This window comes from Mus caroli, unplaced genomic scaffold (genome assembly GCF_978045245.1).
Source record: "Mus caroli unplaced genomic scaffold, Mus_caroli_1 scaffold_12, whole genome shotgun sequence".
Classification (NCBI taxonomy): Eukaryota; Metazoa; Chordata; class Mammalia; order Rodentia; family Muridae; genus Mus; species Mus caroli.
This window is the reverse complement of record NW_028227267.1, coordinates 25,478,889-25,623,067: the sequence shown is the minus strand read 5'-3', so window position 1 is coordinate 25,623,067 and position 144,179 is coordinate 25,478,889. Positions and strand designations below refer to the sequence as shown.

The 144,179-nt window shown below is 45.7% G+C and overlaps 2 protein-coding genes across 4 annotated transcripts; both read right to left on the bottom strand.

Moving 5' to 3' along the window:
- Positions 1 to 20,721: 20,721 nt before the first annotated feature.
- Positions 20,722 to 53,082, bottom strand: Drgx (dorsal root ganglia homeobox). Its single transcript, XM_085828919.1, has 7 exons — positions 52,905 to 53,082; positions 52,574 to 52,692; positions 48,691 to 48,788; positions 47,382 to 47,483; positions 44,412 to 44,590; positions 44,213 to 44,325; positions 20,722 to 22,873 (listed from the first exon to the last, which is right to left on the bottom strand). Exons 2-7 carry the CDS (start codon positions 52,605 to 52,607, stop codon positions 22,608 to 22,610), a joined length of 792 nt encoding a protein of 263 aa, XP_085685045.1. The 5' UTR covers positions 52,608 to 52,692; positions 52,905 to 53,082; the 3' UTR covers positions 20,722 to 22,607.
- A 20,820-nt stretch (positions 53,083 to 73,902) lies between these two features.
- Positions 73,903 to 139,771, bottom strand: Ercc6 (ERCC excision repair 6, chromatin remodeling factor). Of its 3 annotated transcripts, none has more exons than XM_021182209.2 (21): positions 139,484 to 139,771; positions 136,059 to 136,494; positions 134,022 to 134,142; positions 131,994 to 132,105; positions 126,219 to 126,948; positions 111,795 to 111,923; positions 106,040 to 106,198; positions 100,543 to 100,678; positions 95,258 to 95,428; positions 94,663 to 94,839; positions 92,429 to 92,545; positions 90,588 to 90,683; positions 86,743 to 86,958; positions 86,308 to 86,418; positions 85,577 to 85,696; positions 85,126 to 85,220; positions 83,471 to 83,616; positions 82,698 to 83,390; positions 78,138 to 78,342; positions 77,319 to 77,391; positions 73,903 to 76,458 (listed from the first exon to the last, which is right to left on the bottom strand). In XM_021182209.2, exons 2-21 carry the CDS (start codon positions 136,478 to 136,480, stop codon positions 76,042 to 76,044), a joined length of 4,446 nt encoding a protein of 1,481 aa, XP_021037868.1. In that variant the 5' UTR covers positions 136,481 to 136,494; positions 139,484 to 139,771; the 3' UTR covers positions 73,903 to 76,041. The 3 variants fall into 3 exon arrangements, with proteins under 3 accessions (XP_021037868.1, XP_021037870.1, XP_021037869.1); XM_021182211.2 differs by having other exon boundaries at positions 136,059 to 136,490; XM_021182210.3 differs by lacking the exon at positions 139,484 to 139,771 and adding an exon at positions 139,220 to 139,288.
- Positions 139,772 to 144,179: the final 4,408 nt, after the last annotated feature.

Here is a 144,179-nt window from a genome sequence, read left to right as displayed (position 1 = left end):
AGAATTATCAGGTCCAGTGCGACTGAGTGGGACTCTTCCTTTCTGTCACCCAGGTAGGAATTCCAGCAAAGCAGATGAAATGTGACTACACAAACGGCATCTGTGAGTCCATCCATTCGCTCCATTCTGGGTAAACCAAAACTTTCTGGACCTTTGGGGAAAACTCACCATCAAAAGAAAAGTGCTTGGAAATAATTTTACTGTGGTCCATGAGCAGACTCTTAATTGAGTTTGCCAGTAATTTAAATTAGTTACCATCATCAGCTAAAGTGCCTGCTATAGGAACAACCTTCTTATAGCCTTCATCTTAGCAACCAGCATTCTGTATGAAGCTATAGCTTCTAGTCCCTGAATAGCAGGCAGCACTGAGGTCCTGAAGAGAAAGAATCAACTCATTATCTGGAAGCACTTTCCAGATTGGAGCTCAGAGGAAATCTGGATCAGTGGCCACAGAGGTCAGAGTTGACTATGAACATTACCAGAGTGGCGTACTGGACAGAAGGGGACTTACAAAAAGAAAGCACTGCAGAGTGGTGCCTCCAGTCTTGACTAAGTTGTGATGTGCACGCATACGAGGCCAGGAAAAGAGCTACTTCGGGTGCAAGAAGAGTAAGGTTTCGCTGGATCCATCCTCTAAACTCTGTAAAGCCATGTTCTGCTCAGTCCCAGTGTCATATATGTCGGACACAAAGCATATGCAGCCATTTAGAGCTAAATAAAATTAAAAGATTAGTCCTTCGGTTAACTAACCCAATAAAGAGGGCTCACTCTATATGTGACGAGTGCTCACCACATAGACCATACAGATGATAGGCCATTTTATTATCAAGTCAGTTCTAAGGGGTTGGGGATATGGCTTGGGAGTAAATTGCTTGCTGTGTAGGCACAAGAGCCTGACCTCAGATCCACTGAACCCTTATAAAAGCTAAGCATGGCAGCACATATCTTTACTCACAAGGCCAGGGGACAGAGAAAGAAAGACCCCGGGGGGTTTCTGGCCAAACAAAAGGGTATGCAGCAGGTTAGGTGAGAGAGTCTATCCCAGAAAAATGAAACGAAAACAGCTAAGGCGGGTATCAACCTTTAGCCTCCACATCTGGTCTCATGGTTTAGTGTACCCACACATGTGTACAATACATACACGTGCAATAGTAATTAAAAAGTTAATTCTTAAGATCTACCTGCCTTCACACAACGTGGCTATTCAGAAGACAAAAAAAAAAAATCTATTTAAAGGGATACAACAAAACCCACCAAGAATATAAAAAGCTCAATGTTCATGATACAACCATATATTATCAGGCTTACAAAGAAGCAGGAAAATAAAATTCATAATCAAGAGAAAAAACATGCAATAAAGATGGATCCTTCAGTGAAGGAAATGCCAGATAACAGGGAAGGACTTTTAGAAGCTTATCTCCTTCTTCTCTGTACAATCCAGAATGTAGAAGACAACATGAGGATGACAAGAAGACAAACTCAAAGCAAAAAAAGAAAAAAACCTGATTACCTGATTGTAACATCGAGAGATGAGAAACAATACATCTAAAATGAACACCATATGGGGTGAGATCAATAGCTTATTAAAGAATTAGAAATCAAGACATTTGGCAATGGGCACCATACACAATGAGACACACAGAACAAAATCTGATTTAACAGCAGCAGTGGCCTGTTATGTAATTTAATATATATTTGACTGAAATTACAAATAAAGGAGGGAAAAGATAAGAGAAAAATAGAGATGGGATATTGGGGGGTTTTCTTTCAAATTTAATAATAACTGTAAATTTAGAGATCCAAGAAGTTCAGTAAACCGTAAGTAAAATAAATGTAAGTAAAACTCTTGCCAACAAATAGAAAGGGGAATTTTTTGACAGCCATAGTAGATGGACACCTTACAGTGCATTAAAAAAAATAATAAAGGTCAAAGGTAAAACTTACAGCCAGCTGATCACTGGAAACTACCCAGGCAAGAAGAGAGAGGAGGAAACCGTTTTGAATACTAAAAAGAAGTCCTTTTAGGCAGAGTGTAGTTCAGCAGTTAAGCTGAACTAGTGTCCTGAGTTAGATTCCCCAGCCCAAACACTGACAGTCCCAAGTGTTGACAGGGCTGGATGACAACAGCTTTCTGGTCCACTGTCTGTCAGAAATGTAACTAGTCCACACAGTGTGGCTGTCATCTATAAGCATGTAAGAAAATGATGGCGATATGGTGATGTCTCTGAGGTTAAGAGCATTTGCCGCTCTTCCAGAAGACCTGACTTCAGTTCTCAGCAACCATACCCGATAGCTTAAAGTCACCTACAGTTCCAGCTCCAGAGGATCCAATGCCCTCTTCTAACCTCCAGGGGTTCCTGGGGGGTGGGGGGGGCGGGGAGAGAGAGAGAGAGAGAGAGAGAGAGAGAGAGAGAGAGAGAGAGAGAGAGAGAGAGATTGGCTGAAGCTAAATTTATCCTCGGTCAAAGGGTCTGAGACCTCTCAACTGGATGGCTAAAATCAGAGCATTAAAGATAACAAACTACTAACCAGGCACACCTCCGAAGCATCTCTCAGGCATTACTAAAAAGAAGAGCTGAGATCCAGGCCTCCAGTCAGGTTGTCTGGATTCACCACAACCCGCATCACAAGTACTACCAAGTACTGACCAAGCCGGCCACTCTGAACCGCAGTGTTTCTCTCTGTGAGACCTGTCACAGAGTGCTCATGAAGACTGGGTGAGTGAGCATGCCCAGTACCTGGACCTACCAAATACTCATAAATGTCAGGTAGTCACCATCCTGCTCTGGTGTCCTCAGCCACAGCCCCTTGCTGTCAGGGTTCAGGAGTAACCTGCTTTCAGATTCTGAGCATTCACTCATCATGAAATGGCCCCAGTAAGCAAGACAGGGATGGGCTTGCTTAGCATGGATGCTGCCCACCGCACAGATCTCCTATTCTCTGGGACCAAGGTCAGTGTTGGCTGCTGTACATGCTCCAAGCAGACCTGTGACAGCTACAAAGGGAACCTTGAGGAGGTCTGGCTGTGAGGTACCTGTGATATCTTGGTGTGCTACATCTGGAGCCTGGCATTCACAGAGAAGGCCCGTGTATACTAAAGGATCATTCCTAGACTGAGAGACACATGGGGACTTGGACTCAGATGACAAGACAAATGCAGCTCAATTGGCAAAGAATGACTCCTTGCATCCTTGTAACAGCCTCAAGACCTACACTCACAGAAGGTAGTGTGACAAGGCTGGTAGTCTTGGCCAACACAGATCCAACTCCTGGGAAGATGCCCAGGGCTTAAGTACTAAACCAAGTTTCCCTGAGATTCAAGTTTCCAGGGATCTGCACCCTTACCCACCCAGAAGACCTCTCTCTCTCTCTCTCTCTCTCTCTCTCTCTCTCTCTCTCTCTCTCTCTCTCTCTCTCTCTCTCTCTCTCTCTCTCTCTCTCTCTCTTTCCCACTCTGATTTTGTCTCCTTCCACGAAGCCCTTTATCTCAGTATGCCATGTCCACTTCTCCATCCTTTGTCCTTGGTTTCACTCTAGTACTTCTCACCTAACATGATACAGTTCATCATTGTGTCATATCTACTGCTGAGCATCTCTCGTCTATCAAGAAAGGGTACAGGTTTGGAGGCAAGGCTCTCTGTTGGGTCTGTTCCCCTCTGAACACAAAGCTTCCAGAACATAGCATTGCTCAGAAATGATTTGTGAGAGAAAAGAGGATGGGAGCAAGAGGGGAATGAGTGAAAGTGATCAGAATTAAAACAGTTATCCAGCCAAACCCTAGTGGGACAAAACCAACGGGTCATAGAGACACAGCCCTGCTGCGTGATCTGCCCAATGATAACACTGAAAGAGATCGTCAGAACCACAGCATTGCATAAAATACGTCTATAGGAATATCTGCCTAGCAGCTGTCTGTTCAACCATGCCATCCCTTGTATTAATGTTGTAGCAAAAGATAATTGTTTCAAAACAACTCCTGTAACCTTTCTCACTTGTCTTTAAAACATAGTGTAATAAAGGGAAAGGGGGAAATCAGAACAAGAGGATTAAAGGGATTGGGTGGGAGAACAGGTAAGGGGGGAGTACAGGATGAGTAACTAACACTAAAGACCTTCTGAACGGCTGTATGATAACATACCACTGTCAGAAGCTTCCTAAAATATGTACCTGTGTTAAGGATACCTAAATAAAATCACCATATAATGGGGGTGAGAATATCCCAACTAGATATCTTATACCACCAAATAAATCCCCCAATACCAGAAATTGATTACATCTAAATATTATAGGCTGCTACAAAGGCCATCTGTTACCCTCTAGAACTTGGCAGTAAGACCCTATTACTGAGGACATTATGTATTTATGGCACAGAGCATGGAAAACTATAGGTGACACTCAAGTGGAAGCTTCACCCTTACTGGCTAACATTCACAATGCTAGAAGGTGGTAGACATGCTACCTGAGAAGAATTGCACCCAGCTATGAACCTTGTGAGCTATGACAACATACCTGCAAGATATGCCCACTGCTGCAACCATGGCATGACTGTTAAGGAAGTAACCAACTACTTTTGCTCAGAGTTGAGGTCCAGTCTATAAGATAGAATATACCCTGACACTACTAATGATGCTATGAACTAAGACTACATAGGTCATGAGCCCAGAGAAAAGCTACCATCATTACTCTGATAACTGATAATAAAGGAAATCCTAATAACCCATTACTATGATCACAGAGCAAAGCATGGCTCAGTCTCCAGGAAAGAAGATTCTTCACTTCTAGCAGTGGATGGTAATTAACACAGAGACCCGCAAGTCAACAATGTGCAGAGGGAGAAACTTTGGAGTGCAGAGCCTGGAGTGGGCTGTCTTTTCTATGCCCCTCTCCTCAAGGTTCAAGGACTTATGTGGAAGAGGGGCAGAAAGAGTGTAAGAAGAGGTTGTTGTATCAGCTTGTAATCCCATCAGGAATGGAGGAGTGTTCCTCTTTCTCCACATCCTCGCCAGCATCTGATGTCACCTGAGTTTTTGATCTTAGCCATGTTGACTGGTGTGAGGTGGAATCTCAGGGTTGTTTTGATTTGCATTTCCCTGATCACTATGGATGTTGAACATGTCTTTAGGTGCTTCTCTGCCATTCGAGTTTCCTAAGTTGAGAATTCTCTGCTTAGCTCTGTTCCTTATTTTTTTAATAGGGTTATTTGGTTCTCTGGAGTCTAACTTCTTGAGTTCTTTGTACATATTGGATATTCACCCTCTATCAGACGTAGGATTGGTAAAGATCTTTACCTAATCTGTTGGTTGCTGTTTTGTCCTATTGACAGTGTCCCTTGCCTTACAGAAGCTTTGTAATTTTATGAGGTCCCATTTGTCGATTCTTGATCTTAGAGCATAAGCCACTGATGTTCTGTTCAGGAATTTTTCCCCTGTGCCCATGTGTTCGAGGCTTTTCCCCACTTTCTCTTCTATTAGATTCAGTGTAACTGGTTTTATGTGGAGTTCCTTGATCCACTTGGACTTGAGATTAGTACAGGGAGATAAGAATGGATCAATTTGCATTCTTCTACATGTTGACCACCAGTTGAACCAGCACCATTTGTTGAAAATGCTGTCTTTTTTCTACTGGATAGTTTTAGCTCCTTTGTCAAAGATCAAGTGACCGTAAGTGTGTGGGTTCATTTCTGGGTCTTCAGTTCTATTCCATTGACCCACTCTGGAAATCAATCTGGTGGTTCCTCAGAATACTGGACATAGTACTACCTCAGGACCCAGCTATACCACTCCTGGGCATATTCCCAGAAGATGCTCCAACATGTAATAAGGACACATGCTCCACTATGTTCATAGCAGCCATATTTTTTTAATTTATTTTTTTATTAGATATTTTCTTTATATACATTTCAAGTGCTATCCTGAAAGTTCCCTATACCCTACCCCACCCTGTTCCCCTACCCACACACTCCCAATTCTTGGCCCTGGCATTCCCCTGTACTACAACCCAGATGTCCTTCAACAGAGAAATGGATATAGAAAATGTGGTACATTTACACAATGGAATACTAGTCAGCTATTAAAAACAATGACTTCATGAAATTTGCAGGCAAATGGGTAGAACTTGAAAATATCATCCTGAGTGAGGTAACTCAGTCACAAAAGAACACACACAGCATGCACTCACTATAAGTGGATATTAGCCATCCCATATACAATCACCAAACCTGGTCGCTATTGTGGATGCCAGGAAGTGCTTGCTGACAAGAGCCTGATATGACTGACCCCTGAGAGGCTCTGCCAAAACCTGACAAATACAAAGGCAGATGCTTGCAGCCAACCACTGGACTGAGTGTAGGGTCCCCACTCAGGGAGGAGTTGAAGAAGAGATTGGAGGAGCTGAGGGGGTTTTCAGCCCCATGGAGGGAGCAACAGTGTCAACTAGCCAGACCCCCCCAGAGCTCTGGGGAACTAGACCACCAACCAACAAGTACACATGGAGGGACACATGGCTCCGGCCACATATGTGACACATATGTGCCTTATTGGTATCAGTGGGAGGAGAGGCCCTTGGGCCTGCGTGTGTTCGATGCCCCAGAGTAGGGCAATGCCAGGGTGGGAAGATGGGAGTGGGTGGGTGGGGAAGCACCCTCATAGAGGCAGGGGGAGGAGGGATGGAATAGGGGGGTTCCGAAGGGGAGACCTGGAAAGGGGATGACATTTGAAATGTAAATAAAGAAAATATCCAAATAAATAAATAAATAAGTGGGGAGGGGGGAAGAAGAGGTTGTGATGATTTTAAGGAAATAGCATTTTCCTGACACAACAGGTAGAACGTAAGAACTCAGGGAAATGTATAAGACCTGCAGAAGCTCAAGACAAACAAAATCTCAAAATGAAGGAAGGGAGGCAGGCACAACAGCACGTCCTGAGCCCTGAAGCTATTCTCAAATGCCCACTGCTGGGAAAGAAGAGGGAGAGAAAACATGGGATTCCATAGGATAACATCAGGGACATCGGCTGCTCTCCAGGGTGGGGCCAAGGCTCTGGAGTAGCTGGCCAACACAAATTGGAGTCCCATATTTTTAATGACTTCCTTTCTTTTTTTTTTTTTTTTTTTTTTTGGTTTTTCGAGACAGGGTTTCTCTGTGTAGCCTTGGCTGTCCTGGAACTCACTTTGTAGACCAGGCTGGCCTCGAACTCAGAAATCCGCCTGCCTCTGCCTCCCGAGTGCTGGGATTAAAGGCGTGCGCCACCACGCCCGGCTCCTTTCTATTTTTTTAAGAAGAAAAAAAGAACATGAAGTTTGGTGGGCAGTAAAGAGGATCTGGGAGGAGTCAGAGGACAAGAAAGAATATGATTAAAAATACACGGTATGAAATTCTAAAAAAATAAATCAAAAAGTAAAAATAAAATTCAAATGCTTGCTGACCACCTACTCAAAGTTGTCTGTGTTCCATCTATGTGCCCACATCTATGTGTAGTGTGAGCTATTTGAGCACATACATTCCAAGCATCTTCTGCTCTGTCTGTCTGGGATGTAGATGGAAGAAGAAAGCAGGGGAAGATGGAAGGAGTCTGAGAAGAATCAATGTGGGGAAGGCTGGGTGGCAGGAGTGCTGGGCTATGTCAGATGAAAGACCTCCAGCTTCAAAGCAAGCTTTAAGATCCTTGGAAACTCACACAGAGATGGTGCCACTCAGGAGGCTATCAGGACCCCAACCCTGCAGGATCCTGAGCTTAGTGAAATGGGGTCACAGCAGGGTGTCACAGGGACCAGAAAGCTGCAGAGCAACAGACTAACGAGAGATTCTTCTCCCTGCTCATTCGCTGCCACAAGACTCCATGGATGCGAAGACCAGCACTTAATGGGCCCAGTACGTGGCACATGGAACCCATAGCACCAGGCAGTGGACCTATGGTTAGAATTTTGCTCTCTAAAATAGGGTGAATAGTAATGAAGAAAGGGCTAGATCCTTAGATCCTGAAAGGGAGACCGAGCCAGGAAGACAAGGCCATCCTAGCTCTCAGAGCTCACTTCCTCAAGCCTTAACTGTGTACATGACAGCCTCCAGTGAGAATTACCTAGCTGCTGCCTATAGTAGAGGTCATTAAAGGGGTTGGGGTGCAGCCGTGATGGCCTCCAAGCTGAAGGAAGTAGGGTCTCTTGTGCCCTAATGATTCCCAGAGTCATAAATCTCTTTGTAGGTACTCTATTTTATAGAGGACTGAATATGACAAGTATGTCCCATCCCACTTGCTCTACTGGAAACCTAATTATTGTGAATAATCTCTTCCTCTCATTTCTGCCCTCTGACTTCTGAGAGAAAGAGAGAGACACAGAGAGAGAGAGACAGAGAGGCAGAGAGACAGACAGAGAGACAGAGATGATAGATAGATAGATAGATAGATAGATAGATAGATAGATAGATAGATAGATAGATAGATAGGTAGGTAGGTAGGTAGGTAGATAGATAGATAGATAGATAGATAGATAGATAGATAGATAGATAGATAGATAGATAGATAGGTAGGTAGGTAGGTAGGTAGGTAGGTAGGTAGGTAGATAGATAGATAGATAGATAGATAGATAGATAGATAGATAGATAGATAGGTAGGTAGGTAGGTAGGTAGGTAGGTAGGTAGGTAGGTAGATAGATAGATAGATAGATAGATAGATAGATAGATAGATAGATAGATAGATAGGTAGGTAGGTAGGTAGGTAGGTAGGTAGGTAGGTAGGTAGGTAGATAGATAGATAGATAGATAGATAGATAGATAGATAGATAGATAGATAGATAGATAGATAGATAGGTAAATAGATGATAGATAGATAGATAGATAGATAGATAGATAGATAGATAGATAGATAGATAGATATTACAGAGGAATAAACTACAATGGAAATGACTCTGTGAGCCTGAGTCACAAAAACAGTTACAACTTCCTCTCATCTGTGTCTGTCTTTACAGCCTAAGGCTGCCAAGTAGAAAACCTGAATCAACCATGCCATGAGGAAGCCTGACTAGATCCCTTACAACCTGGTGACCTCTGGGGCCACACTCAGCTAGCCCAGCCCTTGCCCTTCAGCTCCAGCCACTGTCTCAGAGCAACCACAGGCGAAATCTAGAAGCAGATTAACCCTGGTCAATGTGCAGAGAAGAATCTGTGGAGTGCTCAGCTCTAAATGAGACATCCGCATCACATTCCCTTCTCCGGGGCTCAGAGAGCATCACAGATGCAGGGGCAGAAAGGTTAAGAACCCCAGGGAGGGACATCTACAGCAGAACAGTGTGTGCTGGACCTGGCAGGGCTCTCACACATGTGAATTCACAGGTCAGGACCACCTGCAGAAGATCCAGCCAGCAAACCCCCATGTGAGTTAGGGAGGGGCTCGTGAGTCTCACCTCGGCCTGAAGTGCTACTGGTAACTGAGGGATGCTGGGAAAAGGAAAGTCAGTTTTCTTCTAGGATGTAATGCCTGAGAGGCAAAGTGTGTTCCAGTAGATGGTCCACACCCATGCACACACGGGCAGCACTATGTGAATTCAGTGCATTTTTTAAAAATGCACATAAAGTTTGATGGGAGAGATGGAGAGTAGGGGAGGACTGGGTGGGGGAAGAGAGAATGGGATTATTTGATCTCATTATATGAATGTGTGAAATTCTCTATTTAAAAAATTCTAGAGCTAGAAGCACCAAGCAAACCATTCCTAACTTACAGGCCCATGAGATCAAAAAGAATCCACCCCTTTCCCTGACTGGCATTGGACACTAATATGGTCTTAAGCTACCAGTTCGTGGTGTTCCTTGTCACTCAGCAGAAGATAACTAGATCATTCCAGCTAATTCCCACTGGGCCATACCATGCTACTAAGAGTCAGGACAAGGTAGGGCCTCTGTGCTGAGGTGAAAAGGAGAAGCACCCTTCAGCCCATGGGTCACAGCTTGTTAGTAAGAGGACAGCTGAAGAGCACTTGGTGACTGGAATTGATGCTACCACATAAGCTCCAGTCAGCCAGCCTACCTTCCATTCAAGTCTGACTTCACTTTCTAGAGCTGTGGTTCTCAACCTTCCGAATGCCACGGCCCTTTAATATAGTCCCTCGTGTGGTGGTGAGCCCCTAAGCATAAAATTATTTTCTTTGCTACTTCATAACTGTAATTTGGCTGCTTTCATGAATACTAATATAAATATCTAATATGCAGGCTATCTGATATGTGGCCCTTGTGAAGGGGTGGGTCAAGCCCCCCAAGGGCTGCAACCCACAGGTTGAGGACCGCTGCTCTAGAAGAATATTAAACCCCTTATCAATGGATAATTATGGTGTCCATTGTGCTGAAGAACAATCTCAGGTCCAAATAATTCCTGACATGACAAAGTTATCCCTGACATGACAAAGTTATCCCTGACATGGCAAAGTTATTGTATTTAGGCAGAGAGGAACTGGGAGCCTCGAAAGCAGGCAGATCTGACTACAAATGCCAAGGTACCTGCTTCTACCCAGGATCCTTGAGACCATCTGTGCAGAGTGCAGCAGGGTGAGAGGACCTGGGGAGGAGTTCTGAAAGATGGGATTTTAGAACTGCCTCAGAGCCAGACTTGGCTGGGTCAGCATCCTGCATGGTGGACTGAACCCCCACTGCCGCCAACTAACTTCCTTCATAAGCAAAGCAAGTCCATACACTTGCCTCACAAACCCATGCTCAGCCTGCCTTGCTCTGAAGCTCCTCACACACTAGCTTTCCGTGAACTCCTCGGCCACGGGCCAGGCATCCAACCTCTACGTCAGCTGGGATGCAGGTGCAAACCTTGGACCTAGCTTCGGCTCCTGGAGGCTTTGTTTGATTTCTGGAGTCACCATTATCGCTGTGGATCACTTCAAGTGAAGACCATAGTCGCCGGAAATGAAAAAGGTCCATCCTTGGGTCAAAAGTACAACCACAACAATGGAGGGTCAAGCAATGGGTGCTCTCGGATGCTTTGGTGACAATGACACACTTCTCACCCCAGATCTGCTTTCAGGAGCATCTCCACAGATTAAAACTCCTAACAGCTTGCTATTAAGAGATAGTACTGGGGAGATCAAGGAAGGAAACTCAGGGTGTCAGGTGTTCAGTTCCTACGGGGCTATAAGAGAAAGAAAAGGTGAAGTTATCTCATACCCCCTAGCTACTGAGACCTCCTGATTGGCATGAGACAGAGTCCAGCCTGAGGGATATCTGTGCCCAGCCAGAAGGGTGGGGCCGAGACTTGACATGGGCAGCCCCTAGTTTGGGAATCACTGGGGGGTATATAGTACATGGTACATGGCACTGCTGGTAGAGGGAGGTTAGTGGGGGCCAAGTCTACCCCAGCAAGCTCCCTCACTCCAAAAGCATCCCACTGAGTAAACAGAGATGAATCTTCCCATAAAGAGGGACTCCGACTGATGCCATTACTAATTGCTTGCCATAAAACTGCTAAATAAAGAACAGAGACGAAATGATACATCTACAGGAGGCATGCCGACAGAACAATTAGACTTGAGAGATGAACCCGTGCTCACAGGCTGCACAGCCAGGCATGTATTATTAATAAAACAGACGGTGAGCCCAAGTCCATAGCAAAGGGAAGTGGACCCCAGCCTCTCCACCCCAAGGAAGCCATTGAAAGCTCTTAACCTTGGCATACAGCTGATTCTAAAAGGCGGCTGATAGCCAGTGCCTGCAACCAGGAGGTACCAGACCTCTGCCTCATGCCTGGACCCTATGATCCCACCTGCCCCTTCTTGGATTCTCTTCTACTCTGAAAATTGGATGTTAGGAGATGGTGCCAGAGAGAGCTTGGGGGTGGGGGTGGGGACCTCCTGCTATGACTCAGACACTGGACAGGAGCTGGCACCTCTCCGTGGCTGGATATCACCAGCGGCCATTTTCACTCAGCTCTGCACCAGGGCTAAGAGATGGTGGATGTAAGTGCCTCCCACCTAAAGTCCACGGGCTTAGGCTGCTGTGTGGCCTGAAGACCACTAGGAAAGGGGACACTTCCAGGCTCACCTGTTGGAGCAGGAGAGAGAGAGGGAGAGGGAGAGGGAGAGGGAGAGGGAGAGGGAGAGGGAGAGGGAGAGGGAGAGGGAGAGGGAGAGGGAGAGGGAGAGGGAGAGGGAGAGGGAGAGGGAGAGGGAGAGGGAGAGGGAGAGGGAGAGGGAGAGGGAGAGGGAGAGGGAGAGGGAGAGGGAGAGGGAGAGGGAGAGGGAGAGGGAGAGGGAGAGGGAGAGGGAGAGGGAGAGGGAGAGGGAGAGGGAGAGGGAGAGGGAGAGGGAGAGGGAGGGAGGGAGGGAAGGAGGGAGGGAGGGAGGGAGGGAGAGAGAGAGCCTGAGCCTGCCAGGCAGAGTCAAGGTCAGGGCCTGATTGTTGGCAGATTCTCAGCCTGCTGAGGCATGGAATGATAAGAGGAGGTACACCTGAGGCTCAAGGCTAGGGGCTGAAGATTCTATTGACTTTGGGGGAAATAACAGAGAGGTTTTGGAGATGGGAACAAATGTCTCGTGTACATTTTAGCAAAGTTGTTTCTGTTAGCTTGTGGCTTTGCTTCCCATGGTACTGTAGTATAAGAAGGCTGAGAAATACACTAGGGGCTGGTGTGGTACTGACCTGCAGCCCTCCAGTATCTGTCTCTTGCATCTTCTTTCTATCTTTCCTATAATCATCCTTACTCCCCCCTCAGAGGACCATTTGACTTCATACCAGTCAGGCTGGTGCACCCACCCAAATGGGCTTCCGTTCTCCTAGGGCTGTGGGTCTGAGACCCCTCAGTTCCTGCCTAAAGCATGTAGCTGCTCCTCTCCCTATCCCTGCAGAGCTATCCAAGAGACAGCAAGAGCCTGCACCCAACAGGGGAGCTGCTACCATCATCTTAGAGCCCACATTAGAAGCAGTGACCCAGAATTTAGAATTATCCAATCCAGTGTACACTCCAGAGGAAGGGCTAGGATCGCTGAGGCCACTTTAGATGCCACATCCTACACATGCTGGAGAGACAGAGTAATAAGATGAGACAAGTGGTTCCACCACTTAAAAGGAAGCCAGAGTCTCTTACAGTGTGTTATTAGTCAACTTTACATGACTACAAAAAAAAAAAAAATTACCTGGCACGGGCTGCTTATGAAGTAAAGAGGTTTATTTTGACTTGTGGTCCTGGAGAATCAAGTCCAAAGTATAGAATCCTTGATGCTCTGGCAAAGGCCACATACCTTTGCAGACACGTGTGTCTGAGAGTAAGCAGGTTCGTTAGGAGCCAGGTGGCAGAAATTCTTGAGTCTGGAGTCCCATAATCTCCTTTAAAGAAATACAGTGAACTAATGGCATCTCACCAGACCAACTTTCAAGGGCCTAACCATACCATCATTGGCACCAAGACTTTAGCAAATGAACCATAGCATCCTGGCTCCCACGTTACCTTCTAGGTCCAGCACTCGTCTGCAGCGCCTGAGATACAGTGTCGGTACAGATGCACGCCTCACTTCTAGCTTCATGGACCAAGCACAGTGGATAATCCCTCAGCAGGCCTGGGCTCAGTACTCTCAGTAACCACAGTGCCCTTGGTACTGTTCTTTAAAACAACTTGACTTTGCATGCAAAAGATCAAATATTCTGTACGGAAACTACCTCCAAGACCAGCTATGCCGTCACTTTTTTTCTTACATGTTTGACCGATACGCATCTACATGGCAACGATATCACCACACCAATGGCCGGGTACTTATGGACAAGGAATGCTCTGCATCCTGTAATCCAGGAATTTCTGCCCCAGTTCCATGCAGGGGACAGTCAACCTACTGTCAGGAGCAGAAGAGCAGGGGGCGCCCTGGGGAAGTGGGAAGTAGGATGAGATGAGAAGGGGTTGGGGGCCTTAAGAGTTGATGAAGGGAAGCCAGGAGGCAGAGGCAGCCGGATTTCTGAGTTCCGGGCCAGCCTGGTCTACAAAGTGAGTTCCAGGACAGCCAGGGCTATACAGAGAAACCCTGTCTCAAAAAAACAAAACAAGAGTTGATGAGGGGAACCCTATGGGTCCATTAACGTCTTTATCACAGGAGTGTACCTGTTAGGAAACAACCCTGACTCACAGGCAGAGACACCAGCCTGTCTCACGCACACTGTGCGATGCTTTCTGCCTAGATGAAGCCAGACCAAGCACAGTGGATAATCCCAGGATTTTATTAAGTTAAAAAGCTTCTGCACAGCAGGTTGAACTATCACCACATTGCAGAGACAGCCTAAAGAACAGAGAAATAACTTTGCCCAGTACATAGGAGACAGGATGAGCTGTTTTGCAAAAACTAAACACATACACAGCAGAAGAGAAAAAAACACAGCTCATCCACTCAGTATTTGGGTTAACGAACGGAAAAGATGGCTCTTGAAATAAGAAATGAAAATGGCCAGTAGATATTTGAAAAAGTGTTCACTGGTCTTTGTTCCCAGGGAAAGGCAATGTAAAATGGCTTTCAGATTCTCGCTCACTTCCATCCAATGACTGCCATCAAGAAACAAGTGACAGGACTGGAGAGACAGCTTGGCCGTTAAAGTTTGGTTCACAACCAAAACGACAACAAATGCTAGTGAGGGTGTGGGAAAGAGGAGCCCTTACTCCCTGCTGGTCTGAGTGTCAACTTGTGTAGCCACTATGGAAGTCAGCATAGGGATTCCTCAAGAGGCTAAAAATGAAACTAACAGGTGATCCAGCTTTGCCATTCTTGGATAGGTAGCTGAAGTGACTCTAAATCAAGATACCACACAGCCATACATTCCTGTTTAGAATAATCAGGAACTGGAGGTAGCCTGTATGTCCGTCAACATATAAATTGATAAAGAAAATGTAACATGTGTACCCACTGCGGCCATAAGGAAAGAGGAATTTGTGGCATTCTCAGGAAGACGGGAACAACTGAAAAGCATTATGACAAACAAAATAAGCCAGGCTTGGAAGAACAAATACCATATTTTATTGGTTGGTTGGTTGGTTGGTTGGTTGGTTGGTTAAAAGAAACTTGATTTTAAATTACTGGACAGGAAAGATGTCACAGAGGTTAAGAGTGCATACAGCATGCTCTTACAGAGGACCCAAGTTCAGTTCCTACCACCCACACTGGGCAGCTCACAACAGATTGTAATTCCAGTGCCAGGAGATCTAATCTTTTGGCCTCCAAGAACACCTGCGAACACATGCACATACCAACACACACATATCTACATAACCAAAAATAAAATACAACTGTGTGTGTGTTTGGGGAGGATTGAACGTGTGTTCAAGTGTGTGTGAATGTGTGTATGATTGTATATGAGTGTGTGTAATTGTGTGAAGGTTCGTGGGTGTATGCTTGAGCATGTGAGTTAGTGTGTGTGGTTGAGTGTGTGTATGTGGGTGTGTGATTGAGAGAGTGTGGGTGCATGTGAGTGAGTGTGTGAATGCGAGTGATTGAATGCGTATGACTGTGTGTGAGTGTGCATGAGTGAGTGTGACTGAGTACGTGAGTTAATGTGTGTGTGTGCGTGTGTGTGTGTGCGTGTGTGTGTGTGATTGAGGGATTGTGGGTGTATATGTAAGTGAGTGTATAGTGTGAGTGATTTAGTGTGTATGAGTGTGCAAATCCTGCAACTAGAAAGTGGATTATGAGAGGGGGAGGAAGAAATCTTAAAGGCACCAACAATACATGTGTAAGGGGAAGGGAAGGGAAGACCAGAGCTGAGGGGAGAAGGAGCCAGCTGGGGAAGAGGAGGTGCATGGAGGAGGGCAGTGAGGAGGAGGAGAAAGGAAAACAAAGTATCCTGGCCTGTGTATGGAGGTGCCATGATGGTGCCCAACTGTTTGCATGCTAGCCTAAAAAAAATAAGATTTTAGAAAGAAAAATTAAATCATGACATTTGCAAGAAAATGGATGCAACTGAGCATCATTGTGTTAGATAAGTCATGCTCAGAGGGAGAAACAGGGCATTGTTTCTCAGGACAGAACTTAGATTTAAAAGTGTATATGTGTGTGTGTGTGTGTGTGTGTGTGTGTGTGTGTGTGTGTGTGTCTGTGTGTGTGTCTGTGGGAGGATCGTGAGAAGTAAAGAAGTGTTCTTAGGGGAGTGGGAAGTTGAGTGGGTGGTAGAATACACCAAATACTAAGGAAAAGTATAATGATGCATACATATGAAAAATGCCTTCATGAATCCAGTTCCTTCATATGCTCACCCAAAAGGCTATTAAATGTTGGGCCTCTGAGCTAGCTCAGCAGGTAAAGGCATGTGCTGCCAAGCCGGGTGACCTGAGTTCAGTCCCCAGAATTCCTGCAAGTTGTCCTTGGCCCTCACACTTGAGGTTCTAAAGACTATGAGTTGGTTTGCTCTGTTCTGTTCTGTTCTGTTCTGTTCTGTTCTGTTCTGTTCTGTTCTGTTCTGTTCTGTTCTGTTTTGTTTTGTCTTGTTTTAGCGCGTCCAATCCTTAGAGAGGTAGCAGTGTCTTTGTAACCCTTGGAGACAGAACCCGCTGCACAGTGTGAGGCACACTGTTTCCATGCACAGGGCTTGCACAGCTCCAGGGGAACACTCAGTGAATCCATCTCACAGATGGGAAAACTGAGGCTTGGAAAGGTCCAAGGACTTGCCAAGACATAGGGCCAAAGGGATGGTGTGGAATTCTTGATTCCAGGGGAGAGCTCAGGCCATCCTGGCTATTTCCTAACCCCACCCCCCTCACCCCCACTAGCCACCTTGCCTGCCACCTGCAGGCTGGCCCCTGACAGCAGGTGTGGGACAAGCTGATAGGAACAGGGAGCTAATTCAAGGCTGTGAGCAGAGCAGCTGTTCACAGCAGCCTCAGGCCACGAGGCTGTAACGTTCTTGTAGATAAAGTGCCCCACTTAGGAGAAGCGATCACCCACTCTCCCGCTGCAGAGTCATTAGCTCACTGACTCCTGGAAAAAAAAAAAAAAAAAAAAACCATTTGGCCCTTGCTGACAGATGCAGCCATTACGAGATCACTTAGCCCCTCTCCCTGCCCCTCCCGACCTGGGGAGGGGGGGGCAAGTCAGGCAAAACCCGAGGGACAGTCCGGGCCATTCACTTCCTGGCTCTGCCTCTGCTCCAGTCCTCGGTTGCACTTCACCAGGCCACACCAAAACAGCAGGAGACAGCTTCAGATGGTGTAGTGAGCTGCCAATGACCTTGTCCTCCTGAGCCCTGATCCGAAGCTGCCTGTGCCTTCATCGTCTCCTTGGCTCCTCACAACAACCGTCTATGCTGGAAATGAGGATTATAACAGTCACTCCACAGGGTAGGAGAGGAGCAGAGACGTTGAGTTGCTCAAAGTCACACAGGTAATAACGTCAACCTTCAGATCCCCAGACCTGCCCTGTTTCCCCAGCTCCAAGCTGCCACAGTCCAGTAGGGATGCTAATGTCTATGGAGACTTCAGTAGAGGAGTCCAGGGCTAGCTAGGGCCATGTCTCTGAGTCAAGAAGATGAAATGAGCTGCAGGGCCTGATTCTGCGGGGAGAACAACTCATGCTGGGAGCAAGAAAGGGGCCACTGCTCAGGATGGAGAAAACGCAGGTCCAGTAGGTCAGATATTATTTCTACTGAACAGCTGTTGGCAGTGCCGAGGCTCCATAGGTCCACCCTCCCGTGCAAGAGCTTTGTTGTCACTGGGAGGGCCATCTGGACATAGGTGGGCAGCTGAGAACAGCTCATAGAAACAGCTGGGTGTTTCATGGCCACAGGGACCGTGAGCCTCCTGGGTCTGGGCAGGCACACTACACATTCCATGCTTCTGTACGGATTTGTAGCAGTGACCAAGTCCTGCCTTGAAAAACACCAAGCTGAAGTTTGTGAGGGTGGATTTCCTGTGTCCCCACAGAGTGCAGCCTGGTCTGAGGCTGTTCTCTTTCTTTTTATAAGGGGTGGGGGGCCAAATAGCCCAAGCTGGCCTTGAACTGGCTGTGCAGTGGAGGATAACCTTGAAGCGCTGATTCTTGGCTGGCAACTCTTGAAAGCTGGCCAGGCAAGCCCCACAGCACCTATTTTGATGTGGTCCTGGGAATCAAACTCAGGGCTTCCTGCATGCACAGCAAACACTCTGAGCTTCATCCGGAGCCCTTAACTGCCATTTTATAAATGATTCTCTGAAGTCTCTCTTTAAGGAATGTCAGCATCAGCCTTGTGGTGGCTAATTTCACCACATCTGTGCCTTCCCCTGGCTCTACTGCAGCCTGCCCTGAGAGACACACTCCTTTTCTCTATCTAAATCCCTAGGAACTGACTTCCCCTCAGATAGAGGAGAGCCTGGGCAGCCCTGATAGGCCACATTCCATGGATCCTGCACATCTGCTGGGCCCTAGCTGGACTGATCCGTTCTGCTGCCCACATCGTCTGGGCAAACTTTCAAAACCACCAGGAACCAATCAATGCCCAGGTGAATAAGTCTGAGGAGGGGAGAAGCTAAAGGGCTGGGCTGCCATGGGGGGCAGGGGAGAGAGGCAGAGAGCAGCAGAAAGGAGAGACCCCTTCAAGTGCTTGGTTCTTGATACCTGCCCCCTGAAGTCCAGTGTGAGTCTGACGTCATCTGGTATCCTTTTTGACTTACTGGTTTCAACCTAAAGCAAAACTGAGAGGCTGTGCTCAGGTGTCCTCATTGCTCCTGAACACTGTCCCCACCCTCTCCGTGCTGAGGGCCAGCTGCAAGCCTAGTCATGTGCTTCCTTCTGGAAGTCCTACTCTTCCATGAATTCTGCAGTGAAAAGGAGTCTGGTGAGCTCTTTGATTCCCCTTTGCACTCTCCCTTCTGGAGAACCCAAGGTTTCCAATCAAGAAACGTCTTCCAGCCCCACTCTCTGCAAGGCATGGTGGGAAGAGAAGCAGCCTTCATCCTGTACTTCCTCTCTACCAGGCACCATTTAGAAATGGATTCAACCATCGCCTTCAAAGAACCCCACAAGCCGGTTGTCATGGTAACATATGAACTAAAGCATAGAGAGGTTAGATGACTGACCAGAGCCACACAGTCAAAAAGAGCTGGGATTTCAAACATGTAAAATGTGTAGCTTAGTAAGGCTCTGAGCTGGCAACACTTTTACACTTTCCAGTGAAGCCAGAAGGCTTCACCATGTAGACTGGTTGAGTCCCAGACTGTTCTGTGGTAAACTCTCTAGAAAAACCGTCTGAGGAGCCCAGGAACTCTCACACCATCAGGGCTGGAAATCCTTGCTGGGTCCGTCCCAAGACAGACATGCGCACAACAGAAGGCCAGCCTACTGGTCCAGGGGTAGACCAAGAGCGAGCAGGTTGGCCTTTGCTCTACTAGGCTGAACCCAGTGAGGTCTCCTCCCTTCCCACAAGCCTTCAGGCCAGAGTCCATAGACAGCAAGCAAAGCAACAAAGTTGCCCTACTCACTATCCTTCAAACTTCTGCCACTCGCCTGCTCTCTAAAACCACTGGTGCCCTGTGCTAGGGGCAGGACCATTAAGCACTTCGGTGAGCCCCTGTTCCTCCTACTGAATGTCACCAGGCAATGTCACAGTAAAGACTCTGTCTAAACTTGATACCCACAGTTTTCACATCTATTAAATGAGAATAGACGTAGACTCTCTCAGATGCTTTTGAGATCTGTGACATTTTCAGATATTGAAATGTTTTTTTCATAAGCATACTGACATGCTTTGGGAAAAGGACTCCAACAAAAATCACAGATTTTGTGTTTCATAAACACGTCATGTGGCCTTTCTACAGTTGCTTCAGCGATTCTGTGCATGAAGTATGGAATGGAATTTTCCACTTCTGCAATGTCCGCACTCTAGAACTCTAGGGTTTGGGAACCTTTCGGACTAGGGATTTTCAGAGAGGGATGTACTCAAGCCGGACTTACCTTGTGAGTGGGGTGTTGTGGGGTGATGCTCTAACTCTGTGGAATTCCCAGACAATGCGACTGGTGTGTAACAAAGCTCTTTCTACCCAGCAGAGAGGCTACTGCACTGGATATTCCTAAATAAAATGCAGACTGAAGGAGGAGAGAAGCCTCCTGGGAATGGCCCAGCATCTGGTGCCCAGGTCACCCACCATGACTCCATGTGGCCCAGGTGTTGCTCCCCTTCCCAGGACCATCACCCTGACCAAGGCCAGCCACTGTCCCTATCATGGCTGCGGTGGCTTCTAAACTCTATTACCATAACCTGCAGTGCATTAAGACAGGCTCTTTGGAAAGTTTCAACTAATAAATTAATAATAGTTATTAATCATCAATCAATCCCTTGGGCCTGAAGCTCCTTCCCAGACCAATGCTGGACGTCTTTTTATAGTTGTGTTATGAATCTCTGCAGCCTGGACAGCCCATGGGGGCTCCAACTATAACTGCTCCAAAGAGCACTTCACCCATGATGACCCCGATGAGGACAAGGTGGGGCAGGTGGCCTGAGCCCTGAAGACCTAAGGGAGAGCTCTGGCTCACACAGGGGCCTCCAGCTTGCCCCGGCATCTGCTAAAAGGTTTTTGTGCCGGAGGCTTCCAAGTCCTCCTGCAAGCTTCAAGAGCATTTTCCATTTGCAAGCTGGCCAAAATGGAGTATTAGAGAGCACAGACTCCACCCAGCCTGGAAGCTTAGGGATCAGGAACCAAGAAGGAGAAAGAGAAGTCAAGGGAGGTCTTTAAAGTCTAAATTTATTCAGGTGTTTAAAGGAACAGAAACGACATCATGCATCGGTTACTTTTGCCCTTTGTACATCAGAGCTAAGTGCTCAGATATCTCTGCAGAGGTTTGGCTCTCGCTTTTTTTTTTCCTTTTCTTTCCAGAACGTCAGGCAGACTTTTCAATGTGATCCAGTTTTGCACAGTCACTGGAGTGTCGCGTCATGAATTATTAAATCAGTGCTTCGTGGTAATACATAATTTCTTATCAATTATTCATGCTAATGTGTGTGTAGTTTACTTAATTGTGTTATTGACGATCAAAAGTAATTTCCTGAAAGTCCTCAAGGACACAAAATTTAATCAGCATAACTATTTTTCGGATGCAATGCTGTTAAGTATTCTTAATTTGCCCAACAGTTGACTTATTTATGTACCTTTCTGGAGGAAATACGAGTTTAATCAAACAATTAGATTGAAGAGTTAGTGTGCATAAGGGCTGGAGCATACATCGCCCAACCAAACCTTCATAATTACAGGGAAATGGAAGCAACTTGGCCACTTTTTGGCAAATCGCTTCATCTTTGTACTCAACAAGCAAAATACAGCAAGAACAAGGACCTGGCTTTTTTTTTTTCTTTTTTCTTTTTTTTTTCTTTTTTTTTTTTTACCTTTTTATGGAGACAGTGTGTTCCATCAGATGCATTGCCGTAACTGTAAGTGAGGCACGATACACTGAGGAGTATTACAGGGGAGGGGCGCTTCGGAAGAGCTAAGGGGAGGCAGATGGCCTGGAAGCGGGGCCTCTCGATTATCAGAACTGAAATGATAACAGCCTTCATGAAAGCAATGGCTGTTTGTGTGGAAACATCATCACCAAAAGCCACCAACGACTACAACCCTTCCAGGACCGGGCCAGGAGAGGGGCACAAGCTATTGCACATCTCCCTCTGATCTCTCCGAGGTCACCATCTGCATGGAAGAACACAGCCACACTAGACTGAGGCAGAAATCTCTATGAAATTTGGCCCTTTGGAGTCCATTTTCTCCCACCACACGGAGTCACCTTACTGAGTTTCCTGTCTTGTCACCCTCTCTACATACAGGAGACATGAAGACAGGCCCTCATCTGGGCATATTTCAGGGACCTTCCTGGGGATTTCCTCCCACTTCAGGGGCTCTTGTCCTTTCGTGGGCCGTAAAGCTACGTTCTGAACTGGCGAACTTCCCGTCACTTCTGAAGAGAGGCGGGGCCTGCAAGTGGACGCTCTAATTGCAGGGAACCCACTTTCGCTCCACACACATAGTATCAGGATAGCAGTCCCGCTCCCAGGGGCCACAGAACTGACAACCTGTCTGACTGGGCCAGGGGAACCTGCTAGGATCAGGACCACTGTGTCCTCAGCCCATAGCTTGTCACTTCCTAACCAAAACCTCAGCTAATACCTTTAAACAAGAGAAAAGGGGCTGTTGCCAGTCTTGACTGAAGGGAGTGAGAACTGGTTCATAGCCTATCCGTTCTGTGGTTTTAAGCAATATGGGAGTGACTCATTTCCTGTCATGAGATGCCACTTCTCGGCATCTTTCAGGAATGATCCATGCCATGGCCCCTGGAATTGACAAGACCTTCTCAGATAGCTCAAGAAGGTTGGCTCGAAGAACTAGTCTGCTTTGCTCCAAGACTGCTTGGCCTAAAACAAACAAACAAACAAGACAAAAAATCCAGGGGCCGCATCACAGAGCAGTGTCCAGAGCCATTAAGAGCCATCAGGAAATGTCACCAAAGAAAAAGCCAGAACAACACAGCCTACCAGCAGAATACTAGAGGGACTCTCCAGCTCTCAACCAGCTGCAGGTCTCGCTTCCCCTGCCAGGTCCAGTGAGGAGGCAGCTACTCCTTGTGGTTCAGAGGATGGCAGGGCTGAGGCTGAGAGAAGCAGGGGTGGGGAGGGCTCCTGGCTGGGTCCTCTGGACCCTCATACGCTCTTCTCTCCCTCGCTCTGTTCCTTGGTTGGGGAGGTCTTGTCCTGGCTGCCTTCTGGAGGCGCCTGCTTGGAGGCAGGGCCAGGGCTGCTGCTGGTGGATGGCAGGAGGTTGGCAGACTGCAGAACAGCTTCTGAATGCTCGCGGGCCTTCATGCGCAGGGCGGCCACGCTGGCTGTGCGGTTGCTCTGGCAGCCGTAAGTGGGGAGGAACGAGAGTCCCATCGGGTCTGGGACACAGCAAGAGCACAGTGGGCCCCCTAGAGGAAGGAGAACAACGAGCTCTATCAGTGTCCATACTCTCTTTCTTAGGGCTGGGGAGGGGGCTGGGCCCCAAAAGAGGGACATTGGCTCTCTTGGGTTTCAGATACTAGATTGAAGACAAAAATCACAGGTCTCCCAAAGATGCATGGCTTAAGGCATCCAGTTGGTAATCCAAAGGACAGTCAGTGCATCAGGGAGACCTGGCCAGTCATGGCCCTCTCACCTCTTAGTCCAACATACTGATTTCTCAAATATTGGCTTCTACTTGGGTAAAATGGAATGATATGTATATATCACAAGATTGTTATGAGGGTCTAATGAAGTCATCCCACACCCCCAAACTGTGTACCAAGGCATCTTTAACAACTCAGTGTGAGGCACTGCTAGATACCCAGCCACTCTGTCAGGTGCCAAACAATGTGTTAGCTCAAAACCACTCCTAACTTCACTGTGAGACCAGAGCACGTTCCATTCAAGAATATCAAATCTTTGTGAAGCATGACCTTGCAGGGACCACACAGGGTGGGGGAGACCACATGGGATAGAAAATGAGAGTGTGCTCTGCCTGCCATGGGGGAGAAGTTGGGCAAGGTTCACCGTGTTCAGCAGCTCATTACAAAGGGGTGCTTGCTGTTTAAACCGATTGTCTCTCCAGTTACAAGAATCCTTTCCAAATGCCTGTGAGGTTGCTGAGAAAATACAATGCTTTCTGAGGTCATTTGGATCTGGCCATTCTATGGGAAGAACTGTTGGCTATTGCTTATGGTCCAAGGGCTGAAAGAACTGAGGTCTGGGGCTCTGAAGTAGTTGTTGGAAATACACTGAGCATGGACCTTTGATCTGGATTCTTACTCTTACTCAAGTGTTGCCTCTTGACTAACAAAGATGAGGCACAGTGCAGGAGAATTCCTGAAGGGGCCCAAGCCAGAGCTGAGAACCACAGAAAGAATAGAGTCTCCTGTGTCCCTGATTTGTCTGCCATCTTGGACATGCCCATAAGTGCTTGTAAGATGATTTTTCTCCTGTCAGAGCATGGCCCGGAAGTCCCCCACTTCAGACCACCTCAGAGCACTAATCCAGGTGCAATGCCAGTGTCCACTTTGCCTTCAAAGCCCTGCAGACCCATGTCACACAGACACACGCCTGGGGTCGGGGGGCAGGGCTAAGCAGTGTCAGTTCTACATGCACTGGAAGGCCTCCACCCTCCCTTCCCAATGACAAGCTTGGCTGCTCACTGCTAGGGCCAGGCAACCTGCCAGCCTCCTCTTCAGCATATTCAAGCATTTTGCCCCTCATTGCTCATTCTGCTCTAAAGCAACAAGAAGGTCCCCTGGACCCCACTCACCATCCCCGTTCCTCTCCAATATGGCCATGAGAGGATCTATGTCTTACAGAGGTGGGAGCAGCCCCTCTGACACCTTAATTATGGATTTCTGCCTTAGTTTTCAAATGAAGACCTGATACACGGGTAACAGCTACCAAGATGAGGTGGAGAGATATCACTAAGGTCAAGTGCACAAGGGAATTCAAAAATAAGTTTTCCCAACCCTGGCTGCCTGGCTGGCATCAAACCTGAGATGCATTTGATCAAGCCCTAAGTCCTGAGTGTTCCCTGTTCCCAGTGGCTTCACACAGACAAAGCGGTGTGCTGACACTGGAGTCATAAGGAGACATCACAGCAAAGGCTCAGCTTCTGCTGGAAAGTTTGTGTGTGTGTGTGTGTGTGTGTGTGCAGGTATGTGCATGTGTGTGTGCACCCAAGTGTGTGTGCATATGTGTATGAGTGTGTGCACACAAGTGTGTCTATATGTGTGTGTGTGTGTGTGTGTGTGTGTGTGTGTGTGTGTGTGCTGACACCATGATCTGGGGACCTTCCCTGGGAGGCCTTCTCCTCTCCAGGTCCCCTTCCCCACAAGGAAACCAAGGATGTAAGGAGAACGGGACGTTAACAATGGTGATCCCTTTGGGGAGAAGGGTGGCAGAGAATTTGTGAGTTTTCTCAGTTGTAATGTTTACACTTTTTTATGATGATCATAAACAACATTTAGACCTAGAAACCTTCTTTGGTAATGAATGGTTAGAAGAGAGCAGATGGCAGATGGTCCAGCACCACTGAGGGAAGCCAGGTGACAGGAGCCCAGGGCCACACACAGACTGAAAGTTCCACAGAGGCTTGTAGCCTCAGGTTCAGCAGGCTCAGCCTTAAGCAGCCATTGTGCTGGGCTACCCTAGAGAAGCTAGTTTGCCACAGGATAGGACTTGCTCATTTGTGTCCCATGAGGTAGGTGCTCTGTGACTCCGGTGACACCTTCTGTAGAGTACAAAAGTGACAAATCTATACTCCCTAGATGGCACCAACAATGGTCCCAAGAAAGTCACCAGTAACTTCAGTCCTAGCCCTCAAACCCCAGATTTAGAGGTGAGGAAAAACAATCAGTACCCAGTTTGTGGCCTGGTTCTCACCCCACCCCCACCCCAGACAGACAGGGAAACTGAGGACCAAATGAAGCCAAAGCCTCTAGGGGACCCTATGATTAAAAACGCACCATGGAGCAACATTTTTCTTTGAAAGGAGACACTGAGCCATGTCATAACAAGAGGGAACCCCCAAGGACTTGATAAGTGAAGTTAGTCATTAGGAAGACAGGACTACAGGGTTTCAATCACAGGATGCATTCAAGGTAATAGACAAATCTATGGGGACAGAAAGCAGAATGCTGGCTCTTGGGGGCTAAAGCAAGCAGGATCAAGGAGCTGTTGTTTAATTAATACAGTTTTAGTTTTATGAGATGAAACGGATTCAATGCTCTAACAAAGTGAAGTTACACACACACACACACACACACACACACACCAGCACTCATATAGAACTGTCTGCAACACCAAACTCAAGGACCCCAGAGTCGCATATAATAAAGTGGTAGTGTTTGCACAGAACCCGTGAGCATCTCTCACCGGCTTTCCAGCATCTCTGAGTGATACAGGTGCTGGGCAAGTGTCTGTCCTACTGTATTGTTTAGGCAATCATCCCAAGAAAAACGTGTCTGGGGGTCAGCACAGATCCATGTTTCTCCGAACAATTCCTACCTGTAGCTGGTGGAATTGAGGAAGGTGGATCTCAAGCACATCCAGGGATTACTGTATACTTAGCGATATTGAAATGTACACTTAAAGGTAATTAAGGGGTTAGAGAGCTGGCTCAGCAGCTAAAAGCACAGCCTGCTCTTGCAGAGGGGCCCAAGTTCGATTCCTGGGTGGCTAAAAGCAACCTGGAGCACCAACTCCAGAGGATCTGACACCCTCTGGTCTCCAAGAGCATTCAAATGCATATGTCCCCACGTGGACATACACACACATCCATGATTAAATTAATTAAAATTTAAAAATTAACATGGTAAGGGGATAACATGTATTAAGTGCACTTTACCATAACTGAAAATAAGTTTAAGACGGTTAGGATCAAAGGGTGGGTCCACTGGTCCAGAATGATGAGGACCAAAAGAGGCTGCTAAAGTTCTTCAAATTCCTACAGTAACTAAGGACCCCCAAAATCCCGGGGGCCATCCTACACTGACCTACCCATAATGCATGCTCTCAACCCTGCTGGCTTGGTGGGTCTTTGACAAGGCCACATTATATCAGGCTGGTGCACGCCTATAGATGAGACCATGAAGCAGGGCACTGCCTCTGAGATGAACACTGACCACAGAGCTCCTGAAGCATCCATCAATGGTCAAGGCATCTAAGTGAACTCACATACGCCTGAACAGCCCATCCAGGGACTGAGGAGTGAAGCCTTGGCACAGTGAAGGATGGCTTATGGGACATCAAAAGAGCCTTCTCCCCTCCCCAGCCCTGCCCTGCCTGGCCCTGCCTGGCCTGGCCCAGCCCTGAGTAATGCATTGAAGATGTGACCAGCCAGGATGGAAAAGCAGATGAGACACACAGGAGAGAGATTTCTATGATAGTATCAACAGCAAACAGGAAGCAATGGTAACAGGATGGTATTTAACAGGGAGACATGTAGAATCTGGCATCTGTGCCCAGTGATCCCTGTTGTCCAAAGTGAGACCTGGTTTGTCAGTGAGCATGTTTTCAAATGTGACTTTATGGGAAATTTGTTGTGACACCATAATGCCATAAGCTGTCTTAACAGAGGCAAATCACGAAGGAAGGAGTCGGGTAAAAGTCGCCTTCCTCTCCGTGGTGGCCACACTGTGCCTTATGGTTTCCTTCAGCAGAGTCCTGTCACTGCTCTAGGGAAGGGGACTGACACTCCAAATTGCTGGGTACACACATACATTCATTTATATTGCCATCAGCCAACATCTCCCTGAAATCTCATGGCCATTTTTAAATAAAGAAAACAATGACTTCCATATATAGGATCCCTATAAAATTAACTCTCAATTTCTTAGTAATCCTGCAGTATGAATGGACCACCGATGTCTCCACAGGCCATCGTCCCAAACAGCTCCCTGGGCCAAAACACTTCTGAGAATTTGAGATAACAATAGTGAATGTTATCTTCCCTGTTTCCAGAGTGGTTAACTAACAAAAAGCTCTAGTAAGGAAAATTCAGGCCCAAATCCCATACAATGTCCAGGAAATGTCCATGCAAAACCTTTGCCTGGTGATTCCAGGTCTTATACATGCATTTCTGGCATTTAAAAGTCTGGTGTAATTGCATACACTAGCAAGCGTTTGCTGAAAGGACCCTGATATAGCTGTCTCTTGTGAGACTAGGCCGGGGCCTAGCAAACACAGAAGTGGACGCTCACAGTCAGCTATTTGATGGATCACAGGGCCCCCAATGGAGGAGCTAGAGAAAGCATTCAAGGAGCTAAAGAGATCTGCAACCCTATAGGTGGAACAACATGATGAACTAACCAGTACCCCGGAACTCTTGACTCTAGCTGCATATGTATCAAAAGATGGCCTAGTCGGCCATCACTGGAAAGAGAGGCCCATTGGACATGCAAACTTTATATGCCCCAGTACAGGGGAACGCCAGGGCCAAAAAGTGGGAATGGGTGGGTAGGGGAGTGGGTGGGAGGGTATGGGGGACTTTTGGGATAGCATTGGAAATGTAAATGAGGAAAATACGTAATAAAAAAAAAGTCTGGTGTAAAAGACTGTCACAAACAAGAAAAAAAAAATGTGACTGTTGACAGCAAACATGTTATTAGGTGATAGAGAGGAGAGAAAATTATATAAACAGCTTTTTTAAAAACTCAAAACACATAGTAACCAAGACCATTCAATACTAGGGAAAGCTGTGTAAAAGGTTATCTGAGGGCTGGGGAGAGAGCCCAGTGAGTAGGAATAGAGACCTAAGTTCAGAACCACAGAAGCAACAAAAAAGCTTGCTTCAATGGGACGTGTCTGTAACTTCAGTGTTGGAGGACATAGGCAGGCACATTCTAGGAGTTCACTTGCCAGCTGAAGTGATGAACTCCAGGTTCCATTGGAGACCCTGTCTCAAAAAATAAGATAAAGTGATTAAGGAAGATAACTGTTGGCTTCCACTCACATTTAAACAAGTGAAAGCACACATTAATATGGACAGAAGTTATATAATGTAACTGTGTGTGTGCCTACAGACATACATATAAACAAATAAACAAAATTTCAAAAAATGTTTAGAAAAAGATGACTTGAAGCTATCACAACAGAGACTGGCATGCCACGCAAAATGAGGTTGTATGAGTCTCTGAAATCACACATTTGTGACAGTGACATTGAGTAGACCAGAAGAGGGATTCAGCAATCTTCTCTAGTTATTCAGGGAAGTGATGAAGATATCTGGAAAATGCAGACAGCAAAATTAAGTCATTTAGTTCAGAAGCACACAGGATAAAAGGACATCTCTTGGTCCAGCAAGTTGGGAGATGGTAATTTTTGAAGTATGACCCTAGCACAATGATCCAGTCAGGACCACCAATGTTTTTCCGTTTGTGAGAGATCACACTTCAGACGAACCCAAAGCCAGATGGAAATATTATAAATTGGAAATCACCTAACAGAGTCAACCCACCCAACATGCAAGCTCAGCCTGACCACCTGTGCATGCCCAGAACACTTACGTTAGTCCATAGTTGGGCAAAACCATTCAGATATCTAGCCTACTCCATAAGACAGAGTTTGAACCCTCACACAGCTCTGTGAGTACTACACAGAACTGAGAATGAAGATGAGCAGACAGTGTGCCTTCCAACCAAGTGTGTAAGGTCCAAATCTAAGCCCTGAAGCCATCATGGTGGCAAGACCTCCATCACCCCCAAGCTTCTGAATTCACTTCAGCTCTGTACGTTACAGCTGAGATCTAGTCTAGAAACCACTGGTTCTAAGTCCTCAAACAATTGTAGCATCCACGATCCTGCGGAAAGTAGAGAGCAATTCAAAGTCCCAGCTTAAGGCGTCTCTAATTTCCTCTTCTAATCAGCCTGATTTGTTCTGAGTGTCCCAGAGGATGGCCCAGAGAACAGGAGATGGGCATCATACACTCCTTGCAGCAACACTTCCATCTGTGTGTTCCCTATCCTGCCATGGGGACAATCCCGGAGCCACTTCACATCCATGTTTACCCCTCCAGCAAACTTCCCGCCTGACCCAGAAACAGAGTCTTTATTCTGTTGGGAGGATTTTTAAGAAGTGAGATAAAACAAACATTCAGAGCTTTAGACCTGAGGCTCCTGATTTCTAGACCTGGGGAGGTGAAGGTATTAGCTGAAGTAGGGTCGGCCTTCATCTTTTTATTTCTTCTTCCCAACTTGCTTTGCTTTACTTTATCAAAATCTATGATCATAATTGGGCCAAAAATTAAATTCTCTGCAAAAGTAGGTGTTCTGGTGTGGCACGTGGCAATGGGCCTGTTAGTCAATGTCATGTACAGATTATATTGTTGCTATGTTAAAATTGCACTGTAGGAGAACAGTCAGTGCCATAAAAAAGACATGAACTAAATATCATGCTAAAAGTAGGTTTGGGGACAGGAAGTTAGTGTGATGCAACTTCAACGTATGTGTGAGCCCCCAAAATTTGAATATTGAAACCCTAATTCACACAGTGATGGTCCAAGAAGCAGAGTCTTTGAAGGTGATAAGGTCAGAAGGGAGGATTTCACAGAGATCTGTAGGAGCCCAGAGAGATGGAAGGACAAATGATAGGGTATGAGTGGATGAGAGGGAGAGGGAGAGGGAGAGGGAGAGGGAGAGGGAGAGGGAGAGGGAGAGGGAGAGGGAGAGGGAGAGGGAGAGGGAGAGGGAGAGGGAGAGGGAGAGGGAGAGGGAGAGGGAGAGGGAGAGGGAGAGGGAGAGGGAGAGGGAGAGGGAGAGGGAGAGGGAGAGGGAGAGGGAGAGGGGGAGGGGGAGGGGGAGGGGGAGGGAGAGGGGGAGGGGGAGGGAGAGGGAGAGGGGGAGGGGGAGGGGGAGGGGGAGGGGGAGGGGGAGGGGGAGGGGGAGGGGGAGGGAGAGGGAGAGGGAGAGGGAGAGGGAGAGGGAGAGGGAGAGGGAGAGGGAGAGGGAGAGGGAGAGAGGTGATAGATATAGATAGATAGATAGATAGATAGATAGATAGATAGATAGATAAATAGATAGATGATAGATAGATAGATAGATGATAGATAGATAGATAGATAGATAGATAGATAGATAGATAGATGATAGATAGATGATAGATAGATAGATAGATAGATAGATAGATAGATAGATAGATAGATAGATAATACATAGGAAAAAGAAAGAAAGAAAACATAAGAGAAAGAACACACACAGCTGTGCACAGTATCTGTGGGGAATTGGTACCAGGGTTTCTACAGATACCAAAACCTATGGATGCTCAAGTCCTTTAAATAAAATGGCATAATGATAATGTTTGTCATTTTTCTTACACCTCCCCTAAACTTTAAATCATTGCTAAACAGCCTGTAGTAAATACCTAAGAAAATACCAGTGCTGTAAAAATAATTATGCTGTATTCTTTACTGTATAGTAACCAGAAAAATGTCTGTGCCTGCTAATATAGACAAATTTTCTATTTCTTTCATTGTGGTTGGTTGAATCTTTAGATGTAGAACCCTCCATTACAGAAAGCCAATAGCATGCATACGGAGTATTTACACATATCTATGGAATGTTGATTTTGTATCAGAGATATATACAAATTTATAGCAATGAAAAAAAGTTTAGAAACATAACATTTTTTAATCTTAATAATAAATTTAAATTTATCAGTAAGTTACAGAGGGGGAAAAAAGGTTGCTCCACTACCAACTCAGAGTGGCGAGTTCTGGTTGCTGGCTATGAGTCATCTTCTGTTTGTGTTCTGTTGCATTTCCTACATCTCCTAAGCTAACCCGGCACTGCTTTCACCAATAGCGTGTCTGATACTTCTCATATCCTATGCATTCCTGTCTGCTCCGATGCGGATGATGGGACAGACGTTGCTCAAATCCCCTGAAGCTGCAAAGACTATATCTCCAGCTCCTAGCAAAGACCCTGAATGGCTAATGGCCTTCAGCTGCACCAGACTGTTAGTATAGACATGGAGCTGAGGCTGCGCCATGAGATTCACCAAGGAACACTCGATTTATCTCCCATTCAGTGAGAGTAGACATCTCGTCACATGGGACCCAAGCCTACAGCACACCCCAAAACCTACCTACCTCCAGCCCACCAACTTCTGCCGTTATGTGAAAACTTTGTTGTTTGCAGCCTGAGGATTGTTTTGTTTGGGAAACAGACTACCTCCTGGACACTAAATTAAAACGTAGAATTAGATTTCCATTAAGTTACAGCAGATTCTGCTGAACTGATCTAATCGGCCTCTATCCCTATATGACATCATGCTTTAAAGGCTTGGCCTGAACATAAATACTTAATGTAATAAATACAGTCTGAAATATTTGATCTCCTTGGCAGCTTAATTGATCTACTGCAGAGACTGACAGGAAAAATTAAGTTAGCTCTGTCTCGTCTCTGCCAATAGCACAGTTTCCTCCTAAAGGGCCATGTGATCTGATGTGGGTGACAGGTAACATTCTGGTACACACTGTTTCCAAGCTTGCTTTAAGCACCCTTGTCCAACTCCTGATACCAGAACCAAGCAGTCCCATCTTCATGCAATGCAAACACTCAATGAATATCTCGGGGATGGGGAAAGAGAAGAACTCTGTCCTTCCTGGAGATTTGGCCTATGTCCGTGTCTCAAGATTTCTATTCCAAGCCTCCTCATGGAAGGAAACCCTATGGTCAGGGTAGTTGCATGCTGTGATTAATACCAAGAGCATCAAGCTATTTTAGCAAGATCCTTTAGCATCCTTTACCCTGAATCACATACCCTCTGTTGACACCCTCTAATATATATGAACCCAATGTCTCGACATCCACTCATTTACTCAGAAAACATTCATAGACAGGGACCAATTCTGCTCACAATTGTCACCAGATTTTTGATGCAGTCTTAGGTATAGTGGGGGTGTCATGTTTCTGCCTGAATTATTTTTCTAGAGCCTTAAAAAAATATATGTGAGCAGCTTCCAGATCTGAGAACCCCCAACACAGCCCAAGCAAATGCAGAGGCATGTATAGGCTGTTTTTCTGGCTGCCTCTCTCAGCCTCTGGCACCAGATGAACACTTCCTCTCAGCTCCCTGCACTCCAGGGCCCCATTGATTAGTAGGAAGGGCAAACCCATCAGCACCCATAGGAAATGACTTCCAGAAAATGAACTGTAGGCTTTAAGCTAGAAGATGACAGCAGGTGCCTGTCAAAGAAACAGAATCAATCTGGGAGCCTGGCATGGGGTCTCAGAGAGGGACACTTACTTGGGTCCCTAACTTGACCTGCCACAGTCGGGTGTACTCTATGACCTTGAGCTACTGCTCTGCTGACCTCAGTTTCACCCACTGCTACAGGGAGAGATGGTGAGTGTCAGGTTCTCTGCCCCTCTAGAATTTGGAGTTTGAACTTTACCTCAAAGGCTCATGAATTACTGGAGGTTGGTCCCCAGCCTGTGGTGCTGTTGAGATGGTGGCACCTGTAGGGGGTGTATCTTTGAAGGGAACACTGGACCCTGAGCCCTTTCTTCCTTCCCTTTGTTCTGAGTTGCCATGAGGTGAGGAGCCCTTCTCTACCACATGTTCCTGCTAGAAGGTTCTATGTGGTCAAAGGCTCAGAACAAAAAGGCTAAAACTTCAGAAACCATGGGCCGAAGTAAACATCTCTTCCTTTGAAGTTTAGTATCTTAGATATCTGATCACAATCCCATGAAGCTTGCACTAATATTGAATCATGAACAACAATCACGAATCATAAAACGGAATCGGGGGCTGACCCAATTACTTTCCTCCTGAGGAATGATCATGATCTGTCCCTCAGGGTCCCTGCTCCCCTAAACATCTGTGTTCTGGAATCCTGGAGGACCTCACTGGTTTCCTAGGGCACTCTGCATTGCCCATGCACCATGGACCACTTTGTGGGAGAGCCTGTGGGGTATAAAGTCCCCTACCCCAGACATCTAGGTCCAATCCATTATCAAACCCAACTCGACTTCTGTTTCTTGTCATTTTGACCCTAAAGGCAATTCCTACTACTTACTGGAATTTCCATGTCAGGCTTGGAGACATGTCTACCTACCATTAATACCACTATGAGTGGCCACGATGACCCTCCTTTCACCGGTGACCTGGGATCAAGAAGGAGACATGTCTTGTGCCTGCCTTCTTCCTGCCCAAGAAGCTCTCACCCCTGGGAATCTTCTATACCTCCTTCAAACCTCCCTTACTCCTCTGAAAAATGAGTCCATGCCTCTTTTTGCATGCCCTTGTTTAACTCTGTCACCTAACTCAAGGATTCAGAGCCAACTCGACTCCTTCTCCACCCTTCTCCTAGTCCCCAGCCCTCCAGGCCCTTATCATGGGGATATGACTAAGCCACTTCTGGATGCTTAGCTCTAGAGAAGTCTGTAATGCTCCGCTGATACTAGATGATGAACAAGAAAGCTCAAGGTTTCTGAGGAACACAGAGAGCTGAGAGTGAGGAGCAGGGTCAATATCCCTAACTCTTCCTAAGGAGCCCTTCCCCCACCCTGAGTGCCCGTCTTCACCCAAGCTCCACTACCTTCCACTCTCTAGCACTCGTGCTATGGCAGAATTGATTGTCTTGGAAGAATCTGGAGGTTAGTCAGCTATGACCAACACCCTTCAAGTGTGGACGGCAGGAACTGGGAAGCAAGCTGAGTTTAAAAGCAAACATCCCAATTCAGATCACAAGATCAATCTTTACAGCTGTGGTTGTTGGTCTCCTGAGAAAGCTTTCCATGAAACATATATCCTGGAACTCAATCCCTGGGAAATCCGCTCACCTAAGGCTGGGCTGACCCTGGGATTGGCTCTAATCACTACAAGGTAGTAAAATGGAACCCATCCTGGACATGATCTGAAAGGCTTAGCATCTCCTGATTTTACACTCTTGGAACCTTAACCCCAGCTCAAGCCCAGCCTAGAACCAGAGAAGCCACAGAGAGAATGAAGCTTGTTCCCCAGGCTTCCTGTCCAAAACCTCTCTCTACATAAGTGAGACCATCATATATGCATAAATATATATATGTGTGTATGTATATGTATATATATGTGTGTGTGTGTGTGTGTATGTGTGTGTATATATGTATGTGTGTATATATATATATATATATATATATATGTGTGTGTGTGTGTGTGTGTGTCCCAGCTGACATCTGGCTTGGGAGATCCCAAGCAAAAGTAGCAGAACTGCCCAGCAGAGCCCAGACAGTCCTTAGAACTATGAGAGAATAAAACAGTTGCTGGTTTCTTATATAATAGGCCCACTGTATTCATTCCTGGATTCAGCAAACCTCAGAAGGAACATATTTTCTGTTCGACGTATACAGAAATGCTTCTTGTAATCACTCCCCAAACAACAACTTGCCAAACATTTAAATTGCATCAAGGATGATAAGTAACCTAATGGTGACTTGAAATGGACAAGGAAGGCATGCACATTAAACAGACACAACGCCCTTGAAAATCTTTAGACTTTGGTGTCTGTAGATAGTAAATAAAATCCATGCTGGATTTTATCCATCGAGGATACTGGAGCCAATCAACACCAAAAACCAAAGAACAAGTGTGCTAAGATTTGGGGTAATTACAGATAAGTAACGCTAAACCAAAACCTGGAGTCTACAAAATTAAAACCAGCAAATGCTGGTAAAGATGTGGGAAAAGAGGAACACATGTTCACAACTGGTGAGAATGAAAACTGGTGAGGCCACAGTGGAGGTCAGTCTGGAAACCTCTAAAGAAAGCTACGAAGTGGGCCATCATCATATGAATGGATCAACCAAAAGAACTTGGGACCCGGCTAAAGCATGGGTTCTCAACCTGTGGGTCGCGACCCCCTTAGCTGCTAACCACTTTTTCATAGGGGTAGTATATCAGATATGTGCCATATCATGTGTTTACATTATGATTCATAACCTTAGCAATATTACAGCTGTGAATCAGCCACAAATGTAATTTTATAGTTGGAAGTCACCACAACATGAAGAACTATATCAATCACAGTGTTAAGAAGGCTGAGAGCCACTGGTCTACAGGGAAACCTGCTACTTTGTAAGCTAGTTGTAAATAAACACAGTCACAGATCAATCTCTTCATGATAATAAATGCAAAAAGCCTAGAGAAAATATTAGCAAATCAAATCTGGCAATCTATAAAAAGGAAACCATGTCACATCTAATTTGGGTTTCCTTCAGGAATGTGCAGTTGGTCTAACACTGTAAAATCCAATCACCATAATTCATCTTATCAACATAAAGAAAAATAAAGACCATGGGGCCATTTCGGCAGCTGCAAAGAAGCACCTGATAGTGTTCTGTGTCCACTCACAACGCTGCATTGTCATTTAAAAGCAAGGACAATAAGGGAGTAGCCCCTTTGATAAAGGGCACCTTGAAAGAGAAAGACAGCCAGGCATGATGGCACACTCTGAAAACTCCAGCATTTTTGAAGCTGAGGCAGGTGGATTTTGAGTTCGAGGCCAACCTGAGCCAGAACATACGTGAACCTCTATTCTTGAAACTGGAAAGGCTGAGACTACAGATTTGTGGTTGGTCACGTGGTTAATGTGTGAAACACTGGGCTCAGCCTTAAGCATCACAAATAAGTAATAAGGATCATAAACAGGATCGTGAAGCATTGAGAACTTTTCCAGGAGACCAAGAATAGTACAAGACCAAGTGCCATCAGCAGGAATGGAAGAGGATGGAGCCGGGTGTGGTAGCAAACACCTGTAATCCCAGCCCTGGGGAGGCAGAGGCAGGTTGAGTTCTGTGAATTCAAGGCCAGCTTGGTACATAAGTGAGTTCCAGGTCAGCCTGGGCTGCACAGTGAGACCCTGTCTCAAAAAAGGAGATGGAATATTGCCATGAGTTTGTTCATTTTAAAAGTCTACAATAGCAGTCGCAAAATGCCTACATCTAGGGCTGGAGAGATGGCTCAGCGGTTAAGAGCACTGACTGCTCTTCCAGAAGTCCTGAGTTCATTCCCAGCAACGACATGGTGGCTCACAACCATCTGTAATGGGTTCTGATGCCCTCTTCTGGTGTGTCTCACATATATAAAATAAAATTTAAAAATCTTTAAAAAAAAAATGCCTGTATCTAAAGAAACAGGGAGTCTGGGGCTGAGGAAACCAGAAAATGATTGTCAGTGGATCTGGGGAAGATGGTTCCTGTGCAGTCTGGGCAGCACAATGGGTGGTGTGACAAATTAACTGTCTCTCAGTGAAACTTGGCTTGAAAGTCAGAATAACACAGGACTGCCTGATAGCATCGATTTCTACTCCAGACTAGTCAGGAAGCAGGGGCAGGAGGATGCAATGATCGCAGGAGCTCAGGGGTGATGGAGGCAATAGACCAAGACCTAGCTAACGATAAAATAATAAAGAAATTACTGTGCCAGAAATTCTAACCAGCAAAGCCAGACAAAAAAAAAGAAAGAGTATACAACTGGGGGAAAAAGAGACAAAGTATACTTAGAGATGACCTTCTCAAGTCTATGAGCCATCGAGGAGAATCCATAGCTAAACTTAATTAGATGGCTAGATCTTACCAGCATGATGCTGAGTCTGAGAAACCAGACTCCCCAAAATGCACAGTGTGATTGGCTTTACCTTCAGCCACGTGTCACTCGGAGATGGGAGTGTCCTCTGAGAAACACATGGACAGTTTTGCTTGCCATGGTGTGAAGGAACGTCAGAATGCACTGAGTAAGCTGTTGCTGCAACATTGATAGGCAGTTAGAATCTTATAAGACACGCGTGGGCTTTTGCTGAAACGCCATGGCATGCACATGTGGTGTGATGTGTGGGGTGTGGGATGAGTGAGTGTGTGTGTGTGGGTGTGTGTGTGTGTGTGTGTGTGTGGACACAGAACATTCAAATGGTCAAGACTACAGTGTTCCAGAATGCCTACTTCAATGGGAAAGCTATCTCATCCTAAAAATCAGCAGGTTGACTGCATTCGGGGTGACATGACCAGAATGGGGCCCATGGAGTCAGGGCCCCTGGGGGACAACCAAGGTGGCAGCACTGTGTTCAGCTCCCTCCTGGAGCCCCAAGTGCATACCTTAGGAATATTTCTAATGAATGGCCTTTAGAGGTGTTTTCATTTGTTTGTTTCTAAGGCAGTCAGTCTCACAGCAGAACACACACCATCATCAAACTTGAGATCCCCCTGCCTCTGTGTCTGAGGTTCTATGACTGTAGACCTGGCCTGCCACTGCTGACTCAAAATTCATTTCTAAGAACTGTCACTGCCAGACAATGGGGGCGCATGTCTTTAATCCCAGCATTTGGAAGGCAGAAGCAGGTGGATTCCTGAGTTCAAGGCCAGCCTGGTCTACAGAGTGAGTTCCAGGAAAAAAAAAACTGTCATCTTAAAAAAGAAAAACATAGTTAAAGAAGGACTGGAGAATGCTTTTTAGTGAGCTCTGAAGAGGAAACAGTCCCCCCTCCAGCTCTGAGGTTAGTCCCCCTGGGCAAATTCTGACTGGCTAATCCAATCCTGGTTAGTCTCAGAAACTGGTCATTGTGGTTTGGCCAGAGGTAAGAGGGCACTTGGTGGCTCACTGAGGAGACTGCTTCAGAAGGGACATGGCAGGGCCCTCTTCCAACCCTGTGTCCCCTTTATCCTCATGCATGCCTCAGGCAGGCTCAGGACTGCTGAGAGCCAACATGCTTGAATGTGATGATCCTGCATCCTCTACAGACTTCACACCCAAGGCTTCATTTAGCCAGTCAAGTGTAGCCAGGATCACAATGGCTGCAGTCCTACCTGCCCCTGCTTCTTCTTGGCCAGACCTCACCAGGTCATCCCCCTAGGAAGAGCTGACAAGAGGAAAGAAGGGGTCAGACTTCATTATGCTATTCTGCTGCTACCTCAAGCCTGCCTGCATCCTGCACGGAGAATCTCCATCATGAGCCTGCCCGGGGAAGGAGGTGTGCCCTTTGGAAGCTCTGCTCATGCCACTGCCCAACCCAGAGAGAGCTTGCTGTGGCTCTCAGAGCATGCGCTATGGACGCTCTCTCCTAGCACTTTCGATTCTGTGAATCACTGTTAGAGGCAGGGAGCTAAGCAACTTAGCCCTCCAGGAATCACCTTCCTCTGCTGCCCGAGTCTCTCCTGCCCGGAACAATTCTTGGGTATCTACTGCTGGCACTGCCTCCAGAACAAACCCAAGTGCCTACGTGGCTGTTAATAATATCTTCTACATTAATGAAACAGGAGAACAAAACTGTCCATTAAGACAACACTCACACACAAATTCTTAGTGTTGTTCTCTGGACACCTGTTACTGTTCTGTAAACCTTCCCTGTCCAAGCAGAGTCCTGTGACTTTCTAAGTTGACGATTTGCATGAATCAGCCAGCCGTGCTATGTGTAAGCCAGGCTAGCCTATCAGCCCAGTGTGAGTTCTCTCTAAGCATTCCACAAGCAAAGCCCATGACCTAGAAAACTCCATGACATCTTACAAGTGTTTGTTTTCCTTTCCTTTCCTTTCCTTTCCTTTCCTTTCCTTTCCTTTCCTTTCCTTTCCTTTCCTTTCTGTCTGTCTGTCTGTCTGTCTGTCTGTCTGTTTGTTTTTTGAGACAGGGTTTCTCTGTAGAGCCCTGGCTGTCCTGGAACTCACTCTGTAGACCAGGCTGTCCTCGAACTCAGAAATCCTCCTGTCTCTGCCTCCCTAGTGCTGGGATTAAAGGCATCCGCAAGCCTTGTTAAGGCCTTGAGGCATCATGGTAGATATGAGGAAAGGTCAGTGGGTGGAGCATCTCAATGGCAACAAAGCTCCAGGAGGGAGCAGTCTCTCCTGCGGGTCCATGAGAGGAGACCAGCACTGCCACCGGGTGAAAACAAAGGACTCGGAGCACTAGAGGCAGCCAGTGTTCAACTAGCACCCCACGAGCTATCAGCTGTCCTTACACATGGACTCCTCATTCCATCCCATGAACACACACACTCCCCTTACTCTGCTAACACACACACACACAAACTTTTTTTAATTTTAAGACTTAAAAGGCTAGAGAAAGGGAAAACTCAGGCCGTACCAGCAAAGCCATTCCAGAGCCCTTGCTTGGAATTCACGATAGCCTATGCAAACCGATTAAGGAGGAATGTTATTTCATTCTGTCCCTGGTAAGCAGTTTCCTGGCCAGGGGAGAGGGCCCAGTAAGCCTTGAACTACCTCTCATACCTACCCTCTGCACACTCCCCCTAACTGCTCCACTCGAGGCTCCACAACCTCTTCCCATCAAAGTCTGCCACTGCCCACTCCCCAGATGCCCTCTGCTTCCCACCACCAGGGTTTCCCAGCCTTCCAGCACAGATGCACCCTTCTGGTGTGCACTTCACCATCCTCCACACCCCATCGAGCTTCCTGTATAGCCCATAAACCTTGCTGGCTCCGGAGCAGCAGCACCAGAGGACAGAGTAGGAGGTTTCTGCCCTTGCCTTCTGGGCCTGAGACAGACTCATCAGTCCAGCCTTCAGCGCATGCACAGAAATGACGGCATGTAGGGATTTTTCAGACGGTAGCCAATGTTGGCTTCTCCAGCCTACATTGGGCCTACATGTAGCCAAGTTCCAGGCCCTTCCTTCAACATGAAATTCCAAGGAGGGAAAATTGGTCCCTCTGCTTTCTTATGGAAGCTGCCATCTAGAGTTACCTGCTACTGCCTGCTTAGACTGTACATAGGCCAGAGGAAGACCAAGATCCCCTCTCCTGCACACTTTCTGGATCATGTCTCCCCTCAATTACCTTAACACTCAAAAAACAGGTGGGGAGCTACAGACGCTGAGCCACCGGGGACCCGTCTGGCTTCCTGCTCACAATGGAGGGGTGCTTGGTAATGGCTTTACCTTAGCAATGCTCTTCATCCACCTCTGTGAGTCCAGCATCTGCCCCAACACATAGGAACAAATGGCTTCCCTATCCTGAGCCTCAGTTTTTCCTCCATAGAAAGCCAGACAGGTTCTTCAAGCCCATGTATTTCCAACACGTGTATATACAATGGTCTTCCCAACTGCCTGATGGAGTTCCCTTACTGGCCTGAGTCCTTAGACACTGAGTTCAATCCCAAGAAATAGAGATTAGTGGAGCCAGCAAGGTCTGCCCAGTATCTGGAGATGCAGGAAAAGGGGTGGAAACTGAGTAACAGACCAGGGCTCCTGGAATGCAACCAAGCCCTAGAAAGTTGCCTCCTGCCCGAGTCCAGATGTGGCTATTCACTTCATTCTACAGCTTGAGACAAGTCGGGGAAGAAAGGGTCGGTCTTCGAGAGGAATCTGACCCATGTCTCACAAAAGAGCTGAGTGTTAACCTCAAGAGTGTTCGGAAACCAACTTACGAAGAAGGAGACATCTCACCCTGTATCCTGGTTCAGAGTTACCACAAACACACCTCCGGAGCTGCAGAGTTCACCTGAGTTTACAGCAGACTGCGATGCAGACCCCAGGGATTTCTATCGCAGAACACTATGTCCTTTCCAGAAGAGCCATCAAAGTAGGGAGTGCCAAATTTACATTACTTCAGCCATCACGACACCAGCACCAGCCCACTAGTGATCTATCAGAATCCCCTCCTTGCACAATACCGACTGTCACTACAAGAACTCAGCAGGACTAAGCAGAGGAGTTTTTCAATAATTGTTCATTCCCTCCTTCCTTTTCCCTGTGACTTAGTTTGTAGGAGATGAAAAGGCCAGATGCTCAGAGAGGCCAAAGGGCATGGGGCCATAGAGGATGGCCAACAAGAGCCCAAAGAGAGTGTTCTGCTGTGGGGGGAGGCATATCTGCATAGAAGAGTTTAACAGGACACATGGAGAAGAACTCAGAAAGCAGACAGAGAGAAAGGAAAGAAAAACCCTTCTCATCCCTTCGGGCACCACCGAAAGGGCAAGGCACCGTTCAACTAGCACCAATACCATTCATGGAGGTGCTGTGTTGACCCAAGGACTTCAGAGGCAACATTTGGGACATGGAAACTACTGGGAACTCAGTGATCGTCCTCCCCAAACGCCATGTTGACATCGTCACCCACAAGCTGACAGTGTCAGGAGGCAAGCCTCTGAGGAGGGACAAGGACACGATCAAAAGCCTCCTGAGGGGAATGGGTGGAGGGGAATGGGTGGCCCTTCTGAAGGAGGCCTGAGAACTTGCTCACTTGCTCTTTCTACTGTGAATGCATGCAGTCCAGAGCTGGGTGCTCAGTAGAGGCCCAGGCTGCTGCCATCCTGACTCTCAGGCTCCCGGAGCTTTAAGAAGCAAACGCCCCTGGCTTATAAATCTCGGTCTCTGCGCTTCTTTATAGTCGCTCAGAGGTAAGACGGGAATATTCCAAAGAAAAACACATTTCCAACTTCTCTAGAAAATTCAGAAATTCTAGCAAAACTGTCCCCTCTCCCACTTGCCACCACCACGAGCTGGCTTGATAGGCCACTGGCCCTTTTCGGGCAAAGCCTTCTAATTTTTCTTACCCCACCCCCACCTCTGCCCATTCCAAATCTAAGGGTTCCTCGGCATCATCACTGTCTCTGGTGATGGACAATTCTGCCTTTTACCCATGCCTGTCTCGAAACAGAAAATGGCAAAGCAAAGGGGCCCCATGCTTCCAGAAAAGAAGTCAAGAGCTAGCTCGTGCCTAGGGAGGCAGAGTACACAGTTCAGTTTTCTCACATTTGCCTGTCTTAGAACACTGGTTCTCAACCTGTGGGCCATCATCCCTTTTGACAAACCTGTATCTCCAGGATCATATTTACATTATAATTCATAACAGTAACAAAATTATACTTATGAGGTGGTAACAAAAATAATTTTATGGCTGGGAGTCACAACATGAGGAACTATATTAAGGTAGAGAACCGTTGCTCTAGAAGCATCCCAGCATGCTATGGGTCCCAACAGGTCTTGTTTCCCCACCCTTTCTCCATACCTAAGCCTGCCCTGCCAGGAGGAGCGTATGTACCCAAGGACACGGGAGGCTGCCAGGCAAGCCCCTGCAAAGCACAGAGATGGGCCTGTGTCTAGTGAGCACACAGTGACTCTTGCCACTCTGCCACTCTGCCACTCTGCCACTCTGCAGGGTTTTCACCATCCCAGATCCCCCAAAGCAATGCAGTATCAGAGGAATTCAGTTCCCAACGTGCACTTGACCATCTCTGGGGGTGCACAGCTCAGCTGCGGGGGGGATTAATGAAGGGATAGAAGGGAGACAGGGGCGGGGGTGGGAGGGGAAAGCAGGGAAGGAGACAGAAGAGTATGTGAAGCTGGTCCAACTCAGCAGCAGCCCGCTCCCAGCCCCGCCCTTGACTTAGGACATCACCAAGGTGGATGCTCCCTAAGACACAGATAGCACAACCCTAGCTCTGACCCTCTGCTCGTCTGCTGCTTGTGGACCCTTCTACCCTTCCTTTCCTGAAGTTTAGCTTTTTGCCCACTACACCCTCCCCACTACAGGCAAAGGTCCACTGCAGGATTTAGCCCTATTGACCAAAGAGAGACACCCCAAAAATTGCAAGAAAGGAAAAATGTGCAAATCACTCCCACTTACAGTGCTGGAGTGCACTGAGGGAAACATGTTTACTAGAAGTAGCTATTCGCTGCTGAACTGACCCGCAGTGCAGCTGACAGCGCCCCCTGCAGCTGACAGAGATCACTGCAGCTGACAGAGATCACTGTGGCTACACAGATATGTACAGCTCACAGCACTACATAGATTTGGACATCAGAGCTTTGAATTAGGGAATCTCTGCTTGTAATTGTGTCCTGTGCATATGGCTGGAGGTTCCTCAGTGTGTGTGTGTGTGTGTGAGTGTGTGTGTGTGTGTATGTTTGTGTGTGTGTACGTGTGTGTGTATATATATGTATATATATATATATATATATATATATATATATATATACGTGTGTATGTGTGTACATTTACTCCAACACAGCTGCTTTAGAGGAACCCCTTGGGAACCAGTGACATCTGAGACCACAAGAACATAGCAGGGAAATGAGCATGCTATAGCCTAGGAGGCCTCACTCCTGTCTTTTCCCAGGGAAGAGCCCCTGCACCACCCACTCCCCCTCCCTCAGACCTCTAGCAGCCTCCCACATCCACTCGGGAGCTTTCCCTTGTTCTTGGCCAACACAGCTGCCAAGCTTACTAAACATCTCTAGTGGTGTTTGTTCTGTCTTGTTTTGTTTTGTAGCTTGGAATCCAAAGACACCAGATGTGCCTTTTCCTCTGGGGACAGTGCCCTCAGAAATCCCCAAGGATCAGCCCTGCAAAGGTCTTTGCTCTAGGCTTGACCAAACACCTACAGCAGATTTCCTACCTTCCATAATCCCAGCCACTGACAAGACATCATATGCCCTATGAGTTCAGACCTCTAGCCCCAGGAATCCTTGAGGCGCACAAATAAGCAAGATGCACATAGGAACCGGTTGAAAGCAGAGACAGCCACCACCACCACCACCACCCCCCAGAGCTCCCTCATGAGCACCTTGAACTGTGATGAGGGTGGCTGCAAGCTGTGGAGTGATTGCCTCTGAAAGGGCTGCCTCTAAGAAAAGCTCTGGGTTGGTTTAAGATGAAACTGAGTAACATCCACCTGCACTCAGGCTGTTTGAAATCTAACAAGACAGCAAGTGGGTGGTACCTGTGATCCTGCTGTGACTGGTAGGAGCAGAAGTTTGCTCAGCAAAGACAACAGGGAGGACAGACAGTCTCTACCCTCTCTACCAACCCCACCTCTGCCCCAGTCAATCTTACCTTTCAGAGATGCCACATGGGACAGGGCCTGGGCATACGTGGCTGTGTTCAGGAGGGTCCCTGGCAAGCAGGAGGGGAAGAAAGGCCCGGCAGGACCCACTGTGCGTCCCAGGCTGTCAAAAACAAAAATGTTCCATTGAGGTTCAGCCTGTCTACAGAGCTACCCCAGACTCCTAATCTTAGAGTCAGCTAATCTTACCTCTGCTGGGCTTCCAGGGCCTCCTTCTTGCTCCGGGTCTGGTCCCCTGGGGGTGGAGAGTTGATGTTCCTCACTGGCGGTGGTGTCACCTCTGCCATGGGTTCCTTGGCCCCTGGCTCCTGGTCAGAGGCCCCTCTCTCTGTCTTCCTCCATTTGGCTCTTCGGTTCTGGAACCAAACCTGATTCCCATAGGAAACACATCCAAGGGGGACAGATGGTCAGACAGGAGGAGTCAGCCAAGACCCAAGCACAGGCTCCAGGAGGCGCGTGACGACACCCTCGGTTCTCCTCAGCCCCCCAGAACTTCAGACCGCAGATGGACCAGCTAAACTGCTTCTGTCGGACTGTTTCCCAGGACGAGTAAAGAGCGGAAAGCATCTAGCACTTAGCCCACAAGAAGGGAAAGCATCGTCCTGTAGGAGTTTGCAATGCTGAGCTGTCTGAGAAGAGTTTGATGTGAAGTTTTCCCAGCAGGATCGTGGTGAAAGCAATTTGCAAAATGCTGTCCTGGGGCTTCTCATCAAAAAAGACACACTCCACCTTCCAGCAAGCCCACACCTGTGCTCTGCCCTGAAGGATCATTGTACACAAACAAATTCGTGACCAGCCGCCTGGGGCACCGCCTGGAGAGACCCTGTCTCTGGGGCTTAGAAATTCTGAATCTTGATTAACAAATGTGGCTCAGGGTCCACAGCATCCCCAAGGGATGTTGCTAACCCCAGTTCACAGACAGGGAGGCTCGCTAACCTGCTGAAGCCCAGCGGCTTGGCTAAGGACCAGGATCCATACTTTCAGAGAAAGACGGCAATGCTACCACCCCCCTCAGCATCATTAGAAACACATACATGCAAAATATTGGGCACAGTGCACGGGTGGCATACAGCAACTGGTCACTCAGTGCAGCGCGGTTACTGTCCCATCTATTTACTGTCAGGCCAAGACAAAGTTTGTGTCTGACTGTGACTTTGGTATCTCCTTAAAAACTGATGTTGGGCAATTCCTATGTCTTGGGAGGAAAAAAATAATTGCATTTGCCTGATAGAATCCTGGCAGCTCATGATGCTCACAGAAGACAGCGAAAGCCCGTGGATCTGCGCATCACTCAGAGAAACCTCCCTGCTCCTCACCTCGTCTCTTCTTTCTTCGCAGAGATAATTTCTGTCTAAAAATCAGGTTTGACCAGGCTTCTCCCCAGCTCCTAGAGCCAACCTCCCACTTCCTTTGGCTATGGTGCACTGGCAGGGAAAACGCCTGGGTCTTTGAGGCTGAGCCCTCTGCCATCCCACCTTATCTCTTAATTTTCTTTCTCCTTTGGCTGGGTTTCTTTCTTTTTTTCTTTCTTTCTTTTTTAATTGTGTTGGCTTTTAATTGCACATATCAGCAAACATTGAATAATGATTTTATCTATATTCTAAATTTAGGGCAGTTAAATGCAAAGCAAAATGCAGACACTTTCTGGTGTCTTAATTGAATGAAGGTCACAGCTATAACAACATTTAATTGAGCTATTTTTCATTATCATATTTTAATGACTTTGCACTGACAGTTCGCCTGCTTCTGAGGAAAGAGCATGATAGAGTCGTTTATTTCCCTATTTAGTTATTGTTTGACAACATCAGCTTCGATTAAGACCCTGCTTTATAGAACATTAATCATATTTGAATGAGCAAGCAGTATAAATGTAAACACATCTCCCTTCCCACCACCGAGGCTCCTGTCCCCACACGGAAGCTAAGCACTAGCTTGGCTGCCATTGTCTGTCTGCATAATAGCCAACAACAGCCTGGACAACAATTCCTGGCTTTAATTGTCACCGCCCCTATCTTACCCTTGCACCTTTCAGGGAGAAGTTATGATCTCCTACTTCTGAATGCGCAATAATTGTACCATTTATCTCAATTTGCAGTTCAGTCTTTAGGCAGCTATTGGCAAGCCAGCATTAAAAAAAGGAACTATAGACGGGGTCTGGGCCAAAGAACATTTTCATTCCCAAATAATAATCAGTTTAATTTGCCCGCATATGACCAATGATTCATGTTCAGATTTAATAATCAGGATCACATAATCTGATTATAGGGGAAATAATTTGTTTACAGCCCCCAATTTACTGCTCAGAATTCCATTATCTCTCTTCAGCCATTGGTTTTTAAGAGATACTAACATGACCCAGGGGAGCAGAAAGCAAAGTATTATATTTCCTACAATTAGATCTTTGCATAGTCTTAACCCCAAGCTCCTACATAAAAAAGAACAGAAACAGCATGGAGGAAACCCCATAAATAAAATGAATATATAATTGTACTCAAAGAATAACTGGCCTGGAGAGGCAGCACTGTGAGCCTCTGCCTCCCGTGCTCACTTGGGCACGGCTGCCGGGCTAGGCACTTAAAAGCAGCTTTCAGAAAAGCGATGCAGCCCAGTGGCAGCCACTCCGGCCGGCCGGCCCAGATCTGCTCGGCCCTTTTGCTGCTGCTGTTTAAAGATTTTTAAATTGCACGTGTTTTTCAGGTCCACTTTGCTCACAGAGTCCGTGTGTGGGGGGAAAAGTTGGGCATGATGCAATTTCTGGAAAGCAGATCCCACCCTGCTTCCCATCTGAAATCGCGGTTCTCTGCAATTGACCAGCCTCACCCCAGAGCGGTCAGATTTGCTTTGCGAGTAGCATCTCAGCTTTTTTTTTTTTTTCCAAAGCAAGGAAATGGATGTGCATTGATGTAATTTAGTACCTTAGAGACGCGGACAAATTAGTGTAGAACATTATCACTAGTTAATTATGAATGACCGATTAATCAACCTAATCTAATATTCCACATTATGTTGATGTTATTAAAGTGCATCATGAAAATGACAGATAGTCTTCATTTGCTTTCTTTGGCCAAATGTGCACTCTGCAGTCATGATGTCAAAAAAAAAAAAAAAAGTTTGCCAGTTTTAATATTAGAGAGTTAAATAATTTAAAAGAAGGTTTACCTGCACTCTGGCTTCTGTGAGGTTTATTTTCATGGCTAACTCTTCTCTGGTGAAGACATCTGGGTAGTGTGTTTGGGCAAAGACTGCCTCCAGAGCTTCCAGCTGGTAAAAGAAAGAAGGAAAAAAACTGGTGAGAGGCTGCGGCTAGGAAAGGGGAGGGATGCATAGATCAGTGCTGAGGGGTGGTGAGGAAGCAGTTTCAAAGATCAAATCCCAGAAGGAAATGGAGAAAAGAGCTGTCTGAAAAAATTCCACAGAGGCCTGGAAGAAGTCTCAGCTAGTAACGGGGCTTGCCCCCAAGCCTGATGATAAAAAACGGAGTCTGATCCCAGAGACACACATGGTGGAAGTAGAGAGCTCACTCCTGCAAGTTACTCTTTGACTCTTCATAGACACAGTGGCATGCCTGTGCATGAGCAAGCGCACACACACACACAGTGGCATGCATGTACACACAAATGCATCCACGCACATGTACACAATAAATAAATAAGATATATATATTTTTTTTAACTATGTGGGTGCTGGGAATTGAACCCTGATCCTCTGGAAGAGCATTCAGTGTTCCTAACCACTGACCCATCTCTCTGGCCCAAGATACATTTTTTTAAAGATTTTTTTAAAAATGCACAGGATGATATTTTAAATCCCAGTTGACGCTGCAGCCAAGGCTACTACCAACCACAGTATGCCTTCCTCAAGACATAGAAATAGACAAGTCATAAATGTTTCTGTTTGTTTACATTTAAATTTTGTCATGGGCATAAAAAGTCTAAAGGTAGTCTCATGTATAATTTCCACAGTGCCACCATGGGAGTAGAGAAGGCTGCTACCAAAAAACTCTCCATCAGTCAGCCCCAAAGAAGCCTTATGAGTGTGGGGGTCATCCCACAGATGCTCAGGAAAGAGACTGCTCTAAGGACACTCAGCTTGGAGAAGCCCGGTGGAAAAGTTGCAGCTGTGTCCAGCAACACTGACTTCTCAGGAGGAAGCCTCATCGGTCAGCTTTCCCATCTGCCCTTCTGGGGGTAATAATGCCCAACCTGCATTCTGCTGGCAGGGAAAATGTCACTCAGACCATCGGTCTAAGACACATGGGGAAATTCATAGCTGCTTCTCTACTGATAACCTGGAGTTACAAAGCCCAAGTTAACGAACTGCCCTTTCCCCAGGTAGACGCATAAGACATTCAGAAAAACAAAGACTGGCCAACCCAACAGTTGGTTTCATTTTAAAAGGCAAGGAGAGAGTGGCTCATCTGTGAATTTGGGGGAAGAAAATGGTTCTCACACGGGGAATCTGTCCTTACCTGCTGAAGAGTGAAGGTCGTTCGATTTCTGCGCTGTTTTCTTCTAAGAAACCCATCATCAAAATCCCCTGTAGAGTGGTTCCCAAAAGGCGCAGTGCCTGCAGGGTATAAGTGAGAGCAGAATGAGTAGAGAGACCCTGGTCTTCATTTACACACACACACACACACACACACACACCAGCCCCCTCCGGTGTTCTATCACAGGACACAAACCTGGACCTCCCCGGAGAGCCTGACCTTCCAAAGTACTTCTCCATGTTCTCCTAGTGAGACCCTTCTTTTCACTATCTCTTGTTCTGTGTCACCACAAAACCTTTGGCTATAGGATCACGTTTCCCTATTTCATAGGACATTATTAATGGTGACCTTAATACCCAAGATGGTCAAATCTACTCCCTTTGAAATTGTGGCCTCTGAATCAGGAGGGGTCAGTGGCTTGAGAAAACTCTGGTCCTCGTCTACCTTCCTTTTCCTGGCTTTCCCTCTGTCCCCTGTCCACTGTTCGCTCACTACCATGGACCCTCCAGCAGAAGGTTTCATGCCCCCTCTGCTCACCTGCCAGTTCACTCCCCTTGTTACTAAAACCATCAAGGACTAAAGGCTGGGGAGGAAAGAAAGCCTTTCACACCTCTTTCCTCCTAGAAGTGCAGAATTCAAGGAGGTACGGAGTTTATAAATGATTATTAATTACCACTGGTCACAGCTCATCAGCACCATAGTGGATCCATTATAAAGACACCAATTAACAAAAGGCCTGCACCAGTAGAAAACCCTGCCGACTTCCTAGGGCCATGCTCCAAGGGCATTCCAATAGGTAGCCAGGCCTTATCCAACACCCTGCTGTCCCCACTTCCCCAGAAAAAGAAAGATGCTGTTCTTTCCAGCAGCCTCCAGTGCTCAGGGTAAAGCCAGAGCAGAGTCTGGCCCCAGAAGTACATTTGCATCATTTTCCAAATGTGCACTATTTACTTGATAGTCCACGATGGCTTCTTAGGAAAACAAATGAGTAAGTTTCCATTAACCAGTGCGCGTTTCACCTGCCACGGGCGCTGCTGTCACAATCATCAAGTGTTCAGCATCAGCTCCCAGGCCCAGCATCCAAACAGCACCCTGCACAAGCACCTCATCCCTAGGAGGCTAAGTCCTCAGGCCCTTCCACATCCAGTCTGCTACAGAGGGCAACCCTGAAGGATCACATGCCTTGTTGAAATACTGCCCCCCCCCTCCTCTATACTGGAGCTTCCCCTACCATCTTCCTGTCCAAATTGCATGCTTCCTTGAAACCCTTAGCAACAAACATTTCTCTTCATCTCAGTAGAAACTAAACAGGAAGGATTCAAGGCGCCTTATTTCCACCACTTTGCAAGAGGCCCTGCTTTCTTCTTTGGAAGTAGAGTATTTGACTGGTCAGCATGGAGCGTACTCTCAGGCTTTCTGGTCACGGTCTCCCCAAGTCTCCTCACTTGCACCTTGCTTGTGCACTGTTCACAATGCTTCCCAGCTGAACCCTACAAAAGCTGACTTCACCACACTAGCAAGAAAAAGACTGACAATCTACCAGAGGAGAAAGGGAGATGAGATAAATAAAAAAGGACACTTGGTAAAGTTATGCACAGCTCCTTAAACAGAACATAACAGGACAATGAAAAAACATGGTCATTGTTTTGTTCCCCAAAAAAGTACACAATGATACCCAGAACTGATAAATTATAGTAAATTGCGCATGTTTGTTCACTATTCATGTGTCAATTAGTGAAACTGTGTTAGAAGGCAGTTGAATAAGAACCATCAAAAATTTATGTGCACAGGTTTTTAATCTATGAATATAGTTATAAAGGATGTTGAAAGAGAGAGAGATGTTGGAGATGTTGCTATTAAGAAATAAAAGAGGATACTACAAATCACCCATTGGTAGACACATTCTACAAAACAATACTGGAATACTACACAGCAGTCTACAAGAAAATAAGTAGCTCCATATACTGGAAAGTCCCAAAGATGTATTATGAAGTAAAAGAGAAAAAAACATGCAAAGTCCAAGACGATGTGACGGTATACTCTCTGTGTCAAATAAGACGTAGGAGACACGGAACAAAAGGTTCGGATGATGGGATCACAAGAAACGCACACTAGGGGTGGCTTTGGGAGAGGAGAGGAAAGCTCTACTAGTCAGAGTGTAGGTTCTTGTTCTAACAAACCTTGAGACCCACACAGCACTAATTTAATATGGGCAAAGTATCTGAGAGGTAAGGTCAGTCACACTTTGCTTTCTCCTCTGTACCACCCTAGAGTCCAAAGTCTGTCCTCAGCCATCCTCAACTTTCCCAGCTTCAGAGCATCATCCTGCCCTCGCAACACTGACCTAGACATAAATTCCCCTCCTGAGAAACCGACACAGGTGTATATCTAGAAAAGAATGAGAGGTGCTTGAAGCCACCCTCTCCTGGTCATATCAACCAGAGTCAACACCAAGGTAGGGCCCACACAGAGCACAAGTAGCAAATGTGAACCGCCTCCCCACTGCCCGTAAATAAGCTAAGAGCAGTAGGCAAGTCAGAGAGATCCTGGGATCGGGCAGTCTCTAAGTCACTTCTGCAGCCCATCCTTATAAACAGGAAAGGTTTCCCCTTAGGTCGCCCAGAACATATACAACTTGCCAAATGCCCAAATCTCCTCCTTTCCCACTTGACAAAAGTGCTGAGCTTGAAGTCAACAGTGCACAGCAACAACCCACTACCCACCAGTAGGGTCTCCTCCAGGCCTGGGGTACAGTTGTAAGTGACCGCTCCTTTCTGACTGCCCTAAAGCCTCCCTGCCTGGGTTCTCCCTAGTGTTGAAAAGCAGGCATACAGAGCCTAACTGCTTCTCCCCACTAGCTTCCTTTAGCAAACTCTGCAGGACTCTTAAGGGCTTGTATATAGAAAATGAAGACAAACTTTCCCAAATCATGGCTGAGACTGAAGACTGCTCAAGGCAACCTACAGCAAGGGGGACAAGTGTCCCGGGATTATGAACCTTTGAGTGTCTCCTCCAAGCCACAGCACAAGAGGGGAGACGAGGGGGGCGTATGTACACCTGCTACAGATCACTGCTGGGAAGAAGAACTTACCCTTTGGTCCCCAGGCCCTGGCTAGAGACACCCAGGGATGCAAGCTTCTCTCACTTCTCACTACCCCTGCCCCACTTAACAACTGGGAGAAGAAAACACACCAGGAATAGGGAAAGGCATTTCCCCACTAAGGTCTAGAGACCTTAAACAACCAGACCCTGGTCCTGGGGACTGACGAGCTGGGCATTTGTGGTCAGAAATTCAGTAAATCGCTGAGATGAAACTATTCCTGGACACTCCTGACAGGTAACTATCAGGGAGCTTGCATCCTGGGACAGCTTTGCCGCTAGAAACTGACTTTAAGTTGTCCAGAATTTCGTGTGCGATCCCGGAGCACTCTTGCCAACGCCCAGGGGTGAGAGCAGGCCAGCAACCAGGCCCTTCCTGACACGTAGTGGAGCCCAGGACTCAGCGGGCAGTTCAACTTCCTTTGGTTTTCTGGGATGTTAGCAAAACACCGTGAAAGATTGATGCGGGGCCCCCTGGGCGGAGGAGCCCCGATTAGAGGCGTGACACCAGCATCTGTGCTGGGAGGACCAGGCGTCCCTGAGGCACCCATAGCCCCGGGGCAGCGGAGAGGGAGGTGGGAGGCAGGTGGCACCCGAGCGGAGGGATGGAGCTGGATGTAGGGGGGGCTAAGGGTGCCCCTAAACCCTGCCAAGAGGCTGCCACCTTGTGGGGCGAAGACCCCAACACTTATCAACCCTTTTGTGGCCCGACCCTTTTGGCTAGCTTGGCCTGGCCAAACAGCCCGGGAAAGCGGCGCTTACTCACCCTCTAGCTGTGGCGGACAGTGGAAATAAAACATCGCCGACGGTCGGATGGGCCCTGATGGCTGGACCAGGGCTGGTAGCGGCCTGGCAGACTTGTGCCTGTGCGTGGCTCCGGCCTGGCTGCAAAGCAAACAGCAATAGAGCCTGAGTCTCCTGCCCGCACACCCCGAGGATCATGGGGAGTGCTCCTCCTACAAAGCCCTTCCCGAAGCCCTTGGTCCCCTGGGGCCACCGCGGGATGGTGGGAGAAGTGGTTGCACCTCCCGTCCCAAGCCACGACCCTACGGTCAGCCTTCGGCGTAGGTCCTGCTGCTGGACAACCGCGCCCTCACCAAGCTGGGCACAGTCTGGCTCCTGGTTCTCAGGGGTCCCAGCCACAAGCCCTGCACTTGGCCACCGCAGCTGGGTCCGGCGATCGCGCGAGGCCATCTGCAAGCGCAGCAGCTCGGGCCAAAAGCCGGTGGAGTCCCAAGGCCCAGAGCAGGGAGCCGGGGGAGCAGCACGGGAACCCTGCCTACCTCTGCGGGAGGCGGGCGAGAAGGCCGGAGTGCGCTCGCCTCTAGTCCGCACGCGGGGCTCGGCTGGCGGCGGGCGGGGCTTGGCGCTGCTGGCGCCCGCAGGACCAGAGAAGTGACTGGGGAAGTGGCCAGATGTCTTGCTGTCTGTCTACAGCGCGCGCCGCCGCTCAGCACTCGCCTTTATAATCTCACGCATAATTGGCCTTAATCTGATTATTTCCAGCGCTGTCTACAGCGAGTAACTTGGATAGGTCTATTGGGCCTTACAAATGGCCCACGTGGTGTAAAAAAAAAAAATCCGTCACTTCTCAGCAAACATAAGGAATGTTTTTCCCTTTTTTTTCCTTTAAACGAAGATAAAAACAACAGCTACCAATATCATCACCCAACCAAAAGAGATTATGTTCTAAACACTCACCCCAACCCCAGCCCTCTGGGCCCCCTCAGTCTCAACCCTTCTTTCTCTGAGTGAGATTGGATTTGGGCTCGCCCTTGTCAGAGGCCTGGAGACTCCAGGACTGCAAAATTACCAAAGCGCTGCTAATTGTCGCCACCGGATGGGTTTTGGGGGTACTCTTTGCACACGGCTTCCCTTTCCAAGCGATCGTACAAAAGGAAAGTTTGATTTTGTTCTCAGCAAGGGGTCCCTGAATTTATGTTCGCTTCTCCCTGCAAATGATAAGCAGTGGGACCCTTCGCAATTACTTTTAAAATGCATCCGAGGCAGACACTCAGCGGAGAGAGACCGCCCTTCTCTCTGCCTGGGTGAAAATTAAACTCTAAAGTACCGGGTTGAAATTTTCAAGTCAGGGGCGCGGGATTGGATCAAATCACATAAACTGCAAAAAAAGCAAGTCTAATGGCGCATAATTGGTTCTGTAATAGCATTACACCAGGATAATAGCCCGTTACGGCCCCCTGCACTATTAAGTGCTTCCCTGGCGGAAAGCCTTTATGATATTAAAGGGGGAATATAATGATATTTTGGTTATTAAATGCGTGTAATTAATTTATGCACCACTGAAAATAAAGTTGGTATTATGACCCACTCAAGATGCATCAGAAGATGCGAATCAGACAACTGTTGATAAGTTCTGGTGTCTGTGTTCCGTCTAGACTGCCGATTTTATTTTGGGACAATGGCTTCTTGGACAGACTACATAAATTGAATATTTTATAAACATTCTAATGCTGCGTTTGAGAGCCTTGGCGGAGTGGTGGGTCGGGTCCCTGCCCGGTCTGAGATCCAGCCTTGATCTTAAAGACACAGATCTTTGGAAACAAAAGGCCTGGCGGGCCCACTCGTGGACCAGCGACCCGGGCAAGTAGCGCGGAGCTGGAGAACTGAGTGCTGAGGCTCTGGCCGGCCGGTGGACACCCCTGGGAAAACAGCCAGGAAGAAACGCGGCACCGCTCCGGCGGACGCAAGGCTGGGCTGGGCCTCTTGCACTCAAGCGGCCCTTTCTGGGCTCAGCCGCTCCCGGCCTGAATCGGCCCTAATGGGAACAAGAAGAGGCTGGAAAATGCCTGCTCGGCTCGGAGCGAACAGACCCGCCGCGCCAGCTCTCCTCCAGGGCCACAGACTCCCGCAAGACCAAGCGGCGGGCCCGAGTGGAGAACGTCGGCGAGCCGAGCCGCCCCGTGCGGTGGATGGCGCGACCACCCGGCCAGTACACAGCTTCGAGGCCGGGAGCAGACCCTTTCTCGGTCCCAGGCCACGACGAACTCGCAGGTCCGGCTTCCCTCCAGGTCTGGCTCAGGGAGCATCCCCTCTCTCTGCAACTGGTTCCAGGAGCCGAGGGCCCCCTGAGCGCCGGAGTCTGCCGAAAGCCCTCTCTGATGCCCTCCTGCCCTGAGCTTCAGCTTCCCCGGGCGCCGTGTGCGCTTTGGGAGTCGAGCGCTAGGGAAGCGAAGTGAGAGGAAGGGTTCCCCGCCAGCTCCGCTCAGCGCGCACTTGCATTATCCGCGGGAGCCTCGGCCCCAGCAACCTAGTACCGACTGCCGCGTTGGCCCCAGAAAACAGTGACATCCAAGCTTCGATCAGTTCCCTGTGGCTGTCATCAAGCCGTAAGGATTTATGTGAAACCCTGATCTGTCGCGGGGTCTGAGCAGGCTGATCCGGATGTCTGAACGTCTCCCCGAATCAGCGGAGGGATCAGGACCTTGGACAGCGGCAAGCGTCCCCACCCTACCAGACTTTTTGCTGGCCACAGAAACCACCAGTCCCTAGGGCCCCTGTGGAGTCCTACAGTGCGCGGGCTTCAAGGCCGGCGCAAGCGATATCAGGCACTCCTAATCCTTTCCTGGCCCAAATCTTCGAAAGTCATTTGGGATGCGCAGTAAGCGCTGGGAGCAGGAAGTGAACTCCCGACTCTGCAGTCTCAAATGCATGGCTCCTACCGATGGCTACAGCAGAAAAATACCTCATGGTCCCCTCGCCTTCGACCCCAGCCCTCCCACCGCCCCTTGACGCGAACCTGGCTACATTCTTGGTCCTTGGCTGCACAACCAGCTCAGCTCTAAGGAAGCACCCACCTTGCGAGGGGCTCCCAGCCAGCTCCGGACCTTCAGCCTCAATTCGCCCGAAGTTCTTTTCCCATAACTACGAGGCTGGGCTCGTTCCTATGGTAAAACTGCGAATAAACAACCAACCAAAACAACCGCAGAAACGAAAAGCCACAGAAAACTTTGATGCCGTGAGCCCCCTTTGCCCCAGTTGTCTCCAATACTCGGAGCCCTGGAGGAGAAGGTGACTTAATAGATATTCGTTGTGGTCTCCCCTCACCAAAGGGGGAGGGGGCGTCAGCAAAGAAACTCTCATTTTTCCTTAATTCTTGTGCAGTAAAATGTATTTCCCAATTAACCGAATTTGCCGATCTGTCCCGCTTGGACACTCTGATAATTTACAACCTAAAAGTGTACTTTCTTTATCTAAAGACCAAGGTGACTGCTTTTAATTTTCTCTAACCTCTTTACACTTGATGTTCACCAGACTCATAATGTTAATTGGCTTCATATACGGATCATCAGTTTAATGAAGAAATAAATCCTGTGTTGCTTTATGTTTTAACAGTGATTGCTTTAATGAGGAATGTGACGTGTTCCAAAATCAAAGCTGCGGGAGACATTAAATAGGACTTCTATTAGGACAGAAATGCTTATTTAAAGTTGAAAGACAGGGTCATATTTCAGCATATTTTTTTTTCTTTTGTGGGAGCCCTTCCCACCCACCCCCACCTACCTGGGTTGTTTCCAGCTTCTACAAGGAGACACTTCTGGGGTCCTGGAAGCTCCTTGTAATATTTAACTCCGTCAGCTTCAAGTTGCATTCCCTGTAAGAATCATTTTCTGGTTATTGCATAGGGCATGCTAACTTACCTCTTGTCCAGAAGGGCAGAGCAAGCACAGAACAGAGTGGGGAGTTCAACTTTCAAGGTTGTTCATGGTTTTAAATAAAGGAGGAAGAGAATAACACACACACACACACACACACACACACACACACACAAGACTTGTGTGAAGATGTGTTGCGGAGGCAGCTTGCCCAGTGCAAACATATTCACAGTACTGGAAATCCAAGGCTGAGCTCCAAAAGGCAAGCAGCTTGGAGATTAGAGGAAGGAGCTGCTGCTGACCTGGGCTCTGCAGGGCAAGTGCTGGACCCCCACCCAGGTCCTGAGAGCTTTATATCCCCCTGTCAATTAATAGCAGAGTAAATCTGCTTTCTCTAATGTGTGTTTGATTTTTCTAATTTTAAACGGGTTCTATGAAGGGAAAACTGTCATTGCAAAATCCCTGAGAGCAGCAATACCATGCTGGAAATGGGAGCATCCTCCATGCAAGCTCTCGATTGTTTGCAGTTATGTTGTGAGGCATTTTAAATTGATTCCTGGAAAGTATCCTGTATCCCTAGAAAATGGAGGAGTTCAAGATGCTGGGTTGAGATCTCCAACACCATGCACAGCTGTGTTTACTCCCATTTGCCCTGTTTAAGGAAATCCAGAGGAACGTTTGGAAGCGCTTCTATGCATATCTTGTGAACCCCAACCCACGAGTGTATGCTGGACTTGATAACTGTGTTCAGGAGGGGATTTTCCCAGCCTCTCTTTTAAAATTTCTCTTCAGCAAAAGCAATTCCAGTAAACACCACTTAGATCCATAACAACAAGGGCAAATAAAATACTCCAATTAACAAGAAAGAGAGAAAACATACTGGACTCCTACTTATTCTGGGAAAGTCTAAGATATTTGTATTGTTACTTGAATGATAGTTTTAGAATACACACTTCCCACCTAAGAGGGGAGGCAAGCTTGGCTGTGCTTAGCTGTGTGTTTAGGGTGAGTGTGATGTTCTACTTACAGTCAAAGGTAGGGTCATTTTGTTGCTTTGGAAATGGCCAATAAGGCTTGGGTTAGCCACACATGTAGAAGATGCTTTTATTTAATAGCAGCTAATTGAAATTGTGAATGAGCAGTTAACTTATGAACAGAAAGCACACGTAAAGGGAAGGACAACTGTGCTTCTTACTAACTTAGAAATTCTCTATAACCCACAGCTTTATCTGCCATGTGATGACAGAAGCTGTTCACATGCAAACCACAGCATAATAGTCTCACTTGCAATGGTCCAGGGCCTCAGGACCACATAGGTGCTGTGTGGATCTCACAGCTCAGCTTTCACTCTTGGCCTTGGCCTTGCTGATGAACTTGGAGGGTGGACCAAGGTCCTCCAATGGAGGAAAGCAGGTCCTCTGCTAGTTCCCTGTGAGCAAGCCCTAGCCTTCAGAAGCGAGATGAACTCATTTCCTGACCTCTGTGATACCTGCTGTGTGGGGGACAGCAGCGCCTACAGCAAGCTTTGTTGAAAAGACCACACTAGGATATTTTCAGAACAGTAAACTATTGTGTATGATTCTATAGGGTGGAGTCATGTCATCTGACACTTATACAAACATATAGAATATCTAGCACTGAGAGTGAACTATTTTGTATACCTTGCACCCAGAATAATAAAGATGGGTCACCACGGGGACAAATGGACCTTCTAGTACTAGGAACCATTACAGAAGAAATATATGTTTGTCAGGGCAGAGGGCATGTGGAAACTCTCCTTAGCTTCTGTCTAATTTTGCCATTTATAGAAAATATCTCTAAAAAGATAACTATTTTAAAAAGCTTTGAAATACAAATTATATGAAATGCCCAGCACCTAGCAATCACTCAGTGAACACCAGCTGCAAGGGCATCCTCCTCCTCCTCCTCCTCTTCATCATCATCATTGCCTTGCTACAGTGATGGTGTCTAACTTTTCCAGTCTTCCTGCTAGGGCCTCTATTGGGACTTCGGGTAGTAAACATGGCACCCAAGTCTTCTGTGATCTCCAAGACGAGTTTTCCGTGGGACAAGACAACAGTTCCCCAGGGAGAGCACTGCTGTGGCTTCCCATGCTAGCGCTTTGCTCCTCTGACCTGCTGGTTCCCTGCGTTTTCTACTTTTCACACTTAATTACATTTGTTCAGCTTTACTTGGCAGAGTTGTTTGGTTAGAACATCTAAGCACGGCCCTTTGTGTTGTGTTAAATGGTATTCTATTTGGCCAACAGACGTGTTGTTGACGTATGGTCCCATGCCCTTGACCTACGTGTAGAACCTCTGCATGGCTACCGACTTCACCACTCTGTATGTCTTTGCGTATGACCTCCTTGCAAACCGTGGGACCTTCGTGACTTCCACACTGACGGTGGGGGACCTCTTGTCAAGTGTAGGGTAAGAATAGAGTGTGTTGAGGAAGACCAAGTCTACAGCTTCCAGTGTTTTATGGTCGATCCTGGAACAGGGAACATATACCTAAACTTATGGTGCTCTCGGGTTCCAGGCCACGGAGGATCTGGCTATGAGAGAAGATAAGAATGAGAGAAAACATTTGTATCACCAGAAGCCTGCATCAGCTAAGCTTTCTGACCGCACAGTCTGGCCCTCTGGAAAGGCAGCTCTCAGAAGGCAGCCTGCCTCTTCTTGGAGGTTCTCCCATCCTCAGGTAAGCCCCTGCTGCTCTGAACAGAGATCTCCCAGTCTTTCTGGGAAGTCAAGAGAGGTCTTGACAGGACGTCTGTCAGTCGCCTGCCTTCTAGCCACAGTGAAGTTTTGGGGGTTGGGCCTGCATCCTTCTGGGGTGTATCCTGGGACTTAGACTACAGTCAAAAGTCAGCATCTATACCCAAAGAGTTAGGGCTTCATTCATGGATCTGCTGGAGTCACAGGAGCAGAACAGTATCTTTCCATGAACATTTAGCTCATCAGCCTTAACTGTTATTAAAACATAGCCAAAAATTGCTAGTAGGAAATGAAATCAATCCAGAGACATCTCAAACCCAGCCCAGGCAAGCACAGGCAGCAGCTTACCTTCAGGAAGCAGGAACTCTCTAGCCAGCTCCTGGTTCCAAAGCAGTCAGTCCTCCAGTCAAACCTGAGGAGCGGCCCTGTGAGGTGACTTTCAGAGCTGATGAGTAGCAGAGGCAGGCTAGAGCTGGGTTTCCCAAGCCAAGGCTCACACTCCCCACCGCACCTCTTAAATAAGACACGGTTCTCCTAAAACACAAGCGCAGTCAATTGCCCATGCTAAGTGCTCAATAAACGTGCAGCACGTAATTGAAATGCCTATTGAACAAATGAAGGAAGTTTACTACATGAATGATTAGTAAACACAGTGAGGCTTTCCCGTTTCTAAGAGACTTGAATTATGTAAAGTGTGGTGGTGGAGGGGCAGATTTCCAATCAGGCAGACTTGGGGTCAAATCCGACTTCTTAAACCTCCTCCATTATTGGAAATGCTTGCTGCTCAGTATCGTGCTCAGCATTTCCTCTCTCTCTCTCTCTCTGTCTCTCTCTGTCTCTCTGTCTCTCTCTCTCTCTCTCCTCTCTCTCTTCTGTCTCGAGATCTCCTACACCCAAACACCCTCCACATGCCTACCTCTCTGTAACACATGCCTTCTACCAAATACCTCTCTTCTCCTCCACCACCCCCACACACACTTTTCTCACCTGTGCTTTTCTTCTTCCTTGTCCCTCCTCACACTCACACACATACTTTCTTCCTTCTCCAGATGGACATGAACACACACACACACGCACGCACCATGAGCTCTCCACAACTCTAACTTTTCTATGGTGCTCATGAAAACCTGGACTCAGAGAGCATCCCTTCCTCCCCACAACAGCTTACAGCACTGCTCCCCTCTGCGCTTATGCACGTCCTTAGGGTACAGCCTGCTACCCGTGTTTCGCTGCTCCGCTCCCCCTGAGGGGCTCTCTCAACCTCGTGGTACACGCGTTCTTGCCTACCATAGCCATACAGAACCTCTCAGAACGCGCCAGAGGTACTTGTCTCAACCAGCCACCTCATGTGATGGCAGCCCCTATGGAGCACATCTGGATCTTAGCAGAAACATTGCTGAGATCAGCTATAGTCTAGGGCAGGTTGGCTCAGTCAGTTGCCTCTCCCGGCACTTCGGCAGTCATCACATAGCCCTAACTGTCCAGGCTGGAGAGGAATCAGGCCCAACATGTCCATGACATATGGGAATCACGTCTATCTTGCTAATATTGATGAACTGGGTCGCAGGGTCCCAGCCTGCAGAGCTGTGGCTGTGATAAGACACCTTAACTGATGCAGCTTATAAAAGAAAAGTGTTTCACTGCACTGTTGTTCCAGGAGGTTAGAGCTGTAACAAGAAAGGCTCAGAGTCGGGTTTGGGGCAGCAGCGGAGAGCTCACATTCTGAATCACAATCAGGAAGCAGAGGAAAAACACAGAGAATAGCAGACGTTTGAAACCTCATAGCCTGCCCCCAGTGACACACCTCCTCCCACAGAAAGGGAGTTCATATCGAGGTTGGTACTAGGGAGTGGGCTCTTGCTGTGACAGTCCTACATGGTAGTTTTTGGGAAAACATGGAAGACTTTAGGACTCTGGACTAGGAGACATGTAAACATTGTAAGCGGAGCTTAATGGACCACCCCAGTAGGATCTTGGAAGATGGTAGTGAGGAGAGCTATGAAGACTATGGAGGCTGCCTCAAGGGGCTTTAGACAGGAACAGTGTAAGCAAATGGGCTGGTAAATGTTCTTGTGATGTTTTGGCTAAGAAGGCGGCTACCTTCTGTCCATCTCCTAAGACATCTCCTGAGATTAAATAGAAAAGTGATGGACTAATATTTTTAGTGGAGAAAATTCTAAGACAGCCCCAAATCAGCCCTATCATGTTGTTACTAGTAACCGCTTCTGTTCAGGTCTACAACGAAAATGAGCAAGCAGGGCAAAAAAGAAACACAAAATGCACAGTTTGGAGAGAAAAAGAGCACCAGGAAATTCAGTGTTGGATCCAAGGCACATGCTGGAAGAGGTGAAGAGATTCATGAGACAGCCAATGAGAAGTGGAAAAGAGACAGGGATGCCCCTTATGGTGAGACCCACCCAGCTAAGAAGAAAGGCAGGGTGCCCCTTAAGGCAAGACCCACTCAGCTAAGCCTCCGACTTGTGAAAGGAAAAGCCCTAAGGAAGTTTCTGCTCCTAAAAAGCAACAAAAACAAACGTTGCTGCAAATGTGTGTGTGGGGGGGGGCGGGGCTGGGCTCCATGCTAACTTGGTAGTCAAACTTGGCAGTTCATGAAGTCCTGGCTTTAGGATCATGAAGGATACGTGAGTAAGGGGTCTTGGAGTCTTGCTCTGGGATCAAGGAGAACTGCTGAGGCCATGTGTGTGGAGAGGAGTCCCTGCATGGAGACGCTGAGAGGTCATTTGGTGACACCGTGAGAGGGGAGCTTGACTTATGTGGGACCCCCACAGAATGTTCATGGCAGAGCCATGGGATATGGGCCAAAGAGAACTGCACACAGGAAGTGGAATCAACCCAGGAGGGAGGAGTTTGTTGCAGACAACAAAGCGGCGAGGGGAAAGCTGTTAAGCCCTTTAACATTGGGTGTGGAGTTACAGGATTTGGCATTTGCCCTGATGAACTTTGGTCTTGCTTTCATCCCGTATTTCCTTACTATGCCTCAATTCAACCCTTTGGGAATGGTAACATATAGTCTGTGCCAGTTTATGTTGGATATAATTTGTTTTGTTTTGTTTTTAATAGGGGTTTACAATGAAAAAAACATTGCTTGGCTCTCAGAAGAGACTTTAAACTTTCAACCTTTAGGTAATGCTGAGACTAGAAGACTACAGGGACTTTTGAAGTTGGACTAAATGTGTTTTGCATTAGGAGATGGCCACCCGTCTACAGGGGCCAGGAAGTGTATTGTGATTGTTTGAATGAGAATGGCCAGTCCCGCAAAGCTCCTGTGTTTCCCTATCAGGTCCTAGTTGGTAGTACTGATCAGGAAGGATTAGGAGGGGCCGGATCATGGGAGGCGGGATCACTGGGGCGCGGGCTTTGAGGCTCCCAAATCCTTCTGTCATTCCCAATGTACTCTGCTTCCTGCTTGAGGATCAAGATGTGACCTTTCAACTGCTGCTCCAGCTTCCTGCCACCAGGCCTTCACTCCGCCATCATAGACTCTAACCCTGGGGAACCATAAGCCAAATTAACCTCTGTTGGGGTTGGTCTGGTGGCCCCCAAGATCTGGTTGTCCCCTGATGAGGGGATCCTGACATACACCAAGTGATGCTATGTAACCTTGCTCCCCAAGTTGGTCAATAAAAGGATGAGCCTGTGACTCGGCAGTAGATAGAGATAGGTGGGTTTTCAGTTACCTGGCTGGGGGTGGCAGGTAGAGAGAAAGGGAGAGAAGAAGGAAGGACAGAGAGGGAGGAGGAAGCCGTGAGCACGTGGCCAAGGGACACACAAGTAACCAGGGACATGTGCCTGAGGGGTAAGTTAGACCAGCTCCCAAACTGTCCAATCCAGGCTTACAGCTTGAAAATAAAATACCCAGATTGTGTTTCTTTTATGCAGGCTAGCTAGAATACATAAGTCCATTTACAAATCTCTTTCTTTTATAAGTTTCCTTGGTTTTGATGTCTTATCACAGCCACAGGAAAGAAAGTAAGACACCAGCCTTATGCCGGGTACAACAGAAAAACTATCTTTTCTTCCACAGTACTCTCTACCACACTTGTGTCTGACTGTGTGCGTGTAACCTATGTCTATATTCACATGTCTCTGCATATGTGTGTGCAGGTGCGTCCTCCCCTATGTCCATGTGTGATGGTCAGAAGCCAATGTCAGGTGTATTCCTGTGTCGGTCTCCACGTAATTCTTTGGAAGTAGGTTGGCCTCTAGTCTCAGAGAATGGAAGCACAAAGTCTGTGGCTGCCGTGCCTCCCTGCAGTCCTGCCCCGTGCCCTCCCCTCCCCCTGGGCTAAGTTGGGACTTTAATACGCCCATGTAATGAAGACAGACCTTCAACCAATCTTCTCTTTCCTGCACTTGCTGCTAATAGTTCCTGGGGGCTTTGGGATAGTCACAAAGTGATGCCTTGGTCGGCCTAAAGGACATTGAGTTCACAAACAAAGGGACACCCTGCCCAGTTCAGTCCACCCCATAAGCCATCTCAGGTGCTCCTTCCCCACCCACAGCCTGCAGTGGGAAGATGACTCTGGCACCTCATGGTCAAGGTCCCCACGGCTGCTTCCCAACTCCGGGCTCATCTTAACTTTCTGAGCATAACTTGTGTGAAAGTGAGAAGTGACTCCCATCCAGGAAGAGGAAGTACTCTAGGAAATGGGAAACGATCTCCCATAGTGGCAGGGGCTAGTTAATACCACCTCCTGTTCCCAAAGAGGGCGAAGGCACACAATGCAGATAGCCCTTCCACCTGAAGTAAAGCCTCTTCTCTCCTCACTTCCTGCCATTCTCTCCTCCCACCCTCTCCTCCCATTTTCTGTCGGCTCTCTTTCAGCATTTCTTACTCCCCAGTCACTTAACGCAACCGCCAACTGGTAGTGCCCTGTGCTACACCCAGCTGTATCTGAGCGATTCATGTCCTCTTCTCTCAGCCATCGCCTTGCCGGGAGCACCTGCCTCAGTCCTCTGGGAGCACCTGCCTTGGTCCTCCCGCCTTTGTCTTTGAGTAGAAAGATTGCTGAGAAGGGGACAGGAGCACTGGAGAGTAGGTGGAAGTAGATGGAAGGAAGGGAAGCTACCTCTCCTTCTGTTCAGCAGAGAAGATGCCCTGTGGTTTGGCTGGAGTCAGGACTGGCTCTGTCTTATACTGCACTAGGGTCACATCTACAACATGGAACAACTGCACAGTACACCGAGCTCTATCACTCGCTACCCCTGTGCAGGAACCCACCCCACACACAGTGCTGATCGCTCTCTGCTGTCTGAAAATGTTTGTGTAGGTAGGATATATATCCACCTGCATGTAACAGAGGCCATAATAGTGGCTGTGGCTGAAGCAGCCGTTTTTGACCCTCTGAAGTACATGTCAAGGTCACCTCTGCTCTGCCCGTGAGAATGTCAGATCCCTGCTGTCTAAGAGTTCACCCCAGTGTGCATTCTAACCCCTAGCGAGATGGGGAAAATGCTCCAAAGGGTAGAAACATTCTTAAAGAACACACTTTCCAGGCCCTGGAGTCATCATCTCTGTTTTCATCCCGTCAGCCACACTGATGACCACACACCCTATTGGTAGAGAATCTTGGAAACTATGCCCTGGCTTGCACATGCCCAAATAGAGATAGGCAGACAGATCAACAGAGGCCAGGGGTCCAGATGGAAGCTGCTGAACCCCACCTCCAACCTCACCCCACCCCCGACAACCAAAAGCTGACTGAGGAGGACCAGTCAGTCAGCAATGCAAAGCCAAAGACCTCTCAGGGGAGGTTAGAAGGCTCCAGAGACAAGCATGGCGTCAAAGACATTCCCAAGGTCGAATGTCAAAGGAGGTTGGAGCCTGCCTAGGCCACTTCTCCATCAGAGTCAAACAGCACAGAGTACACAGTGGGCCTCTGAGCCCTCCCTGACTTCCCTAGGTCCAAGGGGCTGTTACCAGCAGATGGGGCTCTCTGCCTAAAGAAGGCTCCCTCAGTTCTTGGGTAACTAGGCAGTTCTGTAAACTTCACAAAATGTTAATTCAGAACAGCAGCTATTGCCAAAAGGAGTGGGGGGCTGGGGGGGTGGGCAGTAATCTAGGCAGCCCTATCAGGAAAGCACAAGAGCTAAGGCAGACAGCGATTTCTGCATCCCCATCATTTTCCCCATCCCATGTGCCCAGAGGAGACCTAGAGAAAGGCGTGAATCAACCAAGAGAAACACTGCAGTCAGAAGTGAAGGAGTCACCCCTCCCAGAATCACACCCACCCGTTTCATCCGATACCACCAGCTGCCACTAGATGGCACCAAACTGCAAACAGGAGCAATGTCTTTCTTACTGCAGCAGCCACTTCAGAACAAGGCAGGAGTTTGTGTTTATGGAGGTATTCCTGGCTCCTGTGTGGGCCCTGGCACAGAGTAAAGGTCAGAAAAACCTGCTAATGTCTGCTGATTGGAGGGAGGGTGGGTGGATGAGTGAGTGGATGGATGGATGGACGGAAGGACAGACAGCTGGGCAGGTGCATAGAGTTGATTCCTCGCCCTAAAAGACCTAGACACTGCTTCTTTCCTGTCTATGTGCCTTGGCATATATGTGTGTCTTGTCCCCTCACTTCACAAGGGTTCCGGGGTCTGAACGAGTATCACACTTGCACAAATTAATGAAATCGAGCCTTCTCTCCTTGTTCGAGGGGGGAAGGAGCACTGAACACGACCTCACACTGTGTCTCCTGGGGCAATCGGAGTAAAGACCTTCCCTGTTCCCATTCCCACCCAGCCCAACAGCCCTACTGTGGCCTTCCCACCCTGCCATTATTCTATCCAAAGATTACCCATGACTGGCCTTCAAAACTCTGGCATTGACCCTGCCTGAGCTCCAAATGATCTCTTTAAGATTTCCTGGACCCTTGCCTTCCACCCTGCCATGGCTGTTTTCCTGATTTGATTTCCTTCTTGGGGATTCTTTCACACATGTTGTGGGTTCAAACTGAGGGTTCTTCTCTTTAGTGGCGTGCCAGCTGCAACATACTCTTTTTTAAAAAAAAAATGGTTAGCATGCTTATGATACAGTCATTTCTTAAATTGCAAGCATGTGATACAATGTTTAACCTACAGTCATCAGGCTGTTCATTACGCCCCAGAACTTACTGATTCTGTATACAGAAATCTTGTGTGCCGCTGGGCTAACAAGCCTCATTTCTCCCAACCCCTAGATGTTGCCAAAACCTACAGTGCCATCTGCATTTGAGTGTGGCTTTTTGAAATATCAGGAGAACCCAGCATGCCTTCGCAGTACACAGGCACATTCCTGGTGACCCCGCCAACCTTGAGTCCTGTCTTCAACCTCATTTCCTTACAGTGCCTAGAATAAACAGACCAAATATAGTTGTAGTTTCATTTTCTGTGCTCAATGAGCCATAATGAAAGTAGACAAAAAGATGCTCACAGACACCTCCAGGGCCACGGCCAATGGAGAGGGACCAGGCAGGGTCCCTGGCGATTCAAGCCTCAAGATTCAGGTTTCATTAACTGTAATTCTGGCTGGCTCTGCCCAGAAATCACATCATTTATTCATTCTTTTGCCTTTGGCGCTGAGCCTGCCACCCTGGCCGGATGGCTGCCCTTCTGGAGAGTCACCGGGAGCCCAGGGACAATGGAAGTTTCCCAAGGGCCAGGTGCCCGGAGCTGTTGGCCATATTCACAGGGGCTGTAGACCACTTTGACAGTAAAATCAGAAAGTTACCTGTGTAGTCTATCATATACTGCCCCTCCCTCTTTGGCTTCTTTTGCAGAACATCACCCTATTTTTTGGTTGGGTATTCATTACTCTGTTGTATGTAAAGGACTTGAACATCTGTGGATTTCTGACATTTGCGGACATCCAGAAACCCAACAGGTCCTAAGGGATCAATGCATACAAATAAACCACACAGACTGGCCCTGCGATCACAGCCTCTTTTGAGACTTTACCCACTGTTAGCAGCCTGTTGTTTAGTGAGGGGAGCATTGGAGGTGGGAACCCCTTTTGGCATCTGCCATGTAGTGAGATTTTGGGGAGGGGGCTGTACCAGCTGCATAAAAAGTGGGCAGACCCTGGAGAAGTGTAGGGCACAGGTGACACTGGACTCTGAAATGTCACTCACTGCTGAGCCTAGAGATCCCAAGCCCCAGAAGAAGAGTCGGCCTCCCTGTGTGGATTTTCTGGCTCATGAAAACTTGGAGGAGGCTTAGCCAACCAGGGGACCTACCTGACTCCTAATAACAGTCAAAGGGCTATTACACATGTTCCTAGCTATTGGATCTATAAGCTGTAGTCACATCCTGGCAGATATGCCCAAGTATCTGCCAGGGCACCTCTGCAGTGGGCGATAGGAGCCTATGTAGGAGCTAATAAGGCTGTCCTCTTTGTGTGGTTGGGTGTTTACTATGGAATAAAGATACCTCTCTCTGGGTACACTGGTGGCTGGGAGCCTAGGAACCTGTAGGCCTCATAGAAGGTAGGTGAGGCAGGTAAGCCACAGAATAATGGAGGGACAGTGCTGGCCCTAGTGACATAAAAGTGCCCTCTAGGAGCTGGTTGGACGTCCATTAAATTTTCTTTTAAAGTTGTGCGTGCAGTAGAGGAGTATGAGAAAGTGGGAAAGCCTACTGTTGGTGGCTGCACAGACAGAACTGGCAGGGTTTGTTTAGTGAAATAAGCCGGGTACCGAAAATCAAGTGCTGATGTGCTCATCCATCCGCGAATGCCACACGTCTGATGTTACCGAGGCAGAGAGCAGAACAGCAGCAGTTACGTGAGGCTGGAGGGGTGAGAGGGATAGGCGGAGGCTGGTAACCGGCACCAGAATATAGCTGTGTAAGAGAAACACGGTTCAGTGCGCGGTGGGTAACACTGTGATGTGACGTCAGCTCATAATTCATGAGGAAGTTTACAAAACAGGTAGAAAGGAAGAGCTCACAGCTTCCCAAGTAAAGGGGAAACACTAAATACTCTAAATTGATCTGCATATGCTATGTACCAAGTAGCCACAACTGCACCCATAGCTATGATAATTATCACATGTTAATTAAATAAATCAGGTAGAAAGGGGCAAATAAAAAGCCTTTCAAGACAGCCAGTTCTTTAGGCAAACTGAACAGCGAGTCATAGCCCCTTGCTTTAGCAGACCCAAGCCCGTGCACATTTGTGATGGAAACAAGACCCCAATGTATTTGTGCATCAGTGGTGCAGAAGACCTTCCTGTGCTGCCCAATATGCCATTCTCCAAAACAGAAGCCCAGGGATCAGCATTGCTGGACACAATTATTGTAGCATTAAGGAGCCCTGTCTCACTGTGTGGCCTGTGTCTCGGTTTCTCCATCTTTGTACAATAGCAATTGTGCTGGTTAGTCTTAGTCAATTTGGTACAGACTAGAGGTACCTGGGAAGAGAGAACCTTACAAGAGGACTTGCCTCCATGAGACCAGCTAGTGAACATGTCTGATTTGGGAGGATCTAGCCCAATAGGGGCAGAGCCAGCTCTGGGCAGTGGCCTTGAGTTGTGTAAGAGCAGGCCAGCTGAGCAAGCCATGGAGAACGAGCCACCAAGCCACGTTTCCCATGATTCTCTGCTTTAGTTCCTGCTTTGAGTTCTTGCCTTGCCTTGCATGTTTTATCACAGCAACTGGGATGGTGATGATGATGTGTGCACCTCCTAGGCGTGTGGCAAGTACTAGATTTGTGTGTGCTGGAGGGAATAAGCTAAATCTTAGCCTATGTCAGCTTTCCCAACAGCTGGACATGTGCTGCTGCGGGAAGATATCAAAGCACCTTTCTAGGCTAACAACAACAAAGGATGGATCCAGCAGCACAGGGCCCAAGGCCTCTCTGGTGTTTGATCTCCACTCCCAGATTTCAGCCATTTCTGTTCCAGCATCGCAGTGTTTACTGCATCCCGGATCTACTATGACTTCATGTTTTTCTTCCAGTTCCTTCCATTGCTCATCAAACATTCATTTTTAAATGGCAGATGCGTTATAACGAGATCATAAACTCAGTATCCATTAGTTCACGGGGTAGATAGAATATAAACACAGATGTGATATTCCAGCGGCAGTGAGCACACAGGGCAGAGCCTCTGAACACCGCTCCCCACTGAATCAGGAGTCGGTCTTGCAAAGGTTATACAAACTCAAAATTATTCCAGAATAAACAGTTTAAAACAAGGAGAGGAGCGGGCAAAAGAAAGAGGAGAAGACAACTCTTTAGAGAAATGCCCGGTGGCTGATTCTAGAAAAGGCAGAAACGTATACAAGAAGCCAGTGCCAGGAGGGAAGGAAGTGGCCAAAACCATGGGGGCACATCAAAGACGACAAGAGCCAGCTCATAGCAGCCCTGGCCACAATTGGGTCTCTCTGAACCTCAAAATAAAAGACAACACCAAATGGATTATAATCTACCAAATAATAAAGATGTTATGAATCCATTCTGTTGCCAGTAAATAAATAATAGAGCCGACTCTTCCTTCCAGTAAATGCCAAGGCATGGTGAATGAGAGAGTCAAAGGAGCCTGTGACTCCCATTATGTGGTACATTATGGCATGCGCCACAGTCATAATGGATTTAGGAGAAAGTATCAATGAAGGTTAAAGTCTGATGAGGGACTTTTCAAAACGTTTCCCCACGTGTCGCCCACTAAGCTTAGAGGGGACAAGAATGGCTGATGGTGAAGGAGCCCTGAGGAGTCCACCCATCATACACAGGGCTCAACGGGGGCATCATCATTTCAGAGACAGATGGATGGACATTGCATTGAAGGCACCATGCCAGGTCAGTTCACCCTGATAGCAAGGACGCCCAGTACAGCCTCATCCATGGTGGGCACAAAGGGTCAGGATGGTGGGCGCTGTCTTAGCCACAGGTGTCAGCAGACGGGTGACCAAACACGGTGCTGTGACTCTGGGCAGACAGCAGAGCAGCTGTAAATGGCATCCAGATAGCCAGGGAAAGCTCACCGTGGCCCGCATCTCATGCTAGAGCTGCCTCAGGAGGCTATGTGCTTGTTTGCTAACTGTGGCTGTCTGGGAGACTGTCTTGTTAGACAGCACTGAAATGTCAAGGTGGAAAACAGTCTGGTGTGGAGTCATGTGCCTGTGACAGCCTCCAAGACTCAGGGGAGTGGGCAGGGGAGAGGAAGAAAGGAGAAGAAAGCAGAGGGGAAGAAACAGGTGACCTTGAACTCCTGATTCCATTGCTTCTACTTCCTAAGTCCTGGGAGGGACTACAGGTGTGTGCTACCATTGCCCAGCTCTGATGGGAACTTTAAATATTCTTTCATTTCTGAACTTTTCTCCCTACAACCTGAAGCTAGAAACGATGAGAAATGTGGGGAGCCCACACCTCCCAGAGAGAACTTAGACCAACAGGGGCTAAAGGGAAAGCCTGCTTGCTTGTTCTACCCACCTGGACTGTATTATCAAGGGAAAAATAAATAAACTGTATAGTTTCACCAACTTAGCTGACATAAACATGGCTAACTTTGGGAGCCAAGGTCTCCCACTGGTTTGCAACACATTGCTAGTCTCCAACTAACTTTGCAGTAGGTATCTCCTCTGGTGGCTTCGTCATGATGTTTGCCTAAGTTTCTATCCAGATCTTGAAGGCTGCCTTTGCTGTTGAAAACACCTTACTCCCTGGGCTTGCAGGTGAGTGACAGATGAACCAAAACAAGAACCCCAGTATTTGTCTTCATACTGGATCTGTCCTCTTTTCAGCTCTGGGTGTAGCTCTGGGTGTTCATCACTGAGAACTGTTTTATCTAAAGCTCTAATAAGAGCTTCCTTGACCTAAATTTGCCTTGTCTCTCTCTTCCCACTTTAAGGCTAAAGACACCCACCAGCTCCCATGACCACAAACATCAGACTAGGAAATTAAAGCAGCAGCAAGGTTCCTGGAGTCTCCTAACCTGTTTCTCATTGCTCTCCTTTATAGGCCTTCTCTCTCCATTTCTGCTGTGCATCTGTAACCCTTCCACCCCTGGAGCTGAGGAAAACTCCCACTTCATTCTTTGGTCACTGGCAAGTCTTTCTTCTCCCTAGTAATGGATTCTTGGGCACTGGTTTTCATGTGGAGTATGCTCTGTGTACAGACAGGGTCGCATGACCCTGGTAACTCCTCCTGGTCTGTCCTAACACTGAGGACGGGGAAAGACAAAGGGACCGTGCTTCACACCAGACTCGCTGTTCTCACCAAGACTTGACAGAACTGCTTGCATGGTACGCAATTTCTATATGCTTTAAAGACGGTTTCCAAAGACGCGTGGTTTTGTTTGGGAGGGACTTCTCTTCCGGTTTCCCGTCAGTGTTGACTTTTGGCTAATGAATCTGTACATCATCCCTGCCTCACCTCCAAACTGGTAGAAGCTTAAGAGAAGTTTTGATGTTGAAAGATCTGTGTACTTCACCAAACTAGGGAAGGGTATTAAAGAGGAAAACTATCGATATACGCAGGAGAAACATTTCATGAGATCCAGCAGTGGCTTTAAAACTGGAAAGAATATTCCCTTAACCCAACTAAACCATCTATTAGGAAACAGCAACTGTAGGTGTTAGAGCTTTTCCTCAATGGCAGGGAAGAGAGATGGCGAAGTACTATGCCACCTGTAGTCATTTCTACTCCGTATCAGAGCGTGTACATATTGGAACACGTGAAACACAATCATTACTATTACAGCTGATCCAAGTATTATAGGACACTTTACAGATCAGCGCGCAAGCTCAGCGGAGTTGTTAGACGATACATGTAACATCAGTGAGCAAAGCCAACTTAGAGAGAAGCAGGAGGCGAGCCTGTAGAAACGAGAACACGTGGGTTTTCAGAGGGTGTCCTTTACTACAGGTACAAAATCAAGGTTGGGACTAAGTGTAAGTTGTACATCAGACTCACTGTTCTCACCAAGATTTGATAGAATTGCTTGCATGATACACATTTTCTATCTATGCATACGTAAGTTGTCTATTACAAAATTGAGATATAGTACAATTATTTCTTTATAAACATGTAATAAAAATACGTAGCTATGGCTTATTCAGAGATGCACGGGACCCAGCATCATAAATAATCCTCAACAAATCTGTTCATTCATTGTAATCACAAAATCCCAATGTGACAAGATGATCTAATATATACAGAACAAAGATCCAAGAGTTGCTCTACAATTTTTGACAGCCAATTAGAAACCTACATGATTAAAAATGGTTTATTGGTAAAGATGAATGGACAAAGTTAACAAAATATAGAGTTCAGACACATTCCCATGATTATATGGACATGGGACATAATGGTGGATTGGTGGCTTTATAAATGTATAAATCAGGAAGGAGGGAATGATCTACGGTTTTCAAATGTTAGGAAAATACCTATCTCTGTATAATTACATTTAGTCATTTACCTTATTGCTGACAAAATACCCAGACAAAAGAACCTAAGGAAAGAAGGGTTTATTTTTGGCTCACATTACAAGTGACACAGTCTGTCATAGCAGCCATCAGGAGGTCCAAAAGAGCATCATGAGCTAGGAACCACATGTTCAAAGACGTGAGTCTACAGGTGGGACACTTCCCATCCAAACCACATTGTAACTAACAAGGCCATTCACAAGATTGCATCATGACCGCAGGATATTAAAAAACTGAATGTAGCAGCTTTGAATGTAAACGCTTCCAGTGATAAGCAACACAGAGGTGATACAGGAATGAGTCAAGCATCTCCACTTTTTTTTTATGTGAAAGTAAAAGATCCTTAAAAATCCTAAACAAAAATTCTGTAAAACATCTAGAACGAAGCTAATATAAAACTGTGAAGACCCTTATGAGGAATGTTACCCAAGCAATAAAATTAGGCCTCTCATAATACTAATGGGAAAATTATATTAATTATAAAGAAGTCTATTATCTTCCAATTAATGGGCAAACTAATGCAATCCCGGCCAAAAGAGCAACACTTCAGTGGGATCTAATAAGCTAATTCTATCATTTGCTCGGAACAGGAAATGCACAAAAATAAGACACAGAGGATGAGATAAAAAGGAAAATGGAGGAGTTACAGAGACAAAGTTTGGAGCTGTGATGAAAGGATGGACCATCTAGAGACTGCCCTATCCAGGGATCCATCCCATAATCAGCTTCTAAACGCTGACACCATTGCATACACTAGCAAGATTTTGCTGAAAGGACCCAAATATAGCTGTCTCTTGTGAGACGATGCCGGGGCCTAGCAAACACAGGAGTGGATCCTCACAGTCAGCTATTGGATGTATCACAGGGCTCCCAATGGAGAAGCTAGAGAAAGTACCCAAGGAGCTAAAGGGATCTGCAACCCTATAGTTGGAACAACATGATGAACTAACCAGTACCCCGGAGCTCTTGTCTCTAGCTGCATATGTATCGAAAGATGGCCTAGTCGGCCATCACTGGAAAGAGAGGCCCATTGGACTTGCAAACTTTATATGCCCCAATACAGGGGAATGCCAGGGCCAAAAGAATGGGAATGGGTGGGTAGGGAAGTGGGGGGCGCTATGGGGGACTTTTGGGAGAGCATTGGAAATGTAATTGAGGAAAATATGTAATAAAAAATATTAAAAATTAAAAAAAAAAGGAAAATGGACTTTCCCACAGGTGACAAACGTCAGCGTGCAGAGTGTGAGGGAACAGACAGACACGGGGTCTGACGTCAGCCTTGCAGTGCACTTCGATGAGTTGAAGCTGGCATTTGGAGTGGTGGCGGATGATGGACTAGCCCAGAATGGCTTTTCGTTCTTGCCTCTTTCATAACTGTCTTTCATTTATATTGAGGAAACTAGGTGAATATGGTATTCTGTCTGGCGTTGAATCAGGGAAATTCAAATTAAAGTAAGGTTATTTTATGAAACAAGACTAATTTTAAAACAATGTACCAAGATGGAAACTAGTTGCTGTGGGCAAGCCTGGGGAAAGTGAGCCTGTGATGGGTTTGGAGATCAGCAGGTCAGCGAAAGCAGAGGTACATAAGTGAAAAGACCTGCATAGTGTGAACGTGAGATACACAGGAAACTTACAGCATTAGTGTGTTACATACATTACACCAATTAGATGTTAAAACAGTATTAAATAACACTTCATTTATTTCACTCCAAAGTATCTGGTCAAAGACAGCTGTTCTTGACTAGTAGACCATCCACTCTCTCCTGAAATGCCAGGAGACGCCCAAGGCTCTCAGACATCCTGACCAGGAAATCAGGGAACTGTCATGGGGCCACACCTGCAGGGCATGCACACCATGCCTCTGTGGAAGCTTCCAGCATCTCACTGCCTGGAACTGTCATGGGGCCACACCTGCAGGGAGGTTGAGAAACAATTTTCAGCTGGGCAGCCGTGGGTCCAGGGAAAACACAGAGGAGAAGGAGTAACCCATGCCAGGAGCCATGCCAATGCCTGGGCAACTGCACAGAGCTCTGGAATGCACAGGCTGGGGAGGCAGGAGTGCTTGAAGGATTTCTAACAGTGACAATACAGGAAAAGCCAGTATTTTTAAATCTTTTATTTGTAATTATTTAATATGTTTAATACATTAAATCTATTTATACCGCACAAAGTATTTAATGTTCAAAGAAATCAGATTGCAGCTCAATGTATAAAGGTGTCTACTGTTACAACGTACTCTAACCTAGAGCGCTGCTCTCTAAGCTTCTCCCAGCTAGGCTGGAGAACCATGTTTACAGATGCAACCTTCCCAGGCTGGGCAGGTCAGTGACAGAGGTGGAACTCGTATCCCTTCCTGACTGCGTGGTAGGTAACTTTCGACAGTTAAGAGTGTCTATACAGCCAGGCGTGGTGGCGCACGCCTTTAGTCCCAGCAGAGGCAGAGGCAGGCAGATTTCTGTGTTTGAGGCCAGCCTGGTCTACAAAGTGAATTCCAGGACAGCCTGGGCTATACAGAGAAACCCTGTCTCCAAACAAACAAACAAACAAAAAGTGTCTATACAAGATTCTCTAGCTCAGTATAACTTCGATCTTAGACATCACAGGCACAGCACAAATGTTTCATGTTAGTGAGTCAGGTTGGTAGTCAGCCTGAGGACAAGGGCAATAGCATTTCCTGTAGGCTGATCACTGGAACAAAAAATAAATAAACGAACGGGTGTTGTGACTTCCTTCTAAGCCAAGTACTAAAGTTTAGAACTGACTGACCTATTTAAACAAACCCCATCCGCCATCTTTAGATAATGATGACAGTGAAGAAAAACCAGACTTCCTACTTTGACACATATGTATGAACTGGGAAGGAACTTGGTGGTAAAGCACACACTGAGCATGTGCAAGGCACCAGAGTCTGTCTTCAGCAACATTTAAAACAAACAAACAACAAAACCCAAGCCTGCTAATCTAAAAGTACTATGAAGAATTATTTATATGTAATTAATGATTTGACAGATAGCAAGTGTCTTTCTGTATGTAACCAGTGGGTCATGCTGTATCAAGGTACTAAGATTATCGGATACTGTGAAGTAACTTATGAGATGGGGTGGATAAAGAGAAGACATATGCCCAGCACCATACGAAGAACCGAGATGTGTTCTTAAATACAGTGTGCTCCCTGACAACATCTTTTGGGTTAAGTAACGTATTTGCTCCATTAAACAACTGTTAGGTCCCTGGTTTTATAACTTAATTCACAGTGCCACCAAAACAAACAAAACAAAAACCCTCCAATTATTTTCTTCTTCAAGTTTTAGTCTTGAGGTAGATGACATAGTAAACACCAAGTGCAGTCATTCACGTGCGTGCGCGCGCGCGCACACACACACACACACACACACACACACACACACACCACGAACACTAATCACAGGCTCGGTGAGCCGAGCTTTCCATTTGAAAGAGTTTAGGGAGCATCGCTGTTAGCAGTACTCTGGCTTCAGCTTCCAAATCCCTTCACCACCAGGAGTTCTGTGGAAATTGCACAGATTTCTCAGCAGTTCTCGGAAGACACAGGACTGCGCCACGGACAGCTTGGACTCAAACTCCTGCAGGATTTCCTGAGTGCTGGCCTGGCCATCCACCTGGGCCTGGAAAGCAATGAAGTTCCTCATGTCCACCAGAAGGTCGTCATGTTCTGTGCCGCAGGGAGGCACGGCGGCAGCCTCAGCGAGATGCTCACTGTCACTCTCTAAGCGCTCCGGCAAAATCATGTGGTTTCTTGCTCGCATTCTGGCCAAGAGGGAGGAGGAACTGGGCGCTCCAGACAAGGATGCTCCATCTTCTTTGCCACTGAAGTGCTCAGGGGTGTAAGCTTTCCCCTCCTTTTTCATGTTGTTCTAGAGAAAGGAGACTGCATGTTAACAGAGCAGACTTCCAGATTAGTCCACTACTTCCCCAAAGGCTGTGAGGACCCTCGGAATAACTCAACTGCCATGTGTATGGTGAGATGCGGGAGAAGACGTGGACGCCATCCAATGCCAAGGTAGAGGAAATGTGGATGTGAATCTACCCATTTATAGTGGGTACCTCCTAAAGAAATAAGCAGGGAGAAGAGAACGAAGCCGTCTCCTGGACCCGAGTGTGAGAGCAGGGAGCAGAGGGAGACCATGCCTGTAGGCAGTGCCTGGGCTATGGGATAAGGAGCAGCTGTCGCTTTCTTCCTTTGCCACCCTGTATTGCATGTGCTTCCTTAAAACAACAGACCTAACCTGGAAAGCACCTTAGACTCCTGCTGCTGAAAGCCAGAACTCGGCAGACTGGAAAGTGTCTGTTCTCAAAGGAGTTCACATGAAGCTAAAACTGGAGCCTTAACCTGGGCGTCTTCACGCATGAGCATTCACATATCCTCAGTCAGAAAGACAGAGTGCTGTTTGCCCGACACTCAAGAAGGCTCTCTGGCCATTTCGTTTAGAGGGTGGTCTTTCTAAAGCTGACACAGCTCCTCTTCCTCCAGATAGGTGGCTGTGCACATTCATTTATTCATTTTCTAAGGACTGGGCAGAGAATCTGCTGAGATTCTGTGCTCTAGGAAATAAGCAGACCCTTAGATTCAAATGAAAGTACAACACAGCTCTGGGCCTTCAAGTATCAAATGACACCACATCAGTGACAACATCTTCATCCTCACACCTAAGTGACATTCTCCTGGCCATCCACACAAATCTCAACATGAAAGGCAGCCAGGCTACCCTGTTACCTGAGTCTTTTCTGTTAGTGATGAAGGACGCTGCACAGGGAGGCTGGAGTTCCTTTTCTGACCGAACCTATTCCTGAATAAGAAAGAGAATCAATCAGGCAGAAAGGATGTCAGGTGCTGCATCAGAGGACAAGGTACTCTCAACAACTAGCCTCTTCCTGGGAAAACTGCTGCCGTCAGATTCCCACACTCCTGCTCTACCGCCTTGACTGTTACACTCCGCTCTTGTGGGATCCACTCAACATGCTCTTTCAACACTGGATGTGAGAAAGCATCCTGGATAATAATTACACAATAATATGCTAATATTATAATTGCATAATAATTACTGATAGCTATAGACTGGCTAATTTTAATTGTCTTACTAACATTGTCACTATTTATATTTCTCACTATTATTTTTTAAATACTTGGTGTTTTGCCTGCATGTATGTCTGTGTGAGTGTGTTGGAACCTGAAGTTACAGACAGTTATGAACTGTCTTGTGGGTGCTAGGAACTGAACCCAGGTCCTCTGGAAGAGTAGTCAGTGCTCTTAATCACTGAGCCATCTTCTACCCCCTCCTAATTCTCCCTATTTTAAACATCATCTCTCAAGCAAAAACTGACCACTTCTTCCCTAGAAAAGTTATCTCTAGAAAGCAGGAGATAAAAGGGAAGAAAGACAACAGGACTTTCCCAAGTCACTCAGGCCTGCCCAACACAATGACCCCGAGGGAACTTCTTGTCCCACAGAGAACAAGCCTTGGCCTGCCTTGACTGTGCAGCTAGCTTCAACCACTGGAACTCCTTGCAAGCATGTTGGGGAGTGGTCTCTTACTTTACTCCTGTTGGTGCACCAGAAATCCCCCTGTGGCCAGTCCAGGTGGGAACACCAGACGCTGCCCCCAGGCATTGCTGACGAGAAAGCCTCAGAGCTTTCAAGGCGTCCTGAGCCACTCGGTTGGCTTCTGCTTCCACCAGCACATAATCTGGACTGGACCCATCTATGATGGCATCATGCTTCACGACGCTGTGGACGCCCACTAGCGAGAGTAAGGAGAGAATGACCAGGATACTACATACTGTAATACTACACACAGTAATACTACGCATTATAATAAAACGCACAGTAATTCCTCTGCACTGAAATACTACACACTGTAATACTATGCACAGGAATACTACACACTGTCATACGACACATTATAATACTACACACTGTCATACCACACATTATAATACTACACACTGTAACACTGTGCACTGAAATACTGCACACAGTAATACTATGCACTGGAACACCACACACTGTCATACTATGTACAGTAATACTATACACTGAAATACTATACATTATAATACTACACAGCAATATTACACACTGAAATAAATACTACACAGTGTAATACTTGTTTCACAACACTTTTAGCTGCTATTTTTTGGGTGGTAGCAGTGACTTGAGAACCTCACAAATTCTGTTCACACTTGCCACTACCCTACAAGGAACAGTTATAAATTATCCTTGTCTTAACTTTTAATCTCTTCCTAGCTATACTGTGAGAAAATTAAAATATTAATAAACCCTTCAAAGTGAAAATATAAAGCAGAAATAAGAATTTCAAGCAAATTAACCTTCATGGGACTGTCCCTAGAATACACTTACTAGAACAGTCAGCGGAAAGTTTACTTCCCTGAGTATCTGCATCAGTAAAAAGGAAGAGCAATGCAAGGTGTAGCGTGCCTGTAACCCCAGCTCCTGAGAGGCTACTGCAGAAGGATGGGAAATTCAACATGGGACACACAATGATACACCCAAAGATAAACAAACAAATAATAACATTAAACTAAAGTGAGGATAAAAATAAAATAAATTTCTAACTAGACATAAATACAAGGAAATAATTATGCTTCCAAAACCTCACCAAAATATAACAAAAACAAAAGCATTAGAAGAAAATTATAAAATAAAATAAAATAATGGGGTGGGTAGGGGAGTGGGGGAGGGAGGGTATGGGGGACTTTTGGGATAGCACTGGAAATGTAAATGAAGAAAATACCTAAAAAAATAAAATAAAAAATAAAATAATGAAGTACTGACTAGATAGATCAACTATAGATCCCTGTTAATAAATAAGAATCCTGGATTACTAGATAAGTAGCAAGATGAACAACTCAAGGTTAAGAAAAAGAAAAATTTATGGAATAAAGTCAAAAGAGAAGCTATCTTTGGAAAAAGGCCAATCACTATAGGAATATTTGTACACCTTTGTGGCAATTTGAATAGAAACCAATAGCAAAAAGGGATTACAGATGATGCAGATAAGTCATGGGGATTCAGGGTTGGTTAATGTTAACTAAGCCATTATCTAATAATGGATTAATAAGCTTTGTGATGCTCTTTTCAATATCAACCACTGCTGTCTCTATAGTGAAAACGCCTTTGACAAACTTCATTACCCATACCTGAAAAGCCATTCCCCAAACCAGGGATTTCCCTAATAAAACACGCGCTTTACCCCAGCTCCAGACTCTTAATGCGGAAACACTCATTTCTACTGTATCGATGGAGAGCAGTCTGCTAGCATCGCTGGCTAGTAAATAACAACAAAGAATCACGGTGTGACGGAAGGTAGCACAGCTTTCCTTAGTTTGGGTCTTCCTTTATTCCCCTTCCTTTGCCTCCCTCTCCCCCACCCCCTTTCTTTGGTTTTCTGGGCTAGAGATGGGACACCCAAGGCTTCATGCATGCTAGACAAGTATTCTGCCATTGATCAATACAGCTCCAGTCCCCTCTCTTTTGAAGTTGTAATGGATACAAAGCTAGAGGACTCTAGAGACTCAACGACAAAACAAAGCAGTAAACCCAGGAGAGAATGAAATATAAACTAAACCTATATATAACCTTCCTGTTACACAGCAGGTAAAGGGTAAACAATGGGGAAACTCCACACACAAAAACAACTCACCTATAACAAAAAGAGTGCATATATACATTTTATTCAATTTCACTAACAAAATAAATGCAAATTAACCTAAGAAGCCTGTGGGAGTCAGGACAGACAGAAAGAGAATTTAGGGAACAACTGAAGAGGAAGGAACTCCCCGACCACCCATCCTCCCAATCCTGACTTCGACCTCTCCTGCTGAGAAGCAAAATTGCAGCCAACCAACCCTTGCTGTACGGTTGCTGACACGCTGAGTACTTCTTTGGTGCACTTCTATTTTGTGATTAATAACTCGGGCCCCAGCTTGAGGACTGATATGTAAGACCTTTTGGGTGGGGCCTCACCCCTCTCCCAGACATCCCCAAGAATTTCAAGCAAAACTGTTAGCTCCGTTTACAGCGAAGACATCCTAACATTCCTTGTCCTAGACTTTCACTCCAGCAACTGTAATCCTGCCAGCAGCCCGAGAACCACCTACCTACCTGGTCACCTGAGACAGGGTCTCTCTGCAGCTCGGTCTGGCCTGGAGCTCAGAGTCCACTAGTCTTTGCCTCCCAAGGGCTGGGGTTAATGATGTTATCTGGCTTCTCATTATTTATGTAGGCAAGAAATAGAGCTGTAACAACAGCCCTGCTTTGTTCTAAGGATTCCCAAGGCTCAGACTTTGTTTCTAGACTCTTCCCCACTCACGCTCTTCACATGAGCGTTTCTCTCCACCACCTGCCTTGGCCCATTTATTATTATATTTTGGTATGTTTTTCACTCCTTTTCCGGCTAGGGTTACTTAGTTTCTTGAATGTGGGGATATATAGCTTTCCTCTAGTTTGAAACACTGTTGCCCAGCATCTCTTTCACACTGATATACTCCCCTCCTCTCCCTTCTTGCTCAGGACCTCAATTACACTACATGAGGCTGTTGACTGTTGCCGTCCCACAGTTTTTGCTTCTGTGACTTATTATGTTACTCTTTGCACTAATATTTTCTCTGGTTATGTCTAGCATGCTCCATCTCCTACAAGTCATTTTTCACACCAGCTATTACACCTTCACATAAGTTCATTAATGCATGTGTACATCTTTTATGCCTCTTTTGAATATATAGAACAGTTATAGTTATTTAATGTCTGTGCTAATTCCTCCACCCGTGTGTCAGTTCCAATTTATTCCCTCACTGTGAATCCCATTTTCCTGACTCTTTCTATGCCCGATAATTTTTGTATTTGATTTGATGCAAAGCCTCGTACACTCTGTCTTGCCCAGTGTCGACTATCCAGTCTGTAAGAGTTCAGGGGAAGCAGAACAGCTAAGGCACCAGGCTGCCTAGTGTGCACAGGTACTGTCCCCGCCCTCCTTTCTGCAGCCTCACATGGCTTCCATTGCAGGATGTGCTAACCAATGTCCAGCTGAGCTCCAAAACAGCCCATCTGCAGGAGGATAATCTTGCTGCTCTTTCCACCACTCTCTTGTATAAACTCCAGCACCTAGCTCTCCCTGGATTTCTGTCCAGGGCTCCATCTGGACCCCCCTCATGTTTTTCAAGGCAGTAAGTGGCAAGCTCAGCTCACCTGTCTCTCATCTGAGATCACTATCCTTGGGTGGCCGCTTGGCACTACTGCCTCACATGCACACTGTGTCATATTCCAGCTGCTGCACTGTGGGAGAGTAAACGCTGCTCCATCCTTACAGGAATCATATGGTTCTTACCACAGATGGGGAGAGACAGAGAAGAATGTATGCATCTATTGTACACTCACGCACTTGCATGTATAGCTGTAGGCGTATTTACTTTACATATGCATGTGAATGACAAAGGAAATGCTGAAAACTGTTAATGCTGCCATAAAAGCATAAAGGCTACAGCAGAGTTCATGCTCTTCATGCTAATTTCTTTGACAGAGTTTTCTGAAGCAACGCATACACCTGCCTGCCCAAACAGAACACCCTGACTCAGGAATCCTTGGAAACAATGGCCACCACTGTCATCACCGCGCAGCAAAGACGAGGAGGAGGACACTCAGGAGGCACCAAAGCTGAGCAGGACTTGCTGACTTTCACTGTCTCAGCAACTGTTAGTTGATTTCTCTAATGCTTCTCTTTCCTCTTTCCTGGCCATCAGCTTCTTTCCGCCTGCCCCTATCATGAGTCCTTCCTGCCTCTCTCCCATGACCTGTTTCTCTAACCTCCTGTAGTTAGAAAAGCATATAAATACAGCAAAAAGGAAACTGCCTACTAACGTGTGCAGGCAGCACTGGATTATTTGCGGTAACTGATCTACTATCAGTGGCCATATGTTACATATTATTGTTTCCTAAAATTTCAAACTCTCTGGTCTTTAAGGAGGGGGATAAATACAATACCCAAAATGTCAGCTCCATAGTTAAACATTACCATGTTAGACACGGCTCCCACGCTTGCTTTCCTAGCACCCAGGTGAGAGTCACAAGAACCATTACCTGATTTTTTGAAAAGCTTTTCCAACACATAATCATCGCTGCTCCGGTCCTTGGCTCCGCCCTCCTGCTCACTGGTTTGCTGGCGGTACCGCCTTTTCTTCACCAGGTGCGGGACTCGCGTTCCCTCAAACTTAGCATCTCTGCAGTGCTTGGAGTTCTTGGCCTTTCGCTTGGGCTGTGGACATTTCTCCGTGGTCTCTTCCTCAGACGCATCATGTTTCCTTTTGGATTTGTACTTACAAAACTGACCTTCCATTTGTTCACTCATGCGAACGGGTTCTGTCTGAGCCTGGCAGCACTCCCCTTCATAGGAAGAACCCTGCTTCTCACTGGTGCTCGCCTCCACTGGTGGCCTGGATGTGTGGTTAACTGTTGGAGAGTCTGAATGCTTCCCATCTCCACTCATCACTGAGAGATGCTCCAGTGTGGACCCTGCATCTGTCTCTTCTCCAAAAGCAACACTGCTAGCTCTGTTCCCATTTGTGTCATGGTCGCCTTTGAAAGGACCACTTTCTCCAGAAGTGACACTTCGTCCTGTAGCTCCCGCCGCCTTAGGTTTTTCTCCAATCAGGGTGGCAGCATTTGCAGGTATGTTAGAAGCAGGGGCCTTCTTGCATTTGGGATCTGTTCTCAGGCCTGGCGAAGTCTTTTTTTTTAAATGGCATTTGGGTGTCTGAATACTGGAGCCAGTTCCTGTAACAGGGAGAACACAGCTAATGTTACTCTGCAGAATTCTTATGCAGCTGATTAAGTTAAATGACTTAATGTAATACCTGCAAAAATAGCACTTGTCTCAGTGCCCTGGGAGGCGTCGGGACTGGTCAGAGTGAACAGCTCATAGAGATCGTTGGATTTGAAAAAGCGCCTTTGTTTTGGGTCTTTTAGCACTCTGTTTGTCAAAAATTGCTTGAAGATTTGTCTAAAAAGATAAAATCACATTGATATGAAACTATGTTTACCTATACCTCAAAATTTCAGTTACAAAACATGAGAGATGGGGCTGAAGAGATGGCTCGGTAGTTAAGAGTACTGTTTGCTCTTCCAGAAGACCTGGGTTCAATTCCCAGCGCCCACAGAGCAGCTCACAACCACCTTTATGTAGCTCCAGTCCCAGGGAATATAATGCCCTCTTCTGGCCTCTCCAGGTACTGCATGCATAAGGTGCACAGACACAGGCACACAAAACACCCATACATGAAAATAAAGGTTTTTGTTTTTGTTTTTTTTTTTTTTTAATGTGAGAGAGATAATAACTAACAGTAGATCTATGAATAATTAAAAAGCCCCCAAACCTTCAGCCATGGGAAATTACAACTCAAACATACATAATATATCAGGTGGTTTCCCAAGTTTTATAAATTTTCAATTAGAAATGATATCTTATTATTTACATCCAATGAGTTTTGTTTTACCTCCAAAACCAATCACATTTCAAAACCCACCTTTTACATTTATGTACCCCAAACTCTACAGGCTGTAAGGAGCCAATCAGACTCCCTGATTCATGGGCCAAGGCCGTCCTGCCCTGCTCAGTGCCCTCTTGTGGATGCGGGTCACTGCTTTGTATAGCCCTCACTTGTTCTGCTCCCCAACCCCCACCTGCTGGCTCTTTGGTGCTTAAGGTCAAATACTGCCCTTTTCACACAGGCACTGACACAAAGCAACAACACTCCCTCCTATCCCCTGTGCTTCAGTTAACCCTTTCTCACAAGATGCACCTCATCACCAGCCTACAAGGACACAAAATAGTTCTGGAACAGCTTGGTGCCAATGTAAGCGCTGGGATAGGGCAAGAATGGAGTCTGAGGGGCACAGGAAAAGCTGAAATGCCTGGACTCTCCCTGCAGTTACTGTTGCCTAGTTACAAGAGGAAGGGTCACACGCTGAAACCTCTCCAAGGGTCTCTGAATAAACTGTCCTCACTTCTGTCACTTCTCAAGGAAGTGACACTACAGTAAGTCAGAATGTTTTCCTCACAAGACAACTTCAAATTTATGTATAAAGAGTCCCTGGCTTAGATTAGGGGACAATAATTACTAGGTTCAGATATTTTAAAACACAGTAAGGTTAGCTGTGGTAGTGCCTGCCTTTAATCCCAGCACTTGGGAGGCAGAGGCAGGATCTCTTTGAGGCTACCCGGTTTACAGAGTGAGTTGTAGGTCTGCCAACAGCTACACAAGGAAATCCTGTCTCAAAAAAACAAAACAAAACAAAACAAAACAAATAAGCAAACAAAAAAGAGTTAATGGATCAAAATATATTTTAATGGCAAAAAAAAAACCAACAAAATATTCTGATATTCTTTAAGTTATAGTAATTATTCCTCTAAGATGAAGGATCTTTTCAATCCACACTTGGAAATAATAAAAACCCTTCTTCCAGAAAACTATAGGTTAGGATATGAAGCCCAGCAGCCATCTGTACTGACCGGTGGTAGATCTTTTCCTCAATGGTCCCAGCCGTCAAAAGCCTGTAGACAGTCACCTGCTTCTTCTGACCTATCCTCCATGCTCGCTCCCGGGCCTGTGGCAGAGAGATTTAACAACAGCCAACTAAGGGAAAGTAGTGACTGATCACGGCCTTCTCCCCTAGTCAGAATTCTAAGAAATGTGCACTTGAGGCCTATGCAAGTGGGTGAGAGTCACAACCAAGATGGCGTGAGTGCAAGACGTTTCTGACACTGAGCACCTTTCACAGCAGAGCTGTGATGGATGCTGTGGAGAGCCAGTGGGGCTCCCCCAGGCCACAGGGGTAAGAGAGCAGAACATGATCACCACGCAGACTGCTCATGAAGCCAGGTACAGCATCAGAGAGACTGAGGAAAACTGCCACTGAGAAGCTGTCCTTCTGTAGGTACCTTCTCTTCAGGGAAGACAGACCTGAGTGTCGGTGCTTGGATTCCAGTCTGGGTCGTAGATGATGACTCTGTTGGCACCGGTCAGGTTCACTCCTAAGCCACCCACCCGTGTGGTCAGAAGAAAGACAAAGATGGACGTGTCCTACAGAAAGATGCACAACGGAGTGGGCAGAACTGAGAGCTGCGATAGCTCTTTACTCCCCAACACAGGTCCTACCCTGGGCTCTGCGGCTTACCCACACCCCCAAACTACATGACCCAGAATCCTCTGTGAGTCAAGTCCTCATGCCAGAGCTCCTACTTTTATTAATTATACTGATTTTTTTTTTTAATAATTGTGTAAAGTGCAAACACACACAGACATTCTCACTGGCTATGCTTCACCAGTTTGTTTATTTTCTTCGCAAATTTCACTTCTTAATCTTTTATGCCCACTTCCCAAACCAGAAAGTGTACACTCAAAGGCCAACCGTCGCTAGGTGTGGTTCTTTGAACTCCAGTTCTTTTGAGACAGAGGTAGGTAGATCGCTGCAAGTTTGTGGTCAACCTAGTCTACAATGCAAGTTCTACACAGCCAGGATTACACAGTGAGACCCTGTCCCAAAGAAAAACAAACACAATAAAATACCCAAAAGGATAATGTCCCCCTTCACCTGCTAGCCAGGCACTAGCTCAGCGGCTATGAGGGTGGACATGCGCACTCCTCCCTGTACACTCTGTAGTTCTTTTTGCCTCCATCACATCCCTTGTTACCTCATTGTATTTTGTAATCAGCGGCTGTCTTGATGCTATGGTGGTGGTTCCATCCATCTTGAGATAGGAATACTTATGGGCTCTCAGGAACACTTCCAGTATGTGTAGCATCTGTTAGTGGATGAGGGAAACAGTCTGCACACCAAGAACACACTAAGCACATGCTTCCCCATGTATGTAAGCAGTGTGCCTTCCCCAGTGGGCCTATACTGAAAAGGTTTTCTTGCTTTGAGGAAGAGAATTAATAGCTACCAAAGAATTTGTGCTAATTTTTAGAAATATCCCAGCCTCACTAGGCTGCCAGAATCCAGCTGTGAGGTTTCTTTCCTTTTTACTCCTGTGAAGGGACCCATGGCTGCCACCTCAGCAGTAATAGGTGACAGCCTACCTTTTGCATCTGTGGTCACAGTCCTGAGAGCAGGCCTAAGTACTCACCTGCCTGGACTGGGAAAACAGCAGCACCCGCTGACCCTGCCTGTGCCATATTTTCAGCAAAGACTCAACAACAATCATTTTCCCAGAGCGTCTCCAGTGTCCAAACTGCTCTTCTTCTAGTTCACCCTCTGGAAGGCCGCTGACACTCTTGGGACCGCCAGAGAAGAGGTCGGGGTGGTTGCAGATCTTCCTCAGAGCTACAAGTCCAGAGAAAATCTGTGATTAAAACAACAACACATATTGTTACAGGGGAGTAACAATAGGAAGGAGGAAGAGAGAGCACACTACATGGATTACAGTCATTTTAACATTGATTTCTTCTCTTCGTCAATACTGAGAAACAGTGTGGATCTTGAATGTCCCACCCCAGGTTGCACATGCACTGATTCCCAGTGTGATGGCGTCGACATGTGGTGCTTCTGGGAAGTGACTGGCCCATGAAAGCTCTGACCTCATCAATAGACTGATGGCACTGACGGTTTCATAATTCGATGGCCTATTAGGAGGTGGAACTAGCAGAAGGAAGTGGGCCTGGAGGTATGTCTTGGAAGCCATTTCTTGTCCCCAGCTCCCTTTCTCAAGCCCCTGCTTTCCAGCCACCATGAGGTGAGACGTTTTCACGCCTCACCTGTGTTTCCTGCAATGCTCTGTGGCCCCACCAAGGGCCACGGGCTGAAAACCATAAGTCCCCACACTTTTCTTCCTTAAGTTGGTTTTCTCAAGAGCAACACAAGCAGGAAGAAATTCATTTTCACTCATGTTCTTTCCCTGATTGAACAACTTCTCTGGAAAAAACAATTTTACTGTACTGAACATGTCCACAAAGGTCATAGCTGATTTTGATAATTCAACTTCCCCCATCACAGAAAGGGATTATTTAGTTCACAGCACTGTGTATCTGACATCCCTGACCTACCAACCAAAGGTCTCCTAGTCTAAGTACCCTTAAAGCCTTGTTTTTAGTGTGTGAGCCAGAGGCTGAACGTCCACTTACCGCTACTCCATCAGAAAGCAAATATGCACGACAAATGCATGAATGGAAGAGATACCCAGGGTTGGACTACGGAATAGAAAAGCCTAGAGGCTGGGGTTGTTCCCCCCAAACCCTAGGCCACAGCCCCTGTCTCAAGGTGATTAAAAAGCTTAAGAATGATTCAGGTAGAGGCAGGTGGATCTCTGAGTTCAAAGCCAGCCTGGTCTACAGAGCAAGTTCCAGCATGGGCAGGGCTACACAGAGAAACCCTGGCTCAAAAAAAAAAAAAAAACAAAAAAAAAACATTACTCAGGTTTTCTAAAAAATTCAGACAGTGACTGGTTTGAAAATATAAGCAAAAAAGAAGAATCATAAATTAAGCTATTTTTCAGGGTATGGTAGATTTAACAAAACAACAGTTGTAGTAACAAAAGAAGATCTGAGCAGCCACAAACATGATCAAAGCTCTCCAAGGAGTTATCCCTTCTGTCATCTCTCTTCCTCTCTCTCACCTGGTCCCATGCAGTACAGCACTAACTACTACCCACATGCAACTGCTGCACATTGGTGTGGTAGTCTGAATTGAGATGGACTACAAAAGTAAAACTCATACCTAAGTGTAAATATATAATACAAAAATGAAAGTAAAATCCTCCCCCTTCCCCCAGACATGGTCTTACTATGTAGCCCACTGGCCTGGACCTCACTATGTAGATTAGGATAGCCTCAAACTCACAGAGGTATGCCTACCTCTCTGCCCCTCATTCATTTTCAAATTTTCACTACACATTGAAATACTTTAGGCCTGCAAATGAAACAAAAGATATGATTTTCAGTTCACTTGTTTTTCTTTTAAACATGATTCTAGAAAATCTAAGCCTTTCCTTTTCTATCTTATAGAAAGAGCAGCTTCGATCACCTGCCCTGGAGGCACGTGAGGGAGAGCTGAGAGCTGAGGAGATCTAAGCGGTTTTGAATCGTTCATTTGTAAGAAGAAGAAACTGCTTGAGCCGAAGAGTCGGCTCAGCAGTTTAGAGCTCTTGTTGTTCACACAGAGGACTTAGGTTCAGTTCCCAGCACAAATGGTGGTCCATATCCATCCATAATTCCAGTTCCAAGAGATCTGATGACCTCCATAGGTATCAAGCGTGCATTAGTTAGGTATGTTATGACGAAGACTACATACATATGGGCAAAACATTCATATGTATAAAATAAATCTTTTAAAAAGTTGGATCCAGAGAGCTGGCTTGACAGTTAAAAGCACTGGTTGTTTTTCCAAAGTACACAGGTTCAAGTCCCACCACCCACATGGCAGCTCACAGCCTTCTAACTCTAGTTCCAGGTGATCTGACACCCTCTTCTGGCTCCATATGCACCTGGCTCACACAAGTGCACAGACACACATACATGCAGCCAAAACACCCATACACATAACATTTAAAAACAAAGCAAACAAAAAAGAAAAGTTCTGAGAAGTGACGAACAGGTCAAAATGACGGATCTGAAAGTCCAGGCGCCTGAGGGTAAGGAGAGCAGGCAGCCACTACACAGCCTGGGGAGGGCAGTGGACTTCTGAACAGACTCAGATGTACATGCTCAGATAGGCAGCGTGAAGACCATGGCTGCCAGGCTCAGCATGCATTTAAGGGCATGAAAGCTTGCACCGGCTAGGGGGAAGGCACAATACCCGAATGCACTGGGCTGCTAAGCCTTGTTCTGAAAACACTGCACAGAACAACTCGGCCTTTGTCTACTTGGCCCTAGGAAAGTTCCATGTCAAGTCAATGAAACTACGTGCAGGGTGTGAAAGAACCTGCAGCTTTAGCCTCTTATCCACCTAGCACACAGACGCACTGACAGACACAGTCATGCTGAATGCTGATGATGCCACTATGGAACAGTGTGTGAAAACATGTCCTCTTTAGTGTGCCACAAACCCTGGCAGGCTGGGCTTTCCTAGCTCTGTGAGCCACATCACTGCCAGGCCCCCTCCTCAGTGTTCTTCTTCCACAGTCTGGGGAATGCACCAGACCTACAGTGGAGAGGAGCAAGCAGTATGTCCTCTTATGTAATAAGCACCCTCACCTCTGGCAGGGCTGCAGATCCAGTTATGGTTCTCACAAAATGACATCACAAGGGCCACAGAAAACACCTGACTGACCCAGTGGCAGCAATGTCCAGCTAAGTAAAATTCAGATGCCGGCTTCTGGCTCTCACACCTCACTGGTCCATGATGCTCCTAGACACTGCAATCTCAGCATCACACTCTCATGCCAGGCGCTGGGGACACTCCACAGTGGGAAGTGTTCTAGAAAGCCAAAACTCTCCTATCTGTGTGACTTACACTGTCTAAAATAATTTCCAAATTCTAAAATGAGCAAGTAAATTCCTTTCAGGGAAAGTAAGAGTTAGAACCTGAGAAATCTGATCCAGAATTTTATCCAGTTTCTAAGATGGCAGTGGTCTGCCAGTGTTTACTGGACTTGAGGCTCACTGAGAAGCTGATAAAACTTGTGCATCTTGATAACCATGCCCTGATAATCTAATTTTAGTTGTAATTTCTGAGAAAACCCTGCAGTGTACTGGGCACTACTGCCTGCCAGGTAGGAGCCTTGGGCAGTAAGACTTAGGGTCACATCCCCACCTTGAGTCCAGCTTTCACTCAGGGCTCCCCCTCACACCAGTGACCTTGCTCCTTTCTTTACATCTGTCTCCAGCTGTGGCTGTGACTCAGTAGCCACTCCACAGAGAGCAGGTGGGTGAACAACGTGGGCACAAACGAACGAAGCCTGGCACATTCTAGACCTTTCCTGCCTCCCCCCACCCCCTAACGACTTCTTTCTCTCCTCAGGTCTACTCTCTGGCTAACCTGATTTTCTCCATTGAGAATCCTGTAGACCGCTTTGGAATCAATGAAATTCTGGTAGACTTTATGCTGCTCATCAGTTAGACGGCAAAATAAGACCTGCAAGGGAAAAGGAAAGAGTTTTAAAAAATACATTATCAATAAGATTCCCTTTTCTAAGAAGTTCAATGCGCACTATTTTAACAACAATGATACATCTCTCAGCTAAAGAGAGTTTTCCCTTCTCCATAGCCCTCCACCTCCTAGTTCCAACCCATGACCCAGTAATCCCTCCAGACTAGCCACCTGCTCACAGGCAGTCTTCTCGGAACCCAGTATACAGTCACACTTCATTTCAACTCAATGTGATGAGAGACTCTCCCCCAGGCCTCTCACCTACACTGTTTGGCTGACTTGGCAGGAACCTTTACCTCACCTAGAACTCCTCCATTCTAAGGGCTCCTAAGTTTACCAGGCCCTAAGAGCAACTCCCACCCTCCCAGCCCACTGGGGTCAGTTATTCCATGACATCACACTGCCCACTTTGTGTCTTTCGTCCCTTCAAAGTCTACAACCTCTACCTCAAAGCTTGACTTTCTTCACAGCAGCCCTCTACTGTCTGCCCCAAGAGGCATCTCCCCACACACCCTGCCTAGCACCATCTAGAGCCCCGAATAGTTGTGCTAATGCCCTGGGGCTTCACAAGCCACTCACCTAGCAGCCATCTTTGTCTCCACATTCAGACAAATAGAAACCAACAAAAACCCAACTTGAAGCTATCAAGATCCACTATCTGTAGGGGTTTGGTTCCCATCCCTAAAACAGCTCTACTTTTGTATCTACTTTATGTAGGTGAACAAGACCAGTCCAGTACCTTCAACCTCTGCACTAGAACTGAGCACCTACCTGTCTTCCTCAGGACAGTCCCCTGCTCATTAGGCTCTCTACAGGGAAAGGGGGACAGCCCTCCCAGCCAGCTGCTTCCGAAGTCAGCACCTGGTACTGATGTCACTGAGAACACCCAGGCTTGTCCCAATCAGCTGTTTGCCCTGACTCTGTCAGCTCCCACCGTCCCTCCTCCTAACCCACTGCAGCCTATCTGCCTGGGCCCCTGCAATCTCCCCAGCTAGTTCCTCTTCTTTCTCCCTCTTCTGATACTGCTTCAGCTGCTTGCTTCTTCCTGGTCTCCACTTGCTGTTTAGGTAAGCCAATCTCTGCTCAGAACTGCAACCTTACCAGCTCACAGTGTTAGCTATGACCACCCTAGACCCTTCTCATGTCCCTCAACCTCGTATGCAAGTGGACGCTGTCCAAATACTTCAACATATGCTCCCAGCTTTAGCCACCCTGGCACTTCTGCTGGCCCACAAGTACTAACAAAACACCCCATCTTTTCACCATAATGTTCTTCATCCAAATCCCAATTTGTTCTTTGACCTTCCTTAGGCCTCAGCACAATTATCAGATCAAAGGTCTCCTCTGACTATCTACTAGAGAAAGCCTGTTCCTTCACCATGTCTTATCTCTTGACTTACTGAAAACACCCTCATATTGTTTACTTATTTGGGAACCTAAGAGGTTTATGATCATAACTCTGTTTGCTCACTGCTGTATCCCAGAGCTTATAATACAATGTCTACAGGAAAGAACGGGGACTTAAAGAACATGGAGATGTTTTCCAGTAGCTATAGGGTCAGGCTCATGTGTTAACAGAGGGAAACTCCAGCCACAGGAGGATGCCACAGGTGGGTGCAGTCACCAGACAGTCCAGCCTGTCCACAGCACCAGGACCAGAGCTGTAGGCCCAGTCAGTAACACAGACACTCATGCTTGATGACTGCTTAGCCACCTCCAGACTCACACACCTGCTCATTCTTATCTGGCAACGAAAGGCTCATCTTGACATCTGATTTCATTCTCCGCAGTAAGTACGGGTTTATCGTGTCTCTTAAGACACATGCACACTTATACGCAGTTTTAACCTTTAATAAAAGAAAAGAGATATTAGCTTAAGGAATATATCCGTTCTTCTTGATTGATTCCATTTTTTAAAAATTAAAGAACAATCATCTAGTTTATAAATTCAACATAGAAAAAGTCAAGTTCTGGATGCTCCAGGGGATCAAAATAATTCATCAGAGGAAATAAATTACCTCACTAACCAAAACATATGAGAGAGGAAAAGCCTGTTTACCTCCTCTTCTACACTTGTTTTAGTTATCACTGTACTATTTAGTTAAGCAGGAAAGTAAAGACTTAGGTTACTGACCATCCTCTTGAGAGAAAACTAGTTTCAAATAAATCCCTATTTATAATCTTGTAATCTGCAGGAGCTACAAAGGAACTGGGCCCTGCAAGGGTAGAGATCAAAAGCTAAGTGTAGTGAGAGCTGTTGCGGTGGGAGCCACCCGCTAATACAGGGAGATGAGACTCTGGAGAGTGAGCTCAGGAGGAGCCCTGTGATCCCAGAAATGAAAGGTCACTCTAGCCGAAAAGGGAGCATATGGCCCCACAGTGAACATGGCCACCTGAGAGGGCATTAACTGTACACAGAAAAACAAAGACTGGAGCCCAGGAAGCCACACCCTCTTCAATTCACTTACGGGCAAGCAAAGGCTTCAATTAATTATTGATGCCTTAAAAAACTCTAAATAGGTTCAATAATTTAGCAAATTATTATTCATAAAACAAAATCCAAAAAAAAAATCTAAAATTTAAATATAAGAAACATAGCTTTAAAAGTTTAAGCAACTAAACACAGAAAAGTTCAAGTTAAACACATTAAATACATAATATTTGAAAAGACTCTAAGGACTCCTCACTTGTGTCTGCATCGTGTATGCACACCTGTTTGTATGCAAGCGCCGTGTGAATGAGCGTGAATAATTACAAAACACAGGCAGAACATGCAACACCCAGAGGCTGACCTGGTGACTACTTCTACCCTCTAAGCTTATCACTGGGACAATGACAGAAGTCACCTTTAAGGAGATGAGGTACAGATGACTTATAAGCCTGAGGTGTAAAATTTCACAATTTATAAAACACAGAGAAAGCTATTAAAATTGGCTTTGACAAGCCTCTGGCTTTAAAGTATAAAATTGTTTCTGTAATTAAGTATTCCAAAACATCAGATCATCGATCTTTTGAAGGAGAACTTTGGTCTTGGCCTAGCCAGGACCCATGAGGCACCTCCCCATCTGATTAGGGACACATAGATACCCTACTTCACTGCAGGGCTGCAGCCTCCTTCCATTGGTCACAGATTGCCCTCAGGAGAGCCCCACCCTCTAAATTCATACAAACCCAAAAGTACCTGTGGCCCAGGCCTAAAGCCTCAGTCAGGTACAGTAAGACCAACTCTGTTTCCTTTATTCTATCAGTGTCTAGACCTTGCTTATTTATTCATCCTGCCTAAAATATCACCTGGATCTCCGACTGGGTTATTCCAAGACACCACTACCTAATAAGTCTTGGTCCAGCTCCTCACTTCCCCCTCAAAAGCCAACTCTCTAATGCCAGCCTTCTCATGACTACTTACAGCCCAAATACCCCAAGAACTACTACCTTTACCTGCTGGATCAAATGCCTTCCTGCTGTCCCTCGGCAACCACTGACTTCCTCTTAAGGCCCCTAGTTCCAGCTTCTCTACACACACTCTGTGGCCTGTTTTCCCAGAGCCAGGTTACAGGAAGGAGTGGTTCCTTGTATCTTTTCTACCTTCAGTCCACCTCTTCTCACTGTAAAAGGAAGCCTGCCCTGGCTGACACCAAAGTGTACCCTGTCCAGAACTGCTCAATCTTTTCCATGACTGCCCACTGCTCTTGTGTTTACTTCCAAGATTATTGTTAAACTTCATATCTGAACAACTTTTCCCAGCGAGATCAGTACTGAAATCATTTCCTTTCTCTTGTGAAGAGGGAAGTTTTATTCTTCTGCTTTCCTTAAGTAAATGGTGTACATGAATTTTTAAAACTTTATCTGTAAACCTGATTTTTATCAGACACTAATTTATAAGCCTGGCCATCTTCCTTTACACCCCAATGACTTGGCTACAAAGTATACGTTTAGGGAAATGGTGTTCCTCCCACTGTATTACCTGAACTGGGGAAGCATTGGAATAGCCTCCCATGGTGATGGGGACAGAGAACTGCTCCATAAACACAGGCAATGTGCCCAGCTTTCCTGGGAAGATGAAGTCGAAGAGTGACCACAGCTCTCGGAGGTTATTCTGCATCGGTGAGCCGGACAAGATAATCCGATGAGGTGTCCGGAACTAGATGAGGAAATGAGACACTGTTCTATGAAATTTCCTTTGTAACATATGAATGCCATCAACCCTAAAACACAAGTAATTGTTACTTAATGTGTTTAATAATGATTTTTGTTTGTCCATTATTTTGGTCCTCTCCAAACTGGGTATTTTGTCCAACTTTCTAACTGCATATGGAAGAAAACACTGAGAAGAATTCTGTCTTGTTCAAGTTAACCAGCACCTATTAGAGTGGGATTTGATTACATTCTAAAAGCCGACCCTTACAAAAGACCTGAACAATGAAAATCACAAAGGACGGGTATAAGGAATTTTCTACAATTGATACACGATTCAATAAATGTATTCATAAAGCAAACAGCCTACCCTACAATTAAATACCACTACTCAACTGCAACTCCCCCTTTGTGAGCAACCGTACCTGTTTGCAAGCAAGGGTGACTGCAGCGTTTGGATTTCGAATTTTGTGTCCTTCATCTAAGATGACATAGTGCCAGTCATGTCTGCTAATGTCATCTTGCATCAGTCGGATGTATGAATACGAAGTTATCAAAACTCCATGGCAATAAACAATATCTCGAATCAGCCTCTCCTAGAACCAAAACAGCACAGAAAGGGCAGATTTGAGTAAGGAGCAAAAGGTTAGATTTGGGTTATCATGAGAGCGCCTAAAGCACACCACGAAGATATACAAGCACGAGTACAAACATAACTGCATGCATCAGCACTTCATATTTGGTTAGTCTGCAAAATAGTAAGCACCCTAAAGTGGAGCCCTCAAAGAAGGCAGTCACAGAAACGAAATCAGTTACTCAACTGTTGCCTTTCTAAATCACCCTTTGTGTCTGACCCCGTTCCATCTTTAAAACAAAGCTGAGGAAAAATGATCACTACAACAAAAGCTAGAAAGTGAAAGAAACAGTGAAAGACTGAATGGTGTAAGGGAAGGCAAGAAAGGTATAAAGATGATGACGTAAAGTGTAATAGAAAATCCCACAGCTAGGAGGCCTGAGTCTGGAGAAAAACATCTCCAAATGTCAGCAAAATCATGAAAGGCCCTATCGCATGCATAGCTTTAGATGACTGAATCTTCAAAGTAAGGAATAAAGAGGAAACGTCTGGGCAGGAGAACACAAAGAAAAGTTTTCCTTCCAAGGAAATAGTCCTTATCAAACATCTTTCCTAGAGCTTAAAATGTCAGAAATAAATAATTTTTCTGAAGAGAAATACATAATTCTTAGCAGAGAAAGGTCAAAACCTAGAATCCTATGTGAGCAGGGCTTCAGTGAGGCAGGAGTTCAAAAACTCAGCTGCCTGCAAGCTGTCCAGGTAAGTGCACAGGGAAGTGTGGGTGAGTGTCCCACAGACAGCTGCTGGGGCAGAGAGAGAGAGCAAGCTCACACGGACGCTAATCTCAGTACTCTGGGGATGGAGGTCAGAGGATTCCAAGCTTCAAGGCCGTCATATGGTTGTGCATATGTATAACACCGAGCTCATGGTGTCATGGTACTATATGTGGAGGTGAAGACAACTTGTGGGCATTGTTCTCTCTTTGTGCTTTGTGGAGTTTGGAATTGAACTCTGGTTGTCAGTCTTAGTGGCAAGTGCCTTTATACCCTGAGCCAGCCCCACCCCTCTCTGTCTTTAAGCTAGGGTTTCAGCTACACAGTGAGACCCCGTCTCAAAACAGGGTGTACAGATGGATACACATGTGTGTATCCATCTATGTATGCACGTGTATAAAGGAGTATAAAGGAGTTTAAAGAGGGATGAAGAGAAACTGAAGTGTCACAACATACAAGGCATTTAAGGAGCGTAAAAAGCCTCAACAGGTATCAACTGACTATGTGACTACTCTTTTGCCACATACCACTTGAAAAGTTCAGCGTCTGATGCATAACACAACGCCAATAGGTCAATTATTTTGATGCAGTCTTGCAAACATGAGCACGGAGCTAAGACTCAATCCACCTCCTTGATACATGCCACTCCTTCAGCTGCTAGTGATCAGTGCAGAAAGAACCACCCTAAGGGCAGACTCCACTCCTGAGCCTCACTATGAACCCCACAACTCTGAGATGCTAGAGCTAATTCCCTTAGTTCCTCCACATCTGCATATTCTTCCAAGACTCTAGGCAAGCAGCACCCAGGTCCATCCCTGTTTCCCTCCAGGAGAGCAGGGGCATCCCAAGCCATGCAGTAGGTAGAGCATGAAGTGATAGCAATGGATACTCCATGCCTGAGTGCCATCCTGGTGTTGGCTGTACCCAGTGAGAGACAGAAAAGGGAGAATAATTACAATTGCCCGGGGCTTGAAATAAACCACCACAACTCAAATTACAAAACAATCACTGACTGACTTTGGCTAAGACCTGCAAATGTGGGTACACTTGCTCATGAGCCCTGGGACTTCCGACTGTTGCACAGGCTTGCCATGGTCACCCCACTTACCCTTAAGGCGCCCAATCCCAAAAAGGGTTCTTGAAATCACTTGATGTAGCTAGATGCTTTACCACAGTTAAACTAACAAGACACTGACCTGCCAAGTGGACACCACTGGAGCAATGGGTAGCTTCCTGTGATTGCCGAGAACTGAAGTTTATTTGGACATTCTGCAATGTTAACGACAGAACCACAGAATTCCTACTTCTATTGTGTTCAGAAAGATGTATAATGATCACAAAGAACTTTAAAGATGCCTTACAGACAGAACAAGAAGTTGTACAAAATGTTTACAATGAAAATATAATCTCTACTGGGTAACAACCTATCTATGACTATTGGTATTCACCTGATTCAATCTCAGATTTCTATAACTGCCTAGACTGGAGTTTCAATAATGGCGAATTGTTGAATATTATGGACGTCTCAATCCAAACACTTAAGACAAATCATCTCGGGCGGTTTCAAATTAAAAGCTTGTAAAATATGTAACCTCTCCTAGTTTTTGCAATTAATAGGGTACATCTGCAATTAGCCTGACTTACTGAATGTAGTACTGTTGTCATTAAAAGATGTCTGAGGAAGTGCTGCCGTTATTATGGAGGCTCAGGAGACCAATCCCTCCTAGAGGGCAAACAGTGGACTGGTAGAAAACAACAGCCATAAATCACACTGTCAGGCAGTGGGGAAAACCAGTGAAGCACAGGCACATGAAGGCCATTCACAGCAAACACTCGGCAGCTTCCCAGGCAGGATTTACTGCACCTGTAATTAATTAAAATTTCCTTCAAGCTAAATCTTTAATAAACAAGGATTTGTGCTGACAATGAAGAAAAGGGGGCTCCAGCAACGAAATCTTGCAGTGTACCTCCAGAACAAACGGAGTCTATGGCTCCTGGTATCAGTGCACAGAGCATTTCCGAGTTACTAGGAAACACACTTTGTTTTGTAATTGTGCTTGTAATGAGTCTGAAATGTTCAGGAGGCTTGAAGGAGCATATGGCTACTCTGTCTATTCTGACTTCTTGTTATTTTTCCCTCTCCCTTTGCAGTTAATTTTTATTTGTTTCTTTATTGTTCTCACTGTGTGAGGGGGTGTGAGTGTCTGTCCGCCTGTCTCCATGTGTTGCCACAACATGCATATGCATGTGGTGATAAGGGGACAAGTCTCTGGAGCGGTTTTCTCTGGCCACCTTATGAGATCCAGGGATCAAACCTGTGCAAAAGCACTTCTACCCACTGAGCTATCTTACCCACTCCCTTTCTACTTTTTTTTTTATTTATTCCTTTTAAGTATGTGAGCACACTGTCACTCCCTTCAAACACACCAGAAGAAGGCATCGGATCCCATTACATATGGTTGTGAGCCACCATGTGGTTGCTGGGAACTGAACTCAGGACCTCGGCAAGAGTAGCCAGTGCTCTTAATCACTGAGCCATCTCTCCAACCCCCCTTTCAACTTTTTAAGAAGTCAAGTGCTGGCTCTTGTTCCAGAAAGCAGGCTTTTGTAAAGAATCTAAGACAGCACTCGTCAAATGGTCAAGCGCTGTTTTGTGTTTGAACCATTCCTTAACCTTGTACTTCCCAAAAAGAACTGTAACGTTCTAAATCATTCTTTCATTTTCTACATGAGAGAAAAAAGATCTAAACATTGGCCATGAACACTTTCAATAAGAAGATCATGATGAACTTTCCTGTCTAGAACGCATACCAAACAGTCTTTGGGACCATCCTTCTCGGCTACCAGGTTCAAAGCCTGTTGCTATCGAGAAAATAAGTGAGCCACTGTTACCTGTCACAGAACGCACAATGTTCTTCATGCGTATACATTACCTCAATAAGCCTCATAAAACCATCAAAACTCTCAATCTACAAGCCAGTCTTAGGGAGGCCAGTAAAATATCAGTTTCACAATTCCTTTCCAGCAGGCATGTGTGCCGCTCAAACCCCGCTGCAGTAAACAAACCTTGTCCTGAAACTTCAGGAGATGGGTGGGGTTTTTTTTGTTTTTGTTTTTTTTTTTCATTTCTAGGACTCTAGGAATGTGAGTTGATCAAAATGAGTCAAAACCCTTTGGATTATCTAAAACGTCCACAAAATCCCTGGAAATCCCTCAGGAAAAGGTGGGAGACATAACGGTTACTTTAGAATACAAGCAGTCTCTCATGATACATCTTCGAGCAAACTGAAAAGATGATTCTTAATTGTTAAGTAAGCTTTTCAAAACAATGCTAATGAGGCGCCCCCCACTGTGCAGCGTGGTGAGGTAAGCACCACAGACTGCCTGCCTTCATTATCTTTCACGTGTGCTCTTTCCAAGAAGAGTGGGCTTTTCAGGATTAATTGAAAACATCATGCCCCTTTCTTCCTGAGACCTCACAATATGAAACACCTGGACTATAGACAGCATTTACAGTTGTTCCACACATAAATATTAATCAACTCATACATAATTTTTTTCTGTAAGGAAAAACAAAAACTGCACTGAAAAGCAGTTAGGGGAAACAGAAACAACCATGTGCAGGAATGCAAGCGTAGCAGGAGTGCCTCATCATGAAGGACGCAGGGGCAGGAGGTCACAAGTTCAAGGCCAGCCACGGCTACAGAAGAAGACTCTCAAAAAACCACCACAAATGAGGAGAGCAAAGAAGATGGAACTGATGTAAGCGAAGGTGACATGTTAGTCCCAAGGTGAAGGCCTCTCATATATAAGTCAGGTATGGACTCATCTTCAAATCCGAAGCATCTTGCATCTCTGATTAGAGATGTTCAGTCTGTGTTACTTTTCAAATTCACTTTTCTCAACCTGCTTAAAGCTGCTAAAGTCAACCTCCCTCCAGTAAACTGCCATGTAGATTTGTGATCCCATGCATACGGTCGGCCTGTGGCCCCCTGTCTGTGCCCAGCTATGCTTTGTTGGACATCAAAACATACTACCAGACTATTAACAAGAAAGCCTTTGTTTGCTGGACAGTGGTGGCGCATGCCTTTAATCCTAGCACTTGGGAGGCAGAGGCAGGTGGATTTCTGAGTTCAAGGCCAGCCTGAGCTACAGAGAGTGAGTTCCAGGACAGCCAAGGCTACACAGAGAAACCCTGTCTTGAAAAAAAAAACCAAAAAGAAAAAAGAAAGCCTTTGTTCATATCTGTTTGATAATATGGAGTTACAAGTCAATAATTAAATAAGTTAAAATGAAAGAAATATACATAAGAACATTTGAAAGGGAAAAAAGTCAAACATGTAGCTTCTCACTGCACCATTACCTTTTTGTGGGCATAGGAACCTGTTTCATGCAGAACTGCCACTCTGAATGGAGGCCACCACGTGTGGAATTCCTTCACCCACTGATGCATCACTGTCGTTGGGCAGACAATTATAGTGGGGCCTAGTCCCTCGAACCTGCACCCAAAAGTCCAAGAAGAAAACACAACCATGAAAGACAGTAGAGAAAGTGACCAGCAGCCAACAACAAAAACCTTGCAAGGTTCAAAAAAGAAAATAACCTATGAAAATTTACTGATGCTTTCTTTAAGGAAAAAAGCTACCGAGGTTAACAGTAGGGAAAATCTGTATGAACCCATTCATCGCTTAGTGCATGCAGGAATTAAGAACAAACAGTAAATGGTACACTTGGAAGCCAACATCAATAGTAAAGAAGAAAATAAAAATAAAACAAAACACAACAAAAACTCTTCTCCCTCCCTCCTTGTGTTTCTCACCAGTCCAGATAACAGTGTATCCTAACCAAAGAGCATAACAGCAGCTTCACTTTGTATGAAGATTTCCCAAATGCCAGAGCTTTCAGCCCATGGAATTTCAATATGCCTTTACTGCTCTAGAAAGCATGCATGACAGACACAGTTCAGAAGCTCGCTGGAGCCTCCTCTCACTGACAAGCTGCCTACTTCCCTAAGCAATGGCAACACTATGGAGGAACATCCCAGAGATTGCCCCCTGCAGGGAAGGAAGCTGAGCTGCAGTGCTCACTGAGTCACTCAGAAAGCGTTGAGCAGCATTACTTTATATATAACTCAGAGGGTAATATGACCTAAATAGGCAGGGACAGACGAGGGAGAGTTGAAATATTCCATAGAACACATAGAAACAGGAGCTGGAAGGCAGGTGAAGGCACCTCATCATGGTCTTCCCCTAGCTCCACTGGGAGCAGACATAACTGGCTCCCAGAAAGTTGTATTTTATGGGGTCTTAAGCACTGGTATGCCATAAAACAGTGATCCCTCTGTCTACTGCCCAACAGCACAACGTGCCCCTAAAACTTGCACAAGAAGAAGTGCTTGGCATAGGAAGGAAGAACTCACTGTGCAGGTTAGGAAGCTATTTTTCTTCCTCTCTCCTGCTGTGTGTATGTACGCTATTTGGTGCTTAAGATGAAGCACAAGTCAAACTCTATAGTGATGCCCCCACAGGAATGCATGCCACCTCTCCCTCATGGCTAACCAATCTTAACAACAGAACTATTGTTCAAAGCAGGTCAGATATGGTTCTCTGATCAATCCTCTTGCTCCCCACCGTAAGGCACCTGTACAAGTTTACATCCCTTCTACCCACTAAATCTCTCCACAAGTCACCACCTCTTTCCCTGTACAGTGCAGCCACTTGCATCTCATCCACATTCTAGCATCTTCTAGCACTTTCTGAAAGCAAAATCTGGGTGTCCTGTCCCCTCCAATGGCTGCACACTGCTCTTAGACGAGCATCTACACCTTGGCCTGGACTATGAGACCGTGCATGTCTGGTTCCTGCCTCAGCTGTCTTCCTGCTGATACGGTTAGCACCAGACCCTGGACTCTGCCAGCCTGCACTGTCCCAGACCATATGTAGTGCACTTCTGTCTTCTAGACATTTGCTTCCTTCTTCTTTGGCTCTTCTCTCTCCTGCCGCCACCACCTTATCCTTGAGAGAGCTGGCCCTTCTCACCAGACAAGTAGATGAGCCCTCCGTGGGGTACCCACGCTAAGCCCACTATAATGTACATCATTTCTCTTCAGCTCTTTAGAAGCCGGGACAATCTCTTTATGGTAGGACCTCAGGGCCTAGCCCGCAGCATGTAAAGGATAAATGTGATAATGTGAATGATTTTTAAGCTGACAAATTATGTATAATTTTTATATTCTTATTACAACTTAGGAAATGATTCCTGAACTTAAAAATGTTTAAGATTTCAATCTAAGTCACACAGAGCTTGAGATTTTAAAAACTATCATCTAAAAAATAATTGGTCTAACAGAAAAATAAGATGCTGGCCAACTCTAACTAAAAGCTTTACCCCTACAGTTCAACATGATGAAAAGTCTCAGTCCACTTATGAGCCTTCCACCTCCTGTTGTATAGGGTCACTGTCTCCTGGACCTCAGAGTTGGAACAGAGAATTCAGTGGTCCTAACAAACTCAACCCTTCTCACAGAATTTCCAAGCCATGTTGTCACCAAAGGCAGGGCCCAGTCAGGGTCTTTTACTCTCCCTAGGGAGAGCAGGACTCTGCCCTGGTCCCTGACCCCAGCCCCTACAATAATAGCATTCCTTTTAAAGGATTAAATGTGCCAGGTTCTTTATAGCCTCCAGTGAGAATAAAACCAAGTTGTTATCTATATGCACTTGACAGGGATTAGGAAACAGCCAATCAACAGCTGTCTACAGTGGTTGAAAGCATGCTCCCTCCAAACAAGTTGGAATGTGTATGTACAGCTCTTTGGGTTGTACAGCATTTCCTCTCCTAATAGCACACCTTCTATAACCTGCTATGTGGATGATACGCTTGCTCACTTACGGCTGCTATTTAATCCCAGCTGACCTGCCACCTGGCTCTGCTGTGTCCTTTAATTTCTGTCATTCTTACTGTTAGAAGAGGTTTTCATGCTGAGCTGAAATCCCACAGCTGAGGCAGTCTATTCCTGGACCAAAGAGGGGGCAATCAAATCCATTAACAGGCAAGTGAACCACTTTCTGAGCCTCAATATCACTGAGATGATTCGAAATGGCTAAATGTACTAGTGATTAGCATCAATTACCAAACATGCAATAGCTCCTTTCATCTTTGATTATCATTGATTATTTAATGAATTTAGGACTAGTCAATAGCTCCATGGTCAAATACTACAATTTATGAGTGAAGCGCTAGAGCCTAGGACTTACTGGGAATTACAAAGTGTAACATTTACACTTCTAAGTTTGTTAACTTTTTTAGGACTTTAACTCTTCATTAGAAATTAATTAAATGACAACCAAGTCAAGTATTAATTTTATAACATCTCCCTGTTATAAAATTCAGAGGATACGTCACTATAGGAATGCTCAAGTAAAAAGCCAGTGTGCTCAGCGTCTCCAGAAACACTGCTGCCAGCATCCAGCAGCCACTTCTGCACTCCTGCAACATGCTGCTTTCTCTTCTAAAGACAAACTGTTGTACACCATCCACCAAAACATAAACTAATATAACAAACGACTTTTAAGAGAAGTTTCATGACATCACAGAGACTTGCAGATTCACAATGTTCACAGACCTTGAAACTAGGCCACCTCCTACTGGGACCCCAACATCTGTAGCCAACAATGCAATACTGGCTTACACTTACTTCCTTCCTGTTGCTTTAAGGGCTATTTTTCTTTAAGACATAAGTTCACCTAGTACAGAAGGCCATGACACAATCGTTCTTCACAGCCTACAGTGTGGCTGATACACTGCCATATCCTCACAGCCAGTCCCACCAATAGGATTTTAATAAAGAGGATTTGGGCGCTAGTCCAATATGCCACACTATTTCATTATGGAAAGAGAATATGAGCATTGATAGTTAATTGATTGCAGCTGATGCTCATTAGAAGCCCTACCTTCATCCTTGTAGGATTGTCACCAGTCAAGAAAACATGCTTTAACTTTTATATCAAAACTACACTGCAGGGATGAGTTGAGGTCTCCTCTGCACAGAATATTAAGACTCCACACAAGGTTCATGATAATGGGACAGAAAGAAGAAAGAAATGGGGAAATGAAAAAATTCCAGAAATCACTTAAGGAGAGAAAGCCCTAGAAACATCTGGGACAGTTAGGACATTCTAGCTATCAGAAAACCTCCAAAGAGCTGTAGAGACCAGACCTATTTGGAACAGAAAAGGTTATTTGTAAATGCCAAGTAAAAGTCACAGTCAGGAAAACCTCAGATGCCCATTTTCAGCTGACTTACTTCTTAGGCTAGAACATCTTTATATTTCCAAGCACAATATATTCTAATTTACAGAAGTGTCTGATGGCTGCAGAGGCTCTCCTACTTCACTACAGCTTTCCTGGACTGGCACACAATGTTTAGTTTTTAAAATCTTTTAACAGGTTTCCTTCTCCTACAGGAGACTTTGAAAACTATGTAGGGGTGAGAGATGACTCAATAGTTAAGAGCACACACTGCTTTTACAGAGGACCCGAGTTCAGTTCCCAGCACCCACTCACATCTTCCAGCTATGACTCCAGCTCCAGGGGATCCAGCATCCTCTTCGGGATTCCACAGGTACTTGCAGTCATACACACATACTTCCAACATATATGTACAGGCACATGCACAAACAGACATACTAAAAATGAATCTTTTTTTTAAAAAAATCTGAAAACTTCAAACATTCCTCACAAGAAGTGCTGGCCTATTAACTGAGCAAAAGTAATACATTTAAAAAAAATAGTAACAAATAAAATCTGGCCAGGATCCTTGGGAGACTCAATAATAGCCTTTAGTTGCAGGGGTTTAGATACATATCTGGTTCTCTACTACATATTTTTGTGACACTTCCTTAAAATGTGGGCAATAATGTTCTGCAGTTGCTGACTTTCAACACATCAACACTATTTCAAAAATATCTGCAAACTGCATACAGAGAGTGCCTCAAGTCATAGGACACAGATCCACTTGGTAACTCCATCACTGCTTATTAGGTAAACCTGCTAGAACATATCTTTGTCCAAGATCAAACATCCTATGTCATTTATCTCACAACATTGTTACCAATATAGATTTCCATAAGATAATTTACAACTTAAGCCAGGTAAATGCTCACAGGTCTTTTATTACAAGAGCAAACATTTCAGTGCTCCCTGCAAACAGAGTAAATGCTCATTCTTCTGTCTACACTTTCTGGAAGTCATTCAGGTGCTGAACTTGGGAAGGGAGTCTAAAACATCCTGAGCAGACTAAGTCATTTCACTCCAAGAGATTGAGCACACCTCTAAATGCTACCCAACACACAGACTTAGAGTACGAAACCGTAGAGGAAGGCTTCTTCAAAGCTCCAACTTTGCCCAGGAGCAGACTCATCCTTACTGTAATACTCACCTGGTCTCCTGCCAGAACAAATATTTTAATGTAAAATTTAATAAATGGGACTAAAGGTATTATGTCTAATTTAAAATTCCATATTGTGTAAACTATTGATATTAACATAATTGAGTTTGTAAACAATCCATTTGCAAGAGCTAACCTTAGACATTGTATTGACCCAAAATATCTAGTGGGGCCCATCTGCAAAATGAAGCATCAACGCCTGGAATTCATTACAAGTGTTACATGTTTAATTTCTCCTGCCCTACAGCTCCATTGTCTCGTAAAATTTTTCCTTTGATGTCCCCCACTAAAAGAATTAAAGGAATATTGTAATTGAAATGTCATCAATAATTCACAAGACCCTCCTCCACAGCAATCCATCTGATGAAATATTAATTGAGCTCCACAGACTGACAGTCTGCAGAGGAGCACTTGCCTGTAATTTGAACCGCGAGTCCTGATCTTGCTGTAGCTCAGACCTGCCAAGAAGGCAATTATCTGGATGGTCTTGCCCAATCCCATTTCGTCTCCCAGAATTCCTCCTGCCTGCTGGCAGTGCAATTCCCACAGCCACCTAACACCTGTCTGCTGATACCTACAACGACAAAACACCAACAAGGAAAGAGAATGGCAAACAGTGGGTAACACAGACTGTAATACAAAGTCCTCATGAATTAGTCATCTGGTTAGGTTCTGGTCCAGTCAGAGAAGCCTCCCGCATGCGTGTTTTATATGACTGTTATATTTATAAGGCCATACATTTTTGATCACTTAGGCATAAAAATCATAATTTTTTGTTATAGAATGTTAACACATTTCTAATTAAACTGATAGATGGGGTAATTAGAACTATTTATTCGTTTTCAACATTAGCTATAGCTTGATTAACAAGCATAAACTTACTAGCTCTGACTCACTTTCTGCAAAATAAGAATCGCAAATATTCTAAGTATATAAAGGTCTATAAGTTTTTCTACAAAAAAAAAAAGAAGTGTTACATTTTTTTCAATCTAAATAGCATCAAAAAAGCACAGAAGAGACCACCACAGCTTATAGCTTACATAATTGTAAAGTCACTTTGTAATCATATTATCTTTTACTAGGGAAAATTCAATTAAAATTTAAGGCCATAAGCAAGTATGAGTAATAGAATCGTTGTTAAAATTAGTGTGTAACAGATGATTCTGTTGCACAATTAACAGATGTAAAAAAAGAACTATTTATAAAGGACAAACAGCACAATAGGTCTTTTAGTATTTCAAAGCACTCAAGGATTTTAACAAAAGTTACAAGGCCAGGACTATAAAATTTTAAATAAGGATTTTAAGTAAATAAAACAGTATCTCCCTTTCCCCTCTCAAAAAAAAAAAAAAAATCCAACTGGTATTTTCCTTTCTTTAGCATTTTACACACTCAACCCTGGAAACCTCTAAGGTCTGTTTTGTGTTTAAGTAATAAAACAAAAATATTTTCAGTAGTGAATAATGACCTGATACCATAGAATGGTATGAAGATTATCTGCCAAATTAAAAAAACATAAGCAAAACCCACTTATGATAAAAGCCAAAGGACAATCCGCCCATAGAAAACACCAAAGCTACGGCTGTTCCCACAGTACGAGAAGGTAGGCTCATCACTCCAACTTTACTGCCTACTGAGATAATGTTCTGAGATGGGCCTGTCTGTAGCTGCAGGACGCGGGCTAGGGCAGAATTCCAGGAGTTCCAGGTCTGCCTTGAAACAAGGGAGGGAGGGAGATAAGGAACAGACAGACACACAGTCAGACAAATGAGCCCATCTCATTGCAGACCTTGGTTCTTGGTGAGCTGCTACTTAACTCCTTTCAGTAGATGTGCCATTATTTTCTCTCAGTATTAAGTCAATTAAGTGTGAATCTGGTGGTAACATCATTGCTCATGTGTAAGAAAAATTCTGAGACACTTACTGCTTATTAGTTTGACTAATTATAATAAATACACTTTGGAGAAAGAATTAAAAAATCAAAACCCAATTAAGTATAAAAATAAGACAATTTGAAAAGTCCCATAAACGCATCGCATGCCCTGGGACCACAATGACTCCCACTGAACAAACATATCTGCAGGGAGGCTCTGGACTAGGCAGGCTCCAGGGGGTGTTGGTGGCATATTTTATAGGAAGGAAAAGGCTCAGGAAAAGAGGGAGGGGTTGGGGAGGAGAGTGACATACAAACAAAGTTGAAATCCAGAACTATATGACTCCAAAGTGACCCCATTTTGGAAAAATCTAGCAGAGCAGTCCTGAAGCAGGGATAATTTGCTCCCTTGGGCCATTTGGCAATATCAACAGACATTTTTTTTTTCAAGTGGCAAAAAACAATTAGGACCTAGTGAACAGAAGTCAGAGATGCTATTCATCCTATAAAACTACGGTCAGTCCCTTTTACAGAAAATAGACTGCCCAGCATGCCAAGGCTCAGTTAGTCTTGACTTGGAAGAAAATCTGGCTTTACGTACCCATAATCCTAACACATAAGGGGCTAAGGCAGGAGGCTTGCAAGTTTTGACCACCCTAGACTACATGATAATACCATGTCTCAAAAGAATAAAAATTAAAAATAAAGAAAACAAAACAAAATAGACTGTTTGCACTCACAGTCCAGAATGGCTGGATTCTAGGCACTGGCCTTGTCCTATCAAAGCAGAGACGCCATGGGAGCAGCTCCAAGCAGGCCCAGGATCTCCTAGCAACCACCATGAAATCAATCCACCCAACACAGGGCCAACACTCTTCTTTCCCTTGGGTCCAAATTTTATTAAAATGGTAAGAATTCAGAAACCAGCAACTGAGGAATTAGGAAAGGACACTAGATTCCATGTGACCCTGGAGAATCAGCAACAGTGGGCCAGGTGTTTTGCCATCTCCTACCTAAAACCCCAAGGGTCAGAAGGTGCACAATGGGCTGTTTACACAAGGTGAGAAGTAATACAGAAATAACTGAAGGAGAAATAGTTACAAAGCAGCCCAGGAACTGAATCTCACCAGCCAGAGACTGTACAAAGCCTGGGTAAGGAGCTAGCTCCCCCAACCCACACCATAAATAGGACCTCAAACTTCAGTGGAAGACTATTCATTGACAATGGAAGTGTGCTCACCCTGGTCAGCAGGGTGTATGGTGAGTAAGGACGGAAGACCTGAGCTCTGGAGATCTAGGCTCTGGCTCCTGAGCCAGTGAAGGCCCTGGGTTTTATTGCTTTCCATTCTGAGTCGTATACACCATAAAACAACCACACAGTTAAAATGAAAACGGGTTAGAATCTAGTTCTCAAAATCCTTGAGAAGCATTATACATTTTACTCTTTAGGAAGTTAAATGGTATTTTTAAATTATTGTACAACAGCAAGGAAATTACTAAACTCTCTTCTCCCCAAGGGACCGAAGCATCAGATAATAACCACACAGAAGTGTTGGATCTTGGCATTGTCACACTAACCCAGGATTGCATTTACTAGCTTAGTGGAGGGTAAGGTCAAAACAAATTGAAGTTTTTCATAAGGTTGTTAAATTATACAGATGAATACATTTGCTGGGCAAACTTTCAAAACTGAAATTTAGAAGTTAAACATTATCTTGCAGAAAATAGCACTTAAATGGAAAACTGTGCCTCCTGACTCCCTGGGGTACAGATATGCCCTGTTAATTCAATTTCACTGAATGTAGTAAATAGAATAAAAAATATATCCACAACTTAGCAGTAAACTGGCTTGGCTAAAACTTAATCATAAAAAAGGCAGAGATCAGGGCTGGAAAGATGGCTCCAGAGGTCCTGAGTTCAATTCCCAGCAACCACATTGTGGTTCACGACCATCTGTAATGGGATCTGATGCCCTCTTCTAGTGTGTCTGAAGACAGTGACAGTGTACTCACATACATAAAATAAATAAATCTTTAAAAAAAAAAAAAAAAAGAGGCAGAGATGAGAGGCTGGAGAGAGCTCAGCAGTTAGTAATACTTGCTGCTCTTGCAGAGGACCTGGGTGTGGTTTCCAGCACCTGCACAGCAGCTCACCACCCACTAGAACTCAGTTCCAGGGCACCTGGCCCCCTCTTCTGGCCTCTGTGGGCACTGCATGCAGACAGCATACATATAGGCAAAGAATCCACATACATAATTAACTTTTTAAAAACACAGTCTCTATCTATCCTCCATTTTCTTACAGTAGAAAATATGAAATCTAGTATTATTTTTTTTAAGATTTATTTATTGATTATATGTAAGTACACTGTAGCTGTCTTCAGACACTCCAGAAGAGGGAGTCAGATCTTGTTACGGATGGTTGTGAGCCACCATGTGGTTGCTGGGATTTGAACTCCGGACCTTCGGAAGAGCAGTCGGGTGCTCTTACCCACTGAGCCATCTCACCAGCCCCTAGTATTATTTATAAAGTATTTTAAATTATTTTTGTAGATACAAACCAGAATTTTTCCAGAAAGTCATAATTGAGAAAAATTTAGAACACTAATAAGCATGTATTTATATTAATTATAATAAAGTTAACAGCCAATATACTGACTCTTACATACACTTAATAAAGCAAAGTTTGATGCTGTTACCTGTGAAATTGCTTTGCTAGAAAATCTGACACTTATACTAAACTATGCATTCAACTCGACTCCTGCCAGCTCACTTTGATCAGCAGCAGCCTGTCCTTGTGAAATCACCTTCAGTATAATTTGGTATTTCTCTTTGCTAGTACAATATGGACACTATTTCACTTGTTCCTTAATAAACAATTTTGTCAGAGAAAATAAAAAGGCTTGCCAATAAGTGTAATCTTTATTTACCTTTCTATAGTTCCTTTTCACTGGGAGCAGAACCAACCATTTGCCTTCTGAGCTATGAACTGGCTTGTCTGCAGAAATGACCAGAAACGGCTTTCCTCTTCCTCTAGTCAGACCACCCAACCATGCCACTTCAGTTAGGACCTGGTTTTGCTATGTGCTTAATGAGATAAATATCTACTCTTTACTGCCCCACCCCAAATGCTTCCAATCCAGAAAGCCATTACAACTGGACATAAAATTGTAATGTGGGGATGCTGAGTGGTAGTGCACTTGCCTCCATGAGCAAAGCTCTGGATTCCATCCTCCAACACAATAATCTAATAAATAAATATTATTTGTAGGTCTTGATCTCACCTGACGTCTCTCAGGATCACAGTGCTTATTGTGTATATATGCACACCACACAAGCATAAATAAGCTCTTTGAGAAGAAATATGAAGAGCATGCTATTTTTAAGTAGATACCTTCCATACGTTTAGGGCATGGCTGACAGCTGAATTAATCTATACAGGACATTAAACTTCATCTTCTCACAGAAAGAAGTTTACTGCTCTATGAATTGATGATATGAAAAGGAAAGAAGCTGTCTAATGGCTCACTTCCTCTGCACAGCTAAAGCCTCTGAAAGTGAGGAGACTGGAAATGCCCCTGGTGTGCGTATTCACCACGCAAGTCCTGCCCAGTCATACATACCAAGCATGCGTCCATTAGGCAGCTTCCGGTCATCAGAGCACTCAGCCATTTACACAGGGAACTTAAGTCAGCTTCCAACACCAACTCGATCCTCGAGGTGTTGTCTGTGTCTTACCTTTTGACATTATGTAGAAAGATGTCCACATAAAATATTCAGATGCACACTTGGTCACTTCAAAAATATTATCCCTTAGGTACGAGACAAGGCCCTCAGAAATCAATCAACAATTCTGTTTCCACACAGAACTAAAAATAACAAGCTCCTCCAAGGTTTGATTTTAATATCTGTAACACCTCTTCTTGATTTTAAAATATAAATCTTCTTAAATAAATTAATCTAATTCTTAAAATGAGAGGTTTGGCGACTTAAAATTACTAAGAGCAAAAACATAATTTGATGCAGAGGCTTTTAAATGCGTTGCTTTTAGTCTACTGAGACAAGTCCATACAGATTCATCAGTTTACAAACATACCCAATGCGCACCTTAGTCAATTTATTATCATCTAATTTTAATGAACAGCATGTGGCTAAAATTTCATTTGACAGCATCTGGATTTGCAATAAATTGCTGCAAGTACCTTCAGGGCCCACAGGTAACTACTTGTAATTCCTAAATGTTAATCTGTCCACAACAGCTCGATGACAAACAGAACAACAGAACAAATGGCACGTACTTAAAGAGCTTTTTGAACAGAAAACCCGGCACTTTGAAACCTTCGTCAAATTCGGCATCACTCTCCTCAGAATCATCTTCAAGCTTCAGGCGTTTCTCTTTGTCCTGCAGCCTCAGCCTGTTCCACCTCCTACCGTGAAAAACAAATTCCATTTCCATTAGTTCGATTATAAGACGATGAAAAGAGACAGCTCTAGACTATGCACTGGAAAGGAACAGGCGAACCAGAACGGCCGTTCAGGCTTCTATGCCATCACTACCCAACACTAACATCTACGAACCAACTCTGTCTCGTGCCCCCTCGAGTCAATTCTTACTTGAATTATTACAGCTACTCGACAAAGATTCCTCTACCTCTCATTTCATTATCAACACCAGTCACTCCTCTTCAGCACACCCTAAGGGGAAACTCCTCTACAAGCTTCGAAGATACATGACTTTCATCCCAGAACAGACTCAGGAAATTTTCAATATTAACTGAGCATTTTCAAAATGGTAATACAGTTTAACAAGAGCATATTGTATTTAGAACTGGTATTTCTCTGCTGAAAATAATAGTCAGAGGATAAAAACACATTACTTTGAAAAAAAAAACAATTTTTGTTCAAAATTGCTATAACAGGTAATTTTTCTAATTACTCAACTTAAGAGGATCAGCAGTGCCAGGCACTGACAATCATCACTTAGAAAGAATGTGATATAGACACATAAACTTAAACTGAAAGGAAAGATGAACATTGGCATTTCAGAAGCATGATGTTGTGTTTGTTTTACAGACAGTAACAAGCTATGAAGTCCTGCAACACACCACAGCCATATGAAGGATGCAGCCATTTAACTAGACTAACTCATCCCTACAACTATAATGAACACTGCTGTTGTGAGTAAAAAGAAAAACAATTACCAGAGTAAATAACCTTGGATTCCAGTACTTAAAGAAGTTCTGACTTTCTTAGCATGCATACACTGACATTCTCAATGTTACAACGTGGTAGAAATGGAAGCAAGCCTGACTACTGATAACTGCCTCCCTCCAACCAAAAGCTTGAACACAAGAGCAGTGCACACAGGCTTACCTTCTAATGACTATGCAAGAGGAGCAGAGGATGTCTGCAGAAGCTGAGAAAATATGAGGTGAAGGTGGGCACATGCTGGCTGGAGAACCCATCACAGAACTGCAGAGGCCCACAGGCCTGAGATGGGCAAGCAGCCCACTCAGAGGCCACTAGCAGATGGGCAATCACATCCTTCAAGTCAGCTCTTCAAAGTACATAACTTACCTGTGCTCAGTAAGAAAGCACTAGATGGGGGTGGGAACTGTCCTGGGTGGGAACAGTCTACCGTGGCACCTCTTTACACAAACACTTCCAAAGACCACCTCTTCTCCCCTTTCCTAGCTGTCTTCCTGAACAATTACCTCCATGCAGCTGACCTAGTGAGTCCTCTGGGTGACCACAACAACCTCTGTTCTGCTGATTCCTGAGTCATCTTCACGTTTACTATAGTGCAATGGTGCGCCTCAGTGGTTCTCAACAGGGACAACAGTTCCCTTCCCGTGCACCGAGACCACTCTGACAATGTCTAGAGACACACCTGGTCATTACAGAGGCCTCCTGCTGGCCTCCCGTAAGGGGAGCCCAGAGCTGCTAGGCACACTACCACACATGTCCTCCCCAGGAGTGCAGTGACTCTTGCCTATCCTAAAGGTGACTAGAGTTCAGTTCTTGGCTGAGGAGACTACAGAAAAGGCAGCATGGCAAATTTAGGTCAGCCCAATCTTGTAGGAAAACTCTTACCTAGCTTCACATGTCAATAATGTCATGACAGCCTTGGAGTTGCAGGACCTGTCCAGAGAACACGCTGGAAAGGAGCAGTAGCTGTGCTGCACAAATCTGCAATGTGCTCCCGTTTCAGGTAATAAGATAATCCTCGGCACCAAACCCTGAGCAGCAGAACTAAGCATCAGATATCTATAAAGTAAGGCACCTCTACTCAGCAAATTCTGTGCTAAGGTGACACTCCAAGAATCACAAAAGCTATCCCTGGCACTTAAAGAGTTCATTTGGCATTTATCTTTAGTAATTCTGCAGGGAGGGAAACAGAAATCCCAGAAGGCTCTGGCTTTGGCAGTCTGGCACATGATGAACAATGGCCTTGCCATACTACACAGCACAGTTTCACTCACAGGTAACAGCTATTTCCTTAGACTCCACCACTCAATGTTTGTGGCTGTTAAATTTCCCACCACATCATCCTGCATTGACAAGACTGCATCTTTTCATCTTGCCTTCCTCTCTCTGTCCTAATACATGCAGGCATCCTGTTGCCACAGAACCCAGCACCTAGGAAACCACATAAGCCACCACAGAAATGATTACATTCCAGAGCTTCCCCTCCATAGAGAAAGATGACAGCATTTAACATTTGGCCAGAGAATGAGCAAAGGTGGTGGGGCTAAATCATTTCAGTCAACAAGCACCTGAACCACGGTGAAGACAAATCATCCCAGAAGAATCTAAAACACAGAAAATACGACCTCATGCACATGTGGGCGGAGCTACAGGCAGCAATACTTCCTTACGTAGACTGGGGCTCACCATCTAAGGAGTGCCCCCAAGAAGGGCATGGCATACTCAGGAAAGGTAGGAGAGCTGTAGCCACCCAAATACCAAAAGCTGTAGTGTGGTTATGGAGCACTTGTGTGACATGTGGCCTGGGGCCTGGGCTCCACACCAGCTCTTCCAAGAAAAAGAAAAAGCAGCAAAGCAGTGAAACAGTGGCTTCTCCACCCAAGGTGCCAGCAGGAACTTTCTGTTGGTGGGGGTATACACGAGTAAGTTAGATCCACACATGCTATGGTGTGCATGTGGAGGTAGACAATGTCTACCAGTGGGTTCTCTCCTTCTACCCCTATACGGGTTCCAGGGCCAAGCACAGATGGACAGGCTGACACAAGCATTTTTACATCCTGAGCCATCCCTCTAGCCCCATCATCTTCTTGAAGTGCCCTTTTCAACATGACCTCTAGAATCCAGCTTGGCCTAGAGCCCAGAAGACTGAGCAATCTGTTGGCCAGCAGATATGAAGGGGCTAATATCCTGCACAGGAAGAGACAAACGCCCAAGCCCCATACAGTGGGGTTACAGACTGGCTAGAAGTAAACCTGCTACATGCAAGTCACCTTTCTGTCACTGTCAAAAATACCTCAGAAAGTCAACTTTAAAAAGAGAGACTTATTTTGACTCATAGCTTCAGAGTTCACATCATGGCCACCCGGCTCCACTATTTTCTGGAAAAGGCACAGTGGCATGGAGCATGAGAAGGGGCCAAACAGCTCATCTCACGGTGAAGGTGGCCAGGAAACAGAAAAAGATAGGAAGGGATAGGCATAGCTTATTCCCTTCCACAAGGTCCCACCTCTCAATAACCCATCAAAGTATGACCAACAATGGATTAATGTATGTGTGAGGTCAGAGCCACTTCCCCAAAACTCCACTGAACATTGCTATAGCTGCTAAATACATGAACCTCTGGAGAACATTCCAGAGCTAACCATGATGGGCACCCTTAACCCTCAGCAAGAAACTTAATCTTACAACTAAGTATCCCCAAAGAGCCTTGGAAAAATCAGTGACGCCTGCTTCACTGGGCTATATGAAGGGCTGACTGAGGTGCCACATGCAAAGCAGTCCACACAAGAGCGAGAACCTAAGTGCTGAACTAAGAATTGTGTGTGGTTGTGCATGCTTGTTGACATGGCCATGCCCAATCTGTAAAGGGAACTACCAGTTTACAGAGGGGAAGCAGAGGCAATATGCATTTCCACACAATCTATGTTCAGTAATGCACTGGCCCTCAAAGGTTTCACAGAACTACTAGAAGGAATGAATATGTCAGCAAAAGCTATGACACCTGATAAACAGTGAATCATTACCAATGATGTGACCTTCAGAAAACACCTCCTGAATATCTAAATTAAAAAAAAAAAAAATGTTTGCTATGGATTAGGACTGTAGCTCTATGGCAGGGCACATTCTTAGAATGTATAAGCTTCTAGATTCAATCTCCAGCACCGAAGACAGAAATAGAAATTTGACCATAAATGTATATGCTGTCTGGATTACAGCTGACTTTTATATGACAGTAACAAAAGGCACATGCAGAATTACTAAAAAATTGGCTGGTGGCAGTAAATGGTCCAACATTTACGTTTTTCAGAAAGAATAACTTTTTCATGTTCTCCATCCTCTCATTTTAAAACATCCACACATGTAATAGTCACAGCTGCAGCCACATAAAGCTAACGTGCCTGGTGTTCCCTGGCAGAGCTCCTAACTCCTCATACAACCACCACATTCAGCCTGCTGCCGATTCCACTGGCAGCCACTGAGAGGGGAAGCCAGGGAGAAACATAAACTTAAATTCTCATCAGATGCAGGCACGGAAAACACTCCTTGGCTTCCCTACACGCCTGCAGGAATGAGACCCTGGCCAGGCTCTGGGATCTGGGGCTAATGCTGCAATAATGTCTGTCAGAAGCATCCCAGATCCCGATTAACCAGCTCAACTACATGAAGGCCCACATAGCTGCTAGGGTGCTTTGTCAATGAAACCCTAAGAACATTCCTGCAAGCTAAATGCCACTACTTACTATTAGTTTGTTTTCGAATTTCTAGCATTCCAAGGAGAGTTGGATTTCATAAATGGAAAGACACAGCTGGGTGCATAATGCCGTGGCCTTGGTCCACTTCAACTGAATATCCAGCCATCAGCCTACGTCCTCCAAACATGTACATCTTCACACTTGTCAGACCCTTCAGATACCATGTTCCTTTGCCGTAGAGGAAGCTGTTCCTGACCAAGTAGACTTAGGCATCTGGTCTACCAAGTACCATCCTAATTCTAGGACATCCTAGGCACACAGGAGGTCTCATGATCAGAGTCTGTCATCATATCCTGAGATCCTTATCTGTCTCCCAATTCTAGTGAGAGCCAGAGGCCAGAGACTGGCACGATGCCCTAGAGCTCCCACAGACACTAAATAAATGCTGAGCAATGAACAATGCTCAGAATGGAGCTTGGGACGAGAAAGACAGGTGCAGAGAAGTGTAGTTTGAAAACAACATAAGTGGATCATCCAGAAATGATGATTTCTAGACACTTCCTGTTCTACCTCATTTAGACACTGTTGCTTGCTTTCTTACTCCCACCCACCTAACCCTAAAGCCCCAGACCTTACTTTGCCTACTAATAAGCATTATTATAGTCTGGGACAAGAATGATCCATGCAAGAGGGGAGCTAATTACAATGTCAGAGAAATTCTTAGAATCTTAGAATAACAACAAATTAAAAAGAGAAAAAGGGAAACTCATCACTTTGAACAATTAAAAACAATTTCATAAAACAAAATTTTCTTATTTTTCAAAACTGAGCTCAATTTTCAGATTCCCCAATGCATCCACTTGGTTACAGGCAAACTGGTTTCTGTATCCTACCCAGTAGGAAGAATCAGGGACCCTAGTTTTGGTTCCAAGCTTGCCCAGGATCAATTGAAAAGGATGGGAAAATACTCCACAATGCAGAAAAGAGCCCTTCTTGGGCTAGCAATGGCGTTGCTACCTCCAGTCTGTGTCTGTATCAATAGGGCGGGAATGATGCCTGGGATGAGCTCACCCTTGTGTTTTCCTTCATGCTGTCCTGGTATTTGCAGCTGCAAGCAAACTGAACACTGAGTACCATGTTCTCTTGGGAGGTCCTACTTCCTGTAACCCAGTCCGATGACGCCAGTGGTGGCCACTAGAGTAGAACCCACTGCGAGACGAGCACTGAGAAGAGGGAACCAGACACAGACAAGAGTGCTGTTTCAGAGACTTTCACTGGGAAGGAGGGCCTAACTCCAGAAAACATCATTCCTCACTGTCATATTCATGTCCTCAAACATGCAAAGAGCTCCACAGTGCTCTGCTACAAAGGCCAAATGAGATACTGTGTGTACAACATTTAAAGAAACCACATACATATTAGGTAGCATCTGATAAAACTATGTAACCTTTACCAAAAATAAAAGCTGTAAAATTGAGGCTGAAGAGACGGCTCAGCAGTTAAAAGGACTTGTTGCTCTTGCAGGGTGATCTGGGTTCAGTTCCCATAAACCACATGGTAGTTCACAGTCATCAGTAACTCCAGTTCTAGGGGATGGCACCCCTTTCTTGACATTCATGGACACCAGGAACATAGGTGGTACACATATATTTATTCAGCCAAAAAATACTCATATGCTAAAAACAAACCTTTTTTAATTTTTAAACTTTAATTTACTTTTATTTTATTGTGTGTATGGGTGTTTTGCCTACTGCCTGTGACACTTCCATGCCTTATGCCCACAGAGGCCAGAAGAGGGTGTTGGACTTCCTTGAACTAGAGTTCTAGACAACTGTACAAGCCCCTACAGATGCTGGGAACTGAATCCAGGTCCTCTGGAAGGTCAGCAACTGCTCTTCTGCTAAGCCATCTCTCCAGTGCATTTTTAATAAAATAAAATTAAAAAAAGGAAGTCAAAAAATATTAGTTAACTATAATTTAAACAAGAATAATAAACAAACATTCAAAGCATCTATTGCAGCCAGGGTCACAGTGCAGGCCACTGTCCCAGCACTGAGGAGGTAGAACAGGAAGGATCAGGAGCTCATGGTATATCAAATACATAGTTTGAGGCCAGTCAGGAGACTGTCTCAAAAAAGAAAAAAATAATAAAGAACAAGTAAACAAACAACAAAAACTACGCAATGCACACCTGGGCTAGTCAGATCTAAACTCTATGCCACCTGACCCCCCTCGAGCACAGAAGATCCCATTCCAGGTATGACATCCTCTATCAAAGATAGCAAAGGGTCTAAAAAGCAAGCCATGGAAGACCACAGAAGAGCCTCAAGAAAGGGACTTTTAGAGCAGCACCATAGGGACTCACAGTATAACCTTGACCTACCTGGGCAGCGGTCTGGCGCCCCCTAGTGTTTACAAAGGAGAAACAACCACAACAAAGGTGCTCACATTGGTAATCTAATTATCAAAAAAGTGTGAACGATACAAAAAGCACAACAATAATAAAACTAAGTCTTGTAACGGGTATACTTATTTATACATACCAACCTCAACTGTTAAGCTGCCTTTTACTTGAGATCAATCATCTCATTTGTACAGCATCTGTAATATCTTCATGGCTCTTCACAAGACTTCTTTCTAAGGTTCTTCCTAGTTCATACGAACCTTTGCCTGTGGCATGAGAACTGCCCACAGTTACAGGCTCCTGCCTGAGGTCTTATCTGTTGTAGTCTTGTCTCCCTTGGCAGGGTACAATTCCCATTCCTGTTTTATAGATGAAACATGATCTCACATGGCTACCAGTTGCCAGTTTGATGCTCTATCTTCTTGGCCTATGACTTCCAACTGAGCCGTGAAAGCTGGCTGGCCTTGGACATGTTTTCTGTTGGCAGTGACAGGGTCAGTTTGTGCCCCTCAGGGCATCGTATAGACAGCTTTCAGGAGTTGGTTCTCTTCTTCAGCTGTGGCAAAGATTTGCTCATGGTTTATGCTACTGTGCAGGTAGTGTACCCCAGGCTATCCAGCCTGTGAGCTTCCAGGAGCTTCTCCTGTCTCTACCTCCCATTTCCCTGTGCTAGACCACAGATGTGCAACACCACACAAAGCTTTTCACTTCCAGGAACTAAACTAAGGTCATCAGGTTTGTATGACAAGAGCTTTAACCCAGCAAACTATCTCCTAGGCCCCTGGACAAACTTTGATATCACATGTATATCTTATATATTTAAAAAAGTGCTTCTACAGTGACCGAGGTCACTGGTGTCACTGTATCCCAGGCACTAACCTAGGCAGTTCATTTATTAACTCCTTTAACAGGATAGATGTTTGACATTTTCCCCAGAGACAAGCTGTGGGCAATGGAGATGTACACCAGACACTAGCCCAGTCCAGCAGGCTCCCCAGGATCCCCCTTCTTGGTTACATTACAGTGTCTCTCAGTGGGTGATTTCCAAACTTCCAGCCAAAGGATCAGGTGATGACCTTTATAATGAGGGCAGGCCAAATCTCACACCTTCAACTTCCATCTTAACATCAGCAGTACACAGTGGCCTTCTGTACAAACATACAAACTTTGGGCCTAGTTAATTCCTATGTGTGAGCGTTTTACAAGATTTTATAATAAAGTTTATTATGAAAAAAATCAGCAATGCTACAGATTGCTTCAGATCGCAGGGTGACTCCACCCCCATCTTGCATAGGCAAAGTTACAACCCACTGTCACCTGACACCTACAGGCTCTCCCAAGTCACAGAACAGCTGCTTGGCAATTCTGACTACAGATGATCTGAGCTGAACCATCCCGAGAGACACACTTAACACCAGACAAATCGATGGACACAACTGCCCACACCAACCCACTACCAGGACAAAGTACGCCTATTAACGGGAACTGAGTCAAAACATGAGTATGCCCCTCCCAAACGCCACTGTCCTCACTGCCCTGGTCGCCCCACTGTCTTTACACTGCAAAGATCACTGGGCCCAGCACAATGTAAGGCTCGAAATGGGGGAAACACACACCATACAGTCTAATCACTGTTAACAGTGAAATTGTGGTTTCCCTGACAGAGACTCTACCGCAGCAGCACAGTGGTAACTGTCTGATTTTTAGAAGTGTACCCAGGCAGCAAGCTGTGTATCTAACACAGTTTGCATTTGTGCCCTGCAATAGGTTTTCTGCTGCAGACAGCTAAGAATCCCTTGCAGATTCGTCTCATTTGCTAAATTGAGATACTCAGTGTTTTACTTTTCTTCTCTCCCTTTTTATGGTCTATCTGGGTGGACTTAATTGGCACATCTGAGCAGATGAAATACCCTCAGTTAGGAGTCCAGATCTCACAGAGTAAATTAAGACTGATGCAGACAATTATGCCCTGAGCCGAGAATAAAAGGTGTGCACAGAGCAGGAGGTGGGATTAGTCTTCATCTGTGTCTTGGCTTTATTATTTCAAAGCCTGCATACTCTCTAAGAAAACATGTTTGGGTTGGGAGGGGGGATTTCTTTTCTCTTTAAAATCTAGATTCCTAAGAAGAAAGTACAAAAGAAAGCTTATTTCCTTGATAAAGAATTAAGCCCCTGGAAACATGTTAAGAACAATATTCAAACTGTCATATTTAGGTTTCTAGACCATATCTAGATTAAACATTAATCTTATATTTTCAGAAATCAAATTATTAGGGCTTCTAAAAGAGTGTAAATAAATCAATTTAGCTTTTGCTTAAGTATGTACAGTCTAAAATTGCTGACTGTCCACTCTGTCCAAGCAAGGATCCATCAGAAGAGCAGAAATGATCCAGCCTAAACTGGATGCTGGCAAAGGAGGAGAAAGAGGCTCCACGGCACAAAGTCTGGACCCCAGGCAGGGTGGAACTGACACTCCCTACCCCCAGTGAGGAGAGAACCCATGTTGGAGATAGTGCTGTGAGTCCCTGCAGCAGACACAGCTGCCACTGGACTGCTCACAGCCTCCCCTTCCCACTGCTCTTCAGTACCTCAGCCAAGAGAGGGATGGACAATGAGGAGTGCAGTTACTCACACTGTCAGCACACCAGATACCATCCTTCCTCATACAGTCCTAGAGGACTCTGACCTTCCTAATGAGACTCTTCAATGTTCATCCTAGCTCACCTGAACCCTCTTAGGATCTGGCCCTTGGCAGCACAAGGGACAACCTATTCCTCCTCAGAGATGGCCATGTGCACAAGCCAAATCTCCATACTGAGCTCCAACTCAGCCAGACTGCACAAGCCCAGCCAGTGCTCCAGAGGAAGGGAGGGCAGAGGGGAGCATCAGCTTCTAGTTGCCTGAGACAACTGAAGACCCACTGTAGCCGTTACACAATGAAAGGAGCCTTTATCAGCAACTTCAACTCTAGTTTAGTTACATAAAATAAAAGTAAAAATCAGGCACAAAAAGATAAAAATTTAAAATTACAAGAATGTATTAAAGTGAGTTAAATCTGTTTTTGAGCCATAGTCTCTCATATTTCACTCCAAAATAAACCACCCCTACTGTCTTTTGAGGTAAGAGCTGTTTCTTTTGCTGATAGTGACCAAAGTTTAAGAAGCCATCTCCCTAAACCATCTCCACCTCCCAGATTCCAGGTTTCAGTTGGTTTTAGCCATGAGAGAGGCAGCTACGTACTGCTTCTTGGCACCACCTTGTGGTCACACATGGACACTGTACTTTCCACCAAACCACAGTGGAAGGCAACATTTCCAACATTTCCCAGCTTCAAGCCTTAGCTCTGGCTCTTAACAGAGAGACCATGGGCAAGTTGATTATAATGTATTTGTGAGGGCCACTATAACCATAACAAGGCAAAGACAAGTATGTATAAACTCAAAGTCAGGAATAATGAAAAAATATGTAAGGATTTTTCCCATCTTGATATTGCTATATATTTACAATTAATAGATGGGAAGCCTGTAAGCCAAGCACAAGGATCAACTGGAACCAACTTCTGGCTGAAGTGCCAGCATGCAGCGCAGTGCTCCAGATGAAACCAGGCACTTGAAACGGTGGCTTCTGACCTCCCTTGTATCTAACTGACAGGAGATGAGGGCTGGATGAGGATTATCTGGTTTAGGGGGAATAGAGAAAGCACTGCACCTCAAAGCCCGACATTAACAATTTTTTCCAATGGCATCAACTCTACTCCAGAGCCTCTCTTACATACGCACAATTGTCAAGGCACACAGGAAAGCTTTTGGAGAACCCAATCAGTCAAAAGCTATGGTCTCAGAAGAGAAACAGTAATAGCCATACAAATCTTAGCAGTTTCCAACCCAGACAGCACCGCAGCACTCTTGGACAAGTTTCTGGGTGGGATTTCCAGGCTAGGCTTGTACAGTCACCCCCAGGGTCAGGGACCAGTCTTTGCTAAGTTCTGCTCCAGTGCCTGCTCCTTACTACAGATGTACAGGCAACTTCAATCATAGCTAGCTTCTAGATAGGAATTAAAGTTAAAACGATAAAGCTAACTTCCTTCTGCCAACAGAAAACAACAACAAAAGTCTTTGGAAATGAACTCCCTCCATGCCTCTCGCCTGACTACTGCTGGGGAAGGAGGCCAGAGCCCAGAGCAGTTCCCTTTTACCATCTCAGGCAAATAGCTTGTAGGAACACTGTTGACGTCCCCTTACTCACCGTCTGGAGCTACAACAGACATCACTGAGGGATGCTGGCTTTCTTTCCCAGCCCCAGAGAAGGCCTGGATCTCCTGGAAAACAGACCACCACTCCCAGAAGCAGGGGAAGGGAAAGAAGCCCAGAGCCTAGCTAGAATCTAAGTTGTCCTTCCCCCTGGCTGACTGTCAAGAAACTTCAGCACTCTGACAAAAGCAAGGGCACCTATAGAGAGAACTCTAGGTTTCCTAAAGGTGCTAACTGGATGCTAAAACAACATAAGCCATGCCTGCTCAGGGCCTGAGCGGATGCAGCCTTGATTTGACTGTATCAGTACTTCTTTCACTGTTAAACACAAGCAGCATACCTCCTAAAACTACTGTGCATTTTCAGTTACAAATGGAAACTCTTTACAATAAAAAAGGAAACCAATTCATGTATTTCTCCTTAATTTTTAAACTGCTTAATCTTTAATCCTTACAAGTTATATCCTTTGAGTAATGTAATTTAGAAAGCCACAAAGTCACATATATAGAAACTGTAAAGACATCTCTGTTGAGAAGCCCAAATCCATGTCTCAGGTACATATCCCTTACCAAACATCTGTCCACCGTGCTGAAACACAGTGTGCATCCCCCACCTTCACTCTGCACATGCTACCTCTGCTTCACTGACTTGTTCTCGGGTGTTTTCCTGTGGTGTGATCAGGGTCTGACGTCTCTGAGGGGAGCAGTGCTGAGCTGCATGTCCTGCCACTGTCATGAAATATTCTATTTCCCATGACACAGCAGAGGATCTGAGGCACATTTACCATGGAGCACAAGGAGCACAGCAGCATATCTGAGCTGTTGAGCAGGCAGGGCCCTGTGACAGGATGGACCTCCTCCAAAGACTCCTCCGCACCTCTTCTTCCTTCACTGCTTCCTTCACACTGAGGTTCTACATCTGTTCATGCCCACTAACAAGCAGCTACCGACGCCTTACCAGAAAGAGCACACATCATCCAGGTAGCAAGCACCAGGCACAGGTACAGCTGACTTGACCAGCACGCTGGGAAAGGATTACTATTCTGTCCTAGCATCCAGCCTTAACTAGGCAATCGGATCTGTGTCTTGCCAGGACACAGATAATTCAAAGCACAGGGTGTGTTATCAGTGTCAGAAAGTCTATTTAGCTTGGAGATGTCTGGAGCATGAGCATCATGTTAAAAAAGCCAGTCCTGGAGTATACCTGTGTCCCTCCAGCAAGAGCAAGAGTCCGCAAACATCAGCTTCTAAGCATAGCTCCTGCTCAAGACTACTCAGAGATTTGACCTACAGCGGATCCCAGGTCCAGCCTGAGGATCGGATAAGAAATGCACAGGAAAGGATAGCACCGCACAGTTTACATCCAAGACTGAGCTGAGAGCTTGAGCCTAATCAGAATGGGGAGGGTTTCAACTATGGCTGTCCAGTTCTAGAGCAGGTATGCCAAAACCTTAGACAATTAAAAAAAATATATTTCCTACACTGGAAACTTTGGGTTTATTCTGACGATTCAAGTCATCCTGTGATCAGCAACCCTGACGTTCTTGTTCAGTTCAAGAACTCCTACTTCAACTCCATCTGTCTATAAACATCAGCAGTACATAACAGAATTCCATGAATGACAAATTTCAAACATTAATATGTTTCTCAATCCTTAGCATTTTATTTTCTTTTAACATCCCCCCATCGAAAGAGCACCAAAGGAGATGTAATATAAACATTTCAATGTGTATATCTGCCGCTTAACAGCCTTAATAACTAGCTATAAAATTTTAAGAGCTATCGTATTTTGGTGGCAATTAAGAATTATTGGTATTTCTTAAATTCATTCGAGATTTTACTGTAACTTTAGCAAAAAATGGATTATGGTACGGCTTTGGAAATAATAAATTGTTTTACAATCTTAACATTATTAAAAAAACTTATTGCCATGAAATTAAACTGTACCCATATTTAAAATTCAATCAAAATAAATTGGTATGTTTAAAATACATTTAATATTGACTCAGTTTAATGAGAAGACTATATATTGCTCCATTTATAATCAATATGCTATGATTAACATTTTTATTAATTTCCTACAGTAAAGACTGACAGTATTCACTGTTTGAGAGTATTGAGCAGTGTTCCTCAAACAGTATAGCTATAGGAGTGCACACTGACCTTTGCCGTGGTGGTAAATGAGCAGCATAGGCTCCTCCCTCTCTATGCACCACCACAGGAGCTACTACAATGGCAGTGGCACTAGGCCTTGAGTTACCTTTAAGAAACTCTGAAAAGGTTATGCAACGTACTTGGAGCTTGGACTAGGGTTACAGCAGCTCTGAACTAAACAAAATCAATCGGCAAGCTTTCCCAGGAAATCACATGGAACTCTTCTAGAAACACTATCAACTAGCTTTCCCCTCACCGAGAAATAAAAGCACTGCTGAGGACTAGCCAAAGCCATCCCAATAGTAATATTTCTCTGGTGCCCTGGTTCCTTTTCTCCTCTGACCTCTGTAGAAACCCTGTGCCTGTGGTATGTGGAGTGCTCTCCTGTCTCAGAGAACCCACCCGAGATGCTGACTGTAACCCCACAGACGCTCATCTCCCCCTCAGCTCATACCAAGTGCTGACAAAGTCGTAATGGTAAAAGCCAGCCCAGCCTCAGCACTGGCAGATGGCGGGCGGCAAGGAGATGTGTGCTGTGCGCACAGTGTACCCTTGGCATTACAGTAGCCTGTAAGTCTGTAGACAACTATTTTCTCAGTCAAGGGAGGAGGTATTTGGAAAAGAACATCTTCTCTCATATGCTAAAACATGCGTTTCAGCTTTTTTCTAAAGGAAATTTCTCTAAAGTGAATATCCTACCTCACAAGGAAAAAACCCAAGGTGGAAGACATTTCCCTTCCTGACGCTTGCTGCAGGGCGACAACTCTGAGTACCAGACACGCAGCTAGTGTCAGCCCTCTCAGCTCTTGCCCAGCCTTCCCCTCAGCTCCTCAGTCCAGACTTGCCTCTCAATTAGAATAAAGACTGAAACCTTTGGGGCCAGCTCCACTAAGGACTCCATGTCCAGGTTCTTGTGGGCTAAGGCAGCAAGTCCAGCGTCTGCACAGCTGGGGGACCTAGGAATCTAAAATGCTAAGATCTTTAGGGTGCCCTCCCCCTTCCCCCCCACACTAACCTTAACCGCTGCTTATAATAATCCTCATCTCCATCGTCTTGGCGCCTGGCTACCTTTCGGCCTCCTCCTCTTCCTTCCATAGCTTCATCTTCCTCCTCAGAGCTTGGAATGAAGTCATCGTCGAACTCCTGAACCGGGACTTTCTTCTGGTATTTCTGCCTCTTCCGAAGAGGCTTCAACTCATAGCTAACGTCATCAGAAGACAGGCTGGCTACCGCTTCCTCCTCCTCTTGTTCTTCCTCCTCCTCCCCATCAGTGGGAGAGGACCCAGACTCCTCACCCTCAGTGTCTCCCTCGGCCTCTGGCCTCACCTCGGGCTCCAAAGGTTTCTTCCCGCTCGGCAATCCCACTCTGCCCTGGAACTGCAGCGCCCTCCTCTGGAGCTTCCTGCTGTGCTTCTTCAGGCGCTTGTCTGTCTGAGAGAGCACCTGGCTTCTCTGGTCTGCCTTGGTTTCATTTGCTGCTCGGCTTGACTCGGATATGACTACAGCTTTTTTAGCTGTTCTTTTAGTAGCAGCTTGTTTCTTCCTTTCAAACGAAAGTTGTGCTTGCTCTGCCAAATATTTTTCAAAGCCTGATGCTTCATTCAGCATTATTTTTCTGGGCTTTTTCTCCTGTTTCTGAGGGGCTGGGGTACCAAACGGTGTCATCTGGCCAGTGCGGATAAGCTCCTCCCAGGCGGTCTCCTGGGCAGGCATGAGCATACTGCCAAGACATGATGGCCCTGGCTCTGAAAGGGAAGCAACAATGAAGACTGGAGTAAAACTCTCAAAGAGCACACGGGAAAGCAATCACTCTCTCACAGGTGGTAAGAATTTCCAGGAACTCATGAAACAAATCAGTGACTGAAGCAGAGGAAAGTTTACAACCCATGTGTACTATATTCATAGTAACTTTTCCCCAATATGTGACACTGTATAATGTGGTATACAAACACTGTGCAGCTACTTTTAAAGGATGAAATTCTACACCTGCAGCTACACAGAACTAAAGATTATGTGAAGAGAAACAAGCCAGGCTTAGAAAGACAAGTGCTGTGTGCTCTCCCTCACAGGTGGGATTTAGACAAGCTGATCTTCACAACGCTGAGAGTAGGATGGGACCACTGAGAGCTGAGAAGAACATCAGGGAGGAAAGAGAAGGCTGCTCTCTCAAGTCGCAGGTAACGGAAGGGGAGGTCTGAGGTCCCACTCCACAGCAGGGGAGTGCACAGAGTAGTAACAGACTGTGCTGCTGCAATAGCTGGAAGAGGTTTTATGTTTTACTCCACTAAAGAAACGATAAATGTTTGGGAAGATGGATATGTTTAACCCAATTTACACACTACACAAAATATATGCGTTGAAATATCACATGATACCCCATAAGTACACTAAATGTTTACCTACTACATATTCATTTGTTCTTTTGTCTAACTTTGAATGTGAATAAAAATGTATCACATTATAGTCATACTTTCTGTACAAAGGCAGGCTTATTACACATTATTGGTTATAAACAGACAATCTATGTTTGTTCATCAGCTAAGAAGTAAGCCATGACAAGTGATCCCCCACATCCTATGTCATTGCTTTGCCTGATGGACCCTTAGTTCATCTAAGGAATCAGCATGCCTATCTAAAAAAGACAGAAAGTACTGCACTTCCTGCATGGTCACAACCCATCACTAGTATCCGACTGCTAACCTTTTGGCATTGCCACAAGACACTGTCATCTAGTGGGGCTGCACTCATAGCTATCCGGGGATACATGTGCCCCTCGGTCACAGGTGGACATGCCTGGTTCACTTCAGAATGGGACAACTAAATTCCTCATCTGGAACGCAATGCCAGCACAAGGAACAACAAAGACAGCGAGTGGGTTCTTCTCAATGCGGACAGGTCCATCAGAGAGCTGGGAAGAGGGCTTGCTCTAAAAACACAAGGACCTACCAAAGTTTAAATTCTCAACTCCTGGAAAGCCAGGAATGATCACAGTGCTGTAACCCCAACATTAGGGAAGAGGCAAGCAAATCCCGCAGGCTCACTGGCTAGCCAGACTAGCCTACAACAAGCCCTCAAGATTCAGTGAGAAACCCTGTTCTCAAGAAATGAGGCACAGAATGGCAGAGGAAAACGCCTCATATCCTCTTCTGGTCTCTGCATGCACACATGCAATGCATGTATACATGCATACACATGCATATACATGCATACACATGCATACACACACACACACTTACTGGATGATACCATGCTAGGCGTGTGATGTGAATAACTTGAAAAGCTATACTAAATATGAAGATATGTCAAATATAGTCATCCAGAAACACCTCTCCCCCTAACTGAAGCTGACCTCCAGCAAAATACTTTATCCTGTAATCAGAAACAAAAGACCTACCAGACCAATGTCACCAGTCAGTTTTCCACTAACCTTGCATTGAAATAAAATATACATCAGAGTATATAAATCATAAGCCCCAATGACTAGTCAGAAAAAGCTCCAAGAATCTATAGTTCTACATCAGCATCCAGATCAAGTAATAGAAATCAAGAACTAGTGTTCCCAGTGCACCCTCTCTGCCACCTTCTCGGCCTCCAGCCTCCCCTGAGACACTGACAGGCCTGACTCTAAGAATGACTCATGCCTGGCTCTGTGTTCCTGTCTGCCTGCAATGCCTGGCATTCAGCATGAAATCCATACTGATTTAATGTTCAAATGGACTGAAATTCATTAACTGACTGTTACTAATATCCTTTTCTCTTTCTACTATTAACATAGTTTGGGTGGTTTCTAGGCTTGGGCTACTATGAATACTCTGGTATATATCCTTTGGTAATAAAAGATATCTGATTCTTTAGTATGCTAAGGTTTAGCAGACACTGCTGAAAAGATTTGAGAAGCGGCACTAGCTTAAGTTTCAGTAGTGTTTAAGAATTCAAACTGGCCCACATCTTGCCATTCCATGACTTCAATGATTTCCAGTGAAAACAGGCCTTTCAAATCCATGCCTTATGGACAACTGCTGTTGTGTCCAAAATTTTGTTCTTAGTCTGTCTTAACCTTTCGTCTAGTTTTTTACTGCGTCATAAATTCAAGTCCTATGCATGTTCTACTACTATCTTCTCCCACCTTCTCTGCAACCTCCCTTCTCCAGTTCTGAACACTCTCCTGACAGGCAGAAGCTCCTGGCTGTTTCTCAAATCCATTTAGCTGTTAAACTGCTCTCTTCCTGTGCACACTTTACACTTGTGGTCTTGCTTCAGTCCTTGCCTTGCCTGCTCCAGGATCATGATAGTGTCTCCCTGTGTTATGTTCTCAGAGCCTTTTTATCATTAACATTCAGGTCTATAAACTGCCTGGAGTGTATTTTTGGTTGTAATATGTGTAATGGATTGAGATTCCTTTATTAGTCTTCTGATCAAAAGATTGCTCATTACAGCCCTGCTCAGGATCTTCATCACCATCAAGTGAATAAACACTGGTGGACACGTTTCCAGGGCCTTCTATCCCATCCATCAGCCTGGCTGTGTATACAACACTGACTTAGTCACTACAGCTTTATACTAGACATTGGCATTCTGTTTTCTTTTCTTAGATAAGGAGTGGTAAGACAGGGTCTTACTCTGTAGGCTATAACGGCCTCAAATTCACAGCAAACCTGCTGATTCAGTCTCCCAAGAGTTGGGATTGCAGATTTTAACACTAGCTTGCTAATAACCTCTACCTTCAGCCTATGTCTTATACATGCCATTTGTCATCTTTTTAAAAGGCTCAAATTTATATTGGGGTAGCATTGAAACTACAGCTGGCTAAAAATGTCATCTTTATAATACGGAATCACCCAGCATCAACCACAGTATATTGCCACATTTGCTTAGACTTTTCTTTGTCAATAACATTTTGCAGTTTTTAGATATATAAAACATTTCAGAACTGCTTTTTTTCCTAAGATTTATTTCTAGGTCTTTGGATTATAACTGATACTTATATTAAATTTTATCTTTTATTCTTCCTAGCATACAAAAATAACTAATTTTTATGCACTATGTATTCAATGCTATTATTAAAAGTCTTGTGGTAATTCCACAGCAATTCTTCTGTATCTTCTACATAAGCTACCATATAGCTGTGAATAATGATGAATTCCTTCTTTCCCACTTTACTCAATGGGCTTCTTTCCTCTACTCAGACAGGACCATGTGTGGCTGAATAGAGAAGGGACGCAAGTGTGCCTGCTGCCCTGCAGGTCACACTGGCTAAGGCAGATCCCCAATCTGTCCTCATCCCACCTACATGCAGAAGGGGCTGCTGCTAAGCTGTGTAACCACCATTGGAAGCAGTGCAGACATGTCCCCAGGGAAGCATGTGGGCAGCACACCCAACATCTGCTACATGGCTTCAGATGTGCTGAGAGAGGTCCACACCCAGCAGTACAGAGCCAGGCTCCCCAAAGCCTGGCTACTGGCATTCAGCTCTACAGCCTCTGCAGACAGGGCCCAGTAATGGCTAGTGGTCAGATGGGAAAGTATCCTGGGGACCAAGAGCTCAGAAAAAAAAGGGGCTGTGGATTTGTAAGGCGTCAGATCTCAGGTAGCTGCAAAACCCATGGGAAATGGAGGAGACAGACCAGGAGAGGAAGCAACACAAACACTCAACATGTCCTAAGCAGCATCAGCATTTAAGATACTGCCAGATAAGTTACCAACAATAGCAAACCAGAACTAACCAGAGGGCAGAAAAGAAGCTAGGACACAGGAGTCCGACACTCTCTCAAGGCATCATCAGGCTTAACCTGGCAAAGGTGAAGAGGCCTCAGGATTTGCAGAGGTATCTATGAACGCTGCATCAACAGAACTAAAGAACTCAGGCTTCAGACAGGGAAGATCCCCTTTACCAATGAGAAAGCTGGTACCCAAGTGGCAGGAACCTCGGCAGGCCTGATGGAACACATGAGATTGAACTTTAGAAGCAAATCTAAAGCCAGGAGTGAGGAGGCACACCTGACACAGGAGGACAATTTTGAGACTAGCCTGAGGTACAGAGTGAGCTCTTGCTTTGCGTGACAGGAGGAAGGGGGGAGCACATTGTTTTTCTCCATTGTTACATTCTTCATACAAATCCTCTTGTCTATGTGAAAAAAAGTTCCAGGAGTTAGCAAAGAATGTTTGCTTGATCAACCAAACTCTATTAATCTTTAACCTATGTTTTAAGCAGAAACTGGCCAAGTAACAACCAACAGTGTGTAAATACAGACACACAGAAAAAAATACTTAGTTTGGGGGTTTATATATTTTCCCAAGAGATTTTTCCAAAGCACGGCTGTCCTGAAGAGAACTTGAAATGGACTCCTGGCCACAACCTAACCTGAATCTAGCCTTTCCTTACGGAGGAGGGCTTGAAAGCCTGTCATGCTCCTTAAAGACTGGACAGTGAGGGCAAGCCTACAGATGCTGGCTGAGGAGCTAAGACTACAAAATGAACCCAATCAAGATACTAGTTCTCTTTATCAAGTTAATGTATAAGAATGTGCAAATCTCTGATTTATTAAGCCTAACACAAGTCTGTGCCAGTAACCACCAGAAAGAACCGGTTTAACATTTTATTTTAGTCTCTAAAAAGCATGTGTGCCTTAAGAGCTCTGACTCCGCAGGAAAATAAGATTTCCCCAGACCCATTTGACACAGGCAAAGCAACACATTAGTCTCAAAACTCAAAAGAGTCTCACAGACACCTCCCCTGAATACAAGCACCAGGCATTAAGTAAGAGCATGCCAAGCTGCCCCACATCCTCACCTGCATCGTCCTCCTCTAGGCTGGCATGATCCAGTTCCACTTGGACCCCGGCCCCTCCGAGAATGGCCTGGAGACGTTTCTGTTTTGCAGTTATCTTCTTTAGCTGTTGTTCCTTAAGTTGTAAACCCCGAATACAAGATATATAATACAGTGATTTATTGTTAAAACGAAGACTGCACCACACAATTTTAAACTTTAATCAAGAGTAAACAAAAACCCCACATGGTAACATCACTACTGAGCACCAGCTGAACAGTTCCCACTTTCCTGCAGCACGGAGTATTCCGGCCCAGCCAGCCAGCCACACCCACAGGCAGCCCTCGCCCTCGCCCTCGCCCTCAGGACAGAACCCTGAGCTCACATGCACTAACTTGGGAGGTGGATATGTTCTCTGAGTTCCCTCTATACATTCTGCATACATCATTAAACTCTGTTTCTGACCTAGGAAACCAACCAGCTACAGCAGGCAGCAGCCCAGAGTGACAAGAAATAAAAATCCAAAAGGTCAGGCCTCTGGAGGCCTGGCCATGAATGGCAGCCTTTGGCGTACTCAACCCCATCAAAGCTTTGAAAGACACTATGCTAAGGCTTCTTCCCATGTACCTCAGACTCCTTTCTGTCTCCCTTGACATTATGAGAACTCAGGTATGTGGCCTTCCTAAAGCTTCAATTAAGCCTTAAGTGCTTCAACTGTCTTCATGCAGAAAAGAGTTCTTGCCTAGTACACACAGGCCCTGGGTTTGATCTCTAGCATCAGGTGAGGGACAAAGGCAAACACAAACAGTATGCTACCATGACTTGCAACTTGTTTTCTCAGGCTTCCTGTATCCTGCTCAAAGCACTTTCCCTTTGAAAATCCTAAACACAGAATATAATTAGGTCAGACCACGACCCAGTCACCTAACAGCTGGTTCTCTCCACCTTAAAATTCCAGCCCACAAGAAGCCCAATGTCCTTCCTGACTTATGAAGGCTCCATCTACACTGAAGTACTGCCAGCTTGGACATTTGGGTTGCTACTGTAGAAATGAAGAGCTCAGTGAGATAATAAAGAAAGGCTACACTACAGAGTCTACACACTGCCCTCAAGTGGAACTCACAGGACAAGTATGCCACAGGCTGCATTCCGTCAGCCATAAACAGAGACACCTGCGGGCTCGGGGCCAGAACCATCAACGCTAGTTAGTCATCCCCAGCTACCGCCATCAATTCCCACACAGTGGTTGTTATTCAAACCCCAAAAATGTTTCAGCCTTCACAAAGCTGTATATAAGTCCTATTTTTTTATATAAATCTTATTCTTAAAAGCCTCAGAAAAGCAATATCAGAGGCAATAGTCCCTTCCCACCCCCAAGTTCTCTGCCTCTATGCAGCCCCGTACAGCTGTGTGAGTGGTAATGGCTGTATCTGCAGGAAATGAGGAGAAGACACTTGGTAAGCCAGACCCAAACAGGATAGCTAAGTTCAGACAAAATAGACAGAGAGAGAGCTCTGGCCCAAGCAGAGGCTGAAATGGAAGAGTTAATGCTGACATTCCCTGTCCATGAAAGAGCACAAAACCACAAGAACTACTCCTGAGTATGGATGGATGGATGTGTGCATCCACATATATATATGGATGTGTCTGTACATATGGGTTAGCAAAAATACTGTGTAGCAGAACAAGCAGAAAGGCACCCAAGTGGTTCTACTGTGGGGCTAGAGAGGTAGCTCAGAGGTTAAGAGCAATAACTACTCTTACAGACGTCCTGGGTTCAGTTCCCAGTACCCACATGGTGGCTGACAACTATCTGTAACATCAGTTACAAGGGATCTAGTGCCCTCTTCTGGCCTCTGTATACACCAGGCACACACATGGTACACATACTGACAAAACACTCATACACTTAAAATAAGAATCAATCTTTTTAAAAAATATGTTTCTATTATACTGTTATTACCCATAGCATATGTACCCTCCGGAATCCTTCCTAAGCATTTAAATGGTCCTTAAATGTACTGCCGCGCTCAGTAGGTTACTTAGCGTCACCTTGTTATACTTCTGTCGCTTCACAGAATCTAGTTTCCTGTTGATGTCTCTGCTGCTGGCAGCTTGAGGGCTAAGTTGCTCTATAATTTTATTGATTTGCCTCAGGGATGTTGTACATGACCTGAAAAATAAGAATAGTTGTCTGTTTTTCTCCATGGTAACATTTTCTTAGCATAAAGTAGAGAAAATGCTAGAAACACATCTATCTTACTTCTTATGAGCGAAAACCTGAACAGAACTGAAGCAGAATGCACTCTTAGAGCCACAAAGTCACCAACAGTGTTCCTGTCTTCTCAGGTGGTTTAAACCAGCCCATGAATATTTGCAAACTGACTCTTTTCTAAAACAAGCATTTTTTAGTGTCTATTTATTCAAGACAGTTGGATAAGGACAGAACTCAGTCCAAGTTTCCTTTTATATACGAAGAAACTGATACACATCATGGAAGCCTCCCAAAGTTTGAAAAAGTCCTAAAATGCTTAATTATTCTCTTAACTCACTTATCTATGCAAATATTTTCCATCCACAGAACTGCAAATTCCTCTACTGTAGCAGTAACCTTCATGGTGTAAAGAGAAAAGAATAATTGAAAATTAGTTGCTGCTTCTAGTTTTTAAAAGAGAAAATCAAGCCGGGCGTGGTGGCGCACGCCTTTAATCCCAGCACTCGGGAGGCAGAGGCAGGCGGATTTCTGAGTTCGAGGCCAGCCTGGTCTACAAAGTGAGTTCCAGGACAGCCAGGGCTACACAGAGAAACCCTGTCTGGAAAAACCAAAAAAAAAAAAAAAAAAAAAAAAGAGAAAATCAATCTCATGACTTGCTATTTGTATTCTTTGCAGACTTCAGAGTAACAGTGCAAGTCACTAGCTACTTAAGGCAGTATTGTCCTCTAAAACCTGTACAGAAAGTGGACACAGTTCCTAGAGCAATCGTAGAAGGTGGGCCACTGCACAGAACAAGAAAGGTTTCAAAACACTTAAGCAAAAGATGTGCTACTCAAGGAGTGTAAACAAATAATAATAACAATAATCATGATTTCAATTAAAACAAAAGAACTTATCAAGGAACTGTTACCAGAAAGAAATGTTCTTTGAGCATCCATAGAAACCTAGCAACAGCCCCGCCATTGGGTAGTGCCTCTAACTCTGTGCTCACTCCCCTGCCTCCTTCTCTAGCCATGCACTGGAGTTTCCCGATTTTCCACCCACTCTTGCTTCTATGTCTGACCTACCTAGACATCACCCAGGAGGACGAGTGGGCTCCATGCTTCCCTGCCTCCCTGCCCTTGGCCTCTCCCTGACCTGGCCTACACCTTCCCCACCAGAATACTTCACTCAGCAGAGCCCACGTCTATTTCCTCTACAACACAAATGAAGTCTTCATAAGACTGAACCTTCCTTTAAAGCCAAAAACAGGACACAAGAAAGATGAAGGGCAGGGAGTTTATTCTCAGTATTTTTATTTTTTTTTTTAAGATTTATTTATTTATTATATGTAAGTACACTGTAGCTGTCTTCAGACACTCCAGAAGAGGGCGCCAGATCTCGTTACGGATGGTTGTTAGCCACCATGTGGTTGCTGGGATTTGAACTCTGGACCTTTGGAAGAGCAGTCGGGTGCTCTTACCCACTGAGCCATCTCTCCAGCCCCTCAATATTTTTATAAATTAAGAACATTGTTTGGGAACAGCAAACTAGAAACTATAGGAGAGAGAAAGGGGTGATAGGCCCCAAGCGTTCCCTGGGTCTCAAGTATGAAGCTCCCAGAATTCACTTCGAAGAGCATCTGCATGTGCTGCCAGGAAGGCCTTGTTCTTCAAGACCCTAGGCAAGGTTCAGGGGTTGATCTAAGCCTATAGGCAATAACTATAGGCAATGTTATTCCTCCAGGGAGGGACAGGAACTCAAAAGGAAAATCGAGGATTGTCTTAACCAACTATTTCCCAAATGAGAGGTTCTATAAATCTCAGCTTTCTATTACCTGAATTTCCCTATTACACTTCAATGCAAACTCTGAAAAATAGAAGGCTCACACTCACATGAGGTCATCCAGGACTGACTGATACTCCTTCTCCGCATCAGCAAGCTGGGCCACACGGCTGGCCTCATGCATCGCACTGTCCACCTGCTCAAGCACACCTTGTTCCAGGACAGCCTGGTCATAGACGTCCACACCCAGGCCCTGCAGCTCCAGGGCCTGAGCACTGGGCTCAACTGCAGGGATCTGATGCCGATCAATGTGTAGCAGGGTCGGCCCCCGCCTTGTGGCTGCCAACACACAAGCTTCAGCAGATGTGGATGGCCCATACTCACAGGAAGTAGAGGAGAGGCACTCCCCTGCCTCTGAGACCCCACCATCCTCCTGCCCAACTGGCATGTCTTTGTAAGCATTGGCATGCTGACTTGGTAAACAGTCTTGCTCCTGAGGGTGAGTGGAGTTGGGAACTTCCTCGTGGAACATCCTCCACAAACTATCTAAAAAAAGAAAGCATTGATAAGCCTTTTGGTTGTTGATCAGTATACAGTGTCTTAAATATGTTAAATGCATGCGTTTCTCAAAACAGCACTAACCTTCCAATAAAATTAAGTTTCTAAAAAGAACAATTGAGGATAAAGAAAAGCTAACCAAGATAAACACAGTGACAACAACAAAAGACCTGAGAAAGCCAGTGGCCCAATCCTAAGTGACAGCAGCCTCAGAATGTTCTAAAACAGGTAAACTGACCCGGCTGCTGTCTTGCCAGTCAGCACCTTCACTGGGCTGTGGCACAGAAGCTTTGTGTGAGAGCAGCCTAGCCAACTGTGCAGTGCGTTTATCAGTAATGTGAGAACTACCGGAATCACACTAGCAGCTTCTAAACTGAGCCCCCATCTGGTGAATGGATCATATCAGAATCTTGAAGATTAAGGGAAAAACCCTCAAAGATACATCCATTTCAAATGCAGTCATCAAATCTCTACCCTCAAGGCTCAGGGACCCATGTGGAAGAGGAGGGGGAACAATTGTATGGGTTAGCATCTGCTGAAAGGAAGTAAGGTTTACAAAGGAGTCCAAAATAAAAAAGGGTAGCCTAGGTGACCAAGTCACAAGTGAATTCAATCACAACAATGACTCTCAGAAAGGAAGCAGACAGGAAGCTGAAGTGGAGGTGGCTGAGTTTGTCACAAGTCACAATACTGACACAGAGTGTGGTCTCAATGCAAATCTGAGTCCAAGGGGGAAGGGAGGGGCTGGGCAGATGTGGACACAGTTCTAAGAGCACACAGACCTGGCAAGAAAACAACATAATGTCCTTCAGAGATGCTTGAACAGAAAATTGTGCGCAACCAGGGAAGGTCCAGAAGGCATAGCACTTTATCTGCCACTAGCTGGAGAGTGACACCTGGTGCCCATAGATGCAAAAGGGAGTTGACAAAGAAGATAACTCCACAAGGAAGAAGCCTGGGCCTTTCCTTGGTCAAAGTTAGGATGGGGGAGGGGTGTGAGAAAAATGAGTCTGTCCATGAGAAATGAACACTGCAGGCGTGTGCTTTCCAAAATGATGGATTGGCAACACTCCAGTGCTGCCCAGTTCCCTCCTCCTGTAACCAGTAGGCCTTGGAGAAAAGTCATTCCTTGGGATGGTCACAGAAGTGGTAGAACAAAGGAGTAAGAACTGAAAGGGGCCAAGAAGAGCAGCTGAAGTTAACAGCTTGGAGTTCATGGTGGGAGGGGAAAGAGGGCAAAAAGCTGTTTAGCTTCTAGCTATAGCCAGAACAGAGCTTGCGTGTGTGGGCGAGAGAATGCACATGGGGGTTGGGAGGAGTATAATGTAAACTTGAAGGGTTTGATCAAAGCACTAAAGTTTCAGAGGTGAACTAAATCACACATTGACAAACTTACTGACTCAATCAAATGAGGCATGAGGCAGTTCCCCCTAGTCCCCTGAGAGGCCAGGCATTTAAAGAAAAAATGGCTTTAGTATAGATATATACAAGGGCAACTGTGGTGATGGCCATAAAAAGAAGTTACATAACTCGGCAATTAAGAGAGACCTAAGGCTCGGTCTTAGCGCCATCTTCCTTGAGACTCCTACGCCGTGAGAGCGAAGTGAAGTGGCGGAAGAAGAGAATGCGCAGGCTGAAGCGCAAGAGAAGAAAGATGAGGCAGAGGTCCAAGTAAGCCAGCCCATGCACCCACTACGCCTGCAGGAGCAGAAGTGAGGGATGCTGAGGGCCGGGACAAGCTATCGGACTGTGTGCTGCCATCAGTAATGAGTCTCAGTAGACCTGGAACGTCACCTCGTCGCGATCGCCTGGAGAAATGACCGCCTTTCTTACAACCAAAACAGTCCCTCTGCCCTGGACCCCCGGCACTCTGGACTATCTCTGTTCTCTTGTGGCCAAGTGTAGCTCGTGTACAATAAACCCTCTTGCAGTCAGCTGAAGAATCAAAAAAAAAAAAAAAAAAAGAGAGAGAGAGACCTAAGTAAAACTGTGAAGGTAAGGTGTGAGGTGGCCTCTCTGACAAAGTGTCATTCTAAAAGATTAATGAGATTTAATCAAGGTCAAAAGTAGAGTTAGCATCTCGAAATGAGATAATGAATAAAGGGATGGAAGTCAGTGAGAACTTCTGTAACCAAAATTCAAGAGCTGATTAGAGTATTGCTCACTGTGTAAATCTTTGAGAGTCGTTCCAGATACATCTAAAAGTTGCAAAGCTAGGAAAACAGACTTTTGACTTAGGTTTTCTACAGCCACAACCGAGCTGGATTAGGGTCTGGAGAGTTATCTGTACATAAGCACGGTGTTGAAGCGAGAAGGGACAAGTTACACGGGTCCAGGGGGGGAAAATGCTCTTAAATTATATTTCACTGAAATGGCTCTCCAAGAGTTTAAGGATGCGTGACAACGGCAGAACCCAATTAATGCTCGTAAAAGACCAGTTTTGGATAATAGAGAAATAGCAATGCAGTGCTAATAGGATGAAGTCAGGAGGAAAACGACGAGAGGGCTCGGAAGAGAAGGAGAGCGGTGAAGATGACACCGCGAGGGGTACCGGGTTACAGCACTTACAGCTCTGTCCCTCCCACTCAACTTTGCATCTTACGGAAGACGCCGGGTATGCACCTCCCTGACTCTCCCTCTCAAGGGCACCATCATCGTCATCTAGACCCAACAGAGCCCTGTAGGCCCTGCACGCCAGGCCCCATTCACAAACCCAGAAGCAGATGCAAGGGGCTGGTCCGCGCCCCGACTGCCCCGTGCCCTCCGCTCAGGTGAGAGCCGGAGCCGGCGCCACGCGTCACTTCCGGTTTCAGGTGCGCCTGCCGGAAGATACCCGGCCCACGGGCGAAGCCGCGGCGCGCTCGGACGGGCTCCGCGGCAGAAGGCTAGACGCCCACGGCGCGGGGCCACAGCCGCATGGAGAGCCCGAGGCGCAGGTACTCTCACCCGGCCTTCTGTCCGGCTGCCGAACACTCACCCAGAACCACGCGGCTGCCCACACGAAATCTTCGTCGCTACGGCCGCGACGGAGCGTTGAGACAGACCTTAGCGCATGCGCCCTAGGTCTGTGCTAAGCACCGCCTCTGGGGGCGGGCAGGACCAACGGCGCCTGCGCCTTGTTGAGCTGTTTGTAAGCAAGGGTTTGCCACGTGCGTTGACCAAGGGGAGCCGCGCGTGGCCTTTGTCCTGGGCTAGGTTGGACTGTGTGGTCAGTCTGTAGCCATTTGGGCGGCTTGTATCATTCTTCGCAAATGTTATCTAGTTTTATGAATTAAAAGATATTACTAAGTTATTTCTCCGTCGCCACCGGTGAAATAAACCAATTTAAACCAGATTATATTAAAGGCAGGTTTATTGGGAGGCGGTTGTCTATCGAGTTCACTGGCCCCAAGGGTTGAAGTCGCCATGGGGGGGGGGGAGGAGAGAGCAAAATGCCTGGATTTTATTAGGAGGAGCCTCTGAACCTGGGCTGGGAAGTTCAGGGTTATGGGGCAGGGTATGCCAGGTAGGGACTGAGACAAGGTATGCCAGGTACGGACTGAGGGATGCTGGGAAAACCTGGAGGCTTTTATGTAAAATACGCATCTCAGTCCCTTGTCCCTGGGTCTGAAACCAAGCTTTTTTTTTTTTTTAAATTTGGTTTTTCGAGACAGGGTTGGACCAGGCTGGCCTCGAACTCAGGAATCATTTTTAAAGAAAGAAAAGGGAGTCTGCCAATGAGTGACTAGCTAAAGGTGCTCAAATCCTTTGCTTTGACATCCTCACCTCACCGCCTTAGTCATCTGGCACATCTTAAAATCGAAGAGGAAAACGTACCTTTATGACCGCTCACCAGCACCACCCCAAGCCCTGGGCAGAACACCTGAGTGCATGTACAACATGCAGGTCTACAACAGATGGCTTAACTACATTAAGTCACTTAATACTTGTTAACTAATATTAACTATCTAAGCCAAGTAGTAAAATTCTTTACTCAACCAAGAATCCTGGAGGTGGTCTCGCTTAGGTGAGAATTTACAAAGAGAAAGCCCAGTTTCCCAAGAGGTAGCTGAATTAAACTGGGAACTAATTAGCCCAGAAATGCCAAGAATAGAGAAGGTGGAATTGTCAGGGTCCTTGGCACGAAGTCCAGTGTAAAGGCACAAAACTGAAGGAGGGGTGTTTGGGGGCAGCAGTGAGAGGCTCCACACTGACATCCCCAGCAGCCCGCCAGTTTATGAAGAAGAGTCAAAAGATTTCATTAAAGACATTTTAATCAGGGCTTAAGCTCAAAGGTTAAGGAAAGGAGGGGCTCTGGGAAGCAAGTGAAACATACATGTGTGCGTGCTTCTCGGAGAGCCATGACTGTCATAGCATTAGCCAAATAAATATTACATCTCAAGAGATTGCTAAGAATTCTCTGCACACACCACCCCTCCTATTGTCCTTCTAGTAAATCAGATTATAAGGTAACTCTGGAGATACCTCGGGTAGAAGTAAAAACAGGCTTGAGGTGGCCACCAAACCTCAGGACCTGAATCCTGTCTTCAGGACCCACATGGTAGAAGGAGAGAACCAACTCCCATACCTTGTCCTCTGAAATCCACGCATGAACATTATCTCTGTTCTCCTCCTCCTGGTCTACGCCTCAAGCTTATAAAGCTAAACTATAAAACCCCTGCCTGTGCCTAGAGGGATGGGATCATTTCCCCTGGCAGTGGTCTCCGAGCCCACTCTTCCCCGTCTTTGCTCTCGCCTATACCTGGTTCTTTACCCAGGTGCCCATAAGGACTTTGTTTCCTAGCTGTACCGGGGTATTAACAACGCAGTTGGGACCACTGCTGTGCTTGTGAAGTTTCTTACATAGGTTGTCTGATGGAAGACCTAACTGCATCACCTAAACAACCCTACCCAACATGAAAACCAACAGCTGACCCAGGCGTGGTGGCGCGTGCCGTTAATGCCAGCTCTTGGGAAGCATACGCAGGGGGATCTTAGTCCCAGGCCAGGCTGCTCTACAGAGCAAGTTCCAAACTAGTCAGGGCTACACAGAGAAACCCTGGCTTGAAAAATCAAAAGAGGAGGAGGAAAGTAGTTTATGGTAAGAGGATGGCTCCTGTGCCCACCTGAGTACTACAGACACCAGTCTCTAGAACCAGAATTTGGTCTGTGCTACCTGTGTCTTACAGAAGCCAATGAGCAGAGACAGGAATTGTACCTTCAAGTGCTCTACTCAAGAGATTCTCGGCTAAAAGCCAAAAATGTCCTTGGTCCTGTCAGTAGCTTCATCCTTGTCAGAGGCCAAAGATGCCACAATTGTTTAAGCCAAAATATTTTTGCCAGAAGTCAGGATGTAAGAAGAGAGGCCTGGGTTGGTTGGTTTGTTGCTTTTTTTCCCCTTATTTCTCTTCTCCTTAACCTGCACCCCTTCTTGGAAGCTCTATGCAAGGCTATGACTGAAACTATAATCTAGACACTCATTTCTTAAACAACTTTGAAACTATATTTCTGGATTTTCATGTTGAAGATGGGTTACATCCAGATCTGCTCCAAAATCTAGAGCATTAGATACATTGTCTCCCACCTTAAAAGTTAATCCAGGGGGCCCATCAATCACCTGGCCAAGAAACCCCTCGGGAGGCCTGATTCGCCACGATAGAAGATGGCTAACTCTCCCCTTAATGAGACTATATGGTTAGACTTGAGGGAACCCTTCTCTCCATTCACTCACAGAGCTTCTGTCGTGTGGCCCACCCACTTCCTTGTCTTCTCTCTTTTTCTTTGGGATATTGGCAAAGCCTGGCCATAATTTCCCTGACATCTGGGCTTTGCCATTCATTCCCTCACCCCAACTAAGCCATGTGGTGAATTGCGGACTTCCAGTGCAAACAATATGGCTTTTTCTCTCCCTCTTTTTCACCTCCCTTCTCACAGTAGTGACTAGGTTAGTAGCTTTCCTGCCCTGACGTTTTTCTCTTCCACTGTCCTCAAGCTTCCTTTGGAGTCTATTTCAAAATTCTTTCATTAACCCCCAAAAGGGGACCCCAGGGCCCCTAGTGACATATCTTATTCATGTAGTGATGTGCAACTTCCCACTTTGAGCCCCAAGTGAGAGAAAAAAGAGGTGCAAAGCTTGCTTAATCATTCTTAGTAACACAGTCCCAAGGGGCTTGGTCTGAAGTCCACTTAACTTCCCAGTCCTTGTGATACACATGAAAAGAATTTAGAACATTCATATAGAACATAGTTAACCAAAGTGTAGAGCAGAGAACACTCTCAAGGAATGAGAGTGGACAATAGCCAAAGGGACCACTGGGCCTGGCTACATCTCAGACACGCTTTAGACTATTTCTCAAGTCTCTAGAGCACATAGCTGTTTCGGGGGTGCTCTAGCATGCCCAAGTGGCCAGCAAGCCCTTTTGGTTTAACTCTTTCAGGAACAATCTTCTGAAAACGAGGTAAATGTTTATTTACTAATGACCTTGCCAGCAGTTCAGGATGCCACGTCTTCTCCCAGGGTCAGAGATGTGGCTCAAGGACCCATTCTTCTGACCAATCATTACAGCCCCCACATCCCAGTCCTTGTTTTCCTGGTCCGGAGGGTTAATGACCTAAAAGTCTTAAGGCCAGTTGAGAAACTCCTAACAGAAAAGTTGAGAGGCTGGTAGCGTTTGTATGTCGGCAGCTAGGCTCTGAGAAGCTCCCAACAAGGTACCATATCAGGAGAACAGATCTACAGATGGAATGTTCTTCTAAAGTTGCCCTTTCTGCCCTAGAAAACCCTCAAGCCCCGTGTGCCTGGGTGCACAGTATCCACTTGTGAGGAGTATCCACTGATACCCTTCATTGTTCTGATAAAAGGACAATGTGCTTCTGTTGAAGTTGCTCTCTTACATCTTCACATTGCCTACAGTAGTGGTTCTCAACCTTCCTAATGCCGATACAGTTTTCTGTTTGGGACCCTGGGCCCACGCTCCACTTCTCCCACCCACCTCTGCACTCTAGAGGCTGACCTAATCATCTGGCGTCAACAGGCACAGGCTTTATCTGGTTTTGACAATGAAAGGCAAAGCAGATGAAGCTGTGGAGGAACTGGAGGTCAGGGTGTTTCTCTAAGACGGTCTCTGCCTTCTGCCCTTTGCCACCCACCCCCTCAAGCCTGCTTGCTAGAGCTACTGAAGCAATGTAATTAGCAGCTGATTGGCTCAAATAACAGAAGTCATGGTTCTGGAGGCTGAAGTCTTGAGTTTAAGTTGTTGGCAGGGTTACTTTCTCTAGAGGCCTCTCACCACGGCGTGTGATGGCCATCTCTTCATGTCCCCCTCATGGACTTTCCTCTGGGGATGTGTCTGTGTCTTTCTTCTCATAAGGACAGCAGTAATACAAAATTGGAACCCACGTTACTGACGTAATTTACCTTAACTGCTGCTTAATAGATAGTCCTATCCCCAGATACATTCATATGGTAAGGTGTTAAGGGTTAGATCTTCATTGTATGAATCAGGGGATGGGAGAGAACTCAGTCTGTGATAGGTGGGCACTTACTGGCCTTCCACTAACTCTGCTGGTAAAATCTGCCCCCTAAGCCCCGCCCACACCACTTCCTTGGAGATTATTAACCCTTTCCTACTACTTCCTTTGCTTCTACCATCTGTTTCCCCAGATAAAAATTAGCTCCTCTGTCCCCCAAAATG

Excerpts from the sequence above, each read along its gene's own strand:
- Ercc6 (XM_021182209.2), bottom strand. The coding sequence starts at position 136,480 with ATGTTCCACGAGGAAGTTCCCAACTCCACTCACCCTCAGGAGCAAGAC. Across the intron at positions 94,840-95,257 it reads TCACCCTTGCTTGCAAACAG|TTCCGGACACCTCATCGGAT; the intron begins GTACGGTTGCTC and ends TTCCTCATCTAG. Across the intron at positions 77,392-78,137 it reads GGTGCACCAACAGGAGTAAA|GAATAGGTTCGGTCAGAAAA; the intron begins GTAAGAGACCAC and ends TTTCTTATTCAG.
- Drgx (XM_085828919.1), bottom strand. The coding sequence starts at position 52,607 with ATGTTTTATTTCCACTGTCCGCCACAGCTAGAGG. Across the intron at positions 48,789-52,573 it reads CTGTCCGCCACAGCTAGAGG|GCACTGCGCCTTTTGGGAAC; the intron begins GTGAGTAAGCGC and ends TATACCCTGCAG. Across the intron at positions 44,591-47,381 it reads TCACAGAAGCCAGAGTGCAG|GTTTGGTTCCAGAACCGAAG; the intron begins GTAAACCTTCTT and ends TATGGGAATCAG.